This window comes from Macaca fascicularis, chromosome 13 (assembly GCF_037993035.2).
Source record: "Macaca fascicularis isolate 582-1 chromosome 13, T2T-MFA8v1.1".
NCBI classification, from domain to species: domain Eukaryota; kingdom Metazoa; phylum Chordata; class Mammalia; order Primates; family Cercopithecidae; genus Macaca; species Macaca fascicularis.
This window is the reverse complement of record NC_088387.1, coordinates 28,579,330-28,723,508: the sequence shown is the minus strand read 5'-3', so window position 1 is coordinate 28,723,508 and position 144,179 is coordinate 28,579,330.

Below are 144,179 nucleotides of genomic sequence, written 5' to 3'. Positions count from 1 at the left end.
TGTGAGATGAATTAACAGAACACTAAGCAGTTTCTCAGAAAGCTTCTTTCCAGATTTCATCTGAGGATATTTCCTTTTTCACCATAGCCCTCTATGGCATTCCAAATATCACTTTGCCAATTCCACAAGAACTGTCTTAGCGAAAGGCTTCTTGAGAGGCAAGCTGTAACTCTGTGAGTTGATTTCATAGAACACAAAGAAGTTTTTCAGAAAGATTCTTTCTCTTTGTTATCGGAGGATATTTCCTTTAGTCCTATAGTCTTCAAAGGGATCCGAAATATCTGTTCTCAGATTCCACAGAAATAAGGCTAGCATAGAGATCCACGAAATACAGATGTAATTCTGTGAGATGAATTAACAGAACACTAAGCAGTTCCTCAGAAAGCTTCTTTCCAGATTTCATCTGAGGATATTTCCTTTTTCACCATAGCCTTCTAGGGCGTTCCAAATATCATTTTGCCAATTCCACAAGAACTGTCTTAGCGAAAGGCTTCTTGAGGGGAAAGCTGTAACTCTGTGAGATGATTTCACAGAACACAAAGAAGTTTCTCAGAAAGCTTCTTTCTCTTTGTTATCAGAGGATATTTCCTTTGGCCCTATAGTTTTCAAAGGGATCCGAAATATCTGTTCTCAGATTCCACAGAAATAAGGCTAGCAAAGAGATCCACGAAATACAGATGTAACTCTGTGAGATGAATTAACAGAACACTAAGCAGTTTCTCAGAAAGCTTCTTTCCAGATTTCATCTGAGGATATTTCCTTTGTCACCATAGCCCTCTATGGGCTTCCAAATATCACTTTGCCAATTCCACAAGAACTGTCTTAGCGAAAGGCTTCTTGAGGGGAAAGCTGTAACTCTGTGAGTTGATTTCATAGAACACAAAGAAGTTTCTCAGAAAGCTTCTTTCTCTTTGTTATCGGAGGATATTTCCTTTGGCCCTATAGTCTTCAAAGGGATCCGAAATATCTGTTCTCAGATTCCACAGAAATAAGGCTAGCAAAGAGATCCACGAAATACAGATGTAACTCTGTGAGATGAATTAACAGAACACTAAGCAGTTTCTCAGAAAGCTTCTTTCAAGATTTAATCTGAGGATATTTCCTTTGTCACCATAGCCCTCTATGGGCTTCCAAATATCACTTTGCCAATTCCACAAGAACTGTCTTAGCGAAAGGCTTCTTGAGGTTAAAGCTGTAACTCTGTGAGATGATTTCACAGAATACAAAGAAGTTTCTCAGAAAGCTTCTTTCTCTTTGTTATCGGAGGATATTTCCTGTGGCCCTATAGTCTTCAAAGGGATCCGAAATATCTGTTCTCAGATTCCACAGAAATAAGGCTAGCAAAGAGATCCACGAGATACAGATGTAACTCTGGGAGTGGAAGTCACATATCACAGAGCAGTTTCTCAGAAAGCTTCTTTCCAGATTTCCTCTGAGGATATTTCCTTTTTCACCATAGCCCTCTATGGCGTTCAAAATATCACTTTGCCAATTCCACAAAAACTGTCTTAGCGAAAGGCTTCTTGAGGGGAAAGCTGTAACTCTGTGAGTTGATTTCATAGAACACAAAGAAGTTTCTCAGAAAGCTTCTTTCTCTTTGTTATCGGAGGATATTTCCTTTGGCCCTATAGTCTTCAAAGGGATCCGAAATATCTGTTCTCAGATTCCACAGAAATAAGTCTAGCAAAGAGATCCACGAAATACAGATGTAACTCTGTGAGATGAATTAACAGAACACTAAGCAATTTCTCAGAAAGCTTCTTTCCAGATTTCATCTGAGGATATTTCCTTTTTCACCATAGCCCTCTAGGGCCTTCCAAATATCACTTTGCCAATTCCACAAGAACTGTCTTAGCGAAAGGCTTCTTGAGGGGAAAGCTGTAACTCTGTGAGATGATTTCACAGAACACAAAGAAGTTTCTCAGAAAGCTTCTTTCTCTTTGTTATCGGAGGATATTTCCTTGGGCCCTATAGTCTTCAAAGGGATCCGAAATATCTGTTCTCAGATTCCACAGAAATAAGGCTAGCAAAGAGATCCACGAAATACAGATGTAACTCTGTGAGATGAATTAACAGAACACTAAGCAGTTTCTCAGAATGCTGCTTTCCAGATTTCATCTAAGGATATTTCCTTTTTCACCATAGCCCTCTAGGGCGTTCCAAATATCACTTTGCCAATTCCACAAGAACTGTCTTAGTGAAAGGCTTCTTGAGGGGAAAGCTGTAACTCTGTGAGATGATTTCACAGAACACAAAGAAGTTTCTCAGAAAGCTTCTTTCTCTTTGTTATCGGAGGATATTTCCTTTGGCCCTATAGTCTTCAAAGGCATCCGAAATATCTGTTCTCAGATTCCACAGAAATAAGGCTAGCAAAGAGATCCACGAAATACAGATGTAACTCTGTGAGATGAATTAACAGAACACTAAGCAGTTTCTCAGAAAGCTTCTTTCCAGATTTCATCTGAGATTATTTCCTTTTTCACCATAGCCCTCTATGGCATTCCAAATATCACTTTGCCAGTTCCACCAGAACTGTCTTAGCGAAAGGCTTCTTGAGAGGAAAGCTGTAACTCTGTGAGTTGATTTCATAGAACACAAAGAAGTTTCTCAGAAAGATTCTTTCTCTTTGTTATCGGAGGATATTTCCTTTGGTCCTATAGTCTTCAAAGTGATCCGAAATATCTGTTCTCAGATTCCACAGAAATAAGGCTAGCAAAGAGATCCACGAAATACAGATGTAATTCTGTGAGATGAATTAACAGAACACTAAGCAGTTTCTCAGAAAGCTTCTCTCCAGATTTCATCTGAGGATATTTCCTTTTTCACCATAGACTTCTAGGGCGTTCCAAATATCATTTTGCCAATTCCACAAGAACTGTCTTAGCGAAAGGCTTCTTGAGGGGAAAGCTGTAACTCTGTGAGATGATTTCACAGAACACAAAGAAGTTTCTCAGAAAGCTTCTTTCTCTTTGTTATCGGAGGATATTTCCTTTGGCCCTATAGTTTTCAAAGGGATCCGAAATATCTGTTCTCAGATTCCACAGAAGTAAGGCTAGCAAAGAGATCCACGAAATACAGATGTAACTCTGTGAGATGAATTAACAGAACACTAAGCAGTTTCTCAGAAAGCTTCTTTCCAGATTTCATCTGAGGATATTTCCTTTGTCACCATAGCCCTCTATGGGCTTCCAAATATCACTTTGCCAATTCCACAAGAACTGTCTTAGCGAAAGGCTTCTTGAGGGGAAAGCTGTAACTCTGTGAGTTGATTTCATAGAACACAAAGAAGTTTCTCAGAAAGCTTCTTTCTCTTTGTTATCGGAGGATATTTCCTTTGGCCCTATAGTCTTCAAAGGGATCCGAAATATCTGTTCTCAGATTCCACAGAAATAAGGCTAGCCAAGAGATCCACGAGATACAGATGTAACTCTGGGATGGAAGTCTCATATCACAGAGCAGTTTCTCAGAAAGCTTCTTTCCAGATTTCATCTGAGGATATTTCCTTTTTCACCATAGCCCTCTATGGGGTTCCAAATATCACTTTGCCAATTCCACAAAAACTGTCTTAGCGAAAGGCTTCTTGAGGGGAAAGCTGTAACTCTGTGAGTTGATTTCACAGAACACAAAGAAGTTTCTCAGAAAGCTTCTTTCTCTTTGTTATCGGAGGATATTGCCTTTGGCCCTATAGTCTTCAAAGGTATCCGAAATATCTGTTCTCACATTCCACAGAAATAAGGCTAACAAAGAGATCCACGAAATACAGATGTAACTCTGTGAGATGAATTAACAGAACACTAAGCAGTTTCTCAGAAAGCTTCTTTCCAGATTTCCTCTGAGGATATTTCCTTTTTCACCATAGCCCTCTAGGGCGTTCCAAATATCACTTTGCCAATTCCACAAGAACTGTCTTAGTGAAAGGCTTCTTGAGGGGAAAGCTGTAACTCTGTGAGATGATTTCACAGAACACTAAGAAGTTTCTCAGAAAGCTTCTTTCTCTTTGTTATCGGGGGATATTTCCTTTGGCCCTATAGTCTTCAAAGGGATCCGAAATATCTGTTCTCAGATTCCACAGAAATTAGGCTAGCAAAGAGATCCAAGAAATACAGATGTAACTCTGTGAGATGAATTAACAGAACACTAAGCAGTTTCTCAGAAAGCTTCTTTCCAGATTTCATCTGAGGATATTTCCTTTTTCACCATAGCCCTCTATGGCATTCCAAATATCACTTTGCCAATTCCACAAGAACTGTCTTAGCGAAAGGCTTCTTGAGGGGAAAGCTGTAACTCTGTGACTTGATTTCATAGAACACAAAGAAGTTTCTCAGAAAGATTCTTTCTCTTTGTTATCGGAGGATATTTCCTTTGGCCCTATAGTCTTCAAAGGGATGGGAAATATCTGTTCTCAGATTCCACAGAAATTAGGCAGGCAAAGAGATCCACGAAATACAGATGTAACTCTGTGAGATGAATTAACAGAACACTAAGCAGTTTCTCAGAAAGCTTCTTTCCAGATTTCATCTTAGGATATTTCCTTTTTCACCATAGCCCTCTATGGCGTTCCAAATATCACTTTGCCAATTCCACAAGAACTGTCTTAGTGAAAGGCTTCTTGAGGGGAAAGCTGTAACTCTGTGAGATGATTTCACAGAACACGAAGAAGTTTCTCAGAAAGCTTCTTTCTCTTTGTTATCGGAGGATATTTCCTTGGGCCTTATAGAATTCAAAGGGATCCGAAATATCTGTTCTCAGATTCCACAGAAATTAGGCTAGCAAAGAGATGCACTAAATACAGATGTAACTCTGTGAGATGAATTAACAGAACACTAAGCAGTTTCTCAGAAAGCTTCTTTCCAGATTTCATCTGAGGATATTTCCTTTTTCACCATAGCCCTCTAGGGCGTTCCAAATATCACTTTGCCAATTCCACAAGAACTGTATAAGCGAAAGGCTTCATGAGGGGAAGGCTGTAACTCTGTGAGATGATTTCACAGAACACAAAGAAGTTTCTCAGAAAGCTTCTTTCGCTTTGTTATCGGAGGATATTTCCTTTGGCCCAATAGTATTCAAAGGGATCCGAAATATCCGTTCTCAGATTCCACAGAAATAAGGCTAGCAAAGAGATCCACGAAATACAGATATAACACTGTGAGATGAATTAACAGAACACTAAGCAGTTTCTCAGAAAGCTTCTTTCCAGATTTCATTTGAGGATATTTCCTTTTTCACCATAGCCCTGTATGGCATTCCAAATATCACTTTGCCAATTCCACAAGAACTGTCTTAGCGAAAGGCTTCTTGAGGGGAAAGCTGTAACTCTGTGAGTTGATTTCATAGAACACAAAGAAGTTTCTCAGAAAGATTCTTTCTCTTTGTTATCGGAGGATATTTACTTTGGTCCTATAGTCTTCAAAGGGATCCGAAATATCTGTTCTCAGATTCCACAGAAATAAGGGTAGCAAAGAGATCCACGAAATACAGATGTAATTCTGTGAGATGAATTAACAGAACACTAAGCAGTTTCTCAGAAAGCTTCTTTCCAGATTTCATCTGAGGATATTTCCTTTTTCACCATAGCCTTCTAGGGCGTTCCAAATATCATTTTGCCAATTCCACAAGAACTGTCTTAGCGAAAGGCTTCTTGAGGGGAAAGCTGTAACTCTGTGAGATGATTTAACAGAACACAAAGAAGTTTCTCAGAAAGCTTCTTTCTCTTTGTTATCGGAGGATATTTCCTTTGGCCCTATATTTTTCAAAAGGATCCGAAATATCTGTTCTCAGATTCCACAGAAATAAGGCTAGCAAAGTGATCCACGAAATACAGATGTAACTCTGTGAGATGAATTAACAGAACACTAAGCAGTTTCTCAGAAAGCTTCTTTCCAGATTTCATCTGAAGATATTTCCTTTGTCACATAGCCCTCTACGGGCTTCCAAATATCACTTTGCCAATTCCACAAGAACTGTCTTAGCGAAAGGCTTCTTGAGGGGAAAGCTGTAACTCTGTGAGTTGATTTCATAGAACACAAAGAAGTTTCTCAGAAAGCTTCTTTCTCTTTGTTATCGGAGGATATTTCCTTTGGCCCTATAGTCTTCAAAGGGATCCGAAATATCTGTTCTCAGATTCCACAGAAATAAGGCTAGCAAAGAGATCCACGAAATACAGATGTAACTCTGTGAGATGAATTAACAGAACACTAAGCAGTTTCTCAGAAAGCTTCTTTCCAGATTTCCTCTGAGGATATTTCCTTTGTCACCATAGCCCTCTATGGGCTTCCAAATATCACTTTGCCAATTCCACAAGAACTGTCTTAGCGAAAGGCTTCTTGAGGTTGAAGCTGTAACTCTGTGAGATGATTTCACAGAATACAAAGAAGTTTCTCAGAAAGCTTCTTTCTCTTTGTTATCGGAGGATATTTCCTTTGGCCCTATAGTCTTCAAAGGGATCCGAAATATCTGTTCTCAGATTCCACAGAAATAAGGCTAGCAAAGAGATCCACGAAATACAGATGTAACTCTGTGAGATGAATTAACAGAACACTAAGCAGTTTCTCAGAAAGCTTCTTTCCAGATTTCATCTGAGGATATTTCCTTTTTCACCATAGCCCTCTATGGCATTCCAAATATCACTTTGCCAATTCCACAAGAACTGTCTTAGCGAAAGGCTTCTTGAGAGGAAAGCTGTAACTCTGTGAGTTGATTTCATAGAACACAAAGAAGTTTCTCAGAAAGATTCTTTCTCTTTGTTATCGGAGGATATTTCCTTTGGTCCTATAGTCTTCAAAGGGATCCGAAATATCTGTTCTCAGATTCCACAGAAATAAGGCTAGCAAAGAGATCCACGAAATACAGATGTAATTCTGTGAGATGAATTAACAGAACACTAAGCAGTTTCTCAGAAAGTTTCTTTCCAGATTTCATCTGAGGATATTTCCTTTTTCACCATAGCCTTCTAGGGCGTTCCAAATATCATTTTGCCAATTCCACAAGAACTGTCTTAGCGAAAGGCTTCTTGAGGGGAAAGCTGTAACTCTGTGAGATGATTTCACAGAACACAAAGAAGTTTCTCAGAAAGCTTCTTTCTCTTTGTTATCGGAGGATATTTCCTTTGGCCCTATAGTTTTCAAAGGGATCCGAAATATCTGTTCTCAGATTCCACAGAAATAAGGCTAGCAAAGAGATCCACGAAATACAGATGTAACTCTGTGAGATGAATTAACAGAACACTAAGCAGTTTCTCAGAAAGCTTCTTTCTAGATTTCATCTGAGGATATTTCCTTTGTCACCATAGCCCTCTATGGGCTTCCAAATATCACTTTGCCAATTCCACAAGAACTGTCTTAGCGAAAGGCTTCTTGAGGGGAAAGCTGTTACTCTGTGGGTTGATTTCATAGAACACAAAGAAGTTTCTCAGAAAGCTTCTTTCTCTTTGTTATCGGAGGATATTTCCTTTGGCCCTATAGTCTTCAAAGGGATCCGAAATATCTGTTCTCAGATTCCACAGAAATAAGGCTAGCAAAGAGATCCACGAAATACAGATGTAACTCTGTGAGATGAATTAACAGAACACTAAGCAGTTTCTCAGAAAGCTTCTTTCCAGATTTAATCTGAGGATATTTCCTTTGTCACCATAGCCCTCTATGGGCTTCCAAATATCACTTTGCCAATTCCACAAGAACTGTCTTAGCGAAAGGCTTCTTGAGGTTAAAGCTGTAACTCTGTGAGATGATTTCACAGAATACAAAGAAGTTTCTCAGAAAGCTTCTTTCTCTTTGTTATCGGAGGATATTTCCTGTGGCCCTATAGTCTTCAAAGGGATCCGAAATATCTGTTCTCAGATTCCACAGAAATAAGGCTAGCAAAGAGATCCACGAGATACAGATGTAACTCTGGGAGTGGAAGTCACATATCACAGAGCAGTTTCTCAGAAAGTTTCTTTCCAGATTTCCTCTGAGGATATTTCCTTTTTCACCATAGCCCTCCATGGCGTTCAAAATATCACTTTGCCAATTCCACAAAAACTGTCTTAGCAAAAGGCTTATTGAGGGGAAAGCTGTAACTCTGTGAGATGATTTCACAGAACACAAAGAAATTTCTCAGAAAGCTTCTTTCTCTTTCTTATCGGAGGATATTTCCTTTGGCCCTATAGTCTTCAAAGGGATCCAAAATATCTGTTCTCAGATTCCACAGAAATTAGGCTAGCAAAGAGATGCACTAAATACAGATGTAACTCTGTGAGATGAATTAACAGAACACTAAGCAGTTTCTCAGAAAGCTTCTTTCCATATTTCATCTGAGGATATTTCCTTTTTCACCATAGCCCTCTAGGGCGTTCCAAATATCACTTTGCCAATTCCACAAGAACTGTCTTAGCGAAAGGCTTCTTGAGGGGAAAGCTGTAACTCTGTGAGATGATTTCACAGAACACAAAGAAGTTTCTCAGAAAGCTTCTTTCTCTTTGTTATCGGAGGATATTTCCTTTGGCCCTATAGTCTTCAAAGGGATCCGAAATATCTGTTCTCAGATTCCACAGAAATAAGGCTAGCAAAGAGATCCACGAAGTTCAGATGTAACTCTGTGAGATGAATTAACAGAACACTAAGCAGTTTCTCAGAAAGCTTCTTTCCAGATTTCATTTGAGGATATTTCCTTTTTCACCATAGCCCTCTATGGCATTCCAAATATCACTTTGCCAATTCCACAAGAACTGTCTTAGTGAAAGGCTTCTTGAGGGGAAAGCTGTAACTCTGTGAGATGATTTCACAGAACACAAAGAAGTTTCTCAGAAAGCTTCTTTCTCTTTGTTATCGGAGGATATTTCCTTTGGCTCTATAGTCTTCAAAGGGATCCGAAATATCTGTTCTCAGATTCCACAGAAATAAGGCTAGCAAAGAGATCCACGAAATACAGATGTAACTCTGTGAGATGAATTAACAGAACACTAAGCAGTTTCTCAGAAAGCTTCTTTCCAGATTTCATCTGAGGATATTTCCTTTTTCACCATAGCCCTCTATGGCATTCCAAATATCACTTTGCCAATTCCACAAGAACTGTCTTAGCGAAAGGCTTCTTGAGAGGAAAGCTGTAACTCTGTGAGTTGATTTCATAGAACACAAAGAAGTTTCTCAGAAAGATTCTTTCTCTTTGTTATCGGAGGATATTTCCTTTGGTCCTATAGTCTTCAAAGGGATCCGAAATATCTGTTCTCAGATTCCACAGAAATAAGGCTAGCAAAGAGATCCACGAAATACAGATGTAATTCTGTGAGATGAATTAACAGAACACTAAGCAGTTTCTCAGAAAGTTTCTTTCCAGATTTCATCTGAGGATATTTCCCTTTTCACCATAGCCTTCTAGGGCGTTCCAAATATCATTTTGCCAATTCCACAAGAACTGTCTTAGCGAAAGGCTTCTTGAGGGGAAAGCTGTAACTCTGTGAGATGATTTCACAGAACACAAAGAAGTTTCTCAGAAAGCTTCTTTCTCTTTGTTATCGGAGGATATTTCCTTTGGCCCTATAGTTTTCAAAGGGATCCGAAATATCTGTTCTCAGATTCCACAGAAATAAGGCTAGCAAAGAGATCCACGAAATACAGATGTAACTCTGTGAGATGAATTAACAGAACACTAAGCAGTTTCTCAGAAAGCTTCTTTCCAGATTTAATCTGAGGATATTTCCTTTGTCACCATAGCCCTCTATGGGCTTCCAAATATCACTTTGCCAATTCCACAAGAACTGTCTTAGCGAAAGGCTTCTTGAGGTTAAAGCTGTAACTCTGTGAGATGATTTCACAGAATACAAAGAAGTTTCTCAGAAAGCTTCTTTCTCTTTGTTATCGGAGGATATTTCCTGTGGCCCTATAGTCTTCAAAGGGATCCGAAATATCTGTTCTCAGATTCCACAGAAATAAGGCTAGCAAAGAGATCCACGAGATACAGATGTAACTCTGGGAGTGGAAGTCACATATCACAGAGCAGTTTCTCAGAAAGCTTCTTTCCAGATTTCCTCTGAGGATATTTCCTTTTTCACCATAGCCCTCTATGGCGTTCCAAATATCACTTTGCCAATTCCACAAAAACTGTCTTAGCGAAAGGCTTATTGAGGGGAAAGCTGTAACTCTGTGAGATGATTTCACAGAACACAAAGAAGTTTCTCAGAAAGCTTCTTTCTCTTTGTTATCGGAGGATATTTCCTTTGGCCCGATAGTCTTCAAAGGGATCCGAAATATCTGTTCTCAGATTCCACAGAAATAAAGCTAGCAAAGAGATCCACGAAATACAGATGTAACTCTGTGAGATGAATTAACAGAACACTAAGCAGTTTCTCAGAAAGCTTCTTTCCAGATTTCATCTGAGGATATTTCCTTTTTCACCATAGCCCTCTATGGCATTCCAAATATCACTTTGCCAATTCCACAAGAACTGTCTTAGCGAAAGGCTTCCTGAGGGGAAAGCTGTAACTCTGTGAGATGATTTCACAGAACACAAAGAAGTTTCTCAGAAAGCTTCTTTCTCTTTGTTATCGGAGGATATTTCCTTTGGCCCTATAGTCTTCAAAGGGATGGTAAATATCTGTTCACAGATTGCACAGATATTAGGCTAGCAAACAGATCCACGAAATACAGATGTAACTCTGTGAGATGAATTAACAGAACACTAAGCAGTTCCTCAGAAAGCTTCTTTCCAGATTTCATCTTAGGATACTTCTTTTTCACCATAGCCCTCTATGGCGATCCAAATATCACTTTGCCAATTCCTCAAGAACTGTCTTAGTGAAAGGTTTCTTGAGGGGAAAGCTGTATCTCTGTGAGATTATTTCACAGAACACGAAGAAGTTTCTCAGAAACCTTCTTTCTCTTTGTTATCGGAGGATATTTCCTTTGGCCCTATAGTCTTCAAAGGGATCCGAAATATCTGTTCTCAGATTCCACAGAAATTAGGCTAGCAAAGAGATCCACGAAATACAGATGTAACTCTGTGAGATGAATTAACAGAACACTAAGCAGTTTCTCAGAAAGCTTCTTTCCAGATTTCATCTGAGGATATTTCCTTTTTCACCATAGCTCTCTAGGGCGTTCCAAATTTCACTTTGCCAATTCCACCAGAACTGTCTTAGTGAAAGGCTTCATGAGGGAAAAGCTTTAACTCTGTGAGATGATTTCACAGAACACAAAGAAGTTTCTCAGAAAGCTTCTTTCTCTTTGTTATCGGAGGATATTTCCTTTGGCCCTATAGTCTTCAAAGGGATCCGAAATATCTGTTCTCAGATTCCACAGAAATAAGGCTAGCAAAGAGATCCACGAAATACAGATGTAACTCTGGGAGTGGAAGTCACATATCACAGAGCAGTTTCTCAGAAAGCTTCTTTCCAGATTTCCTCTGAGGATATTTCCTTTTTCACCATAGCCCTCTATGGCGTTCAAAATATCACTTTGCCAATTCCACAAAAACTGTCTTAGCGAAAGGCTTCTTGAGGGGAAAGCTGTAACTCTGTGAGTTGATTTCACAGAACACAAAGAAGTTTCTCAGAAAGCTTCTTTCGCTTTGTTATCGGAGGATATTTCCTTTGGCCCTATAGTCTTCAAAGGGATCCGAAATATCTGTTCTCAGATTCCACAGAAATAAGTCTTGCAAAGAGATCCACGAAATACAGATGTAACTCTGTGAGATGAATTAACAGAACACTAAGCAATTTCTCAGAAAGCTTCTTTCCAGATTTCATCTGAGGATATTTCCTTTTTCACCATAGCCCTCTAGGGCCTTCCAAATATCACTTTGCCAATTCCACAAGAACTGTCTTAGCGAAAGGCTTCTTGAGGGGAAAGCTGTAACTCTGTGAGATGATTTCACAGAACACAAAGAAGTTTCTCAGAAAGCTTCTTTCTCTTTGTTATCGGAGGATATTTCCTTTGGCCCTATAGTCTTCAAAGGGATCCGAAATATCTGTTCTCAGATTCCACAGAAATAAGTCTTGCAAAGAGATCCACGAAATACAGATGTAACTCTGTGAGATGAATTAACAGAACACTAAGCAATTTCTCAGAAAGCTTCTTTCCAGATTTCATCTGAGGATATTTCCTTTTTCACCATAGCCCTCTAGGGCCTTCCAAATATCACTTTGCCAATTCCACAAGAACTGTCTTAGCGAAAGGCTTCTTGAGGGGAAAGCTGTAACTCTGTGAGATGATTTCACAGAACACAAAGAAGTTTCTCAGAAAGCTTCTTTCTCTTTGTTATCGGAGGATATTTCCTTTGGCCCAATAGTCTTCAAAGGGATCCGAAATATCTGTTCTCAGATTCCACAGAAATAAGGCTAGCAAAGAGATCCACGAAATACAGATGTAACTCTTTGAGATGAATTAACAGAACACTAAGCAGTTTCTCAGAAAGCTTCTTTCCAGATTTCATCTGAGGATATTTCCTTTTTCACCATAGCCCTCTATGGCATTCCAAATATCACTTTGCCAATTCCACAAGAACTGTCTTAGCGAAAGGCTTCTTGAGAGGAAAGCTGTAACTCTGTGAGATGATTTCATAGAACACAAAGAAGTTTCTCAGAAAGATTCTTTCTCTTTGTTATCGGAGGATGTTTCCTTTAGTCCTATAGTCTTCAAAGGGATCCGAAATATCTGTTCTCAGATTCCACAGAAATAAGGCTAGCAAAGAGATCCACGAAATACAGATGTAATTCTGTGAGATGAATTAACAGAACACTAAGCAGTTTCTCAGAAAGCTTCTTTCCAGATTTCATCTGAGGATATTTCCTTTTTCACCATAGCCTTCTAGGGCGTTCCAAATATCATTTTGCCAATTCCACAAGAACTGTCTTAGCGAAAGGCTTCTTGAGGGGAAAGCTGTAACTCTGTGAGATGATTTCACAGAACACAAAGAAGTTTCTCAGAAAGCTTCTTTCTCTTTGTTATCGGAGGATATTTCCTTTGGCCCAATAGTCTTCAAAGGGATCCGAAATATCTGTTCTCAGATTCCACAGAAATAAGGCTAGCAAAGAGATCCACGAAGTTCAGATGTAACTCTGTGAGATGAATTAACAGAACACTAAGCAGTTTCTCAGAAAGCTTCTTTCCAGATTTCATGTGAGGATATTTCCTTTTTCACCATAGCCCTCTATGGCATTCCAAATATCACTTTGCCAATTCCACAAGAACTGTCTTAGTGAAAGGCTTCTTGAGGGGAAAGCTGTAACTCTGTGAGATGATTTCACAGAACACAAAGAAGTTTCTCAGAAAGCTTCTTTCTCTTTGTTATCGGAGGATATTTCCTTTGTCTCTATAGTCTTCAAAGGGATCCGAAATATCTATTCTCAGATTCCACAGAAATAAGGCTAGCAAAGAGATCCACGAAATACAGATGTAACTCTGTGAGATGAATTAACAGAACAGTAAGCAGTTTCTCAGAAAGCTTCTTTCCAGATTTAATCTGAGGATATTTCCTTTTTCACCATAGCCCTCTATGGCATTCCAAATATCACTTTGCCAATTCCACAAGAACTGTCTTAGCGAAAGGCTTCTTGAGAGGAAAGCTGTAACTCTGTGAGTTGATTTCATAGAACACAAAGAAGTTTCTCAGAAAGATTCTTTCTCTTTGTTATCGGAGGATATTTCCTTTGGTCCTATAGTCTTCAAAGGGATCCGAAATATCTGTTCTCAGATTCCACAGAAATAAGGCTAGCAAAGAGATCCACGAAATACAGATGTAATTCTGTGAGATGAATTAACAGAACACTAAGCAGTTTCTCAGAAAGTTTCTTTCCAGATTTCATCTGAGGATATTTCCTTTTTCACCATAGCCTTCTAGGGCGTTCCAAATATCATTTTGCCAATTCCACAAGAACTGTCTTAGCGAAAGGCTTCTTGAGGGGAAAGCTGTAACTCTGTGAGATGATTTCACAGAACAAAAGAAGTTTCTCAGAAAGCTTCTTTCTCTTTGTTATCTTAGGATATTTCCTTTGGCCCTATAGTTTTCAAAGGGATCCGAAATATCTGTTCTCAGATTCCACAGAAATAAGGCTAGCAAAGAGATACACGAAATACAGATGTAACTCTGTGAGATGAATTAACAGAACACTAAGCAGTTTCTCAGAAAGCTTCTTTCAAGATTTCATCTGAGGATATTTCCTTTGTCACCATAGCCCTCTATGGGCTTCCAAATATCACTTTGCCAATTCCACAAGAACTGTATTAGCGAAAGGCTTCTTGAGGGGAAAGCTGTAACTCTGTGGGTTGATTTCATAGAACACAAAGAAGTTTCACAGAAAACTTCTTTCTCTTTGTTATCGGAGGATATTTCCTTTGGCCCTATAGTCTTCAAAGGGATCCGAAATATCTGTTCTCACATTCCACAGAAATAAGGCTAGCAAAGAGATCCACGAAATACAGATGTAACTCTGTGAGATGAATTAACAGAACACTAAGCAGTTTCTCAGAAAGCTTCTTTCCAGATTTAATCTGAGGATATTTCGTTTGTCACCATAGCCCTCTATGGGCTTCCAAATATCACTTTGCCAATTCCACAAGAACTGTCTTAGCGAAAGGCTTCTTGAGGTTAAAGCTGTAACTCTGTGAGATGATTTCACAGAATACAAAGAAGTTTCTCAGAAAGCTTCTTTCTCTTTGTTATCGGAGGATATTTCCTGTGGCCCTATAGTCTTCAAAGGGATCCGAAATATCTGTTCTCAGATTCCACAGAAATAAGGCTAGCAAAGAGATCCACGAGATCCAGATGTAACTCTGGGAGTGGAAGTCACATATCACAGAGCAGTTTCTCAGAAAGCTTCTTTCCAGATTTCCTCTGAGGATATTTCCTTTTTCACCATAGCCCTCTAGGGCCTTCCAAATATCACTTTGCCAATTCCACAAAAACTGTCTTAGCGAAAGGCTTATTGAGGGGAAAGCTGTAACTCTGTGAGATGATTTCACAGAACACAAAGAAGTTTCTCAGAAAGCTTCTTTCTCTTTGTTATCGGAGGATATTTCCTTTGGCCCGATAGTCTTCAAAGGGATCCGAAATATCTGTTCTCAGATTCCACAGAAATAAAGCTAGCAAAGAGATCCACGAAATACAGATGTAACTCTGTGAGATGAATTAACAGAACACTAAGCAGTTTCTCAGAAAGCTTCTTTCCAGATTTCATCTGAGGATATTTCCTTTTTCACCATAGCCCTCTATGGCATTCCAAATATCACTTTGCCAATTCCACAAAAACTGTCTTAGCGAAAGGCTTATTGAGGGGAAAGCTGTAACTCTGTGAGATGATTTTACAGAACACAAAGAAGTTTCTCAGAAAGCTTCTTTCTCTTTGTTATCGGAGGATATTTCCTTTGGCCCTATAGTCTTCAAAGGGATGGTAAATATCTGTTCACAGATTCCACAGATATTAGGCTAGCAAACAGATCCACGAAATACAGATGTAACTCTGTGAGATGAATTAACAGAACACTAAGCAGTTCCTCAGAAAGCTTCTTTCCAGATTTCATCTTAGGATACTTCTTTTTCACCATAGCCCTCTATGGCGATCCAAATATCACTTTGCCAATTCCTCAAGAACTGTCTTAGTGAAAGGTTTCTTCAGGGGAAAGCTGTATCTCTGTGAGATTATTTCACAGAACACGAAGAAGTTTCTCAGAAACCTTCTTTCTCTTTGTTATCGGAGGATATTTCCTTTGGCCCTATAGTCTTCAAAGGGATCCGAAATATCTGTTCTCAGATTCCACAGAAATTAGGCTAGCAAAGAGATCCACGAAATACAGATGTAACTCTGTGAGATGAATTAACAGAACCCTAAGCAGTTTCTCAGAAAGCTTCTTTCCAGATTTCATCTGAGGATATTTCCTTTTTCACCATAGCTCTCTAGGGCGTTCCAAATTTCACTTTGCCAATTCCACCAGAACTGTCTTAGTGAAAGGCTTCATGAGGGAAAAGCTTCAACTCTGTGAGATGATTTCACAGAACACAAAGAAGTTTCTCAGAAAGCTTCTTTCTCTTTGTTATCGGAGGATATTTCCTTTGGCCCTATAGTCTTCAAAGGGATCCGAAATATCTGTTCTCAGATTCCACAGAAATAAGGCTAGCAAAGAGATCCACGAAATACAGATATAACTCTGGGAGTGGAAGTCACATATCACAGAGCAGTTTCTCAGAAAGCTTCTTTCCAGATTTCCTCTGAGGATATTTCCTTTTTCACCATAGCCCTCTATGGCGTTCAAAATATCACTTTGCCAATTCCACAAAAACTGTCTTAGCGAAAGGCTTCTTGAGGGGAAAGCTGTAACTCTGTGAGTTGATTTCACAGAACACAAAGAAGTTTCTCAGAAAGCTTCTTTCTCTTTGTTATCGGAGGATATTTCCTTTGGCCCTATAGTCTTCAAAGGGATCCGAAATATCTGTTCTCAGATTCCACAGAAATAAGTCTTGCAAAGAGATCCACGAAATACAGATGTAATTCTGTGAGATGAATTAACAGAACACTAAGCAATTTCTCAGAAAGCTTCTTTCCAGATTTCATCTGAGGATATTTCCTTTTTCACCATAGCCCTCTAGGGCCTTCCAAATATCACTTTGCCAATTCCACAAGAACTGTCTTAGCGAAAGGCTTCTTGAGGGGAAAGCTGTAACTCTGTGAGATGATTTCACAGAACTCAAAGAAGTTTCTCAGAAAGCTTCTTTCTCTTTGTTATCGGAGGATATTTCCTTTGGCCCAATAGTCTTCAAAGGGATCCGAAATATCTGTTCTCAGATTCCACAGAAATAAGGCTAGCAAAGAGATCCACGAAATACAGATGTAACTCTGTGAGATGAATTAACAGAACACTAAGCAGTTTCTCAGAAAGCTTCTTTCCAGATTTCATCTGAGGATATTTCCTTTTTCACCATAGCCCTCTATGGCATTCCAAATATCACTTTGCCAATTCCACAAGAACTGTCTTAGCGAAAGGCTTCTTGAGAGGAAAGCTGTAACTCTGTGAGATGATTTCATAGAACACAAAGAAGTTTCTCAGAAAGATTCTTTCTCTTTGTTATCGGAGGATATTTCCTTTAGTCCTATAGTCTTCAAAGGGATCCGAAATATCTGTTCTCAGATTCCACAGAAATAAGGCTAGCAAAGAGATCCACGAAATACAGATGTAATTCTGTGAGATGAATTAACAGAACACTAAGCAGTTTCTCAGAAAGTTTCTTTCCAGATTTCATCTGAGGATATTTCCTTTTTCACCATAGCCTTCTAGGGCGTTCCAAATATCATTTTGCCAATTCCACAAGAACTGTCTTAGCGAAAGGCTTCTTGAGGGGAAAGCAGTAACTCTGTGAGATGATTTCACAGAACACAAAGAAGTTTCTCAGAAAGCTTCTTTCGCTTTGTTATCGGAGGATATTTCCTTTGGCCCTATAGTCTTCAAAGGGATCCGAAATATCTGTTCTCAGATTCCACAGAAATAAGGCTAGCAAAGAGATCCACGAAATACAGATGTAACTCTGTGAGATGAATTAACAGAACACTAAGCAGTTTCTCAGAAAGCTGCTTTCCAGATTTCATCTGAGGATATTTCCTTTTTCACCATAGCCCTCTAGGGCGTTCCAAATATCACTTTGCCAATTCCACAAGAACTGTCTTAGTGAAAGGCTTCTTGAGGGGAAAGCTGTAACTCTGTGAGATGATTTCACAGAACACTAAGAAGTTTCTCAGAAAGCTTCTTTCTCTTTGTTATCGGGGGATATTTCCTTTGGCCCTATAGTCTTCAAAGGGATGGGAAATATCTGTTCTCAGATTCCACAGAAATTAGGCTAGCAAAGAGATGCACTAAATACAGATGTAACTCTGTGAGATGAATTAACAAAACACTAAGCAGTTTCTCAGAAAGATTCTTTCCAGATTTCATCTGAGGATATTTCCTTTTTCACCATAGCCCTCTAGGGCGTTCCAAATATCACTTTGCCAATTCCACAAGAACTGTTTAGCGAAAGGCTTCATGAGGGGAAAGCTGTAACTCTGTGAGATGATTTCACAGAACACAAAGAAGTTTCTCAGAAAACTTCTTTCTCTTTGTTATCGGAGGATATTTCCTTTGGCCCAATAGTCTTCAAAGGGATCCGAAATATCTGTTCTCAGATTCCACAGAAATAAGGCTAGCAAAGAGATCCACGAAATACAGATGTAACTCTGTGAGATGAATTAACAGAACACTAAGCAGTTTCTCAGAAAGCTTCTTTCCAGATTTCATCTAAGGATATTTCCTTTTTCACCATAGCCCTCTAGGGCGTTCCAAATATCACTTTGCCAATTCCACAAGAACTGTCTTAGTGAAAGGCTTCTTGAGGGGAAAGCTGTAACTCTGTGAGATGATTTCACAGAACACAAAGAAGTTTCTCAGAAAGCTTCTTTCTCTTTGTTATCGGAGGATATTTCCTTTGGCCCTATAGTCTTCAAAGGGATCCGAAATATCTGTTCTCAGATTCCACAGAAATAAGGCTAGCAAAGAGATCCACGAAATACAGATGTAACTCTGTGAGATGAATTAACAGAACACTAAGCAGTTTCTCAGAAAGCTTCTTTCCAGATTTCATCAGAGGATATTTCCTTTTTAACCATAGCCCTCTATGGGCTTCCAAATACCACTTTGCCAATTCCACAAGAACTGTCTTAGCGAAAGGCTTCTTGAGGGTAAAGCTGTAACTCTGTGAGATGATTTCATAGAACACAAAGAAGTTTCTCAGAAAGCTTCTTTCTCTTTTTTATCGGAGGATATTTCCTTTGGCCCTATAGTCTTCAAAGGGATCCGAAATATCTGTTCTCAGATTCCACAGAAATAAGGTTAGCAAAGAGATCCACGAAATACAGATGTAACTCTGTGAGATGAATTAACAGAACACTAAGCAGTTTCTCAGAAAGCTTCTTTCCAGATTTCATCTGAGGATATTTCCTTTTTCACCATAGCCCTCTAGGGCGTTCCAAATATCACTTTGCCAATTCCACAAGAACTGTCTTAGCGAAAGGCTTCTTGAGGGGAAAGTTGTAACTCTGTGAGATGATTTCACAAAACACAAAGAAGTTTCTCAGAAAGCTTCTTTCTCTTTGTTATCGGAGGATATTTCCTTTGGCCCTATAGTCTTCAAAGGGATCCGAAATATCTGTTCTCAGATTCCACAGAAATAAGGCTAGCAAAGAGATCCATGAGACACAGATGTAACTGTGGGAGTGGAAGTCACATATCACAGAGCAGTTTCTCAGAAAGATTCTTTCCAGATTTCATCTGAGGATATTTCCTTTTTCACCATAGCCCTCTATGGCGTTCCGAATATCACTTTGCCAATTCCACAAGAACTGTCTTAGCGAAAGGCTTCTTGAGGGGAAAGCTGTAACTCTGGGAGTTGATTTCATAGAACACAAAGAAGTTTCTCAGAAAGATTCTTTCTCTTTGTTATCGGAGGATATTTCCTTTGGCCCTATAGTCTTCAAAGGGATCCGAAATATCTGTTCTCAGATTCCACAGAAATAAGGCTAGCAAAGAGATCCACGAAATACAGATGTAATTCTGTGAGATGAATTAACAGAACATTAAGCACTTTCTCAGAAAGCTTCTTTCCAGATTTCATCTGAGGATATTTCCTTTTTCACCATAGCCTTCTAGGGCGTTCCAAATATCACTTTGCCAATTCCACAAGAACTGTCTTAGCGAAAGGCTTCTGGAGGGGAAAGCTGTAACTCTGTGAGATGATTTCACAGAACACAAAGAAGTTTCTCAGAAAGCTTCTTTCTCTTTGTTATCGGAGGATATTTCCTTTGGCCCTATAGTCTTCAAAGGGATCCGAAATATCTGTTCTCAGATTCCACAGAAATAAGGCTAGCCAAGAGATCCACGAGATACAGATGTAACTCTGGGATGGAAGTCTCATATCACAGAGCAGTTTCTCAGAAAGCTTCTTTCCAGATTTCATCTGAGGATATTTCCTTTTTCACCATAGCCCTTTAGGGCGTTCCAAATTTCACTTTGCCAATTCCACCAGAACTGTCTTAGTGAAAGGCTTCATGAGGGGAAAGCTTTAACTCTGTGAGATGATTTCACAGAACACGAAGAAGTTTCTCAGAAAGCTTCTTTCTCTTTGTTATCGGAGGATATTTCCTTTGGCCCTACAGTCTTCAAAGGGATCCGAAATATCTGTTCTCAGATTCCACAGAAATAAGGCTAGCAAAGAGATCCACGAAATACAGATGTAACTCTGTGAGATGAATTAACAGAACACTAAGCAGTTTCTCAGAAAGCTTCTTTCCAGATTTCATCTGAGGATATTTCCTTTTTAACCATAGCCCTCTATGGCGTTCCGAATATCACTTTGCCAATTCCACAAAAACTGTCTTAGCGAAAGGCTTCATGAGGGGAAAGCTGTAACTCTGTGAGATGATTTCACAGAACACAAAGAAGTTTCTCAGAAAGCTTCTTTCTCTTTGTTACCGGAGGATATTTCCTTTGGCCCTATAGTCTTCAAAGGGATCCGAAATATCTGTTCTCAGATTCCACAGAAATAAGGCTAGCAAAGAGATCCACGAAATACAGATGTAACTCTGTGAGATGAATTAACAGAACACTAAGCAGTTTCTCAGAAAGCTTCTTTCCAGATTTCATCTGAGGATATTTCCTTTTTCACCATAGCCCTCTAGGGCGTTCCAAATTTCACTTTGCCAATTCCACCAGGACTGTCTTAGTGAAAGGCTTCATGAGGGGAAAGCTTTAACTCTGTGAGATGATTTCACAGAATACAAAGAAGTTTCTCAGAAAGCTTCTTTCTCTTTGTTATCGGAGGATATTTCCTTTGGCCCTACAGTCTTCAAAGGGATCCGAAATATCTGTTCTCAGATTCCACAGAAATAAGGCTAGCAAAGAGATCCACGAAATACAGATGTAACTCTGTGAGATGAATTAACAGAACACTAAGCAGTTTCTCAGAAAGCTTCTTTCCAGATTTCATCAGAGGATATTTCCTTTTTAACCATAGCCCTCTATGGGCTTCCAAATACCACTTTGCCAATTCCACAAGAACTGTCTTAGCGAAAGGCTTCTTGAGGGGAAAGCTGTAACTCTGTGAGATGATTTCATAGAACACAAAGAAGTTTCTCAGAAAGCTTCTTTCTCTTTGTTATCGGAGGATATTTCCTTTGGCCCTATAGTCTTCAAAGGGATCCGAAATATCTGTTCTCAGATTCCACAGAAATAAGGCTAGCAAAGAGATCCACGAAATACAGATGTAACTCTGTGAGATGAATTAACAGAACCCTAAGCAGTTTCTCAGAAAGCTTCTTTCCAGATTTCATCTGAGGATATTTCCTTTTTCACCATAGCTCTCTAGGGCGTTCCAAATTTCACTTTGCCAATTCCACCAGAACTGTCTTAGTGAAAGGCTTCATGAGGGAAAAGCTTTAACTCTGTGAGATGATTTCACAGAACACAAAGAAGTTTCTCAGAAAGCTTCTTTCTCTTTGTTATCGGAGGATATTTCCTTTGGCCCTATAGTCTTCAAAGGGATCCGAAATATCTGTTCTCAGATTCCACAGAAATAAGGCTAGCAAAGAGATCCACGAAATACAGATGTAACTCTGGGAGTGGAAGTCACATATCACAGAGCAGTTTCTCAGAAAGCTTCTTTCCAGATTTCCTCTGAGGATATTTCCTTTTTCACCATAGCCCTCTATGGCGTTCAAAATATCACTTTGCCAATTCCACAAAAACTGTCTTAGCGAAAGGCTTCTTGAGGGGAAAGCTGTAACTCTGTGAGTTGATTTCACAGAACACAAAGAAGTTTCTCAGAAAGCTTCTTTCGCTTTGTTATCGGAGGATATTTCCTTTGGCCCTATAGTCGTCAAAGGGATCCGAAATATCTGTTCTCAGATTCCACAGAAATAAGTCTTGCAAAGAGATCCACGAAATACAGATGTAACTCTGTGAGATGAATTAACAGAACACTAAGGAATTTCTCAGAAAGCTTCTTTCCAGATTTCATCTGAGGATATTTCCTTTTTCACCATAGCCCTCTAGGGCCTTCCAAATATCACTTTGCCAATTCCACAAGAACTGTCTTAGCGAAAGGCTTCTTGAGGGGAAAGCTGTAACTCTGTGAGATGATTTCACAGAACACAAAGAAGTTTCTCAGAAAGCTTCTTTCTCTTTTTTATCGGAGGATATTTCCTTTGGCCCAATAGTCTTCAAAGGGATCCGAAATATCTGTTCTCAGATTCCACAGAAATAAGGCTAGCAAAGAGATCCACGAAATACAGATGTAACTCTGTGAGATGAATTAACAGAACACTAAGCAGTTTCTCAGAAAGCTTCTTTCCAGATTTCATCTGAGGATATTTCCTTTTTCACCATAGCCCTCTATGGCATTCCAAATATCACTTTGCCAATTCCACAAGAACTGTCTTAGCGAAAGGCTTCTTGAGAGGAAAGCTGTAACTCTGTGAGATGATTTCATAGAACACAAAGAAGTTTCTCAGAAAGATTCTTTCTCTTTGTTATCGGAGGATATTTCCTTTAGTCCTATAGTCTTCAAAGGGATCCGAAATATCTGTTCTCAGATTCCACAGAAATAAGGCTAGCAAAGAGATCCACGAAATACAGATGTAATTCTGTGAGATGAATTAACAGAACACTAAGCAGTTTCTCAGAAAGTTTCTTTCCAGATTTGATCTGAGGATATTTCCTTTTTCACCATAGCCTTCTAGGGCGTTCCAAATATCATTTTGCCAATTCCACAAGAACTGTCTTAGCGAAAGGCTTCTTGAGGGGAAAGCAGTAACTCTGTGAGATGATTTCACAGAACACAAAGAAGTTTCTCAGAAAGCTTCTTTCGCTTTGTTATCGGAGGATATTTCCTTTGGCCCTATAGTCTTCAAAGGGATCCGAAATATCTGTTCTCAGATTCCACAGAAATAAGGCTAGCAAAGAGATCCACGAAATACAGATGTAACTCTGTGAGATGAATTAACAGAACACTAAGCAATTTCTCAGAAAGCTTCTTTCCAGATTTCATCTGAGGATATTTCCTTTTTCACCATAGCCCTCTAGGGCCTTCCAAATATCACTTTGCCAAGTCCACAAGAACTGTCTTAGCGAAAGGCTTCTTGAGGGGAAAGCTGTAACTCTGTGAGATGATTTCACAGAACACAAAGAAGTTTCTCAGAAAGCTTCTTTCTCTTTGTTATCGGAGGATATTTCCTTTGGCCCTATAGTCTTCAAAGGGATCCGAAATATCTGTTCTGATTCCACAGAAATAAGGCTAGCAAAGAGATCCACGAAATACAGATGTAACTCTGTGAGATGAATTAACAGAACACTAAGCAGTTTCTCAGAAAGCTGCTTTCCAGATTTCATCTGAGGATATTTCCTTTTTCACCATAGCCCTCTAGGGCGTTCCAAATATCACTTTGCCAATTCCACAAGAACTGTCTTAGTGAAAGGCTTCTTTAGGGGAAAGCTGTAACTCTGTGAGATGATTTCACAGAACACTAAGAAGTTTCTCAGAAAGCTTCTTTCTCTTTGTTATCGGGGGATATTTCCTTTGGCCCTATAGTCTTCAAAGGGATGGGAAATATCTGTTCTCAGATTCCACAGAAATTAGGCTAGCAAAGAGATGCACTAAATACAGATGTAACTCTGTGAGATGAATTAACAAAACACTAAGCAGTTTCTCAGAAAGATTCTTTCCAGATTTCATCTGAGGATATTTCCTTTTTCACCATAGCCCTCTAGGGCGTTCCAAATATCACTTTGCCAATTCCACAAGAACTGTTTAGCGAAAGGCTTCATGAGGGGAAAGCTGTAACTCTGTGAGATGATTTCACAGAACACAAAGAAGTTTCTCAGAAAGCTTCTTTCTCTTTGTTATCGGAGGATATTTCCTTTGGCCCAATAGTCTTCAAAGGGATCCGAAATATCTGTTCTCAGATTCCACAGAAATAAGGCTAGCAAAGAGATCCACGAAATACAGATGTAACTCTGTGAGATGAATTAACAGAACACTAAGCAGTTTCTCAGAAAGCTTCTTTCCAGATTTCATCTAAGGATATTTCCTTTTTCACCATAGCGCTCTAGGGCGTTCCAAATATCACTTTGCCAATTCCACAAGAACTGTCTTAGTGAAAGGCTTCTTGAGGGGAAAGCTGTAACTCTGTGAGATGATTTCACAGAACACAAAGAAGTTTCTCAGAAAGCTTCTTTCTCTTTGTTATCGGAGGATATTTCCTTTGGCCCTATAGTCTTCAAAGGGATCCGAAATATCTGTTCTCAGATTCCACAGAAATAAGGCTAGCAAAGAGATCCACGAAATACAGATGTAACTCTGTGAGATGAATTAACAGAACACTAAGCAGTTTCTCAGAAAGCTTCTTTCCAGATTTCATCAGAGGATATTTCCTTTTTAACCATAGCCCTCTATGGGCTTCCAAATACCACTTTGCCAATTCCACAAGAACTGTCTTAGCGAAAGGCTTCTTGAGGGTAAAGCTGTAACTCTGTGAGATGATTTCATAGAACACAAAGAAGTTTCTCAGAAAGCTTCTTTCTCTTTGTTATCGGAGGATATTTCCTTTGGCCCTATAGTCTTCAAAGGGATCCGAAATATCTGTTCTCAGATTCCACAGAAATAAGGCTAGCAAAGAGATCCACGAAATACAGATGTAACTCTGTGAGATGAATTAACAGAACACTAAGCAGTTTCTCAGAAAGCTTCTTTCCAGATTTCATCTGAGGATATTTCCTTTTTCACCATAGCCCTCTAGGGCGTTCCAAATATCACTTTGCCAATTCCACAAGAACTGTCTTAGCGAAAGGCTTCTTGAGGGGAAAGTTGTAACTCTGTGAGATGATTTCACAAAACACAAAGAAGTTTCTCAGAAAGCTTCTTTCTCTTTGTTATCGGAGGATATTTCCTTTGGCCCTATAGTCTTCAAAGGGATCCGAAATATCTGTTCTCAGATTCCACAGAAATAAGGCTAGCAAAGAGATCCATGAGACACAGATGTAACTGTGGGAGTGGAAGTCACATATCACAGAGCAGTTTCTCAGAAAGATTCTTTCCAGATTTCATCTGAGGATATTTCCTTTTTCACCATAGCCCTCTATGGCGTTCCGAATATCACTTTGCCAATTCCACAAGAACTGTCTTAGCGAAAGGCTTCTTGAGGGGAAAGCTGTAACTCTGGGAGTTGATTTCATAGAACACAAAGAAGTTTCTCAGAAAGATTCTTTCTCTTTGTTATCGGAGGATATTTCCTTTGGCCCTATAGTCTTCAAAGGGATCCGAAATATCTGTTCTCACATTCCACAGAAATAAGGCTAGCAAAGAGATCCACGAAATACAGATGTAATTCTGTGAGATGAATTAACAGAACATTAAGCAGTTTCTCAGAAAGCTTCTTTCCAGATTTCATCTGAGGATATTTCCTTTTTCACCATAGCCTTCTAGGGCGTTCCAAATATCACTTTGCCAATTCCACAAGAACTGTCTTAGCGAAAGGCTTCTTGAGGGGAAAGCTGTAACTCTGTGAGATGATTTCACAGAACACAAAGAAGTTTCTCAGAAAGCTTCTTTCTCTTTGTTATCGGAGGATATTTCCTTTGGCCCTATAGTCTTCAAAGGGATCCGAAATATCTGTTCTCAGATTCCACAGAAATAAGGCTAGCCAAGAGATCCACGAGATACAGATGTAACTCTGGGATGGAAGTCTCATATCACAGAGCAGTTTCTCAGAAAGCTTCTTTCCAGATTTCATCTGAGGATATTTCCTTTTTCAGCATAGCCCTCTATGGGGTTCCAAATATCACTTTGCCAATTCCACAAAAACTGTCTTAGCGAAAGGCTTCTTGAGGGGAAAGCTGTAACTCTGTGAGTTGATTTCACAGAACACAAAGAAGTTTCTCAGAAAGCTTCTTTCTCTTTGTTATCGTAGGATATTTCCTTTGGCCCTATAGTCTTCAAAGGGATCCGAAATATCTGTTCTCAGATTCCACAGAAATAAGGCTAGCAAAGAGATCCACGAAATACAGATGTAACTCTGTGAGATGAATTAACAGAACACTAAGCAGTTTCTCAGAAAGCTTCTTTCCAGATTTCATCTGAGGATATTTCCTTTTTCACCATAGCCCTCTAGGGCGTTCCAAATATCACTTTGCCAATTCCACAAGAACTGTCTTAGTGAAAGGCTTCTTGAGGGGAAAGCTGTAACTCTGTGAGATGATTTCACAGAACACTAAGAAGTTTCTCAGAAAGCTTCTTTCTCTTTGTTATCGGGGGATATTTCCTTTGGCCCTATAGTCTTCAAAGGAATCCGAAATATCTGTTCTCAGATTCCACAGAAATTAGGCTAGCAAAGAGATCCACGAAATACAGATGTAACTCTGTGAGATGAATTAACAGAACACTAAGCAGTTTCTCAGAAAGCTTCTTTCCAGATTTCATCTGAGGATATTTCCTTTTTCACCATAGCCCTCTATGGTATTCCAAATATCACTTTGCCAATTCCACAAGAACTGTCTTAGCGAAAGGCTTCTTGAGGGGAAAGCTGTAACTCTGTGAGTTGATTTCATAGAACACAAAGAAGTTTCTCAGAAAGATTCTTTCTCTTTGTTATCGGAGGATATATCCTTTGGCCCTATAGTCTTCAAAGGGTTCCGAAATATCTGTTCTCAGATTCCACAGAAATAAGGCTAGCAAAGAGATCCACGAAATACAGATGTAATTCTGTGAGATGAATTAACAAAACACTAAGCAGTTTCTCAGAAAGCTTCTTTCCAGATTACATCTGAGGATATTTCCTTTTTCACCATAGCCTTCTAGGGCGTTCCAAATATCACTTTGCCAATTCCACAAGAACTGTCTTAGCGAAAGGCTTCTTGAGGGGAAAGCTGTAACTCTGTGAGATGATTTCACAGAACACAAAGAAGTTTCTCAGAAAGCTTCTTTCTCTTTGTTATCGGAGGATATTTCCTTTGGCCCTATAGTTTTCAAAGGGATCCGAAATATCTGTTCTCAGATTCCACAGAAATTAGGCTAGCAAAGAGATCCACGAAATACAGATGTAACTCTGTGAGATGAATTAACAGAACACTAAGCAGTTTCTCAGAAAGCTTCTTTCCAGATTTCATCTGAGGATATTTCCTTTTTAACCATAGCCCTCTATGGGCTTCCCAATACTACTTTGCCAATTCCACAAGAACTGTCTTAGCGAAAGGCTTCTTGAGGGGAAAGCTGTAACTCTGTGAGATGATTTCATAGAACACAAAGAAGTTTCTCAGAAAGCTTCTTTCTCTTTTTTATTGGAGGATATTTCCTTTGGCCCTATAGTCTTCAAAGGGATCCGAAATATCTGTTCTCAGATCCCACAGAAATAAGACTAGCAAAGAGATCCACGAAATACAGATGTAACTCTGTGAGATGAATTAACAGAACACTAAGCAGTTTCTCAGAAAGCTTCTTTCCAGATTTCATCTGAGGATATTTGCTTTTTCACCATAGCCCTCTAGGGCGTTCCAAATATCACTTTGCCAATTCCACAAGAACTGTCTTAGCGAAAGGCTTCTTGAGGGGAAAGTTGTAACTCTGTGAGATGATTTCACAGAACACAAAGAAGTTTCTCAGAAAGCTTCTTTCTCTTTGTTATCGGAGGATATTTCCTTTGGCCCTATAGTCTTCAAAGGGATCCGAAATATCTGTTCTCAGATTCCACAGAAATAAGGCTAGCAAAGAGATCCATAAGATACAGATGTAACTCTGGGAGTGGAAGTCCCATATCACAGAGCAGTTTCTCAGAAAGCTTCTTTCCAGATTTCATCTGAGGATATTTCCTTTTTCACCATAGCCCTCTAGGGCGTTCCGAATATCACTTTGCCAATTCCACAAAAACTGTCTTAGCGTAAGGCTTCATGAGGGGAAAGCTGTAACTCTGTGAGATGATTTCACAGAACACAAAGAAGTTTCTCAGAAAGCTTCTTTCTCTTTGTTATCGGAGGATATTTCCTTTGGCCCTATAGTCTTCAAAGGGATCCGAAATATCTGTTCTCAGATTCCACAGAAATAAGGCTAGCAAAGAGATCCACGAAATACAGATGTAACTCTGTGAGATGAATTAACAGAACACTAAGCAGTTTCTCAGAAAGCTTCTTTCCAGATTTCATCTGAGGATATTTCCTTTTTCACCATAGCCCTCTAGGGCGTTCCAAATTTCACTTTGCCAATTCCACCAGGACTGTCTTAGTGAAAGGCTTCATGAGGGGAAAGCTTTAACTCTGTGAGATGATTTCACAGAACACAAAGAAGTTTCTCAGAAAGCTTCTTTCTCTTTGTTATCGGAGGATATTTCCTTTGGCCCTACAGTCTTCAAAGGGATCCGAAATATCTGTTCTCAGATTCCACAGAAATAAGGCTAGCAAAGAGATCCACGAAATACAGATGTAACTCTGTGAGATGAATTAACAGAACACTAAGCAGTTTCTCAGAAAGCTTCTTTCCAGATTTCATCAGAGGATATTTCCTTTTTAACCATAGCCCTCTATGGGCTTCCAAATACCACTTTGCCAATTCCACAAGAACTGTCTTAGCGAAAGGCTTCTTGAGGGGAAAGCTGTAACTCTGTGAGATGATTTCATAGAACACAAAGAAGTTTCTCAGAAAGCTTCTTTCTCTTTGTTATCGGAGGATATTTCCTTTGGCCCTATAGTCTTCAAAGGGATCCGAAATATCTGTTCTCAGATTCCACAGAAATAAGGCTAGCAAAGAGATCCACGAAATACAGATGTAACTCTGTGAGATGAATTAACAGAACCCTAAGCAGTTTCTCAGAAAGCTTCTTTCCAGATTTCATCTGAGGATATTTCCTTTTTCACCATAGCTCTCTAGGGCGTTCCAAATTTCACTTTGCCAATTCCACCAGAACTGTCTTAGTGAAAGGCTTCATGAGGGAAAAGCTTTAACTCTGTGAGATGATTTCACAGAACACAAAGAAGTTTCTCAGAAAGCTTCTTTCTCTTTGTTATCGGAGGATATTTCCTTTGGCCCTATAGTCTTCAAAGGGATCCGAAATATCTGTTCTCAGATTCCACAGAAATAAGGCTAGCAAAGAGATCCACGAAATACAGATGTAACTCTGGGAGTGGAAGTCACATATCACAGAGCAGTTTCTCAGAAAGCTTCTTTCCAGATTTCCTCTGAGGATATTTCCTTTTTCACCATAGCCCTCTATGGCGTTCAAAATATCACTTTGCCAATTCCACAAAAACTGTCTTAGCGAAAGGCTTCTTGAGGGGAAAGCTGTAACTCTGTGAGTTGATTTCACAGAACACAAAGAAGTTTCTCAGAAAGCTTCTTTCGCTTTGTTATCGGAGGATATTTCCTTTGGCCCTATAGTCTTCAAAGGGATCCGAAATATCTGTTCTCAGATTCCACAGAAATAAGTCTTGCAAAGAGATCCACGAAATACAGATGTAACTCTGTGAGATGAATTAACAGAACACTAAGCAATTTCTCAGAAAGCTTCTTTCCAGATTTCATCTGAGGATATTTCCTTTTTCACCATAGCCCTCTAGGGCCTTCCAAATATCACTTTGCCAATTCCACAAGAACTGTCTTAGCGAAAGGCTTCTTGAGGGGAAAGCTGTAACTCTGTGAGATGATTTCACAGAACACAAAGAAGTTTCTCAGAAAGCTTCTTTCTCTTTGTTATCGGAGGATATTTCCTTTGGCCCAATATTCTTCAAAGGGATCCGAAATATCTGTTCTCAGATTCCACAGAAATAAGGCTAGCAAAGAGATCCACGAAATACAGATGTAACTCTGTGAGATGAATTAACAGAACACTAAGCAGTTTCTCAGAAAGCTTCTTTCCAGATTTCATCTGAGGATATTTCCTTTTTCACCATAGCCCTCTATGGCATTCCAAATATCACTTTGCCAATTCCACAAGAACTGTCTTAGCGAAAGGCTTCTTGAGAGGAAAGCTGTAACTCTGTGAGATGATTTCATAGAACACAAAGAAGTTTCTCAGAAAGATTCTTTGTCTTTGTTATCGGAGGATATTTCCTTTATTCCTATAGTCTTCAAAGGGATCCGAAATATCTGTTCTCAGATTCCACAGAAATAAGGCTAGCAAAGAGATCCACGAAATACAGATGTAATTCTGTGAGATGAATTAACAGAACACTAAGCAGTTTCTCAGAAAGTTTCTTTCCAGATTTCATCTGAGGATATTTCCTTTTTCACCATAGCCTTCTAGGGCGTTCCAAATATCATTTTGCCAATTCCACAAGAACTGTCTTAGCGAAAGGCTTCTTGAGGGGAAAGCAGTAACTCTGTGAGATGATTTCACAGAACACAAAGAAGTTTCTCAGAAAGCTTCTTTCGCTTTGTTATCGGAGGATATTTCCTTTGGCCCTATAGTCTTCAAAGGGATCCGAAATATCTGTTCTCAGATACCACAGAAATAAGGCTAGCAAAGAGATCCACGAAATACAGATGTAACTCTGTGAGATGAATTAACAGAACACTAAGCAATTTCTCAGAAAGCTTCATTCCAGATTTCATCTGAGGATATTTCCTTTTTCACCATAGCCCTCTAGGGCCTTCCAAATATCACTTTGCCAAGTCCACAAGAACTGTCTTAGCGAAAGGCTTCTTGAGGGGAAAGCTGTAACTCTGTGAGATGATTTCACAGAACACAAAGAAGTTTCTGAGAAAGCTTCTTTCTCTTTGTTATCGGAGGATATTTCCTTTGGCCCTATAGTCTTCAAAGGGATCCGAAATATCTGTTCTGATTCCACAGAAATAAGGCTAGCAAAGAGATCCACGAAATACAGATGTAACTCTGTGAGATGAATTAACAGAACACTAAGCAGTTTCTCAGAAAGCTGCTTTCCAGATTTCATCTGAGGATATTTCCTTTTTCACCATAGCCCTCTAGGGCGTTCCAAATATCACTTTGCCAATTCCACAAGAACTGTCTTAGTGAAAGGCTTCTTTAGGGGAAAGCTGTAACTCTGTGAGATGATTTCACAGAACACTAAGAAGTTTCTCAGAAAGCTTCTTTCTCTTTGTTATCGGGGGATATTTCCTTTGGCCCTATAGTCTTCAAAGGGATGGGAAATATCTGTTCTCAGATTCCACAGAAATTAGGCTAGCAAAGAGATGCACTAAATACAGATGTAACTCTGTGAGATGAATTAACAAAACACTAAGCAGTTTCTCAGAAAGATTCTTTCCAGATTTCATCTGAGGATATTTCCTTTTTCACCATAGCCCTCTAGGGCGTTCCAAATATCACTTTGCCAATTCCACAAGAACTGTTTAGCGAAAGGCTTCATGAGTGGAAAGCTGTAACTCTGTGAGATGATTTCACAGAACACAAAGAAGTTTCTCAGAAAGCTTCTTTCTCTTTGTTATCGGAGGATATTTCCTTTGGCCCAATAGTCTTCAAAGGGATCCGAAATATCTGTTCTCAGATTCCACAGAAATAAGGCTAGCAAAGAGATCCACGAAATACAGATGTAACTCTGTGAGATGAATTAACAGAACACTAAGCAGTTTCTCAGAAAGCTTCTTTCCAGATTTCATCTAAGGATATTTCCTTTTTCACCATAGCCCTCTAGGGCGTTCCAAATATCACTTTGCCAATTCCACAAGAACTGTCTTAGTGAAAGGCTTCTTGAGGGGAAAGCTGTAACTCTGTGAGATGATTTCACAGAACACAAAGAAGTTTCTCAGAAAGCTTCTTTCTCTTTGTTATCGGAGGATATTTCCTTTGGCCCTATAGTCTTCAAAGGGATCCGAAATATCTGTTCTCAGATTCCACAGAAATAAGGCTAGCAAAGAGATCCACGAAATACAGATGTAACTCTGTGAGATGAATTAACAGAACACTAAGAAGTTTCTCAGAAAGCTTCTTTCCAGATTTCATCAAAGGATATTTCCTTTTTAACCATAGCCCTCTATGGGCTTCCAAATACCACTTTGCCAATTCCACAAGAACTGTCTTAGCGAAAGGCTTCTTGAGGGTAAAGCTGTAACTCTGTGAGATGATTTCATAGAAGACAAAGAAGTTTCTCAGAAAGCTTCTTTCTCTTTGTTATCGGAGGATATTTCCTTTGGCCCTATAGTCTTCAAAGGGATCCGAAATATCTGTTCTCAGATTCCACAGAAATAAGGCTAGCAAAGAGATCCACGAAATACAGATGTAACTCTGTGAGATGAATTAACAGAACACTAAGCAGTTTCTCAGAAAGCTTCTTTCCAGATTTCATCTGAGGATATTTCCTTTTTCACCATAGCCCTCTAGGGCGTTCCAAATATCACTTTGCCAATTCCACAAGAACTGTCTTAGCGAAAGGCTTCTTGAGGGGAAAGTTGTAACTCTGTGAGATGATTTCACAAAACACAAAGAAGTTTCTCAGAAAGCTTCTTTCTCTTTGTTATCGGAGGATATTTCCTTTGGCCCTATAGTCTTCAAAGGGATCCGAAATATCTGTTCTCAGATTCCACAGAAATAAGGCTAGCAAAGAGATCCATGAGACACAGATGTAACTGTGGGAGTGGAAGTCACATATCACAGAGCAGTTTCTCAGAAAGATTCTTTCCAGATTTCATCTGAGGATATTTCCTTTTTCACCATAGCCCTCTATGGCGTTCCGAATATCACTTTGCCAATTCCACAAGAACTGTCTTAGCGAAAGGCTTCTTGAGGGGAAAGCTGTAACTCTGGGAGTTGATTTCATAGAACACAAAGAAGTTTCTCAGAAAGATTCTTTCTCTTTGTTATCGGAGGATATTTCCTTTGGCCCTATAGTCTTCAAAGGGATCCGAAATATCTGTTCTCAGATTCCACAGAAATAAGGCTAGCAAAGAGATCCACGAAATACAGATGTAATTCTGTGAGATGAATTAACAGAACATTAAGCAGTTTCTCAGAAAGCTTCTTTCCAGATTTCATCTGAGGATATTTCCTTTTTCACCATAGCCTTCTAGGGCGTTCCAAATATCACTTTGCCAATTCCACAAGAACTGTCTTAGCGAAAGGCTTCTTGAGGGGAAAGCTGTAACTCTGTGAGATGATTTCACAGAACACAAAGAAGTTTCTCAGAAAGCTTCTTTCTCTTTGTTATCGGAGGATATTTCCTTTGGCCCTATAGTCTTCAAAGGGATCCGAAATATCTGTTCTCAGATTCCACAGAAATAAGGCTAGCCAAGAGATCCACGAGATACAGATGTAACTCTGGGATGGAAGTCTCATATCACAGAGCAGTTTCTCAGAAAGCTTCTTTCCAGATTTCATCTGAGGATATTTCCTTTTTCACCATAGCCCTCTATGGGGTTCCAAATATCACTTTGCCAATTCCACAAAAACTGTCTTAGCGAAAGGCTTCTTGAGGGGAAAGCTGTAACTCTGTGAGTTGATTTCACAGAACACAAAGAAGTTTCTCAGAAAGCTTCTTTCTCTTTGTTATCGGAGGATATTTCCTTTGGCCCTATAGTCTTCAAAGGGATCCGAAATATCTGTTCTCAGATTCCACAGAAATAAGGCTAGCAAAGAGATCCACGAAATACAGATGTAACTCTGTGAGATGAATTAACAGAACACTAAGCAGTTTCTCAGAAAGCTTCTTTCCAGATTTCATCTGAGGATATTTCCTTTTTCACCATAGCCCTCTAGGGCGTTCCAAATATCACTTTGCCAATTCCACAAGAACTGTCTTAGTGAAAGGCTTCTTGAGGGGAAAGCTGTAACTCTGTGAGATGATTTCACAGAACACTAAGAAGTTTCTCAGAAAGCTTCTTTCTCTTTGTTATCGGGGGATATTTCCTTTGGCCCTATAGTCTTCAAAGGAATCCGAAATATCTGTTCTCAGATTCCACAGAAATTAGGCTAGCAAAGAGATCCACGAAATACAGATGTAACTCTGTGAGATGAATTAACAGAACACTAAGCAGTTTCTCAGAAAGCTTCTTTCCAGATTTCATCTGAGGATATTTCCTTTTTCACCATAGCCCTCTATGGTATTCCAAATATCACTTTGCCAATTCCACAAGAACTGTCTTAGCGAAAGGCTTCTTGAGGGGAAAGCTGTAACTCTGTGAGTTGATTTCATAGAACACAAAGAAGTTTCTCAGAAAGATTCTTTCTCTTTGTTATCGGAGGATATATCCTTTGGCCCTATAGTCTTCAAAGGGTTCCGAAATATCTGTTCTCAGATTCCAGAGAAATAAGGCTAGCGAAGAGATCCACGAAATACAGATGTAATTCTGTGAGATGAATTAACAAAACACTAAGCAGTTTCTCAGAAAGCTTCTTTCCAGATTACATCTGAGGATATTTCCTTTTTCACCATAGCCTTCTAGGGCGTTCCAAATATCACTTTGCCAATTCCACAAGAACTGTCTTAGCGAAAGGCTTCTTGAGGGGAAAGCTGTAACTCTGTGAGATGATTTCACAGAACACAAAGAAGTTTCTCAGAAAGCTTCTTTCTCTTTGTTATCGGAGGATATTTCCTTTGGCCCTATAGTCTTCAAAGGGATGGGAAATATCTGCTCTCAGATTCCACAGAAATTAGGCTAGCAAAGAGATCCACGAAATACAGATGTAACTCTGTGAGATGAATTAACAGAACACTAAGCAGTTTCTCAGAAAGCTTCTTTCCAGATTTCATCTGAGGATATTTCCTTTTTCACCATAGCCCTTTAGGGCGTTCCAAATTTCACTTTGCCAATTCCACCAGAACTGTCTTAGTGAAAGGCTTCATGAGGGGAAAGCTTTAACTCTATGAGATGATTTCACAGAACACGAAGAAGTTTCTCAGAAAGCTTCTTTCTCTTTGTTATCGGAGGATATTTCCTTTGGCCCTACAGTCTTCAAAGGGATCCGAAATATCTGTTCTCAGATTCCACAGAAATAAGGCTAACAAAGAGATCCACGAAATACAGATGTAAGTCTGTGAGATGAATTAACAGAACACTAAGCAGTTTCTCAGAAAGCTTCTTTCCAGATTTCATCTGAGGATATTTCCTTTTTAACCATAGCCCTCTATGGGCTTCCAAATACTACTTTGCCAATTCCACAAGAACTGTCTTAGCGAAAGGCTTCTTGAGGGGAAAGCTGTAACTCTGTGAGATGATTTCATAGAACACAAAGAAGTTTCTCAGAAAGCTTCTTTCTCTTTTTTATTGGAGGATATTTCCTTTGGCCCTATAGTCTTCAAAGGGATCCGAAATATCTGTTCTCAGATCCCACAGAAATAAGGCTAGCAAAGAGATCCACGAAATACAGATGTAACTCTGTGAGATGAATTAACAGAACACTAAGCAGTTTCTCAGAAAGCTTCTTTCCAGATTTCATCTGAGGATATTTGCTTTTTCAACATAGCCCTCTAGGGCGTTCCAAATATCACTTTGCCAATTCCACAAGAACTGTCTTAGCGAAAGGCTTCTTGAGGGGAAAGTTGTAACTCTGTGAGATGATTTCACAGAACACAAAGAAGTTTCTCAGAAAGCTTCTTTCTCTTTGTTATCGGAGGATATTTCCTTTGGCCCTATAGTCTTCAAAGGGATCCGAAATATCTGTTCTCAGATTCCACAGAAATAAGGCTAGCAAAGAGATCCATGAGATACAGATGTAACTCTGGGAGTGGAAGTCACATATCACAGAGCAGTTTCTCAGAAAGCTTCTTTCCAGATTTCATCTGAGGATATTTCCTTTTTCACCATAGCCCTCTATGGCGTTCCGAATATCACTTTGCCAATTCCACAAAAACTGTCTTAGCGAAAGGCTTCATGAGGGGAAAGCTGTAACTCTGTGAGATGATTTCACAGAACACAAAGAAGTTTCTCAGAAAGCTTCTTTCTCTTTGTTATCGGAGGATATTTCCTTTGGCCCTATAGTCTTCAAAGGGATCCGAAATATCTGTTCTCAGATTCCACAGAAATTAGGCTAGCAAAGAGATCCACGAAATACAGATGTAACTCTGTGAGATGAATTAACAGAACACTAAGCAGTTTCTCAGAAAGCTTCTTTCCAGATTTCATCTGAGGATATTTCCTTTTTCACCATAGCCCTCTAGGGCGTTCCAAATTTCACTTTGCCAATTCCACCAGGACTGTCTTAGTGAAAGGCTTCATGAGGGGAAAGCTTTAACTCTGTGAGATGATTTCACAGAACACAAAGAAGTTTCTCAGAAAGCTTCTTTCTCTTTGTTATCGGAGGATATTTCCTTTGGCCCTACAGGCTTCAAAGGGATCCGAAATATCTGTTCTCAGATTCCACAGAAATAAGGCTAGCAAAGAGATCCACGAAATACAGATGTAACTCTGTGAGATGAATTAACAGAACACTAAGCAGTTTCTCAGAAAGCTTCTTTCCAGATTTCATCTGAGGATATTTCCTTTTTCACCATAGCCCTCTAGGGCGTTCCAAATATCACTTTGCCAATTCCACAAGAACTGTCTTAGCGAAAGGCTTCTTGAGGGGAAAGTTGTAACTCTGTGAGATGATTTCACAGAACACAAAGAAGTTTCTCAGAAAGCTTCTTTCTCTTTGTTATCGGAGGATATTTCCTTTGGCCCTATAGTCTTCAAAGGGATCCGAAATATCTGTTCTCAGATTCCACAGAAATAAGGCTAGCAAAGAGATCCATGAGACACAGATGTAACTCTGGGAGTGGAAGTCACATATCACAGAGCAGTTTCTCAGAAAGATTCTTTCCAGATTTCATCTGAGGATATTTCCTTTTTCACCATAGCCCTCTATGGCGTTCCGAATATCACTTTGCCAATTCCACAAGAACTGTCTTAGCGAAAGGCTTCTTGAGGGGAAAGCTGTAACTCTGGGAGTTGATTTCATAGAACACAAAGAAGTTTCTCAGAAAGATTCTTTCTCTTTGTTATCGGAGGATATTTCCTTTGGCCCTATAGTCTTCAAAGGGATCCGAAATATCTGTTCTCAGATTCCACAGAAATAAGGCTAGCAAAGAGATCCACGAAATACAGATGTAATTCTGTGAGATGAATTAACAGAACATTAAGCAGTTTCTCAGAAAGCTTCTTTCCAGATTTCATCTGAGGATATTTCCTTTTTCACCATAGCCTTCTAGGGCGTTCCAAATATCACTTTGCCAATTCCACAAGAACTGTCTTAGCGAAAGGCTTCTGGAGGGGAAAGCTGTAACTCTGTGAGATGATTTCACAGAACACAAAGAAGTTTCTCAGAAAGCTTCTTTCTCTTTGTTATCGGAGGATATTTCCTTTGGCCCTATAGTCTTCAAAGGGATCCGAAATATCTGTTCTCAGATTCCACAGAAATTAGGCTAGCAAAGAGATCCACGAAATACAGATGTAACTCTGGGAGATGAATTAACAGAACACTAAGCACTTTCTCAGAAAGCTTCTTTCCAGATTTCATCTGAGGATATTTCCTTTTTCACCATAGCCCTCTATGGGCTTCCAAATATCACTTTGCCATTTCCACAAGAACTCTCTTAGCGAAAGGCTTCTTGAGGGGAAAGCTGTACCTCTGAGAGATGATTTCATAGAACACAAATAAGTTTCTCAGAAAGATTCTTTCTCTTTGTTATCGGATGATATTTCCTTTGGCCCTATAGTCTTCAAAGGGATCCGAAATATCTGTTCTCAGATTCCACAGAAATAAGGCTAGCAAAGAGATCCACGAAATACAGATGTAACTCTGTGAGATGAATTAACAGAACACTAAGCAGTTTCTCAGAAAGCTTCTTTCCAGATTTAATCTGAGGATATTTCCTTTGTCACCATAGCTCTCTATGGGCTTTCAAATATCACTTTGCCAATTCCACAAGAACTGTCTTAGCGAAAGTCTTCCTGAGGTTAAAGCTGTAACTCTGTGAGATGATTTTACAGAATACAAAGAAGTTTCTCAGAAAGCTTCTTTCTCTTTGTTATCGGAGGATATTTCCTTTGGCCCTATAGTCTTCAAAGGGATCCGAAATATCTGTTCTCAGATTCCACAGAAATAAGGCTAGCCAAGAGATCCACGAGATACAGATGTAACTCTGGGATGGAAGTCTCATATCACAGAGCAGTTTCTCAGAAAGCTTCTTTCCAGATTTCATCTGAGGATATTTCCTTTTTCACCATAGCCCTCTATGGGGTTCCAAATATCACTTTGCCAATTCCACAAAAACTGTCTTAGCGAAAGGCTTCTTGAGGGGAAAGCTGTAACTCTGTGAGTTGAATTCACAGAACACAAAGAAGTTTCTCAGAAAGCTTCTTTCTCTTTGTTATCGGAGGATATTTCCTTTGGCCCTATATTCTTCAAAGGGATCCGAAATATCTGTTCTCACATTCCACAGAAATAAGGCTAGCAAAGAGATCCACGAAATACAGATGTAACTCTGTGAGATGAATTAACAGAACACTAAGCAGTTTCTCAGAAAGCTTCTTTCCAGATTTCATCTGAGGATATTTCCTTTTTCACCATAGCCCTCTAGGGCGTTCCAAATATCACTTTGCCAATTCCACAAGAACTGTCTTAGTGAAAGGCTTCTTGAGGGGAAAGCTGTAACTCTGTGAGATGATTTCACAGAACACTAAGAAGTTTCTCAGAAAGCTTCTTTCTCTTTGTTATCGGGGGATATTTCCTTTGGCCCTATAGTCTTCAAAGGAATCCGAAATATCTGTTCTCAGATTCCACAGAAATTAGGCTAGCAAAGAGATCCACGAAATACAGATGTAACTCTGTGAGATGAATTAACAGAACACTAACCAGTTTCTCAGAAAGCTTCTTTCCAGATTTCATCTGAGGATATTTCCTTTTTCACCATAGCCCTCTATGGCATTCCAAATATCACTTTGCCAATTCCACAAGAACTGTCTTAGCGAAAGGCTTCTTGAGGGGAAAGCTGTAACTCTGTGAGTTGATTTCATAGAACACAAAGAAGTTTCTCAGAAAGATTCTTTCTCTTTGTTATCGGAGGATATATCCTTTGGCCCTATAGTCTTCAAAGGGTTCCGAAATATCTGTTCTCAGATTCCAGAGAAATAAGGCTAGCAAAGAGATCCACGAAATACAGATGTAATTCTGTGAGATGAATTAACAAAACACTAAGCAGTTTCTCAGAAAGCTTCTTTCCAGATTACATCTGAGGATATTTCCTTTTTCACCATAGCCTTCTAGGGCGTTCCAAATATCACTTTGCAAATTCCACAAGAACTGTCTTAGCGAAAGGCTTCTGGAGGGGAAAGCTGTAACTCTGTGAGATGATTTCACAGAACACAAAGAAGTTTCTCAGAAAGCTTCTTTCTCTTTGTTATCGGAGGATATTTCCTTTGGCCCTATAGTTTTCAAAGGGATCCGAAATATCTGTTCTCAGATTCCACAGAAATTAGGCTAGCAAAGAGATCCACGAAATACAGATGTAACTCTGTGAGATGAATTAACAGAACACTAAGCAGTTTCTCAGAAAGCTTCTTTCCAGATTTCATCTGAGGATATTTCCTTTTTCACCATAGCCCTTTAGGGCGTTCCAAATTTCACTTTGCCAATTCCACCAGAACTGTCTTAGTGAAAGGCTTCATGAGGGGAAAGCTTTAACTCTGTGAGATGATTTCACAGAACACGAAGAAGTTTCTCAGAAAGCTTCTTTCTCTTTGTTATCGGAGGATATTTCCTTTGGCCCTACAGTCTTCAAAGGGATCCGAAATATCTGTTCTCAGATTCCACAGAAATAAGGCTAGCAAAGAGATCCACGAAATACAGATGTAACTCTGTGAGATGAATTAACAGAACACTAAGCAGTTTCACAGAAAGCTTCTTTCCAGATTTCATCAGAGGATATTTCCTTTTTAACCATAGCCCTCTATGGGCTTCCAAATACCACTTTGCCAATTCCACAAGAACTGTCTTAGCGAAAGACTTCTGGAGGGGAAAGCTGTAACTCTGTGAGATGATTTCATAGAACAGAAAGAAGTTTCTCAGAAAGCTTCTTTCTCTTTGTTATCGGAGGATATTTCCTTTGGCCCTATAGTCTTCAAAGGGATCCGAAATATCTGTTCTCAGATTCCACAGAAATAAGGCTAGCAAAGAGATCCACGAAATACAGATGTAACTCTGTGAGATGAATTAACAGAACACTAAGCAGTTTCTCAGAAAGCTTCTTTCCAGATTTCATCTGAGGATATTTCCTTTTTCACCATAGCCCTCTAGGGCGTTCCAAATTTCACTTTGCCAATTCCACCAGGACTGTCTTAGTGAAAGGCTTCATGAGGGGAAAGCTTTAACTCTGTGAGATGATTTCACAGAACACAAAGAAGTTTCTCAGAAAGCTTCTTTCTCTTTGTTATCGGAGGATATTTCCTTTGGCCCTACAGTCTTCAAAGGGATCCGAAATATCTGTTCTCAGATTCCACAGAAATAAGGCTAGCAAAGAGATCCACGAAATACAGATGTAACTCTGTGAGATGAATTAACAGAACACTAAGCAGTTTCACAGAAAGCTTCTTTCCAGATTTCATCAGAGGATATTTCCTTTTTAACCATAGCCCTCTATGGGCTTCCAAATACCACTTTGCCAATTCCACAAGAACTGTCTTAGCGAAAGACTTCTTGAGGGGAAAGCTGTAACTCTGTGAGATGATTTCATAGAACAGTAAGAAGTTTCTCAGAAAGCTTCTTTCTCTTTGTTATCGGAGGATATTTCCTTTGGCCCTATAGTCTTCAAAGGGATCCGAAATATCTGTTCTCAGATTCCACAGAAATAAGGCTAGCAAAGAGATCCACGAAATACAGATGTAACTCTGTGAGATGAATTAACAGAACACTAAGCAGTTTCTCAGAAAGCTTCTTTCCAGATTTCATCTGAGGATATTTCCTTTTTCACCATAGCCCTCTAGGGCGTTCCAAATATCACTTTGCCAATTCCACAAGAACTGTCTTAGCGAAAGGCTTCTTGAGGGGAAAGTTGTAACTCTGTGAGATGATTTCACAGAACACAAAGAAGTTTCTCAGAAAGCTTCTTTCTCTTTGTTATCGGAGGATATTTCCTTTGGCCCTATAGTCTTCAAAGGGATCCGAAATATCTGTTCTCAGATTCCACAGAAATAAGGCTAGCAAAGAGATCCATGAGACACAGATGTAACTCTGGGAGTGGAAGTCACATATCACAGAGCAGTTTCTCAGAAAGATTCTTTCCAGATTTCATCTGAGGATATTTCCTTTTTCACCATAGCCCTCTATGGCGTTCCGAATATCACTTTGCCAATTCCACAAGAACTGTCTTAGCGAAAGGCTTCTTGAGGGGAAAGCTGTAACTCTGGGAGTTGATTTCATAGAACACAAAGAAGTTTCTCAGAAAGATTCTTTCTCTTTGTTATCGGAGGATATTTCCTTTGGCCCTATAGTCTTCAAAGGGATCCGAAATATCTGTTCTCAGATTCCACAGAAATAAGGCTAGCAAAGAGATCCACGAAATACAGATGTAATTCTGTGAGATGAATTAACAGAACATTAAGCAGTTTCTCAGAAAGCTTCTTTCCAGATTTCATCTGAGGATATTTCCTTTTTCACCATAGACTTCTAGGGCGTTCCAAATATCACTTTGCCAATTCCACAAGAACTGTCTTAGCGAAAGGCTTCTGGAGGGGAAAGCTGTAACTCTGTGAGATGATTTCACAGAACACAAAGAAGTTTCTCAGAAAGCTTCTTTCTCTTTGTTATCGGAGGATATTTCCTTTGGCCCTATAGTCTTCAAAGGGATCCGAAATATCTGTTCTCAGATTCCACAGAAATTAGGCTAGCAAAGAGATCCACGAAATACAGATGTAACTCTGGGAGATGAATTAACAGAACACTAAGCAGTTTCTCAGAAAGCTTCTTTCCAGATTTCATCTGAGGATATTTCCTTTTTCACCATAGCCCTCTAGGGCGTTCCAAATATCTCTTTGCCAATTCCACAAGAACTGTCTTAGTGAAAGGCTTCTTGAGGGGAAAGCTGTAACTCTGTGAGATGATTTCACAGAACACTAAGAAGTTTCTCAGAAAGCTTCTTTCTCTTTGTTATCGGGGGATATTTCCTTTGGCCCTATAGTCTTCAAAGGAATCCGAAATATCTGTTCTCAGATTCCACAGAAATTAGGCTAGCAAAGAGATCCACGAAATACAGAAGTAACTCTGTGAGATGAATTAACAGAACACTAAGCAGTTTCTCAGAAAGCTTCTTTCCAGATTTCATCTGAGGATATTTCCTTTTTCACCATAGCCCTCTATGGCATTGCAAATATCACTTTGCCAATTCCACAAGAACTGTCTTAGCGAAAGGCTTCTTGAGGGGAAAGCTGTAACTCTGTGAGTTGATTTCATAGAACACAAAGAAGTTTCTCAGAAAGATTCTTTCTCTTTGTTATCGGAGGATATATCCTTTGGCCCTATAGTCTTCAAAGGGATCCGAAATATCTGTTCTCAGATTCCACAGAAATAAGGCTAGCAAAGAGATCCACGAAATACAGATGTAATTCTGTGAGATGAATTAACAAAACACTAAGCAGTTTCTCAGAAAGCTTCTTTCCAGATTACATCTGAGGATATTTCCTTTTTCACCATAGCCTTCTAGGGCGTTCCAAATATCACTTTACCAATTCCACAAGAACTGTCTTAGCGAAAGGCTTCTTGAGGGGAAAGCTGTAACTCTGTGAGATGATTTCACAAAACACAAAGAAGTTTCTCAGAAAGCTTCTTTCTCTTTGTTATCGGAGGATATTTCCTTTGGCCCTATAGTTTTCAAAGGGATCCGAAATATCTGTTCTCAGATTCCACAGAAATTAGGCTAGCAAAGAGATCCACGAAATACAGATGTAACTCTGTGAGATGAATTAACAGAACACTAAGCAGTTTCTCAGAAAGCTTCTTTCCAGATTTCATCTGAGGATATTTCCTTTTTCACCATAGCCCTGTATGGCATTCCAAATATCACTTTGCCAATTCCACAAGAACTGTCTTAGCGAAAGGCTTCTTGAGGGGAAAGCTGTAACTCTGTGAGATGATTTCACAGAACACAAAGAAGTTTCTCAGAAAGCTTCTTTCTCTTTGTTATCGGACGATATTTCCTTTGGCCCTATAGTCTTCAAAGGGATGGGAAATATCTGTTCTCAGATTCCACAGAAATTAGGCTAGCAAAGAGATCCACGAAATACAGATGTAACTCTGTGAGATGAATTAACAGAACACTAAGCAGTTTCTCAGAAAGCTTCTTTCCAGATTTCATCTGAGGATATTTCCTTTTTAACCATAGCCCTCTACGGGCTTCCAAATACTACTTTGCCAATTCCACAAGAACTGTCTTAGCGAAAGGCTTCTTGAGGGGAAAGCTGTAACTCTGTGAGATGATTTCATAGAACACAAAGAAGTTTCTCAGAAAGCTTCTTTCTCTTTTTTATTGGAGGATATTTCCTTTGGCCCTATAGTCTTCAAAGGGATCCGAAATATCTGTTCTCAGATCCCACAGAAATAAGGCTAGCAAAGAGATCCACGAAATACAGATGTAACTCTGTGAGATGAATTAACAGAACACTAAGCAGTTTCTCAGAAAGCTTCTTTCCAGATTTCATCTGAGGATATTTCCTTTTTCACCATAGCCCTCTAGGGCGTTCCAAATATCACTTTGCCAATTCCACAAGAACTGTCTTAGCGAAAGGCTTCTTGAGGGGAAAGTTGTAACTCTGTGAGATGATTTCACAGAACACAAAGAAGTTTCTCAGAAAGCTTCTTTCTCTTTGTTATCGGAGGATATTTCCTTTGGCCCTATAGTCTTCAAAGGGATCCGAAATATCTGTTCTCAGATTCCACAGAAATAAGGCTAGCAAAGAGATCCATGAGATACAGATGTAACTCTGGGAGTGGAAGTCACATATCACAGAGCAGTTTCTCAGAAAGCTTCTTTCCAGATTTCATCTGAGGATATTTCCTTTTTCACCATAGCCCTCTATGGCGTTCCGAATATCACTTTGCCAATTCCACAAAAACTCTCTTAGCGAAAGGCTTCATGAGGGGAAAGCTGTAACTCTGTGAGATGATTTCACAGAACACAAAGAAGTTTCTCAGAAAGCTTCTTTCTCTTTGTTATCGGAGGATATTTCCTTTGGCCCTATAGTCTTCAAAGGGATCCGAAATATCTGTTCTCAGATTCCACAGAAATAAGGCTAGCAAAGAGATCCACGAAATACAGATGTAACTCTGTGAGATGAATTAACAGAACACTAAGCAGTTTCTCAGAAAGCTTCTTTCCAGATTTCATCTGAGGATATTTCCTTTTTCACCATAGCCCTCTAGGGCGTTCCAAATTTCACTTTGCCAATTCCACCAGGACTGTCTTAGTGAAAGGCTTCATGAGGGGAAAGCTTTAACTCTGTGAGATGATTTCACAGAACACAAAGAAGTTTCTCAGAAAGCTTCTTTCTCTTTGTTATCGGAGGATATTTCCTTTGGCCCTACAGTCTTCAAAGGGATCCGAAATATCTGTTCTCAGATTCCACAGAAATAAGGCTAGCAAAGAGATCCACGAAATACAGATGTAACTCTGTGAGATGAATTAACAGAACACTAAGCAGTTTCTCAGAAAGCTTCTTTCCAGATTTCATCAGAGGATATTTCCTTTTTAACCATAGCCCTCTATGGGCTTCCAAATACCACTTTGCCAATTCCACAAGAACTGTCTTAGCGAAAGGCTTCTTGAGGGGAAAGCTGTAACTCTGTGAGATGATTTCATAGAACACAAAGAAGTTTCTCAGAAAGCTTCTTTCTCTTTGTTATCGGAGGATATTTCCTTTGGCCCTATAGTCTTCAAAGGGATCCGAAATATCTGTTCTCAGATTCCACAGAAATAAGGCTAGCAAAGAGATCCACGAAATACAGATGTAACTCTGTGAGATGAATTAACAGAACACTAAGCAGTTTCTCAGAAAGCTTCTTTCCAGATTTCATCTGAGGATATTTCCTTTTTCACCATAGCCCTCTAGGGCGTTCCAAATATCACTTTGCCAATTCCACAAGAACTGTCTTAGCGAAAGGCTTCTTGAGGGGAAAGTTGTAACTCTGTGAGATGATTTCACAGAACACAAAGAAGTTTCTCAGAAAGCTTCTTTCTCTTTGTTATCGGAGGATATTTCCTTTGGCCCTATAGTCTTCAAAGGGATCCGAAATATCTGTTCTCAGATTCCACAGAAATAAGGCTAGCAAAGAGATCCATGAGACACAGATGTAACTCTGGGAGTGGAAGTCACATATCACAGAGCAGTTTCTCAGAAAGATTCTTTCCAGATTTCATCTGAGGATATTTCCTTTTTCACCATAGCCCTCTATGGCGTTCCGAATATCACTTTGCCAATTCCACAAGAACTGTCTTAGCGAAAGGCTTCTTGAGGGGAAAGCTGTAACTCTGAGAGATGATTTCATAGAACACAAAGAAGTTTCTCAGAAAGATTCTTTCTCTTTGTTATCGGATGATATTTCCTTTGGCCCTATAGTCTTCAAAGGGATCCGAAATATCTGTTCTCAGATTCCACAGAAATAAGGCTAGCAAAGAGATCCACGAAATACAGATGTAACTCTGTGAGATGAATTAACAGAACACTAAGCAGTTTCTCAGAAAGCTTCTTTCCAGATTTAATCTGAGGATATTTCCTTTGTCACCATAGCTCTCTATGGGCTTTCAAATATCACTTTGCCAATTCCACAAGAACTGTCTTAGCGAAAGTCTTCCTGAGGTTAAAGCTGTAACTCTGTGAGATGATTTTACAGAATACAAAGAAGTTTCTCAGAAAGCTTCTTTCTCTTTGTTATCGGAGGATATTTCCTTTGGCCCTATAGTCTTCAAAGGGATCCGAAATATCTGTTCTCAGATTCCACAGAAATAAGGCTAGCCAAGAGATCCACGAGATACAGATGTAACTCTGGGATGGAAGTCTCATATCACAGAGCAGTTTCTCAGAAAGCTTCTTTCCAGATTTCATCTGAGGATATTTCCTTTTTCACCATAGCCCTCTATGGGGTTCCAAATATCACTTTGCCAATTACACAAAAACTGTCTTAGCGAAAGGCTTCTTGAGGGGAAAGCTGTAACTCTGTGAGTTGAATTCACAGAACACAAAGAAGTTTCTCAGAAAGCTTCTTTCTCTTTGTTATCGGAGGATATTTCCTTTGGCCCTATATTCTTCAAAGGGATCCGAAATATCTGTCTCACATTCCACAGAAATAAGGCTAGCAAAGAGATCCACGAAATACAGATGTAACTCTGTGAGATGAATTAACAGAACACTAAGCAGTTTCTCAGAAAGCTTCTTTCCAGATTTCATCTGAGGATATTTCCTTTTTCACCATAGCCCTCTAGGGCGTTCCAAATATCACTTTGCCAATTCCACAAGAACTGTCTTAGTGAAAGGCTTCTTGAGGGGAAAGCTGTAACTCTGTGAGATGATTTCACAGAACACGAAGAAGTTTCTCAGAAAGCTTCTTTCTCTTTGTTATCGGGGGATATTTCCTTTGGCCCAATAGTCTTCAAAGGAATCCGAAATATCTGTTCTCAGATTCCACAGAAATTAGGCTAGCAAAGAGATCCACGAAATACAGAAGTAACTCTGTGAGATGAATTAACAGAACACTAAGCAGTTTCTCAGAAAGCTTCTTTCCAGATTTCATCTGAGGATATTTCCTTTTTCACCATAGCCCTCTATGGCATTCCAAATATCACTTTGCCAATTCCACAAGAACTGTCTTAGCGAAAGGCTTCTTGAGGGGAAAGCTGTAACTCTGTGAGTTGATTTCATAGAACACAAAGAAGTTTCTCAGAAAGATTCTTTCTCTTTGTTATCGGAGGATATATCCTTTGGCCCTATAGTCTTCAAAGGGATCCGAAATATCTGTTCTCAGATTCCACAGAAATAAGGCTAGCAAAGAGATCCACGAAATACAGATGTAATTCTGTGAGATGAATTAACAAAACACTAAGCAGTTTCTCAGAAAGCTTCTTTCCAGATTACATCTGAGGATATTTCCTTTTTCACCATAGCCTTCTAGGGCGTTCCAAATATCACTTTGCCAATTCCACAAGAACTGTCTTAGCGAAAGGCTTCTTGAGGGGAAAGCTGTAACTCTGTGAGGTGATTTCACAGAACACAAAGAAGTTTCTCAGAAAGCTTCTTTCTCTTTGTTATCGGAGGATATTTCCTTTGGCCCTATAGACTTCAAAAGGATGGGAAATATCTGTTCTCAGATTCCACAGAAATTAGGCTAGCAAAGAGAACCACGAAATACAGATGTAACTCTGTGAGATGAATTAACAGAACACTAAGCAGTTTCTCAGAAAGCTTCTTTCCAGATTTCATCTGAGGATATTTCCTTTTTCACCATAGCCCTTTAGGGCGTTCCAAATTTCACTTTGCCAATTCCACCAGAACTGTCTTAGTGAAAGGCTTCATGAGGGGAAAGCTTTAACTCTGTGAGATGATTTCACAGAACACAAAGAAGTTTCTCAGAAAGCTTCTTTCTCTTTGTTATCGGAGGATATTTCCTTTGGCCCTACAGTCTTCAAAGGGATCCGAAATATCTGTTCTCAGATTCCACAGAAATAAGGCTAGCAAAGAGATCCACGAAATACAGATGTAACTCTGTGAGATGAATTAACAGAACACTAAGCAGTTTCTCAGAAAGCTTCTTTCCAGATTTCATCTGAGGATATTTCCTTTTTAACCATAGCCCTCTACGGGCTTCCAAATACTACTTTGCCAATTCCACAAGAACTGTCTTAGCGAAAGGCTTCTTGAGGGGAAAGCTGTAACTCTGTGAGATGATTTCATAGAACACAAAGAAGTTTCTCAGAAAGCTTCTTTCTCTTTTTTATTGGAGGATATTTCCTTTGGCCCTATAGTCTTCAAAGGGATCCGAAATATCTGTTCTCAGATCCCACAGAAATAAGGCTAGCAAAGAGATCCACGAAATACAGATGTAACTCTGTGAGATGAATTAACAGAACACTAAGCAGTTTCTCAGAAAGCTTCTTTCCAGATTTCATCTGAGGATATTTCCTTTTTCACCATAGCCCTCTATGGCGTTCCGAATATCACTTTGCCAATTCCACAAGAACTGTCTTAGCGAAAGGCTTCTTGAGGGGAAAGCTGTAACTCTGGGAGTTGATTTCATAGAACACAAAGAAGTTTCTCAGAAAGATTCTTTCTCTTTGTTATCGGAGGATATTTCCTTTGGCCCTATAGTCTTCAAAGGGATCCGAAATATCTGTTCTCAGATTCCACAGAAATAAGGCTAGCAAAGAGATCCACGAAATACAGATGTAATTCTGTGAGATGAATTAACAGAACATTAAGCAGTTTCTCAGAAAGCTTCTTTCCAGATTTCATCTGAGGATATTTCCTTTTTCACCATAGACTTCTAGGGCGTTCCAAATATCACTTTGCCAATTCCACAAGAACTGTCTTAGCGAAAGGCTTCTGGAGGGGAAAGCTGTAACTCTGTGAGATGATTTCACAGAACACAAAGAAGTTTCTCAGAAAGCTTCTTTCTCTTTGTTATCGGAGGATATTTCCTTTGGCCCTATAGTCTTCAAAGGGATCCGAAATATCTGTTCTCAGATTCCACAGAAATTAGGCTAGCAAAGAGATCCACGAAATACAGATGTAACTCTGGGAGATGAATTAACAGAACACTAAGCAGTTTCTCAGAAAGCTTCTTTCCAGATTTCATCTGAGGATATTTCCTTTTTCACCATAGCCCTCTAGGGCGTTCCAAATATCACTTTGCCAATTCCACAAGAACTGTCTTAGTGAAAGGCTTCTTGAGGGGAAAGCTGTAACTCTGTGAGATGATTTCACAGAACACTAAGAAGTTTCTCAGAAAGCTTCTTTCTCTTTGTTATCGGGGGATATTTCCTTTGGCCCTATAGTCTTCAAAGGAATCCGAAATATCTGTTCTCAGATTCCACAGAAATTAGGCTAGCAAAGAGATCCACGAAATACAGAAGTAACTCTGTGAGATGAATTAACAGAACACTAAGCAGTTTCTCAGAAAGCTTCTTTCCAGATTTCATCTGAGGATATTTCCTTTTTCACCATAGCCCTCTATGGCATTGCAAATATCACTTTGCCAATTCCACAAGAACTGTCTTAGCGAAAGGCTTCTTGAGGGGAAAGCTGTAACTCTGTGAGTTGATTTCATAGAACACAAAGAAGTTTCTCAGAAAGATTCTTTCTCTTTGTTATCGGAGGATATATCCTTTGGCCCTATAGTCTTCAAAGGGATCCGAAATATCTGTTCTCAGATTCCACAGAAATAAGGCTAGCAAAGAGATCCACGAAATACAGATGTAATTCTGTGAGATGAATTAACAAAACACTAAGCAGTTTCTCAGAAAGCTTCTTTCCAGATTACATCTGAGGATATTTCCTTTTTCACCATAGCCTTCTAGGGCGTTCCAAATATCACTTTACCAATTCCACAAGAACTGTCTTAGCGAAAGGCTTCTTGAGGGGAAAGCTGTAACTCTGTGAGATGATTTCACAAAACACAAAGAAGTTTCTCAGAAAGCTTCTTTCTCTTTGTTATCGGAGGATATTTCCTTTGGCCCTATAGTTTTCAAAGGGATCCGAAATATCTGTTCTCAGATTCCACAGAAATTAGGCTAGCAAAGAGATCCACGAAATACAGATGTAACTCTGTGAGATGAATTAACAGAACACTAAGCAGTTTCTCAGAAAGCTTCTTTCCAGATTTCATCTGAGGATATTTCCTTTTTCACCATAGCCCTGTATGGCATTCCAAATATCACTTTGCCAATTCCACAAGAACTGTCTTAGCGAAAGGCTTCTTGAGGGCAAAGCTGTAACTCTGTGAGATGATTTCACAGAACACAAAGAAGTTTCTCAGAAAGCTTCTTTCTCTTTGTTATCGGACGATATTTCCTTTGGCCCTATAGTCTTCAAAGGGATGGGAAATATCTGTTCTCAGATTCCACAGAAATTAGGCTAGCAAAGAGATCCACGAAATACAGATGTAACTCTGTGAGATGAATTAACAGAACACTAAGCAGTTTCTCAGAAAGCTTCTTTCCAGATTTCATCTGAGGATATTTCCTTTTTAACCATAGCCCTCTACGGGCTTCCAAATACTACTTTGCCAATTCCACAAGAACTGTCTTAGCGAAAGGCTTCTTGAGGGGAAAGCTGTAACTCTGTGAGATGATTTCATAGAACACAAAGAAGTTTCTCAGAAAGCTTCTTTCTCTTTTTTATTGGAGGATATTTCCTTTGGCCCTATAGTCTTCAAAGGGATCCGAAATATCTGTTCTCAGATCCCACAGAAATAAGGCTAGCAAAGAGATCCACGAAATACAGATGTAACTCTGTGATATGAATTAACAGAACACTAAGCAGTTTCTCAGAAAGCTTCTTTCCAGATTTCATCTGAGGATATTTCCTTTTTCACCATAGCCCTCTAGGGCGTTCCAAATATCACTTTGCCATTTCCACAAGAACTGTCTTAGCGAAAGGCTTCTTGAGGGGAAAGTTGTAACTCTGTGAGATGATTTCACAGAACACAAAGAAGTTTCTCAGAAAGCTTCTTTCTCTTTGTTATCGGAGGATATTTCCTTTGGCCCTATAGTCTTCAAAGGAATCCGAAATATCTGTTCTCAGATTCCACAGAAATAAGGCTAGCAAAGAGATCCATGAGATACAGATGTAACTCTGGGAGTGGAAGTCACATATCACAGAGCAGTTTCTCAGAAAGCTTCTTTCCAGATTTCATCTGAGGATATTTCCTTTTTCACCATAGCCCTCTATGGCGTTCCGAATATCACTTTGCCAATTCCACAAAAACTCTCTTAGCGAAAGGCTTCATGAGGGGAAAGCTGTAACTCTGTGAGATGATTTCACAGAACACAAAGAAGTTTCTCAGAAAGCTTCTTTCTCTTTGTTATCGGAGGATATTTCCTTTGGCCCTATAGTCTTCAAAGGGATCCGAAATATCTGTTCTCAGATTCCACAGAAATAAGGCTAGCAAAGAGATCCACGAAATACAGATGTAACTCTGTGAGATGAATTAACAGAACACTAAGCAGTTTCTCAGAAAGCTTCTTCCCAGATTTCATCTGAGGATATTTCCTTTTTCACCATAGCCCTCTAGGGCGTTCCAAATTTCACTTTGCCAATTCCACCAGGACTGTCTTAGTGAAAGGCTTCATGAGGGGAAAGCTTTAACTCTGTGAGATGATTTCACAGAACACAAAGAAGTTTCTCAGAAAGCTTCTTTCTCTTTGTTATCGGAGGATATTTCCTTTGGCCCTACAGTCTTCAAAGGGATCCGAAATATCTGTTCTCAGATTCCACAGAAATAAGGCTAGCAAAGAGATCCACGAAATACAGATGTAACTCTGTGAGATGAATTAACAGAACACTAAGCAGTTTCTCAGAAAGCTTCTTTCCAGATTTCATCAGAGGATATTTCCTTTTTAACCATAGCCCTCTATGGGCTTCCAAATACCACTTTGCCAATTCCACAAGAACTGTCTTAGCGAAAGGCTTCTTGAGGGGAAAGCTGTAACTCTGTGAGATGATTTCATAGAACACAAAGAAGTTTCTCAGAAAGCTTCTTTCTCTTTGTTATCGGAGGATATTTCCTTTGGCCCTATAGTCTTCAAAGGGATCCGAAATATCTGTTCTCAGATTCCACAGAAATAAGGCTAGCAAAGAGATCCACGAAATACAGATGTAACTCTGTGAGATGAATTAACAGAACACTAAGCAGTTTCTCAGAAAGCTTCTTTCCAGATTTCATCTGAGGATATTTCCTTTTTCACCATAGCCCTCTAGGGCGTTCCAAATATCACTTTGCCAATTCCACAAGAACTGTCTTAGCGAAAGGCTTCTTGAGGGGAAAGTTGTAACTCTGGGAGATGATTTCACAGAACACAAAGAAGTTTCTCAGAAAGCTTCCTTCTCTTTGTTATCGGAGGATATTTCCTTTGGCCCTATAGTCTTCAAAGGGATCCGAAATATCTGTTCTCAGATTCCACAGAAATAAGGCTAGCAAAGAGATCCATGAGAAACAGATGTAACTCTGGGAGTGGAAGTCACATATCACAGAGCAGTTTCTCAGAAAGATTCTTTCCAGATTTCATCTGAGGATATTTCCTTTTTCACCATAGCCCTCTATGGCGTTCCGAATATCACTTTGCCAATTCCACAAGAACTGTCTTAGCGAAAGGCTTCTTGAGGGGAAAGCTGTAACTCTGGGAGTTGATTTCATAGAACACAAAGAAGTTTCTCAGAAAGATTCTTTCTCTTTGTTATCGGAGGATATTTCCTTTGGCCCTATAGTCTTCAAAGGGATCCGAAATATCTGTTCTCAGATTCCACAGAAATAAGGCTAGCAAAGAGATCCACGAAATACAGATGTAATTCTGTGAGATGAATTAACAGAACATTAAGCAGTTTCTCAGAAAGCTTCTTTCCAGATTTCATCTGAGGATATTTCCTTTTTCACCATAGCCTTCTAGGGCGTTCCAAATATCACTTTGCCAATTCCACAAGAACTGTCTTAGCGAAAGGCTTCTGGAGGGGAAAGCTGTAACTCTGTGAGATGATTTCACAGAACACAAAGAAGTTTCTCAGAAAGCTTCTTTCTCTTTGTTATCGGAGGATATTTCCTTTGGCCCTATAGTCTTCAAAGGGATCCGAAATATCTGTTCTCAGATTCCACAGAAATTAGGCTAGCAAAGAGATCCACGAAATACAGATGTAACTCTGGGAGATGAATTAACAGAACACTAAGCAGTTTCTCAGAAAGCTTCTTTCCAGATTTCATCTGAGGATATTTCCTTTTTCACCATAGCCCTCTATGGGCTTCCAAATATCACTTTGCCATTTCCACAAGAACTCTCTTAGCGAAAGGCTTCTTGAGGGGAAAGCTGTAACTCTGAGAGATGATTTCATAGAACACAAAGAAGTTTCTCAGAAAGATTCTTTCTCTTTGTTATCGGATGATATTTCCTTTGGCCCTATAGTCTTCAAAGGGATCCGAAATATCTGTTCTCAGATTCCACAGAAATAAGGCTAGCAAAGAGATCCACGAAATACAGATGTAACTCTGTGAGATGAATTAACAGAACACTAAGCAGTTTCTCAGAAAGCTTCTTTCCAGATTTAATCTGAGGATATTTCCTTTGTCACCATAGCTCTCTATGGGCTTTCAAATATCACTTTGCCAATTCCACAAGAACTGTCTTAGCGAAAGTCTTCCTGAGGTTAAAGCTGTAACTCTGTGAGATGATTTTACAGAATACAAAGAAGTTTCTCAGAAAGCTTCTTTCTCTTTGTTATCGGAGGATATTTCCTTTGGCCCTATAGTCTTCAAAGGGATCCGAAATATCTGTTCTCAGATTCCACAGAAATAAGGCTAGCCAAGAGATCCACGAGATACAGATGTAACTCTGGGATGGAAGTCTCATATCACAGAGCAGTTTCTCAGAAAGCTTCTTTCCAGATTTCATCTGAGGATATTTCCTTTTTCACCATAGCCCTCTATGGGGTTCCAAATATCACTTTGCCAATTACACAAAAACTGTCTTAGCGAAAGGCTTCTTGAGGGGAAAGCTGTAACTCTGTGAGTTGAATTCACAGAACACAAAGAAGTTTCTCAGAAAGCTTCTTTCTCTTTGTTATCGGAGGATATTTCCTTTGGCCCTATATTCTTCAAAGGGATCCGAAATATCTGTCTCACATTCCACAGAAATAAGGCTAGCAAAGAGATCCACGAAATACAGATGTAACTCTGTGAGATGAATTAACAGAACACTAAGCAGTTTCTCAGAAAGCTTCTTTCCAGATTTCATCTGAGGATATTTCCTTTTTCACCATAGCCCTCTAGGGCGTTCCAAATATCACTTTGCCAATTCCACAAGAACTGTCTTAGTGAAAGGCTTCTTGAGGGGAAAGCTGTAACTCTGTGAGATGATTTCACAGAACACGAAGAAGTTTCTCAGAAAGCTTCTTTCTCTTTGTTATCGGGGGATATTTCCTTTGGCCCAATAGTCTTCAAAGGAATCCGAAATATCTGTTCTCAGATTCCACAGAAATTAGGCTAGCAAAGAGATCCACGAAATACAGAAGTAACTCTGTGAGATGAATTAACAGAACACTAAGCAGTTTCTCAGAAAGCTTCTTTCCAGATTTCATCTGAGGATATTTCCTTTTTCACCATAGCCCTCTATGGCATTCCAAATATCACTTTGCCAATTCCACAAGAACTGTCTTAGCGAAAGGCTTCTTGAGGGGAAAGCTGTAACTCTGTGAGTTGATTTCATAGAACACAAAGAAGTTTCTCAGAAAGATTCTTTCTCTTTGTTATCGGAGGATATATCCTTTGGCCCTATAGTCTTCAAAGGGATCCGAAATATCTGTTCTCAGATTCCACAGAAATAAGGCTAGCAAAGAGATCCACGAAATACAGATGTAATTCTGTGAGATGAATTAACAAAACACTAAGCAGTTTCTCAGAAAGCTTCTTTCCAGATTACATCTGAGGATATTTCCTTTTTCACCATAGCCTTCTAGGGCGTTCCAAATATCACTTTGCCAATTCCACAAGAACTGTCTTAGCGAAAGGCTTCTTGAGGGGAAAGCTGTAACTCTGTGAGGTGATTTCACAGAACACAAAGAAGTTTCTTAGAAAGCTTCTTTCTCTTTGTTATCGGAGGATATTTCCTTTGGCCCTATAGTCTTCAAAAGGATGGGAAATATCTGTTCTCAGATTCCACAGAAATTAGGCTAGCAAAGAGAACCACGAAATACAGATGTAACTCTGTGAGATGAATTAACAGAACACTAAGCAGTTTCTCAGAAAGCTTCTTTCCAGATTTCATCTGAGGATATTTCCTTTTTCACCATAGCCCTTTAGGGCGTTCCAAATTTCACTTTGCCAATTCCACCAGAACTGTCTTAGTGAAAGGCTTCATGAGGGGAAAGCTTTAACTCTGTGAGATGATTTCACAGAACACAAAGAAGTTTCTCAGAAAGCTTCTTTCTCTTTGTTATCGGAGGATATTTCCTTTGGCCCTACAGTCTTCAAAGGGATCCGAAATATCTGTTCTCAGATTCCACAGAAATAAGGCTAGCAAAGAGATCCACGAAATACAGATGTAACTCTGTGAGATGAATTAACAGAACACTAAGCAGTTTCTCAGAAAGCTTCTTTCCAGATTTCATCTGAGGATATTTCCTTTTTAACCATAGCCCTCTACGGGCTTCCAAATACTACTTTGCCAATTCCACAAGAACTGTCTTAGCGAAACGCTTCTTGAGGGGATAGCTGTAACTCTGTGAGATGATTTCATAGAACACAAAGAAGTTTCTCAGAAAGCTTCTTTCTCTTTTTTATTGGAGGATATTTCCTTTGGCCCTATAGTCTTCAAAGGGATCCGAAATATCTGTTCTCAGATCCCACAGAAATAAGGCTAGCAAAGAGATCCACGAAATACAGATGTAACTCTGTGAGATGAATTAACAGAACACTAAGCAGTTTCTCAGAAAGCTTCTTTCCAGATTTCATCTGAGGATATTTCCTTTTTCACCATAGCCCTCTAGGGCGTTCCAAATATCACTTTGCCAATTCCACAAGAACTGTCTTAGCGAAAGGCTTCTTGAGGGGAAAGTTGTAACTCTGTGAGATGATTTCACAGAACACAAAGAAGTTTCTCAGAAAGCTTCTTTCTCTTTGTTATCGGAGGATATTTCCTTTGGCCCTATAGTCTTCAAAGGGATCCGAAATATCTGTTCTCAGATTCCACAGAAATAAGGCTAGCAAAGAGATCCATGAGATACAGATGTAACTCTGGGAGTGGAAGTCACATATCACAGAGCAGTTTCTCAGAAAGCTTCTTTCCAGATTTCATCTGAGGATATTTCCTTTTTCACCATAGCCCTCTATGGCGTTCCGAATATCACTTTGCCAATTCCACAAAAACTCTCTTAGCGAAAGGCTTCATGAGGGGAAAGCTGTAACTCTGTGAGATGATTTCACAGAACACAAAGAAGTTTCTCAGAAAGCTTCTTTCTCTTTGTTATCGGAGGATATTTCCTTTGGCCCTATAGTCTTCAAAGGGATCCGAAATATCTGTTCTCAGATTCCACAGAAATAAGGCTAGCAAAGAGATCCACGAAATACAGATGTAACTCTGTGAGATGAATTAACAGAACACTAAGCAGTTTCTCAGAAAGCTTCTTTCCAGATTTCATCTGAGGATATTTCCTTTTTCACCATAGCCCTTTAGGGCGTTCCAAATTTCACTTTGCCAATTCCACCAGGACTGTCTTAGTGAAAGGCTTCATGAGGGGAAAGCTTTAACTCTGTGAGATGATTTCACAGAACACAAAGAAGTTTCTCAGAAAGCTTCTTTCTCTTTGTTATCGGAGGATATTTCCTTTGGCCCTACAGTCTTCAAAGGGATCCGAAATATCTGTTCTCAGATTCCACAGAAATAAGGCTAGCAAAGAGATCCACGAAATACAGATGTAACTCTGTGAGATGAATTAACAGAACACTAAGCAGTTTCTCAGAAAGCTTCTTTCCAGATTTCATCAGAGGATATTTCCTTTTTAACCATAGCCCTCTATGGGCTTCCAAATACCACTTTGCCAATTCCACAAGAACTGTCTTAGCGAAAGGCTTCTTGAGGGGAAAGCTGTAACTCTGTGAGATGATTTCATAGAACACAAAGAAGTTTCTCAGAAAGCTTCTTTCTCTTTGTTATCGGAGGATATTTCCTTTGGCCCTATAGTCTTCAAAGGGATCCGAAATATCTGTTCTCAGATTCCACAGAAATAAGGCTAGCAAAGAGATCCACGAAATACAGATGTAACTCTGTGAGATGAATTAACAGAACACTAAGCAGTTTCTCAGAAAGCTTCTTTCCAGATTTCATCTGAGGATATTTCCTTTTTCACCATAGCCCTCTAGGGCGTTCCAAATATCACTTTGCCAATTCCACAAGAACTGTCTTAGCGAAAGGCTTCTTGAGGGGAAAGTTGTAACTCTGTGAGATGATTTCACAGAACACAAAGAAGTTTCTCAGAAAGCTTCTTTCTCTTTGTTATCGGAGGATATTTCCTTTGGCCCTATAGTCTTCAAAGGGATCCGAAATATCTGTTCTCAGATTCCACAGAAATAAGGCTAGCAAAGAGATCCATGAGACACAGATGTAACTCTGGGAGTGGAAGTCACATATCACAGAGCAGTTTCTCAGAAAGATTCTTTCCAGATTTCATCTGAGGATATTTCCTTTTTCACCATAGCCCTCTATGGCGTTCCGAATATCACTTTGCCAATTCCACAAGAACTGTCTTAGCGAAAGGCTTCTTGAGGGGAAAGCTGTAACTCTGGGAGTTGATTTCATAGAACACAAAGAAGTTTCTCAGAAAGATTCTTTCTCTTTGTTATCGGAGGATATTTCCTTTGGCCCTATAGTCTTCAAAGGGATCCGAAATATCTGTTCTCAGATTCCACAGAAATAAGGCTAGCAAAGAGATCCACGAAATACAGATGTAATTCTGTGAGATGAATTAACAGAACATTAAGCAGTTTCTCAGAAAGCTTCTTTCCAGATTTCATCTGAGGATATTTCCTTTTTCACCATAGCCTTCTAGGGCGTTCCAAATATCACTTTGCCAATTCCACAAGAACTGTCTTAGCGAAAGGCTTCTGGAGGGGAAAGCTGTAACTCTGTGAGATAATTTCACAGAACACAAAGAAGTTTCTCAGAAAGCTTCTTTCTCTTTGTTATCGGAGGATATTTCCTTTGGCCCTATAGTCTTCAAAGGGATCCGAAATATCTGTTCTCAGATTCCACAGAAATTAGGCTAGCAAAGAGATCCACGAAATACAGATGTAACTCTGGGAGATGAATTAACAGAACACTAAGCAGTTTCTCAGAAAGCTTCTTTCCAGATTTCATCTGAGGATATTTCCTTTTTCACCATAGCCCTCTATGGGCTTCCAAATATCACTTTGCCATTTCCACAAGAACTCTCTTAGCGAAAGGCTTCTTGAGGGGAAAGCTGTAACTCTGAGAGATGATTTCATAGAACACAAAGAAGTTTCTCAGAAAGATTCTTTCTCTTTGTTATCGGATGATATTTCCTTTGGCCCTATAGTCTTCAAAGGGATCCGAAATATCTGTTCTCAGATTCCACAGAAATAAGGCTAGCAAAGAGATCCACGAAATACAGATGTAACTCTGTGAGATGAATTAACAGAACACTAAGCAGTTTCTCAGAAAGCTTCTTTCCAGATTTAATCTGAGGATATTTCCTTTGTCACCATAGCTCTCTATGGGCTTTCAAATATCACTTTGCCAATTCCACAAGAACTGTCTTAGCGAAAGTCTTCCTGAGGTTAAAGCTGTAACTCTGTGAGATGATTTTACAGAATACAAAGAAGTTTCTCAGAAAGCTTCTTTCTCTTTGTTATCGGAGGATATTTCCTTTGGCCCTATAGTCTTCAAAGGGATCCGAAATATCTGTTCTCAGATTCCACAGAAATAAGGCTAGCCAAGAGATCCACGAGATACAGATGTAACTCTGGGATGGAAGTCTCATATCACAGAGCAGTTTCTCAGAAAGCTTCTTTCCAGATTTCATCTGAGGATATTTCCTTTTTCACCATAGCCCTCTATGGGGTTCCAAATATCACTTTGCCAATTACACAAAAACTGTCTTAGCGAAAGGCTTCTTGAGGGGAAAGCTGTAACTCTGTGAGTTGAATTCACAGAACACAAAGAAGTTTCTCAGAAAGCTTCTTTCTCTTTGTTATCGGAGGATATTTCCTTTGGCCCTATATTCTTCAAAGGGATCCGAAATATCTGTCTCACATTCCACAGAAATAAGGCTAGCAAAGAGATCCACGAAATACAGATGTAACTCTGTGAGATGAATTAACAGAACACTAAGCAGTTTCTCAGAAAGCTTCTTTCCAGATTTCATCTGAGGATATTTCCTTTTTCACCATAGCCCTCTAGGGCGTTCCAAATATCACTTTGCCAATTCCACAAGAACTGTCTTAGTGAAAGGCTTCTTGAGGGGAAAGCTGTAACTCTGTGAGATGATTTCACAGAACACTAAGAAGTTTCTCAGAAAGCTTCTTTCTCTTTGTTATCGGGGGATATTTCCTTTGGCCCAATAGTCTTCAAAGGAATCCGAAATATCTGTTCTCAGATTCCACAGAAATTAGGCTAGCAAAGAGATCCACGAAATACAGAAGTAACTCTGTGAGATGAATTAACAGAACACTAAGCAGTTTCTCAGAAAGCTTCTTTCCAGATTTCATCTGAGGATATTTCCTTTTTCACCATAGCCCTCTATGGCATTCCAAATATCACTTTGCCAATTCCACAAGAACTGTCTTAGCGAAAGGCTTCTTGAGGGGAAAGCTGTAACTCTGTGAGTTGATTTCATAGAACACAAAGAAGTTTCTCAGAAAGATTCTTTCTCTTTGTTATCGGAGGATATATCCTTTGGCCCTATAGTCTTCAAAGGGATCCGAAATATCTGTTCTCAGATTCCACAGAAATAAGGCTAGCAAAGAGATCCACGAAATACAGATGTAATTCTGTGAGATGAATTAACAAAACACTAAGCAGTTTCTCAGAAAGCTTCTTTCCAGATTACATCTGAGGATATTTCCTTTTTCACCATAGCCTTCTAGGGCGTTCCAAATATCACTTTGCCAATTCCACAAGAACTGTCTTAGCGAAAGGCTTCTTGAGGGGAAAGCTGTAACTCTGTGAGGTGATTTCACAGAACACAAAGAAGTTTCTCAGAAAGCTTCTTTCTCTTTGTTATCGGAGGATATTTCCTTTGGCCCTATAGTCTTCAAAAGGATGGGAAATATCTGTTCTCAGATTCCACAGAAATTAGGCTAGCAAAGAGAACCACGAAATACAGATGTAACTCTGTGAGATGAATTAACAGAACACTAAGCAGTTTCTCAGAAAGCTTCTTTCCAGATTTCATCTGAGGATATTTCCTTTTTCACCATAGCCCTTTAGGGCGTTCCAAATTTCACTTTGCCAATTCCACCAGAACTGTCTTAGTGAAAGGCTTCATGAGGGGAAAGCTTTAACTCTGTGAGATGATTTCACAGAACACAAAGAAGTTTCTCAGAAAGCTTCTTTCTCTTTGTTATCGGAGGATATTTCCTTTGGCCCTACAGTCTTCAAAGGGATCCGAAATATCTGTTCTCAGATTCCACAGAAATAAGGCTAGCAAAGAGATCCACGAAATACAGATGTAACTCTGTGAGATGAATTAACAGAACACTAAGCAGTTTCTCAGAAAGCTTCTTTCCAGATTTCATCTGAGGATATTTCCTTTTTAACCATAGCCCTCTATGGGCTTCCAAATACCACTTTGCCAATTCCACAAGAACTGTCTTAGCGAAAGGCTTCTTGAGGGGAAAGCTGTAACTCTGTGAGATGATTTCATAGAACACAAAGAAGTTTCTCAGAAAGCTTCTTTCTCTTTGTTATCGGAGGATATTTCCTTTGGCCCTATAGTCTTCAAAGGGATCCGAAATATCTGTTCTCAGATTCCACAGAAATAAGGCTAGCAAAGAGATCCACGAAATACAGATGTAACTCTGTGAGATGAATTAACAGAACACTAAGCAGTTTCTCAGAAAGCTTCTTTCCAGATTTCATCTGAGGATATTTCCTTTTTCACCATAGCCCTCTAGGGCGTTCCAAATATCACTTTGCCAATTCCACAAAAACTGTCTTAGCGAAAGGCTTCTTGAGGGGAAAGCTGTAACTCTGTGAGTTGATTTCACAGAACACAAAGAAGTTTCTCGGAAAGCTTCTTTCTCTTTGTTATCGGAGGATATTGCCTTTGGCCCTATAGTCTTCAAAGGGATCCGAAATATCTGTTCTCACATTCCACAGAAATAAGGCTAGCAAAGAGATCCACGAAATACAGATGTAACTCTGTGAGATGAATTAACAGAACACTAAGCAGTTTCTCAGAAAGCTTCTTTCCAGATTTAATCTGAGGATATTTCCTTTGTCACCATAGCTCTCTATGGGCTTTCAAATATCACTTTGCCAATTCCACAAGAACTGTCTTAGCGAAAGTCTTCCTGAGGTTAAAGCTGTAACTCTGTGAGATGATTTTACAGAATACAAAGAAGTTTCTCAGAAAGCTTCTTTCTCTTTGTTATCGGAGGATATTTCCTTTGGCCCTATAGTCTTCAAAGGGATCCGAAATATCTGTTCTCACATTCCACAGAAATAAGGCTAGCCAAGAGATCCACGAGATACAGATGTAACTCTGGGATGGAAGTCTCATATCACAGAGCAGTTTCTCAGAAAGCTTCTTTCCAGATTTCATCTGAGGATATTTCCTTTTTCACCATAGCCCTCTATGGGGTTCCAAATATCACTTTGCCAATTACACAAAAACTGTCTTAGCGAAAGGCTTCTTGAGGGGAAAGCTGTAACTCTGTGAGTTGAATTCACAGAACACAAAGAAGTTTCTCAGAAAGCTTCTTTCTCTTTGTTATCGGAGGATATTTCCTTTGGCCCTATATTCTTCAAAGGGATACGAAATATCTGTCTCACATTCCACACAAATAAGGCTAGCAAAGAGATCCACGAAATACAGATGTAACTCTGTGAGATGAATTAACAGAACACTAAGCAGTTTCTCAGAAAGCTTCTTTCCAGATTTCATCTGAGGATATTTCCTTTTTCACCATAGCCCTCTAGGGCGTTCCAAATATCACTTTGCCAATTCCACAAGAACTGTCTTAGTGAAAGGCTTCTTGAGGGGAAAGCTGTAACTCTGTGAGATGATTTCACAGAACACTAAGAAGTTTCTCAGAAAGCTTCTTTCTCTTTGTTATCGGGGGATATTTCCTTTGGCCCAATAGTCTTCAAAGGAATCCGAAATATCTGTTCTCAGATTCCACAGAAATTAGGCTAGCAAAGAGATCCACGAAATACAGAAGTAACTCTGTGAGATGAATTAACAGAACACTAAGCAGTTTCTCAGAAAGCTTCTTTCCAGATTACATCTGAGGATATTTCCTTTTTCACCATAGCCCTCTATGGCATTCCAAATATCACTTTGCCAATTCCACAAGAACTGTCTTAGCGAAAGGCTTCTTGAGGGGAAAGCTGTAACTCTGTGAGTTGATTTCATAGAACACAAAGAAGTTTCTCAGAAAGATTCTTTCTCTTTGTTATCGGAGGATATATCCTTTGGCCCTATAGTCTTCAAAGGGATCCGAAATATCTGTTCTCAGATTCCACAGAAATAAGGCTAGCAAAGAGATCCACGAAATACAGATGTAATTCTGTGAGATGAATTAACAAAACACTAAGCAGTTTCTCAGAAAGCTTCTTTCCAGATTACATCTGAGGATATTTCCTTTTTCACCATAGCCTTCAGGGGGGTTCCAAATATCACTTTGCCAATTCCACAAGAACTGTCTTAGCGAAAGGCTTCTTGAGGGGAAAGCTGTAACTCTGTGAGGTGATTTCACAGAACACAAAGAAGTTTCTCAGAAAGCTTCTTTCTCTTTGTTATCGGAGGATATTTCCTTTGGCCCTATAGTCTTCAAAAGGATGGGAAATATCTGTTCTCAGATTCCACAGAAATTAGGCTAGCAAAGAGAACCACGAAATACAGATGTAACTCTGTGAGATGAATTAACAGAACACTAAGCAGTTTCTCAGAAAGCTTCTTTCCAGATTTCATCTGAGGATATTTCCTTTTTCACCATAGCCCTTTAGGGCGTTCCAAATTTCACTTTGCCAATTCCACCAGAACTGTCTTAGTGAAAGGCTTCATGAGGGGAAAGCTTTAACTCTGTGAGATGATTTCACAGAACACAAAGAAGTTTCTCAGAAAGCTTCTTTCTCTTTGTTATCGGAGGATATTTCCTTTGGCCCTACAGTCTTCAAAGGGATCCGAAATATCTGTTCTCAGATTCCACAGAAATAAGGCTAGCAAAGAGATCCACGAAATACAGATGTAACTCTGTGAGATGAATTAACAGAACACTAAGCAGTTTCTCAGAAAGCTTCTTTCCAGATTTCATCTGAGGATATTTCCTTTTTAACCATAGCCCTCTATGGGCTTCCAAATACCACTTTGCCAATTCCACAAGAACTGTCTTAGCGAAAGGCTTCTTGAGGGGAAAGCTGTAACTCTGTGAGATGATTTCATAGAACACAAAGAAGTTTCTCAGAAAGCTTCTTTCTCTTTGTTATCGGAGGATATTTCCTTTGGCCCTATAGTCTTCAAAGGGATCCGAAATATCTGTTCTCAGATTCCACAGAAATAAGGCTAGCAAAGAGATCCACGAAATACAGATGTAACTCTGTGAGATGAATTAACAGAACACTAAGCAGTTTCTCAGAAAGCTTCTTTCCAGATTTCATCTGAGGATATTTCCTTTTTCACCATAGCCCTCTAGGGCGTTCCAAATATCACTTTGCCAATTCCACAAAAACTGTCTTAGCGAAAGGCTTCTTGAGGGGAAAGCTGTAACTCTGTGAGTTGATTTCACAGAACACAAAGAAGTTTCTCAGAAAGCTTCTTTCTCTTTGTTATCGGAGGATATTGCCTTTGGCCCTATAGTCTTCAAAGGGATCCGAAATATCTGTTCTCACATTCCACAGAAATAAGGCTAGCAAAGAGATCCACGAAATACAGATGTAACTCTGTGAGATGAATTAACAGAACACTAAGCAGTTTCTCAGAAAGCTTCTTTCCAGATTTCATCTGAGGATATTTCCTTTTTCACCATAGCCCTCTAGGGCGTTCCAAATATCACTTTGTTAATTCCACAAGAACTGTCTTAGTGAAAGGCTTCTTGAGGGGAAAGCTGTAACTCTGTGAGATGATTTCACAGAACACTAAGAAGTTTCTCAGAAAGCTTCTTTCTCTTTGTTATCGGGGGATATTTCCTTTGGCCCTATAGTCTTCAAAGGAATCCGAAATATCTGTTCTCAGATTCCACAGAAATTAGGCTAGCAAAGAGATCCACGAAATACAGATGTAACTCTGTGAGATGAATTAACAGAACACTAAGCAGTTTCTCAGAAAGCTTCTTTCCAGATTTCATCTGAGGATATTTCCTTTTTCACCATAGCCCTCTATGGCATTCCAAATATCACTTTGCCAATTCCACAAGAACTGTCTTAGCGAAAGGCTTCTTGAGGGGAAAGCTGTAACTCTGTGAGTTGATTTCATAGAACACAAAGAAGTTTCTCAGAAAGATTCTTTCTCTTTGTTATCGGAGGATATATCCTTTGGCCCTATAGTCTTCAATGGGATCCGAAATATCTGTTCTCAGATTCCACAGAAATAAGGCTAGCAAAGAGATCCACGAAATACAGATGTAACTCTGTGAGATGAATTAACAGAACACTAAGCAGTTTCTCAGAAAGCTTCTTTCCAGATTTCATCTGAGGATATTTCCTTTTTCACCGTAGCCCTCTATGGCATTCCAAATATAACTTTGCCAATTCCACAAGAACTGTCTTAGCGAAAGGCTTCTTGAGGGGAAAGCTGTGACTCTGTGAGATGATTTCACAGAACACAAAGAAGTTTCTCAGAAAGCTTCTTTCTCTTTGTTATCGCAGGATATTTCCTTTGGCCCTATAGTCTTCAAAGGGATCCGAAATATCTGTTCTCAGATTCCACAGAAATAAGGCTAGCAAAGAGATCCACGAAATACAGATGTAACTCTGTGAGATGAATTAACAGAACACTAAGAAGTTTCTCAGAAAGCTTCTTTCCAGATTTCATCTGACGATATTTCCTTTTTCACCATAGCCCTCAATGGCGTTCCAAATATCACTTTGCCAATTCCACAAGAACTGTCTTAGCGAAAGGCTTCTTGAGGGGAAAGCTGTAACTCTGTGAGATGATTTCACAGAACACAAAGAAGTTTCTTAGAAAGCTTCTTTCTCTTTGTTATCGGAGGATATTTCCTTTGGCCCTATAGTCTTCAAAGGGATCCGAAATATCTGTTCTCAGATTCCACAGAAATAAGGCTAGCAAAGAGATCCACGAAATACAGATGTAACTCTGTGAGATGAATTAACAGAACACTAAGCAGTTTCTCAGAAAGCTTCTTTCCAGATTTCATCTGAGGATATTTCCTTTTTCACCATAGCCCTCTAGGGCGTTCCAAATTTCACTTTGCCAATTCCACCAGGACTGTCTTAGTGAAAGGCTTCATGAGGGGAAAGCTTTAACTCTGTGAGATGATTTCACAGAACACAAAGAAGTTTCTCAGAAAGCTTCTTTCTCTTTGTTATCGAAGGATATTTCCTTTGGCCCTACAGTCTTCAAAGGGATCCGAAATATCTGTTCTCAGATTCCACAGAAATAAGGCTAGCAAAGAGATCCACGAAATACAGATGTAACTCTGTGAGATGAATTAACAGAACACTAAGCAGTTTCTCAGAAAGCTTCTTTCCAGATTTCATCAGAGGATATTTCCTTTTTAACCATAGCCCTCTATGGGCTTCCAAATACCACTTTGCCAATTCCACAAGAACTGTCTTAGCGAAAGGCTTCTTGAGGGGAAAGCTATAACTCTGTGAGATGATTTCATAGAACACAAAGAAGTTTCTCAGAAAGCTTCTTTCTCTTTGTTATCGGAGGATATTTCCTTTGGCCCTATAGTCTTCAAAGGGATCCGAAATATCTGTTCTCAGATTCCACAGAAATAAGGCTAGCAAAGAGATCCACGAAATACAGATGTAACTCTGTGAGATGAATTAACAGAACACTAAGCAGTTTCTCAGAAAGCTTCTTTCCAGATTTCATCTGAGGATATTTCCTTTTTCACCATAGCCCTCTATGGGGTTCCAAATATCACTTTGCCAATTCCACAAAAACTGTCTTAGCGAAAGGTTTCTTGAGGGGAAAGCTGTAACTCTGTGAGTTGATTTCACAGAACACAAAGAAGTTTCTCAGAAAGCTTCTTTCTCTTTGTTATCGGAGGATATTTCCTTTGGCCCTATAGTCTTCAAAGGGATCCGAAATATCTGTTCTCAGATTCCACAGAAATAAGGCTAGCAAAGAGATCCACGAAATACAGATGTAACTCTGTGAGATGAATTAACAGAACACTAAGCAGTTTCTCAGAAAGCTTCTTTCCAGATTTCATCTGAGGATATTTCCTTTTTCACCATAGCCCTCTACGGCGTTCCAAATATCACTTTGCCAATTCCACAAGAACTGTCTTAGTGAAAGGCTTCTTGAGGGGAAAGCTGTAACTCTGTGAGATGATTTCACAGAACACTAAGAAGTTTCTCAGAAAGCTTCTTTCTCTTTGTTATCGGGGGTATTTCCTTTGGCCTTATAGTCTTCAAAGGAATCCGAAATATCTGTTCTCAGATTCCACAGAAATTAGGCTAGCAAAGAGATCCACGAAATACAGATGTAACTCTGTGAGATGAATTAACAGAACACTAAGCAGTTTCTCAGAAAGCTTCTTTCCAGATTCCATCTGAGGATATTTCCTTTTTCACCATAGCCCTCTATGGCATTCCAAATATCACTTTGCCAATTCCACAAGAACTGTCTTAGCGAAAGGCTTCTTGAGGGGAAAGCTGTAACTCTGTGAGTTGATTTCATAGAACACAAAGAAGTTTCTCAGAAAGATTCTTTCTCTTTGTTATCGGAGGATATATCCTTTGGCCCTATAGTCTTCAAAGGGATCCGAAATATCTGTTCTCAGATTCCACAGAAATAAGGCTAGCAAAGAGATCCACGAAATACAGATGTAATTCTGTGAGATGAATTAACAAAACACTAAGCAGTTTCTCAGAAAGCTTCTTTCCAGATTTCCTCTGAGGATATTTCCTTTTTCAAAATAGCCTTCTAGGGCGTTCCAAATATCACTTTGCCAATTCCACAAGAACTGTCTTAGCGAAAGGCTTCTTGAGGGGAAAGCTGTAACTCTGTGAGATGATTTCACAGAACACAAAGAAGTTTCTCAGAAAGCTTCTTTCTCTTTGTTATCGGAGGATATTTCCTTTGGCCCTATAGTTTTCAAAGGGATCCGAAATATCTGTTCTCAGATTCCACAGAAATTAGGCTAGCAAAGAGATCCACGAAATACAGATGTAACTCTGTGAGATGAATTAAGAGAACACTAAGCAGTTTCTCAGAAAGCTTCTTTCCAGATTTCATCTGAGGATATTTCCTTTTTCACCATAGCCCTGTATGGCATTCCAAATATCACTTTGCCAATTCCACAAGAACTGTCTTAGCGAAAGGCTTCTTGAGGGGAAAGCTGTAACTCTGTGAGATGATTTCACAGAACACAAAGAAGTTTCTCAGAAAGCTTCTTTCTCTTTGTTATCGGAGGATATTTCCTTTGGCCCTATAGTCTTCAAAGGGATGGGAAATATCTGTTCTCAGATTCCACAGAAATTAGGCTAGCAAAGAGATCCACGAAATACAGATGTAACTCTGTGAGATGAATTAACAGAACACTAAGCAGTTTCTCAGAAAGCTTCTTTCCAGATTTCATCTGAGGATATTTCCTTTTTCACCATAGCCCTTTAGGGCGTTCCAAATTTCACTTTGCCAATTCCACAAGAACTGTCTTAGTGACACGCTTCATGAGGGGAAAGCTTTAACTCTGTGAGATGATTTCACAGAACACAAAGAAGTTTCTCAGAAAGCTTCTTTCTCTTTGTTATCGGAGGATATTTCCTTTGGCCCTACAGTCTTCAAAGGTATCCGAAATATCTGTTCTCAGATTCCACAGAAATAAGGCCAGCAAAGAGATCCACGAAATACAGATGTAACTCTGTGAGATGAATTAACAGAACACTAAGCAGTTTCTCAGAAAGCTTCTTTCCAGATTTCATCTGAGGATATTTCCTTTTTAACCATAGCCCTCTATGGGCTTCCAAATACCACTTTGCCAATTCCACAAGAACTGTCTTAGCGAAAGGCTTCTTGAGGGGAAAGCTGTAACTCTGTGAGATGATTTCGTAGAACACAAAGAAGTTTCTCAGAAAGTTTCTTTCTCTTTGTTATCGGAGGATATTTCCTTTGGCCCTATAGTCTTCAAAGGGATCCGAAATATCTGTTCTCAGATTCCACAGAAATAAGGCTAGCAAAGAGATCCACGAAATACAGATGTAACTCTGTGAGATGAATTAACAGAACACTAAGCAGTTTCTCAGAAAGCTTCTTTCCAGATTTCATCTGAGGATATTTCCTTTTTCACCATAGCCCTCTAGGGCGTTCCAAATATCACTTTGCCAATTCCACAAGAACTGTCTTAGCGAAAGGCTTCTTGAGGGGAAAGTTGTAACTCTGTGAGATGATTTCACAGAACACAAAGAAGTTTCTCAGAAAGCTTCTTTCTCTTTGTTATCGGAGGATATTTCCTGTGGCCCTATAGTCTTCAAAGGGATCCGAAATATCTGTTCTCAGATTCCACAGAAATAAGGCTAGCCAAGAGATCCACGAGATACAGATGTAACTCTGGGATGGAAGTCTCATATCACAGAGCAGTTTCTCAGAAAGCTTCTTTCCAGATTTCATCTGAGGATATTTCCTTTTTCACCATAGCCCTCTATGGGGTTCCAAATATCACTTTGCCAATTCCACAAAAACTGTCTTAGCGAAAGGCTTCTTGAGGGGAAAGCTGTAACTCTGTGAGTTGATTTCACAGAACACAAAGAAGTTTCTCAGAAAGCTTCTTTCTCTTTGTTATCGGAGGATATTTCCTTTGGCCCTATAGTCTTCAAAGGGATCCGAAATATCTGTTCTCACATTCCACAGAAATAAGGCTAGCAAAGAGATCCACGAAATACAGATGTAACTCTGTGAGATGAATTAACAGAACACTAAGCAGTTTCTCAGAAAGCTTCTTTCCAGATTTCATCTGAGGATATTTCCTTTTTCACCGTAGCCCTCTATGGCATTCCAAATATAACTTTGCCAATTCCACAAGAACTGTCTTAGCGAAAGGCTTCTTGAGGGGAAAGCTGTGACTCTGTGAGATGATTTCACAGAACACAAAGAAGTTTCTCAGAAAGCTTCTTTCTCTTTGTTATCGGAGGATATTTCCTTTGGCCCTATAGTCTTCAAAGGGATCCGAAATATCTGTTCTCAGATTCCACAGAAATAAGGCTAGCAAAGAGATCCACGAAATACAGATGTAACTCTGTGAGATGAATTAACAGAACACTAAGAAGTTTCTCAGAAAGCTTCTTTCCAGATTTCATCTGACGATATTTCCTTTTTCACCATAGCCCTCAATGGCGTTCCAAATATCACTTTGCCAATTCCACAAGAACTGTCTTAGCGAAAGGCTTCTTGAGGGGAAAGCTGTAACTCTGTGAGATGATTTCACAGAACACAAAGAAGTTTCTCAGAAAGCTTCTTTCTCTTTGTTATCGGAGGATATTTCCTTTGGCCCTATAGTCTTCAAAGGGATCCGAAATATCTGTTCTCAGATTCCACAGAAATAAGGCTAGCAAAGAGATCCACGAAATACAGATGTAACTCTGTGAGATGAATTAACAGAACACTAAGCAGTTTCTCAGAAAGCTTCTTTCCAGATTTCATCTGAGGATATTTCCTTTTTCACCATAGCCCTCTAGGGCGTTCCAAATTTCACTTTGCCAATCCACCAGGACTGTCTTAGTGAAAGGCTTCATGAGGGGAAAGCTTTAACTCTGTGAGATGATTTCACAGAACACAAAGAAGTTTCTCAGAAAGCTTCTTTCTCTTTGTTATCGGAGGATATTTCCTTTGGCCCTACAGTCTTCAAAGGGATCCGAAATATCTGTTCTCAGATTCCACAGAAATAAGGCTAGCAAAGAGATCCACGAAATACAGATGTAAGTCTGTGAGATGAATTAACAGAACACTAAGCAGTTTCTCAGAAAGCTTCTTTCCAGATTTCATCTGAGGATATTTCCTTTTTAACCATAGCCCTCTATGGGCTTCCAAATACCACTTTGCCAATTCCACAAGAACTGTCTTAGCGAAAGGCTTCTTGAGGGGAAAGCTGTAACTCTGTGAGATGATTTCATAGAACACAAAGAAGTTTCTCAGAAAGCTTCTTTCTCTTTGTTATCGGAGGATATTTCCTTTGGCCCTATAGTCTTCAAAGGGATCCGAAATATCTGTTCTCAGATTCCACAGAAATAAGGCTAGCAAAGAGATCCACGAAATACAGATGTAACTCTGTGAGATGAATTAACAGAACACTAAGCAGTTTCTCAGAAAGCTTCTTTCCAGATTTCATCTGAGGATATTTCCTTTTTCACCATAGCCCTCTAGGGCGTTCCAAATATCACTTTGCCAATTCCACAAGAACTGTCTTAGCGAAAGGCTTCTTGAGGGGAAAGTTGTAACTCTGTGAGATGATTTCACAGAACACAAAGAAGTTTCTCAGAAAGCTTCTTTCTCTTTGTTATCGGAGGATATTTCCTTTGGCCCTATAGTCTTCAAAGGGATCCGAAATATCTGTTCTCAGATTCCACAGAAATAAGGCTAGCAAAGAGATCCATGAGACACAGATGTAACTCTGGGAGTGGAAGTCACATATCACAGAGCAGTTTCTCAGAAAGATTCTTTCCAGATTTCATCTGAGGATATTTCTTTTTTCACCATAGCCCTCTATGGGCTTCCAAATATCACTTTGCCATTTCCACAAGAACTCTCTTAGCGAAAGGCTTCTTGAGGGGAAAGCTGTAACTCTGTGAGATGATTTCATAGAATACAAAGAAGTTTCTCAGAAAGATTCTTTCTCTTTGTTATCGGAGGATATTTCCTTTGGCCCTATAGTCTTCAAAGGGATCCGAAATATCTGTTCTCAGATTCCACAGAAATAAGGCTAGCAAAGAGATCCACGAAAACAGATGTAACTCTGTGAGATGAATTAACAGAACACTAAGCAGTTTCTCAGAAAGCTTCTTTCCAGATTTAATCTGAGGATATTTCCTTTGTCACCATAGCCCTCTATGGGCTTTCAAATATCACTTTGCCAATTCCACAAGAACTGTCTTAGCGAAAGTCTTCCTGAGGTTAAACCTGTAACTCTGTGAGATGATTTTACAGAATACAAAGAAGTTTCTCAGAAAGCTTCTTTCTCTCTGTTATCGGAGGATATTTCCTTTGGCCCTATAGTCTTCAAAGGGATCCGAAATATCTGTTCTCAGATTCCACAGAAATAAGGCTAGCCAAGAGATCCACGAGATACAGATGTAACTCTGGGATGGAAGTCTCATATCACAGAGCAGTTTCTCAGAAAGCTTCTTTCCAGATTTCATCTGAGGATATTTCCTTTTTCACCATAGCCCTCTATGGGGTTCCAAATATCACTTTGCCAATTCCACAAAAACTGTCTTAGCGAAAGGCTTCTTGAGGGGAAAGCTGTAACTCTGTGAGTTGATTTCACAGAACACAAAGAAGTTTCTCAGAAAGCTTCTTTCTCTTTGTTATCGGAGGATATTGCCTTTGGCCCTATAGTCTTCAAAGGGATCCGAAATATCTGTTCTCACATTCCACAGAAATAAGGCTAGCAAAGAGATCCACGAAATACAGATGTAACTCTGTGAGATGAATTAACAGAACACTAAGCAGTTTCTCAGAAAGCTTCTTTCCAGATTTCATCTGAGGATATTTCCTTTTTCACCATAGCCCTCTAGGGCGTTCCAAATATCACTTTGCCAATTCCACAAGAACTGTCTTAGTGAAAGGCTTCTTGAGGGGAAAGCTGTAACTCTGTGAGATGATTTCACAGAACACTAAGAAGTTTCTCAGAAAGCTTCTTTCTCTTTGTTATCGGGGGATATTTCCTTTGGCCCTATAGTCTTCAAAGGAATCCGAAATATCTGTTCTCAGATTCCACAGTAATTAGGCTAGCAAAGAGATCCACGAAATACAGATGTAACTCTGTGAGATGAATTAACAGAACACTAAGCAGTTTCTCAGAAAGCTTCTTTCCAGATTTCATCTGAGGATATTTCCTTTTTCACCATAGCCCTCTAAGGCATTCCAAATATCACTTTGCCAATGCCACAAGAACTGTCTTAGCGAAAGGCTTCTTGAGGGGAAAGCTGTAACTCTGTGAGTTGATTTCATAGAACACAAAGAAGTTTCTCAGAAAGATTCTTTCTCTTTGTTATCGGAGGATATATCCTTTGGCCCTATAGTCTTCAATGGGATCCGAAATATCTGTTCTCAGATTCCACAGAAATAAGGCTAGCAAAGAGATCCACGAAATACAGATGTAACTCTGTGAGATGAATTAACAGAACACTAAGCAGTTTCTCAGAAAGCTTCTTTCCAGATTTCATCTGAGGATGTTTCCTTTTTCACCGTAGCCCTCTATGGCATTCCAAATATAACTTTGCCAATTCCACAAGAACTGTCTTAGCGAAAGGCTTCTTGAGGGGAAAGCTGTGACTCTGTGAGATGATTTCACAGAACACAAAGAAGTTTCTCAGAAAGCTTCTTTCTCTTTGTTATCGGAGGATATTTCCTTTGGCCCTATAGTCTTCAAAGGGATCCGAAATATCTGTTCTCAGATTCCACAGAAATAAGGCTAGCAAAGAGATCCACGAAATACAGATGTAACTCTGTGAGATGAATTAACAGAACACTAAGAAGTTTCTCAGAAAGATTCTTTCCAGATTTCATCTGACGATATTTCCTTTTTCACCATAGCCCTCAATGGCGTTCCAAATATCACTTTGCCAATTCCACAAGAACTGTCTTAGCGAAAGGCTTCTTGAGGGGAAAGCTGTAACTCTGTGAGATGATTTCACAGAACACAAAGAAGTTTCTCAGAAAGCTTCTTTCTCTTTGTTATCGGAGGATATTTCCTTTGGCCCTATAGTCTTCAAAGGGATCTGAAATATCTGTTCTCAGATTCCACAGAAATTAGGCTAGCAAAGAGATCCACGAAATACAGATGTAACTCTGGGAGATGAATTAACAGAACACTAAGCAGTTTCTCAGAAAGCTTCTTTCCAGATTTCATCTGAGGATATTTCCTTTTTCACCATAGCCCTCTATGGGCTTCCAAATATCACTTTGCCATTTCCACAAGAACTCTCTTAGCGAAAGGCTTCTTGAGGGGAAAGCTGTAACTCTGTGAGATGATTTCATAGAACACAAAGAAGTTTCTCAGAAAGATTCTTTCTCTTTGTTATCGGAGGATATTTCCTTTGGCCCTATAGTCTTCAAAGGGATCCGAAATATCTGTTCTCAGATTCCACAGAAATAAGGCTAGCAAAGAGATCCACGAAATACAGATGTAACTCTGTGAGATGAATTAACAGAACACTAAGCAGTTTCTCAGAAAGCTTCTTTCCAGATTTAATCTGAGGATATTTCCTTTGTCACCATAGCCCTCTATGGGCTTTCAAATATCACTTTGCCAATTCCACAAGAACTGTCTTAGCGAAAGTCTTCCTGAGGTTAAACCTGTAACTCTGTGAGATGATTTTACAGAATACAAAGAAGTTTCTCAGAAAGCTTCTTTCTCTTTGTTATCGGAGGATATTTCCTTTGGCCCTATAGTCTTCAAAGGGATCCGAAATATCTGTTCTCAGATTCCACAGAAATAAGGCTAGCCAAGAGATCCACGAGATACAGATGTAACTCTGGGATGCAAGTCTCATATCACAGAGCAGTTTCTCAGAAAGCTTCTTTCCAGATTTCATCTGAGGATATTTCCTTTTTCACCATAGCCCTCTATGGGGTTCCAAATATCACTTTGCCAATTCCACAAAAACTGTCTTAGCGAAAGGCTTCTTGAGGGGAAAGCTGTAACTCTGTGAGTTGATTTCACAGAACACAAAGAAGTTTCTCAGAAAGCTTCTTTCTCTTTGTTATCGGAGTATATTTCCTTTGGCCCTATAGTCTTCAAAGGGATCCGAAATATCTGTTCTCACATTCCACAGAAATAAGGCTAGCAAAGAGATCCACGAAATACAGATGTAACTCTGTGAGATGAATTAACAGAACACTAAGCAGTTTCTCAGAAAGCTTCTTTCCAGATTTCATCTGAGGATATTTCCTTTTTCACCATAGCCCTCTAGGGCGTTCCAAATATCACTTTGCCAATTCCACAAGAACTGTCTTAGTGAAAGGCTTCTTGAGGGGAAAGCTGTAACTCTGTGAGATGATTTCACAGAACACTAAGAAGTTTCTCAGAAAGCTTCTTTCTCTTTGTTATCGGGGGATATTTCCTTTGGCCCTATAGTCTTCAAAGGAATCCGAAATATCTGTTCTCAGATTCCACAGAAATTAGGCTAGCAAAGAGATCCACGAAATACAGATGTAACTCTGTGAGATGAATTAACAGAACACTAAGAAGTTTCTCAGAAAGCTTCTTTCCAGATTTCATCTGAGGATATTTCCTTTTTCACCATAGCCCTCTATGGCATTCCAAATATCACTTGGCCAATTCCACAAGAACTGTCTTAGCGAAAGGCTTCTTGAGGGGAAAGCTGTAACTCTGTGAGTTGATTTCATAGAACACAAAGAAGTTTCTCAGAAAGATTCTTTCTCTTTGTTATCGGAGGATATTTCCTTTGGCCCTATAGTCTTCAAAGGGATCCGAAATATCTGTTCTCAGATTCCACAGAAATAAGGCTAGCAAAGAGATCCACGAAATACAGATGTAATTCTGTGAGATGAATTAACAAAACACTAAGCAGTTTCTCAGAAAGCTTCTTTCCAGATTACATCTGAGGATATTTCCTTTTTCACCATAGCCTTCTAGGGCGTTCCAAATATCACTTTGCCAATTCCACAAGAACTGTCTTAGCGAAAGGCTTCTTGTGGGGAAAGCTGTAACTCTGTGAGATGATTTCACAGAACACAAAGAAGTTTCTCAGAAAGCTTCTTTCTCTTTGTTATCGGAGGATATTTCCTTTGGCCCTATAGTTTTCAAAGGGATCCGAAATATCTGTTCTCAGATTCCACAGAAATTAGGCTAGCAAAGAGATCCACGAAATACAGATGTAACTCTGTGAGATGAATTAACAGAACACTAAGCAGTTTCTCAGAAAGCTTCTTTCCAGATTTCATCTGAGGATATTTCCTTTTTCACCAAAGCCCTGTATGGCATTCCAAATATCACTTTGCCAATTCCACAAGAACTGTCTTAGCGAAAGGCTTCTTGAGGGGAAAGCTGTAACTGTGTGAGATGATTTCACAGAACACAAAGAAGTTTCTCAGAAAGCTTCTTTCTCTTTGTTATCGGAGGATATTTCCTTTGGCCCTATAGTCTTCAAAGGGATGGGAAATATCTGTTCTCAGATTCCACAGAAATTAGGCTAGCAAAGAGATCCACGAAATACAGATGTAACTCTGTGAGATGAATTAACAGAACACTAAGCAGTTTCTCAGAAAGCTTCTTTCCAGATTTCATCTGAGGATATTTCCTTTTTAAACATAGCCCTCTATGGGCTTCCAAATACCACTTTGCCAATTCCACAAGAACTGTCTTAGCGAAAGGCTTCTTGAGGAGAAAGCTGTAACTCTGTGAGATGATTTCATAGAACACAAAGAAGTTTCTCAGAAAGCTTCTTTCTCTTTGTTATCGGAGGATATTTCCTTTGGCCCTATAGTCTTCAAAGGGATCCGAAATATCTGTTCTCAGATTCCACAGAAATAAGGCTAGCAAAGAGATCCACGAAATACAGATGTAACTCTGTGAGATGAATTAACAGAACACTAAGCAGTTTCTCAGAAAGCTTCTTTCCAGATTTCATCTGAGGATATTTCCTTTGTCACCATAGCCCTCTAGGGCGTTCCAAATATCACTTTGCCAATTCCACAAGAACTGTCTTACCGAAAGGCTTCTTGAGGGGAAAGTTGTAACTCTGTGAGATGATTTCACAGAACACAAAGAAGTTTCTCAGAAAGCTTCTTTCTCTTTGTTATCGGAGGATATTTCCTTTGGCCCTATAGTCTTCAAAGGGATCCGAAATATCTGTTCTCAGATTCCACAGAAATAAGGCTAGCAAAGAGATCCATGAGACACAGATGTAACTCTGGGAGTGGAAGTCACATATCACAGAGCAGTTTCTCAGAAAGATTCTTTCCAGATTTCATCTGAGGATATTTCCTTTTTCACCATAGCCCTCTATGGCGTTCCGAATATCACTTTGCCAATTCCACAAGAACTGTCTTAGCGAAAGGCTTCTTGAGGGGAAAGCTGTAACTCTGGGAGTTGAATTCATAGAACACAAAGAAGTTTCTCAGAAAGATTCTTTCTCTTTGTTAACGGAGGATATTTCCTTTGGCCCTATAGTCTTCAAAGGGATCCGAAATATCTGTTCTCAGATTCCACAGAAATAAGGCTAGCAAAGAGATCCACGAAATACAGATGTAACTCTGTGAGATGAATTAACAGAACACTAAGCAGTTTCTCAGAAAGCTTCTTTCCAGATTTAATCTGAGGATATTTCCTTTGTCACCATAGCCCTCTATGGGCTTTCAAATATCACTTTGCCAATTCCACAAGAACTGTCTTAGCGAAAGTCTTCCTGAGGTTAAAGCTGTAACTCTGTGAGATGATTTTACAGAATACAAAGAAGTTTCTCAGAAAGCTTCTTTCTCTTTGTTATCGGAGGATATTTCCTTTGGCCCTATAGTCTTCAAAGGGATCCGAAATATCTGTTCTCAGATTCCACAGAAATAAGGCTAGCCAAGAGATCCACGAGATACAGATGTAACTCTGGGATGGAAGTCTCATATCACAGAGCAGTTTCTCAGAAAGCTTCTTTCCAGATTTCATCTGAGGATATTTCCTTTTTCACCATAGCCCTCTATGGGGTTCCAAATATCACTTTGCCAATTCCACAAAAACTGTCTTAGCGAAAGGCTTCTTGAGGGGAAAGCTGTAACTCTGTGAGTTGATTTCACAGAACACAAAGAAGTTTCTCAGAAAGCTTCTTTCTCTTTGTTATCGGAGGATATTTCCTTTGGCCCTATAGTCTTCAAATGGATCCGAAATATCTGTTCTCACATTCCAAAGAAATAAGGCTAGCAAAGAGATCCACGAAATACAGATGTAACTCTGTGAGATGAATTAACAGAACACTAAGCAGTTTCTCAGAAAGCTTCTTTCCAGATTTCATCTGAGGATATTTCCTTTTTCACCATAGCCCTCTAGGGCGTTCCAAATATCACTTTGCCAATTCCACAAGAACTGTCTTAGTGAAAGCCTTCTTGAGGGGAAAGCTGTAACTCTGTGAGATGATTTCACAGAACACTAAGAAGTTTCTCAGAAAGCTTCTTTCTCTTTGTTATCGGGGGATATTTCCTTTGGCCCTATAGTCTTCAAAGGAATCCGAAATATCTGTTCTCAGATTCCACAGAAATTAGGCTAGCAAAGAGATCCACGAAATACAGATGTAACTCTGTGAGATGAATTAACAGAACACTAAGCAGTTTCTCAGAAAGCTTCTTTCCAGATTTCATCTGAGGATATTTCCTTTTTCACCATAGCCCTCTATGGCATTCCAAATATCACTTTGCCAATTCCACAAGAACTGTCTTAGCGAAAGGCTTCTTGAGGGGAAAGCTGTAACTCTGTGAGTTGATTTCATAGAACACAAAGAAGTTTCTCAGAAAGCTTCTTTCTCTTCGTTATCGGAGGATATATCCTTTGGCCCTATAGTCTTCAAAGGGATCCGAAATATCTGTTCTCAGATTCCACAGAAATAAGGCTAGCAAAGAGATCCACGAAATACAGATGTAATTCTGTGAGATGAATTAACAAAACACTAAGCAGTTTCTCAGAAAGCTTCTTTCCAGATTACATCTGAGGATATTTCCTTTTTCACCATAGCCTTCTAGGGCGTTCCAAATATCACTTTGCCAATTCCACAAGAACTGTCTTAGCGAAAGGCTTCTTGAGGGGAAAGCTGTAACTCTGTGAGATGATTTCACAGAACACAAAGAAGTTTCTCAGAAAGCTTCTTTCTCTTTCTTATCGGAGGATATTTCCTTTGGCCCTATAGTTTTCAAAGGGATCCGAAATATCTGTTCTCAGATTCCACAGAAATTAGGCTAGCAAAGAGATCCACGAAATACAGATGTAACTCTGTGAGATGAATTAACAGAACACTAAGCAGTTTCTCAGAAAGCTTCTTTCCAGATTTCATCTGAGGATATTTCCTTTTTCAACATAGCCCTTTAGGGCGTTCCAAATTTCACTTTGCCAATTCCACAAGAACTGTCTTAGCGAAAGGCTTCATGAGGGGAAAGCTGTAACTCTGTGAGATGATTTCACAGAACACAAAGAAGTTTCTCAGAAAGCTTCTTTCTCTTTGTTATCGGAGGATATTTCCTTTGGCCCTACAGTCTTCAAAGGGATCCGAAATATCTGTTCTCAGATTCCACAGAAATAAGGCTAGCAAAGAGATCCACGAAATACAGATGTAACTCTGTGAGATGAATTAACAGAACACTAAGCAGTTTCTCAGAAAGCTTCTTTCCAGATTTCATCTGAGGATATTTCCTTTTTAACCATAGCCCTCTAGGGGCTTCCAAATACCACTTTGCCAATTCCACAAAAACTGTCTTAGCGAAAGGCTTCTTGAGGGGAAAGCTGTAACTCTGTGAGATGATTTCATAGAACACAAAGAAGTTTCTCAGAAAGCTTCTTTCTCTTTGTTATCGGAGGATATTTCCTTTGGCCCTATAGTCTTCAAAGGGATCCGAAATATCTGTTCTCAGATTCCACAGAAATAAGGCTAGCAAAGAGATCCACGAAATACAGATGTAACTCTGTGAGATGAATTAACAGAACACTAAGCAGTTTCTCAGAAAGCTTCTTTCCAGATTTCATCTGAGGATATTTCCTTTTTCACCATAGCCCTCTAGGGCGTTCCAAATATCACTTTGCCAATTCCACAAGAACTGTCTTAGCGAAAGGCTTCTTGAGGGGAAAGTTGTAACTCTGTGAGATGATTTCACAGAACACAAAGAAGTTTCTCAGAAAGCTTCTTTCTCTTTGTTATCGGAGGATATTTCCTTTGGCCCTATAGTCTTCAAAGGGATCCGAAATATCTGTTCTCAGATTCCACAGAAATAAGGCTAGCAAAGAGATCCATGAGACACAGATGTAACTCTGGGAGTGGAAGTCACATATCACAGAGCAGTTTCTCAGAAAGCTTCTTTCCAGATTTCATCTGAGGATATTTCCTTTTTCACCATAGCCCTCTATGGGCTTCCAAATATCACTTTGCCATTTCCACAAGAACTCTCTTAGCGAAAGGCTTCTTGAGGGGAAAGCTGTAACTCTGTGAGATGATTTCATAGAACACAAAGAAGTTTCTCAGAAAGATTCTTTCTCTTTGTTATCGGAGGATATTTCCTTTGGCCCTATAGTCTTCAAAGGGATCCGAAATATCTGTTCTCAGATTCCACAGAAATAAGGCTAGCCAAGAGATCCACGAAATACAGATGTAACTTTGTGAGATGAATTAACAGAACACTAAGCAGTTTCTCAGAAAGCTTCTTTCCAGATTTAATCTGAGGATATTTCCTTTGTCACCATAGCCCTCTATGGGCTTTCAAATATCACTTTGCCAATTCCACAAGAACTGTCTTAGCGAAAGTCTTCCTGAGGTTAAAGCTGTAACTCTGTGAGATGATTTTACAGAATACAAAGAAGTTTCTCAGAAAGCTTCTTTCTCTTTGTTATCGGAGGATATTTCCTTTGGCCCTATAGTCTTCAAAGGAATCCGAAATATCTGTTCTCAGATTCCACAGAAATTAGGCTAGCAAAGAGATCCACGAAATACAGATGTAACTCTGTGAGATGAATTAACAGAACACTAAGCAGTTTCTCAGAAAGCTTCTTTCCAGATTTCATCTGAGGATATTTCCTTTTTCACCATAGCCCTCTATGGCATTCCAAATATCACTTGGCCAATTCCACAAGAACTGTCTTAGCGAAAGGCTTCTTGAGGGGAAAGCTGTAACTCTGTGAGTTGATTTCATAGAACACAAAGAAGTTTCTCAGAAAGATTCTTTCTCTTTGTTATCGGAGGATATATCCTTTGGCCCTATAGTCTTCAATGGGATCCGAAATATCTGTTCTCAGATTCCACAGAAATAAGGCTAGCAAAGAGATCCACGAAATACAGATGTAACTCTGTGAGATGAATTAACAGAACACTAAGCAGTTTCTCAGGAAGCTTCTTTCCAGATTTCATCTGAGGATATTTCCTTTTTCACCGTAGCCCTCTAGGGCGTTCCAAATATAACTTTGCCAATTCCACAAGAACTGTCTTAGCGAAAGGCTTCTTGAGGGGAAAGCTGTGTCTCTGTGAGATGATTTCACAGAACACAAAGAAGTTTCTCAGAAAGCTTCTTTCTCTTTGTTATCGGAGGATATTTCCTTTGGCCCTATAGTCTTCAAAGGGATCCGAAATATCTGTTCTCAGATTCCACAGAAATAAGGCTAGCAAAGAGATCCATGAGACACAGATGTAACTCTGGGAGTGGAAGTCACATATCACAGAGCAGTTTCTCAGAAAGATTCTTTCCAGATTTCATCTGAGGATATTTCCTTTTTCACCATAGCCCTCTATGGCGTTCCGAATATCACTTTGCCAATTCCACAAGAACTGTCTTAGCGAAAGGCTTCTTGAGGGGAAAGCTGTAACTCTGGGAGTTGATTTCATAGAACACAAAGAAGTTTCTCAGAAAGATTCTTTCTCTTTGTTATCGGAGGATATTTCCTTTGCCCCTATAGTCTTCAAAGGGATCCGAAATATCTGTTCTCAGATTCCACAGAAATAAGGCTAGCAAAGAGATCCACGAAATACAGATGTAATTCTGTGAGATGAATTAACAGAACATTAAGCAGTTTCTCAGAAAGCTTCTTTCCAGATTTCATCTGAGGATATTTCCTTTTTCTCCATAGCCTTCTAGGGCGTTCCAAATATCACTTTGCCAATTCCACAAGAACTGTCTTAGCGAAAGGCTTCTTGAGGGGAAAGCTGTAACTCTGTGAGATGATTTCACAGAACACAAAGAAGTTTCTCAGAAAGCTTCTTTCTCTTTGTTATCGGAGGATATTTCCTTTGGCCCTATAGTCTTCAAAGGGATCTGAAATATCTGTTCTCAGATTCCACAGAAATTAGGCTAGCAAAGAGATCCACGAAATACAGATGTAACTCTGGGAGATGAATTAACAGAACACTAAGCAGTTTCTCAGAAAGCTTCTTTCCAGATTTCATCTGAGGATATTTCCTTTTTCACCATAGCCCTCTATGGGCTTCCAAATATCACTTTGCCATTTCCACAAGAACTCTCTTAGCGAAAGGCTTCTTGAGGGGAAAGCTGTAACTCTGTGAGATGATTTCATAGAACACAAAGAAGTTTCTCAGAAAGATTCTTTCTCTTTGTTATCGGAGGATATTTCCTTTGGCCCTATAGTCTTCAAAGGGATCCGAAATATCTGTTCTCAGATTCCACAGAAATAAGGCTAGCAAAGAGATCCACGAAATACAGATGTAACTCTGTGAGATGAATTAACAGAACACTAAGCAGTTTCTCAGAAAGCTTCTTTCCAGATTTAATCTGAGGATATTTCCTTTGTCACCATAGCCCTCTATGGGCTTTCAAATATCACTTTGCCAATTCCACAAGAACTGTCTTAGCGAAAGTCTTCCTGAGGTTAAACCTGTAACTCTGTGAGATGATTTTACAGAATACAAAGAAGTTTCTCAGAAAGCTTCTTTCTCTTTGTTATCGGAGGATATTTCCTTTGGCCCTATAGTCTTCAAAGGGATCCGAAATATCTGTTCTCAGATTCCACAGAAATAAGGCTAGCCAAGAGATCCACGAGATACAGATGTAACTCTGGGATGGAAGTCTCATATCACAGAGCAGTTTCTCAGAAAGCTTCTTTCCAGATTTCATCTGAGGATATTTCCTTTTTCACCATAGCCCTCTATGGGGTTCCAAATATCACTTTGCCAATTCCACAAAAACTGTCTTAGCGAAAGGCTTCTTGAGGGGAAAGCTGTAACTCTGTGAGTTGATTTCACAGAACACAAAGAAGTTTCTCAGAAAGCTTCTTTCTCTTTGTTATCGGAGGATATTTCCTTTGGCCCTATAGTCTTCAAATGGATCCGAAATATCTGTTCTCACATTCCACAGAAATAAGGCTAGCAAAGAGATCCACGAAATACAGATGTAACTCTGTGAGATGAATTAACAGAACACTAAGCAGTTTCTCAGAAAGCTTCTTTCCAGATTTCATCTGAGGATATTTCCTTTTTCACCATAGCCCTCTAGGGCGTTCCAAATATCACTTTGCCAATTCCACAAGAACTGTCTTAGTGAAAGGCTTCTTGAGGGGAAAGCTGTAACTCTGTGAGATGATTTCACAGAACACTAAGAAGTTTCTCAGAAAGCTTCTTTCTCTTTGTTATCGGGGGATATTTCCTTTGGCCCTATAATCTTCAAAGGAATCCGAAATATCTGTTCTCAGATTCCACAGAAATTAGGCTAGCAAAGAGATCCACGAAATACAGATGTAACTCTGTGAGATGAATTAACAGAACACTAAGAAGTTTCTCAGAAAGCTTCTTTCCAGATTTCATCTGAGGATATTTCCTTTTTCACCATAGCCCTCTATGGCATTCCAAATATCACTTGGCCAATTCCACAAGAACTGTCTTAGCGAAAGGCTTCTTGAGGGGAAAGCTGTAACTCTGTGAGTTGATTTCATAGAACACAAAGAAGTTTCTCAGAAAGATTCTTTCTCTTTGTTATCGGAGGATATTTCCTTTGGCCCTATAGTCTTCAAAGGGATCCGAAATATCTGTTCTCAGATTCCACAGAAATAAGGCTAGCAAAGAGATCCACGAAATACAGATGTAATTCTGTGAGATGAATTAACAAAACACTAAGCAGTTTCTCAGAAAGCTTCTTTCCAGATTACATCTGAGGATATTTCCTTTTTCACCATAGCCTTCTAGGGCGTTCCAAATATCACTTTGCCAATTCCACAAGAACTGTCTTAGCGAAAGGCTTCTTGTGGGGAAAGCTGTAACTCTGTGAGATGATTTCACAGAACACAAAGAAGTTTCTCAGACAGCTTCTTTCTCTTTGTTATCGGAGGATATTTCCTTTGGCCCTATAGTTTTCAAAGGGATCCGAAATATCTGTTCTCAGATTCCACAGAAATTAGGCTAGCAAAGAGATCCACGAAATACAGATGTAACTCTGTGAGATGAATTAACAGAACACTAAGCAGTTTCTCAGAAAGCTTCTTTCCAGATTTCATCTGAGGATATTTCCTTTTTCACCAAAGCCCTGTATGGCATTCCAAATATCACTTTGCCAATTCCACAAGAACTGTCTTAGCGAAAGGCTTCTTGAGGGGAAAGCTGTAACTGTGTGAGATGATTTCACAGAACACAAAGAAGTTTCTCAGAAAGCTTCTTTCTCTTTGTTATCGGAGGATATTTCCTTTGGCCCTATAGTCTTCAAAGGGATGGGAAATATCTGTTCTCAGATTCCACAGAAATTAGGCTAGCAAAGAGATCCACGAAATACAGATGTAACTCTGTGAGATGAATTAACAGAACACTAAGCAGTTTCTCAGAAAGCTTCTTTCCAGATTTCATCTGAGGATATTTCCTTTTTAAACATAGCCCTCTATGGGCTTCCAAATACCACTTTGCCAATTCCACAAGAACTGTCTTAGCGAAAGGCTTCTTGAGGAGAAAGCTGTAACTCTGTGAGATGATTTCATAGAACACAAAGAAGTTTCTCAGAAAGCTTCTTTCTCTTTGTTATCGGAGGATATTTCCTTTGGCCCTATAGTCTTCAAAGGGATCCGAAATATCTGTTCTCAGATTCCACAGAAATAAGGCTAGCAAAGAGATCCACGAAATACAGATGTAACTCTGTGAGATGAATTAACAGAACACTAAGCAGTTTCTCAGAAAGCTTCTTTCCAGATTTCATCTGAGGATATTTCCTTTGTCACCATAGCCCTCTAGGGCGTTCCAAATATCACTTTGCCATTTCCACAAGAACTGTCTTACCGAAAGGCTTCTTGAGGGGAAAGTTGTAACTCTGTGAGATGATTTCACAGAACACAAAGAAGTTTCTCAGAAAGCTTCTTTCTCTTTGTTATCGGAGGATATTTCCTTTGGCCCTATAGTCTTCAAAGGGATCCGAAATATCTGTTCTCAGATTCCACAGAAATAAGGCTAGCAAAGAGATCCATGAGACACAGATGTAACTCTGGGAGTGGAAGTCACATATCACAGAGCAGTTTCTCAGAAAGATTCTTTCCAGATTTCATCTGAGGATATTTCCTTTTTCACCATAGACCTCTATGGCGTTCCGAATATCACTTTGCCAATTCCACAAGAACTGTCTTAGCGAAAGGCTTCTTGAGGGGAAAGCTGTAACTCTGGGAGTTGAATTCATAGAACACAAAGAAGTTTCTCAGAAAGATTCTTTCTCTTTGTTATCGGAGGATATTTCCTTTGGCCCTATAGTCTTCAAAGGGATCCGAAATATCTGTTCTCAGATTCCACAGAAATAAGGCTAGCAAAGAGATCCACGAAATACAGATGTAACTCTGTGAGATGAATTAACAGAACACTAAGCAGTTTCTCAGAAAGCTTCTTTCCAGATTTAATCTGAGGATATTTCCTTTGTCACCATAGCCCTCTATGGGCTTTCAAATATCACTTTGCCAATTCCACAAGAACTGTCTTAGCGAAAGTCTTCCTGAGGTTAAAGCTGTAACTCTGTGAGATGATTTTACAGAATACAAAGAAGTTTCTCAGAAAGCTTCTTTCTCTTTGTTATCGGAGGATATTTCCTTTGGCCCTATAGTCTTCAAAGGGATCCGAAATATCTGTTCTCAGATTCCACAGAAATAAGGCTAGCCAAGAGATCCACGAGATACAGATGTAACTCTGGGATGGAAGTCTCATATCACAGAGCAGTTTCTCAGAAAGCTTCTTTCCAGATTTCATCTGAGGATATTTCCTTTTTCACCATAGCCCTCTAGGGCGTTCCAAATATCACTTTGCCAATTCCACAAGAACTGTCTTAGTGAAAGGCTTCTTGAGGGGAAAGCTGTAACTCTGTGAGATGATTTCACAGAACACTAAGAAGTTTCTCAGAAAGCTTCTTTCTCTTTGTTATCGGGGGATATTTCCTTTGGCCCTATAGTCTTCAAAGGAATCCGAAATATCTGTTCTCAGATTCCACAGAAATTAGGCTAGCAAAGAGATCCACGAAATACAGATGTAACTCTGTGAGATGAATTAACAGAACACTAAGCAGTTTCTCAGAAAGCTTCTTTCCAGATTTCATCTGAGGATATTTCCTTTTTCACCATAGCCCTCTATGGCATTCCATATATCACTTTGCCAATTCCACAAGAACTGTCTTAGCGAAAGGCTTCTTGAGGAGAAAGCTGTAACTCTGTGAGTTGATTTCATAGAACACAAAGAAGTTTCTCAGAAAGCTTCTTTCTCTTTGTTATCGGAGGATATATCCTTTGGCCCTATAGTCTTCAAAGGGATCCGAAATATCTGTTCTCAGATTCCACAGAAATAAGGCTAGCAAAGAGATCCACGAAATACAGATGTAATTCTGTGAGATGAATTAACAAAACACTAAGCAGTTTCTCAGAAAGCTTCTTTCCAGGTTACATCTGAGGATATTTCCTTTTTCACCATAGCCTTCTAGGGCGTTCCAAATATCACTTTGCCAATTCCACAAGAACTGTCTTAGCGAAAGGCTTCTTGAGGGGAAATCTGTAACTCTGTGAGATGATTTCACAGAACACAAAGAAGTTTCTCAGAAAGCTTCTTTCTCTTTCTTATCGGAGGATATTTCCTTTGGCCCTATAGTCTTCAAAGGGATCCGAAATATCTGTTCTCAGATTCCACAGAAATTAGGCTAGCAAAGAGATCCACGAAATACAGATGTAACTCTGGGAGATGAATTAACAGAACACTAAGCAGTTTCTCAGAAAGCTTCTTTCCAGATTTCATCTGAGGATATTTCCTTTTTCACCATAGCCCTCTACGGGCTTCCAAATATCACTTTGCCATTTCCACAAGAACTCTCTTAGCGAAAGGCTTCTTGAGGGGAAAGCTGTAACTCTGTGAGATGATTTCATAGAACACAAAGAAGTTTCTCAGAAAGATTCTTTCTCTTTGTTATCGGAGGATATTTCCTTTGGCCCTATATTCTTCAAAGGGATCCGAAATATCTGTTCTCAGATTCCACAGAAATAAGGCTAGCAAAGAGATCCACGAAATACAGATGTAACTCTGTGAGATGAATTAACAGAACACTAAGCAGTTTCTCAGAAAGCTTCTTTCCAGATTTAATCTGAGGATATTTCCTTTGTCACCATAGCCCTCTATGGGCTTTAAAATATCACTTTGCCAATTCCACAAGAACTGTCTTAGCGAAAGTCTTCCTGAGGTTAAAGCTGTAACTCTGTGAGATGATTTTACAGAATACAAAGAAGTTTCTCAGAAAGCTTCTTTCTCTTTGTTATCGGAGGATATTTCCTTTGGCCCTATAGTCTTCAAAGGAATCCGAAATATCTGTTCTCAGATTCCACAGAAATAAGGCTAGCCAAGAGATCCACGAGATACAGATGTAACTCTGGGATGGAAGTCTCATATCACAGAGCAGTTTCTCAGAAAGCTTCTTTCCAGATTTCATCTGAGGATATTTCCTTTTTCACCATAGCCCTCTATGGGGTTCCAAATATCACTTTGCCAATTCCACAAAAACTGTCTTAGCGAAAGGCTTCTTGAGGGGAAAGCTGTAACTCTGTGAGTTGATTTCACAGAACACAAAGAAGTTTCTCAGAAAGCTTCTTTCTCTTTTTTATCGGAGGATATTTCCTTTGGCCCTATAGTCTTCAAAGGGATCCGAAATATCTGTTCTCACATTCCACAGAAATAAGGCTAGCAAAGAGATCCATGAAATACAGATGTAACTCTGTGAGATGAATTAACAGAACACTAAGCAGTTTTTCAGAAAGCTTCTTTCCAGATTTCATCTGAGGATATTTCCTTTTTCACCATAGCCCTCTAGGGCGTTCCAAATATCACTTTGCCAATTCCACAAGAACTGTCTTAGTGAAAGGCTTCTTGAGGGGAAAGCTGTAACTCTGTGAGATGATTTCACAGAACACTAAGAAGTTTCTCAGAAAGCTTCTTTCTCTTTGTTATCGGGGGATATTTCCTTTGGCCCTATAGTCTTCAAAGGAATCCGAAATATCTGTTCTCAGATTCCACAGAAATTAGGCTAGCAAAGAGATCCACGAAATACAGATGTAACTCTGTGAGATGAATTAACAGAACACTAAGCAGTTTCTCAGAAAGCTTCTTTCCAGATTTCATCTGAGGATATTTCCTTTTTCACCATAGCCCTCTATGGCATTCCAAATATCACTTTGCCAATTCCACAAGAACTGTCTTAGCGAAAGGCTTCTTGAGGGGAAAGCTGTAACTCTGTGAGTTGATTTCATAGAACACAAAGAAGTTTCTCAGAAAGATTCTTTCTCTTTGTTATCGGAGGATATATCCTTTGGCCCTATAGTCTTCAAAGGGATCCGAAATATCTGTTCTCAGATTCCACAGAAATAAGGCTAGCAAAGAGATCCACGAAATACAGATGTAATTCTGTGAGACGAATTAACAAAACACTAAGCAGTTTCTCAGAAAGCTTCTTTCCAGATTACATCTGAGGATATTTCCTTTTTCACCATAGCCTTCTAGGGCGTTCCAAATATCACTTTGCCAATTCCACAAGAACTGTCTTAGCGAAAGGCTTCTTGAGGGGAAAGCTGTAACTCTGTGAGATGACTTCACAGAACACAAAGAAGTTTCTCAGAAAGCTTCTTTCTCTTTTTTATCGGAGGATATTTCCTTTGGCCCTATAGTTTTCAAAGGGATCCGAAATATCTGTTTCCAGATTCCACAGAAATAAGGCTAGCAAAGAGATCCACGAAATACAGATGTAAGTCTGTGAGATGAATTAACAGAACACTAAGCAGTTTCTCAGAAAGCTTCTTTCCAGATTTCATCTGAGGATATTTCCTTTTTCACCATAGCCCTGTATGGCATTCCAAATATCACTTTGCCAATTCCACAAGAACTGTCTTAGCGAAAGGCTTCTTGAGGGGAAAGCTGTAACTCTGTGAGATGATTTCACAGAACACAAAGAAGTTTCTCAGAAAGCTTCTTTCTCTTTGTTATCGGAGGATATTTCCTTTGGCCCTATAGTCTTCAAAGGGATGGGAAATATCTGTTCTCAGATTCCACAGAAATTAGGCTAGCAAAGAGATCCACGAAATACAGATGTAACTCTGTGAGATGAATTAACAGAACACTAAGCAGTTTCTCAGAAAGCTTCTTTCCAGATTTCATCTGAGGATATTTCCTTTTTCACCATAGCCCTTTAGGGCGTTCCAAATTTCACTTTGCCAATTCCACCAGAACTGTCTTAGTGAAAGGCTTCATGAGGGGAAAGCTTTAACTCTGTGAGATGATTTCACAGAACACGAAGAAGTTTCTCAGAAAGCTTCTTTCTCTTTGTTATCGGAGGATATTTCCTTTGGCCCTACAGTCTTCAAAGGGATCCGAAATATCTGTTCTCAGATTCCACAGAAATAAGGCTAGCAAAGAGATCCACGAAATACAGATGTAACTCTATGAGATGAATTAACAGAACACTAAGCAGTTTCTCAGAAAGCTTCTTTCCAGATTTCATCTGAGGATATTTTCTTTTTAACCATAGCCCTCTATGGGCTTCCAAATACCACTTTGCCAATTCCACAAGAACTGTCTTAGCGAAAGGCTTCTTGAGGGGAAAGCTGTAACTCTGTGAGATGATTTCATAGAACACAAAGAAGTTTCTCAGAAAGCTTCTTTATCTTTGTTATCGGAGGATATTTCCTTTGGCCCTATAGTCTTCAAAGGGATCCGAAATATCTGTTCTCAGATTCCACAGAAATAAGGCTAGCAAAGAGATCCATGAGATACAGATGTAACTCTGGGAGTGGAAGTAACATATCACAGAGCAGTTTCTCAGAAAGCTTCTTTCCAGATTTCATCTGAGGATATTTCCTTTTTCACCATAGCCCTCTATGGCGTTCCGAATATCACTTTGCCAATTCCACAAAAACTGTCTTAGCGAAAGGCTTCATGAGGGGAAAGCTGTAACTCTGTGAGATGATTTCACAGAATACAAAGAAGTTTCTCAGAAAGCTTCTTTCTCTTTGTTATCGGAGGATATTTCCTTTGGCCCTATATTCTTCAAAGGGATCCGAAATATCTGTTCTCAGATTCCACAGAAATAAGGCTAACAAAGAGATCCACGAAATACAGATGTAACTCTGTGAGATGAATCAACAGAACACTAAGCAGTTTCTCAGAAAGCTTCTTTCCAGATTTCAACTGAGGATATTTCCCTTTTTCAGCGTAGCCCCCTATGGCATTCCAAATATCACTTTGCCAATTCCACAAGAACTGTCTTAGCGAAAGGCTTCTTGAGGGGAAAGCTGTAACTCTGTGAGATGATTTCACAGAACACAAAGAAGTTTCGCAGAAAGCTTCTTTCTGTTTCTTATCGGAGGATATTTCCTTTGGCCCTATACTCTTCAAAGGGATGGGAAATATCTGTTCTCAGATTCCACAGAAATTAGGCTAGCAAACAGATCCACGAAATACAGATGTAACTCTGTGAGATGAATTAACAGAACACTAAGCAGTTTCTCAGAAAGCTTCTTTCCAGATTTCATCTGAGGATATTTCCTTTTTCACCATAGCCCTCTATGGGCTTCCAAATATCACTTTGCCAATTCCACAAGAACTGTCTTAGCGAAAGGCTTCTTGAGGGGAAAGCTGTAACTCTGTGAGATGATTTCACAGAACACAAAGAACTTTCTCAGAGAGCTTCTTTCTCTTTGTTATCGGAGGATATTTCCTTTGGCTCTATAGTCTTCAAAGGGATGGGAAATATCTGTTCTCAGATTCCACAGAAATAAGGCTAGCAAAGAGACCCACGAAATACAGATGTAACTGTGTGAGATGAATTAACATAACACTAAGCAGTTTCTGAGAAAGCTTCTTTCCAGATTTCATCTGAGGATATTTCTTTTTCACCATAACCCTCTACGGGCTTCCAAATATCACTTTGCCAATTCCACAAGAACTGTCTTAGCGAAAGGCTTCTTGAGGGGAAAGCTGTAAGTCTGTGAGATGATTTCATAGAACACAAAGAAGTTTCTCAGAAAGCTTCTTTCTCTTTGTTATCGGAGGATATTTCCTTTGGCCCTATAGTCTTCAAAGGGATCCGAAATATCTGTTCTCAGATTCCACAGAAATAAGGCTAGCTAAGAGATCCACGAAATACAGATGTAACTCTGTGAGATAAATTAACAGAACACAAAGTAGTTTCTCAGAATCCTTCTTTCCAGATTTCATCTGAGGATATTTCCTTTTTCACCATAGCCCTCTATGGCATTCCAAATATCACTTTGCCAATTCCACAAGAACTGTCTTAGCGAAAGGCTTCTTGAGGGCAAAGCTGTAACTCTGTGAGATGATTTCACAGAACACAAAGAAGTTTCTCAGAAAGCTTCTTTCTCTTTGTTATCGGAGGATATTTCCTTTGGCCCTATAGTCTTCAAAGGAATCCGAAATATCTGTTCTCAGATTCCACAGAAATAAGGCTAGCAAAGAGATCCACGAAATACAGATGTAACTCTGTGAGATGAATTAACAGAACACTAAGCAGTTTCTCAGAAAGCTTCTTTCCAGATTTCATCTGAGGATATTTCCTTTGTCACCATAGCCCTCTATGGGCTTCCAAATATCACTTTGCCAATTCCACAAGAACTGTCTTAGCGAAAGGCTTCTTGAGGGGAAAGCTGTAACTCTGTGAGTTGATTTCATAGAACGCAAAGAAGTTTCTCAGAAAGCTTCTTTCTCTTTGTTATCGGAGGATATTTCCTTTGGCCCTATAGTCTTCAAAGGGATCCGAAATATCTGTTCTCAGATTCCACAGAAATAAGGCTAGCAAAGAGATCCACGAGATACAGATGTAACTCTGGGAGTGGAAGTCACATATCACAGAGCAGTTTCTCAGAAAGCTTCTTTCCAGATTTCATCTGAGGATATTTCCTTTTTCACCATAGCCCTCTATGGCGTTCCGAATATTACTTTGCCAATTCCACAAAAACTGTCTTACTAAAGGCTTCTTGAGGGGAAAGCTGTAACTCTGTGAGTTGATTTCATAGAACACAAAGAAGTTTCTCAGAAAGCTTCTTTCTCTTTGTTATCAGAGGATATTTCCTTTGGCCCTATAGTCTTCAAAGGGATCCAAAATATCTGTTCTCAGATTCCACAGAAATAAGGCTAGCAAAGAGGTCCACGAAATACAGATGTAACTCTGGGAGATGAATTTACAGAACACTAAGCAGTTTCTCAGAAAGCTTCTTTCCAGATTTCATCTGAGGATATTTCCTTTTTCACCATAGCCCTCTATGGGCTTCCAAATATCACTTTGCCATTTCCACAAGAACTCTCTTAGCGAAAGGCTTCTTGAGGGGAAAGCTGTAACTCTGTGAGATGATTTCATAGAACACAAAGAAGTTTCTCAGAAAGATTCTTTCTCTTTGTTATCGGAGGATATTTCCTTTGGCCCTATAGTATTCAAAGGGATCCGAAATATCTGTTCTCAGATTCCACAGAAATAAGGCTAGCCAAGAGATCCACGAAATACAGATGTAACTCTGTGAGATGAATTAACAGAACACTAAGCAGTTTCTCAGAAAGCTTCTTTCCAGATTTCATCTGAGGATATTTCCTTTGTCACCATAGCCCTCTATGGGCTTCCAAATATCACTTTGCCAATTCCACAATAACTGTCTTAGCGAAAGGCTTCTTGAGGGGAAAGCTGTAACTCTGTGAGTTGATTTCATAGAACACAAAGAAGTTTCTCAGAAAGCTTCTTTCTCTTTGTTATCGGAGGATATTTCCTTTAGCCCTATAGTCTTCAAAGGGATCCGAAATATCTGTTCTCAGATTCCACAGAAATAAGGCTAGCAAAGAGATCCACGAAATACAGATGTAACTCTGTGAGATGAATTAACAGAACACTAAGCAGTTTCTCAGAAAGCTTCTTTCCAGATTTAATTTGAGGATATTTCCTTTGTCACCATAGCCCTCTATGGGCTTTCAAATATCACTTTGCCAATTCCACAAGAACTGTCTTAGCGAAAGGCTTCTTGAGGTTAAAGCTCTAACTCTGTGAGATGATTTTACAGAATTCAAAGAAGTTTCTCAGAAAACTTCTTTCTCTTTGTTATCGGAGGATATTTCCTTTGGCCCTGTAGTCTTCAAAGGGATCCGAAATATCTGTTCTCAGATTCCACAGAAATAAGGCTAGCCAAGAGATCCACGAGATACAGATGTAACTCTGGGATGGAAGTCTCATATCACAGAGCAGTTTCTCAGAAAGCTTCTTTCCAGATTTCATCTGAGGATATTTCCTTTTTCACCATAGCCCTCTATGGGGTTCCAAATATCACTTTGCCAATTCCACAAAAACTGTCTTAGCGAAAGGCTTCTTGAGGGGAAAGCGGTAACTCTGTGAGTTGATTTCACAGAACACAAAGAAGTTTCTCAGAAAGCTTCTTTCTCTTTGTTATCGGAGGATATTTCCTTTGGCCCTATAGTCTTCAAAGGGATCCGAAATATCTGTTCTCAGATTCCACAGAAATAAGGCTAGCAAAGAGATCCACGAAATACAGATGTAACTCTGTGAGATGAATTAACAGAACACTAAGCAGTTTCTCAGAAAGCTTCCTTCCAGATTTCATCTGAGGATATTTCCTTTTTCACCATAGCCCTCTAGGGCCTTCCAAATATCACTTTGCCAATTCCACAAGAACAGTCTTAGCGAAAGGCTTCTTGAGGGGAAAGCTGTAACTCTGTGAGATGATTTCACAGAACACAAAGAAGTTTCTCAGAAAGCTTCTTTCTCTTTGTTATCGGAGGATATTTCCTTTGGCCCTATGGTCTTCAAAGGGATCCGAAATATCTGTTCTCAGATTCCACAGAAATAAGGCTAGCAAAGAGATCCACGAAATACAGATGTAACTCTGTGAGATGAATTAACAGAACACTAAGCAGTTTCTCAGAAAGCTTCTTTCCAGATTTCATCTGAGGATATTTCCTTTTTCACCATAGCCCTCTAGGGCGTTCCAAATATCACTTTGCCAATTCCACAAGAACTGTCTTAGTGAAAGGCTTCTTGAGGGGAAAGCTGTAACTCTGTGAGATGATTTCAAAGAACACTAAGAAGTTTCTCAGAAAGCTTCTTTCTCTTTGTTATCGGGGGATATTTCCTTTGGCCCTATAGTCTTCAAAGGGATCCGAAATATCTGTTCTCAGATTCCACAGAAGTTAGGCTAGCAAAGAGATCCACGAAATACAGATGTAACTCTGTGAGATGAATTTACAGAACACTAAGCAGTTTCTCAGAAAGCTTCTTTCCAGATTTCATCTGAGGATATTTCCTTTTTCACCATAGCCCTCTATGGCATTCCAAATATCACTTTGCCAATTCCACAAGAACTGTCTTTGCGAAAGGCTTCTTGAGGGGAAAGCTGTAACTCTGTGAGTTGATTTCATAGAACACAAAGAAGTTTCTCAGAAAGATTCTTTCTCTTTGTTATCGGAGGATATATCCTTTGGCCCTATAGTCTTCAAAGGGATCAGAAATATCTGTTCTCAGATTCCACAGAAATAAGGCTAGCAAAGAGATCCACGAAATACAGATGTAATTCTGTGAGATGAATTAACAAAACACTAAGCAGTTTCTCAGAAAGCTTCTTTCCAGATTACATCTGAGGATATTTCCTTTTTCACCATAGCCTTCTAGGGCGTTCCAAATATCACTTTGCCAATTCCACAAGAACTGTCTTAGCGAAAGGCTTCTTGAGGGGAAAGCTGTAACTCTGTGAGATGATTTCACAGAACACAAAGAAGTTTCTCAGAAAGCTTCTTTCTCTTTGTTATCGGAGGATATTTCCTTTGGCCCTATAGTTTTAAAAGGGATCCGAAATATCTGTTCTCAGATTCCACAGAAATTAGGCTAGCAAAGAGATCCACGAAATACAGATGTAACTCTGTGAGATGAATTAACAGAACACTAAGCAGTTTCTCAGAAAGCTTCTTTCCAGATTTCATCTGAGGATATTTCCTTTTTCACCATAGCCCTCTATGGCATTCCAAATATCACTTTGCCAATTCCACAAGAACTGTCTTAGCGAAAGGCTTCTTGAGGGGAAAGCTGTAACTCTGTGAGATGATTTCACAGAACACAAAGAAGTTTCTCAGAAAGCTTCTTTCTCTTTGTTATCGGGGGATATTTCCTTTGGCCCTATAGTCTTCAAAGGGATCCGAAATATCTGTTCTCAGATTCCACAGAAGTTAGGCTAGCAAAGAGATCCACGAAATACAGATGTAACTCTGTGAGATGAATTAACAGAACACTAAGCAGTTTCTCAGAAAGCTTCTTTCCAGATTTCATCTGAGGATATTTCCTTTTTCACCATAGCCCTCTATGGCATTCCAAATATCACTTTGCCAATTCCACAAGAACTGTCTTAGCGAAAGGCTTCTTGAGGGGAAAGCTGTAACTCTGTGAGTTGATTTCATAGAACACAAAGAAGTTTCTCAGAAAGATTCTTTCTCTTTGTTATCGGAGGATATATCCTTTGGCCCTATAGTCTTCAAAGGGATCAGAAATATCTGTTCTCAGATTCCACAGAAATAAGGCTAGCAAAGAGATCCACGAAATACAGATGTAATTCTGTGAGATGAATTAACAAAACACTAAGCAGTTTCTCAGAAAGCTTCTTTCCAGATTACATCTGAGGATATTTCCTTTTTCACCATAGCCTTCTAGGGCGTTCCAAATATCACTTTGCCAATTCCACAAGAACTGTCTTAGCGAAAGTCTTCTTGAGGGGAAAGCTGTAACTCTGTGAGATGATTTCACAGAACACAAAGAAGTTTCTCAGAAAGCTTCTTTCTCTTTGTTATCGGAGGATATTTCCTTTGGCCCTATAGTCTTCAAAGGGATCCGAAATATCTGTTCTCAGATTCCACAGAAATTAGGCTAGCAAAGAGATGTACTAAATACAGTTGTAACTCTGTGAGATGAATTAACAGAACACTAAGCAGTTTCTCAGAAAGCTTCTTTCCAGATTTCATCTGAGGATATTTCCTTTTTCACCATAGCCCTCTAGGGCGTTCCAAATATCACTTTGCCAATTCCACAAGAACTGTCTTAGCGAAAGGCTTCTTGAGGTTAAAGCTGTAACTCTGTGAGATGATTTCACAGAACACAAAGAAGTTTCTCAGAAAGCTTCTTTCTCTTTGTTATCGGAGGATATTTTCTTTGGCCCAATAGTCTTCAAAGGGATCCGAAATATCTGTTCTCACATTCAACAGAAATAAGGCTAGCAAAGAGATCCACGAAATACAGATGTAACTCTGTGAGATGAATTAACAGAACACTAAGCAGTTTCTCAGAAAGCTTCTTTCCAGATTTAATCTGAGGATATTTCCTTTGTCACCATAGCCCTCTATGGGCTTCCAAATATCACTTTGCCAATTCCACAAGAACTGTCTTAGCGAAAGGCTTCTTGAGGTTAAAGCTGTAACTCTGTGAGATGATTTCACAGAATACAAAGAAGTTTCTCAGAAAGCTTCTTTCTCTTCGTTATGGGAGGATATTTCCTGTGGCCCTATAGTCTTCAAAGGGATCCGAAATATCTGTTCTCAGATTCCACAGAAATAAGGCTAGCAAAGAGATCCACGAAATACAGATGTAACTCTGGGAGTGGAAGTCACATATCACAGAGCAGTTTCTCAGAAAGCTTCTTTCCAGATTTCCTCTGAGGATATTTCCTTTTTCACCATAGCCCTCTATGGCGTTCCAAATATCACTTTGCCAATTCCACAAAAACTGTCTTAGCGAAAGGCTTATTGAGTGGAAAGCTGTAACTCTGTGAGATGATTTCACAGAACTCAAAGAAGTTTCTCAGAAAGCTTCTTTCTCTTTGTTATCGGAGGATATTTCCTTTGGCCCTATAGTCTTCAAAGGGATCCGAAATATCCGTTCTCAGATTCCACAGAAATAAAGCTAGCAAAGAGATCCACGAAATACAGATGTAACTCTGTGAGATGAATTAACAGAACACTAAGCAGTTTCTCAGAAAGCTTCTTTCCAGATTTCATCTGAGGATATTTCCTTTTTCACCATAGCCCTCTATGGCATTCCAAATATCACTTTGCCAATTCCACAAGAACTGTCTTAGCGAAAGGCTTCCTGAGGGGAAAGCTGTAACTCTGTGAGATGATTTCACAGAACACAAAGAAGTTTCTCAGAAAGCTTCCTTCTCTTTGTTATCGGAGGATATTTCCTTTGGCCCTATAGTCTTCAAAGGGATCCGAAATATCTGTTCTCAGATTCCACAGAAATAAGGCTAGCAAAGAGATCCACGAAATACAGATGTAACTCTGTGAGATGAATTAACAGAACACTAAGAAGTTTCTCAGAAAGCTTCTTTCCAGATTTCATCTGAGGATATTTCCTTTTTCACCATAGCCCTCTATGGCGTTCCAAATATCACTTTGCCAATTCCACAAGAACTGTCTTAGCGAAAGGCTTCTTGAGGGGAAAGCTGTATCTCTGTGAGATGATTTCACATAACACGAAGAAGTTTCTCAGAAAGCTTCTTTCTCTTTGTTATCGGAGGATATTTCCTTTGGCCCTATAGTCTTCAAAGGGATCCGAAATATCTGTTCTCAGATTCCACAGAAATTAGGCTAGCAAAGACATCCACGAAATAAAGATGTAACTCTGTGAGATGAATTAACAGAACCCTAAGCAGTTTCTCAGAAAGCTTCTTTCCAGATTTCATCTGAGGATATTTCCTTTTTCACCATAGCCCTCTAGGGCGTTCCAAATTTCACTTTGCCAATTCCACCAGAACTGTCTTAGTGAAAGGCTTCATGAGGGGAAAGCTTTAACTCTGTGAGATGATTTCACAGAACACAAAGAAGTTTCTCAGAAAGCTTCTTTCTCTTTGTTATCGGAGGATATTTCCTTTGGCCCTACAGTCTACAAAGGGATCCGAAATATCTGTTCTCAGATTCCACAGAAATAAGGCTAGCAAAGAGATCCATGAGATACAGATGTAACTCTGGGAGTGGAAGTCACATATCACAGAGCAGTTTCTCAGAAAGCTTCTTTCTAGATTTCATCTGAGGATATTTCCTTTTTCACCATAGCCCTCTATGGCGTTCCGAATATCACTTTGCCAATTCCACAAAAACTGTCTTAGCGAAAGGCTTCTTGAGGGGAAAGCTGTAACTCTGTGAGATGATTTCACAGAACACAAAGAAGTTTCTCAGAAAGCTTCTTTCTCTTTGTTATCGGAGGATATTTCCTTTGGCCCTATAGTCTTCAAAGGGATGGGAAATATCTGTTCTCAGATTCCACAGAAATTAGGCTAGCAAACAGATCCACTAAATACAGATGTAACTCTGTGAGATGAATTAACAGAACACTAAGCAGTTTCTCAGAAAGCTTCTTTCCAGATTTCATCTGAGGATATTTCCTTTTTCACCATAGCCCTCTATGGGCTTCCAAATATCACTTTGCCAATTCCACAAGAACTGTCTTAGCGAAAGGCTTCTTGAGGGGAAAGCTGTAACTCTGTGAGATGATTTCACAGAACACAAAGAAGTTTCTCAGAGAGCTTCTTTCTCTTTGTTATCGCAGGATATTTCCTTTGGCTCTATAGTCTTCAAAGGGATGGGAAATATCTGTTCTCAGATTCCACAGAAATAAGGCTAGCAAAGAGATCCACGAAATACAGATGTAACTCTGTGAGATGAATTAACATAACACTAAGCAGTTTCTGAGAAAGCTTCTTTCCAGATTTCATCTGAGGATATTTCTTTTTCACCATAGCCCTCTACGGGCTTCCAAATATCACTTTGCCAATTCCACAAGAACTGTCTTAGCGAAAGGCTTCTTGAGGGGAAAGCTGTAAGTCTGTGAGATGATTTCATAGAACACAAAGAAGTTTCTCAGAAAGCTACTTTCTCTTTGTTATCGGAGGATATTTCCTTTGGCCCTATAGTCTTCAAAGGGATCCGAAATATCTGTTCTCAGATTCCACAGAAATAAGGCTAGCAAAGAGATCCACGAAATACAGATGTAACTCTGTGAGATAAATTAACAGAACACAAAGTAGTTTCTCAGAATCCTTCTTTCCAGATTTCATCTGAGGATATTTCCTTTTTCACCATAGCCCTGTATGGCATTCCAAATATCACTTTGCCAATTCCACAAGAACTGTCTTAGCGAAAGGCTTCTTGAGGGCAAAGCTGTAACTCTGTGAGATGATTTCACAGAACACAAAGAAGTTTCTCAGAAAGCTTCTTTCTCTTTGTTATCGGAGGATATTTCCTTTGGCCCTATAGTCGTCCAAGGGATCCGAAATATCTGTTCTCAGATTCCACAGAAATAAGGCTAGCTAAGAGATCCACGAAATACAGATGTAACTCTGTGAGGTGAATTAACAGAAAACAAAGCAGTTTCTCAGAAAGCTTCTTTCCAGATTTCATCTGAGGATATTTACTTTTTCACCATAGCCCTCTATGGCGTTCCAAATATCACTTTCCCAATTCCACAAGAACTGTCTTAGTGAAAGGCTTCATGAGGGGAAAGCTTTAACTCTGTGAGATGATTTCACAGAACACAAAGAAGTTTCTCAGAAAGCTTCTTTCTCTTTGTTATCGGAGGATATTTCCTTTGGCCCTACAGTCTTCAAAGGGATCCGAAATATCTGTTCTCAGATTCCACAGAAATAAGGCTGGCAAAGAGATCCACGAAATACAGATGTAACTCTGTGAGATGAATTAACAGAACACTAAGCAGTTTCTCAGAAAGCTTCTTTCCAGATTTCATCTGAGGATATTTCCTTTTTAACCATAGCCCTCTATGGGCTTCCAAATACCACTTTGCCAATTCCACAAGAACTGTCTTAGCGAAAGGCTTCTTGAGGGGAAAACTGTAACTCTGTGAGATGATTTCATAGAACACAAAGAAGTTTCTCAGAAAGCTTCTTTCTCTTTGTTATCGGAGGATATTTCCTTTGGCCCTATAGTCTTCAAAGGGATCCGAAATATCTGTTCTCAGATTCCACAGAAATAAGGCTAGCAAAGAGATCCACGAAATACAGATGTAACTCTGTGAGATGAATTAACAGAACACTAAGCAGTTTCTCAGAAAGCTTCTTTCCAGATTTCATCTGAGGATATTTCCTTTTTCACCATAGCCCTCTATGGCGTTCCAAATATCACTTTGCCAATTCCACAAGATCTGTCTTAGCGAAAGGCTTCTTGAGGGGAAAGTTGTAACTCTGTGAGATGATTTCACAGAACACAAAGAAGTTTCTCAGAAAGCTTCTTTCTCTTTGTTATCGGAGGATATTTCCTTTGCCCCTATAGTCTTCAAAGGGATCCGAAATATCTGTTCTCAGATTCCACAGAAATAAGGCTAGCAAAGAGATCCATGAGATACAGATGTAACGCTGGGAGTGGAAGTAACATATCACAGAGCAGTTTCTCAGAAAGCTTCTTTCCAGATTTCATCTGAGGATATTTCCTTTTTCACCATAGCCCTCTATGGCGTTCCGAATATCACTTTGCCAATTCCACAAAAACTGTCTTAGCGAAAGGCTTCTTGAGGGGACAGCTGTAACTCTGTGAGATGATTTCACAGAACACAAAGAAGTTTCTCAGAAAGCTTCTTTCTCTTTGTTATCGGAGGATATTTCCTTTGGCCCTATAGTCCTCAAAGGGATCCGAAATATCTGTTCTCAAATTCCACAGAAATTAGGCTAGCAAACAGATCCACGAAATACAGATGTAACTCTGTGAGATGAATTAACAGAACACTAAGCAGTTTCTGAGAAAGCTTCTTTCCAGATTTCATCTGAGGATATTTCTTTTTCACCATAGCCCTCTACGGGCTTCCAAATATCACTTTGCCAATTCCACAAGAACTGTCTTAGCGAAAGGCTTCTTGAGGGGAAAGCTGTAAGTCTGTGAGATGATTTCATAGAACACAAAGAAGTTTCTCAGAAAGCTTCTTTCTCTTTGTTATCGGAGGATATTTCCTTTGGCCCTATAGTCTTCAAAGCGATCCGAAATATCTGTTCTCAGATTCCACAGAAATAAGGCTAGCAAAGAGATCCACGAAATACAGATGTAACTCTGTGAGATAAATTAACAGAACACAAAGTAGTTTCTCAGAATCCTTCTTTCCAGATTTCATCTGAGGATATTTCCTTTTTCACCATAGCCCTCTATGGCATTCCAAATATCACTTTGCCAATTCCACAAGAACTGTCTTAGCGAAAGGCTTCTTGAGGGCAAAGCTGTAACTCTGTGAGATGATTTCACAGAACACAAAGAAGTTTCTCAGAAAGCTTCTTTCTCTTTGTTATCGGAGGATATTTCCTTTGGCCCTATAGTCTTCAAAGGGATCCGAAATATCTGTTCTCAGATTCCACAGATATAAGGCTAGCTAAGAGATCCACGAAATTCAGATGTAACTCTGTGAGGTGAATTAACAGAACACTAAGCAGTTTCACAGAAAGCTTCTTTCCAGATTTCATCTGAGGATATTTCCTTTTTCACCATAGCCCTCTATGGCGTTCCAAATATCACTTTCCCAATTCCACAAGAACTGTCTTAGTGAAAGGCTTCTTGAGGGGAAAGCTGTAACTCTGTGAGATGATTTCACAGAACACAAAGAAGTTTCTCAGAAAGCTTCTTTCTCTTTGTTATCGGAGGATATTTCCTTTGGCCCTATAGTATTCAAAGGGATCCGAAATATCTGTTCTCAGATTCCACAGAAATTAGGCTAGCAAAGAGATCCACGAAATACAGATGTAACTCTGTGAGATGAATTAACAGAACACTAAGCAGTTTCTCAGAAAGCTTCTTTCCAGATTTCATCTGAGGATATTTCCTTTTTCACCATAGCCCTCTATGGCATTCCAAATATCACTTTGCCAATTCCACAAGAACTGTCTTAGCGAAAGGCTTCTTGAGGGGAAAGCTGTAACTCTGTGAGTTGATTTCATAGAACACAAAGTAGTTTCTCAGAAAGATTCTTTCTCTTTGTTATCGGAGGATATATCCTTTGGCCCTATAGTCTTCAAAGGGATCCGAAATATCTGTTCTCAGATTCCACAGAAATAAGGCTAGCAAAGAGATCCACGAAATACAGATGTAATTCTGTGAGAAGAATTAACAGAACACTAAGCAGTTTCTGAGAAAGCTTCTTTCCAGATTTCATCTGAGGATATTTCCTTTTTCACCATAGCCTTCTAGGGCGTTCCAAATATCACTTTGCCAATTCCACAAGAACTGTCTTAGCGAAAGGCTTCTTGAGGGGAAAGCTGTAACTCTGTGAGATGATTTCACAGAACACAAAGAAGATTCTCAGAAAGCTTCTTTCTCTTTGTTATCGGAGGATATTTCCTTTGGCCCTATAGTATTCAATGGGATCCGAAATATCTGTTCTCAGATTCCACAGAAATAAGGCTAGCAAAGAGATCCACGAAATACAGATGTAACTCTGGGAGATGAATTAACAGAACACTAAGCAGTTTCTCAGAAAGCTTCTTTCCAGATTTCATCTTAGGATACTTCTTTTTCACCATAGCCCTCTATGGCGAACCAAATATCACTTTGCCAATTCCTCAAGAACTGTCTTAGCGAAAGGCTTCTTGAGGGCAAAGCTGTAACTCTGTGAGATGATTTCACAGAACACGAAGAAGTTTCTCAGAAAGCTTCTTTCTCTTTGTTATCGGAGGATATTTCCTTTGGCCCTATAGTCTTCAAAGGGATCCGAAATATCTGTTCTCAGATTCCACAGAAATTAGGCTAGCAAAGAGATCCACGAAATACAGATGTAACTCTGTGAGATGAATTAACAGAACCCTAAGCAGTTTCACAGAAAGCTTCTTTCCAGATTTCATCTGAGGATATTTCCTTTTTCACCATAGCCCTCTAGGGCGTTCCAAATTTCACTTTGCCAATTCCACCAGAACTGTCTTAGCGAAAGGCTTCATGAGGGGAAAGCTTTAACTCTGTGAGATGATTTCACAGAACACAAAGAAGTTTCTCAGAAAGCTTCTTTCTCTTTGTTATCGGAGGATATTTCCTTTGGCCCTATAGTCTTCAAAGGGATCCGAAATATCTGTTCTCAGATTCCACAGAAATAAGGCTAGCAAAGAGATCCACGAAATACAGGTGTAACTCTGTGAGATGAATTAACAGAACACTAAGCAGTTTCTCAGAAAGCTTCTTTCCAGATTTCATCTGAGGATATTTCCTTTTTAACCATAGCCCTCTATGGGCTTCCAAATACCACTTTGCCAATTCCACAAGAACTGTCTTAGCGAAAGGCTTCTTGAGGGGAAAGCTCTAACTCTGTGAGTTGATTTCATAGGACACAAAGAAGTTTCTCAGAAAGCTTCTTTCTCTTTGTTATCGGAGGATATTTCCTTTGGCCCTATAGTCTTCAAAGGGATCCGAAATATCTGTTCTCAGATTCCACAGAAATAAGGCTAGCAAAGAGATCCACGAAATACAGATGTAACTCTGTGAGATGAATTAACAGAACACTAAGCAGTTTCTCAGAAAGCTTCTTTCCAGATTTCATCTGAGGATATTTCCTTTTTCACCATAGCCCTCTAGGGCGTTCCAAATATCACTTTTCCAATTCCACAAGAACTGTCTTAGCGAAAGGCTTCTTGAGGGGAAAGTTGTAACTCTGTGAGATGATTTCACAGAACACAAAGAAGTTTCTCAGAAAGCTTCTTTCTATTTGTTATCGGAGGATATTTCCTTTGGCCCTATAGTCTTCAAAGGGATCCGAAATATCTGTTCTCAGATTCCACAGAAATAAGGCTAGCAAAGAGATCCATGAGATACAGATGTAACTCTGGGAGTGGAAGTCACATATCACAGAGCAGTTTCTCAGAAAGCTTCTTTCCAGATTTCATCTGAGGATATTTCCTTTTTCACCATAGCCCTCTATGGCGTTCCGAATATCACTTTGCCAATTCCACAAAAACTGTCTTAGCGAAAGGCTTCTTGAGGGGAAAGCTGTAACTCTGTGAGATGATTTCACAGAACACAAAGAAGTTTCTCAGAAAGCTTCTTTCTCTTTGTTATCGGAGGATATTTCCTTTGGCCCTATAGTCTTCAAAGGGATCCGAAATATCTGTTCTCAGATTCCACAGAAATAAGGCTAGCTAAGAGATCCACGACATACAGATGTAACTCTGTGAGATGAATTAACAGAACACTAAGCAGTTTCTCAGAAAGATTCTTTCCAGATTTCATCTGAGGATATTTCCCTTTTTCACCGTAGCCCTCTATGGCATTCCAAATATCACTTTGCCAATTCCACAAGAACTGTCTTAGCGAAAGGCTTCTTGAGGGGAAAGCTGCAACTCTGTGAGATGATTTCACAGAACACAAAGAAGTTTCTCAGAAAGCTTCTTTCTCTTTGTTATCGGAGGATATTTCCTTTGGCCCTATACTCTTCAAAGGGATGGGAAATATCTGTTCTCAGATTCCACAGAAATTAGGCTAGCAAACAGATCCACGAAATACAGATGTAACTCTGTGAGATGAATTAACAGAACACTAAGCAGTTTCTCAGAAAGCTTCTTTCCAGATTTCATCTGAGGATATTTCCTTTTTCACCATAGCCCTCTATGGGCTTCAAAAATATCACTTTGCCAATTCCACAACAACTGTCTTAGCGACAGGCTTCTTGAGGGGAAAGCTGTAACTCTGTGAGATGATTTCACAGAACACAAAGAAGTTTCTCAGAGAGCTTCTTTCTCTTTGTTATCGGAGGATATTTCCTTTGGCTCTATAGTCTTCAAAGGGATGGGAAATATCTGTTCTCAGATTCCACAGAAATAAGGCTAGCAAAGAGATCCACGAAATACAGATGTAACTCTGTGAGATGAATTAACAGAACACTAAGCAGTTTCTCAGAAAGCTTCTTTCCAGATTTCATCTGAGGATATTTCTTTTTCACCATAGCCCTCTACGGGCTTCCAAATATCACTTTGCCAATTCCACAAGAACTGTCTTAGCGAAAGGCTTCTTGATGGGAAAGCTGTAAGTCTGTGAGATGATTTCATAGAACACAAAGAAGTTTCTCAGAAAGCTTCTTTCTCTTTGTTATCGGAGGATATTTCCTTTGGCCCTATAGTCTTCAAAGGGTTCCGAAATATCTGTTCTCAGATTCCACAGAAATAAGGTTAGCAAAGAGATCCACGAAATACAGATGTAGCTCTGTGAGATAAATTAACAGAACACAAAGTAGTTTCTCAGAAAGCTTCTTTCCAGATTTCATCTGAGGATATTTCCTTTTTCACCATAGCCCTCTATGGCATTCCAAATATCACTTTGCCAATTCCACAAGAACTTTCTTAGCGAAAGGCTTCTTGAGGGCAAAGCTGTAACTCTGTGAGATGATTTCACAGAACACAAAGAAGTTTCTCAAAAAGCTTCTTTCTCTTTGTTATCGGAGGATATTTCCTTTGGCCCTATAGTCTTCAAAGGGATCCGAAATATCTGTTCTCAGATTCAACAGAAATAAGGCTAGCTAAGAGATCCACGAAATACAGATGTAACTCTGTGAGGTGAATTAACAGAACACTAAGCAGTTTCTCAGAAAGCTTCTTTCCAGATTTCATCTGAGGATATTTCCTTTTTCACCATAGCCCTCTAGGGCGTTCCAAATATCACTTTCCCAATTCCACAAGAACTGTCCTAGTGAAAGGCTTCTTGAGGGGAAAGCTGTAACTCTGTGAGATGATTTCACAGAACACAATGAAGTTTCTCAGAAAGCTTCTTTCTCTTTGTTATCGGAGGATATTTCCTTGGGCCTTATAGAATTCAAAGGGATCCGAAATATCTGTTCTCAGATTCCACAGAAATTAGGCTAGCAAAGAGATCCACGAAATACAGATGTAACTCTGTGAGATGAATTAACAGAACACTAAGCAGTTTCTCAGAAAGCTTCTTTCCAGATTTCATCTGAGGATATTTCCTTTTTCACCATAGCCCTCTATGGCATTCCAAATATCACTTTGCCAATTCCACAAGAACTGTCTTAGCGAAAGGCTTCTTGAGGGGAAAGCTGTAACTCTGTGAGTTGATTTCATAGAACACAAAGAAGTTTCTCAGAAAGATTCTTTCTCTTTGTTATCGGAGGATATATCCTTTGGCCCTATAGTCTTCAAAGGGATCCGAAATATCTGTTCTCAGATTCCACAGAAATAAGGCTAGCAAAGAGATCCACGAAATACAGATGTAATTCTGTGAGATGAATTAACAGAACACTGAGCAGTTTCTGAGAAAGCTTCTTTCCAGATTTCATCTGAGGATATTTCCTTTTTCACCATAGCCTTCTAGGGCGTTCCAAATATCACTTTGCCAATTCCACAAGAACTGTCTTAGCGAAAGGCTTCTTGAGGTCAAAGCTGTAACTCTGTGAGATGATTTCACAGAACACAAAGAAGTTTCTCAGAAAGCTTCTTTCTCTTTGTTATCGGAGGATATTTCCTTTGGCCCTATAGTTTTCAAAGGGATCCGAAATATATGTTCTCAGATTCCACAGAAATTAGGCTAGCAAAGAGATCCACGAAATACAGATGTAACTCTGGGAGATGAATTAACAGAACACTAAGCAGTTTCTCAGAAAGCTTCTTTCCAGATTTCATCTGAGGATATTTCCTTTTTCACCATAGCCCTCTATGGCATTCCAAATATCACTTTGCCAATTCCACAAGAACTTTCTTAGCGAAAGGCTTCTTGAGGGCAAAGCTGTAACTCTGTGAGATGATTTCACAGAACACAAAGAAGTTTCTCAAAAAGCTTCTTTCTCTTTGTTATCGGAGGATATTTCCTTTGGCCCTATAGTCTTCAAAGGGATCCGAAATATCTGTTCTCAGATTCAACAGAAATAAGGCTAGCTAAGAGATCCACGAAATACAGATGTAACTCTGTGAGGTGAATTAACAGAACACTAAGCAGTTTCTCAGAAAGCTTCTTTCCAGATTTCATCTGAGGATATTTCCTTTTTCACCATAGCCCTCTAGGGCGTTCCAAATATCACTTTCCCAATTCCACAAGAACTGTCTTAGTGAAAGGCTTCTTGAGGGGAAAGCTGTAACTCTGTGAGATGATTTCACAGAACACAATGAAGTTTCTCAGAAAGCTTCTTTCTCTTTGTTATCGGAGGATATTTCCTTGGGCCTTATAGAATTCAAAGGGATCCGAAATATCTGTTCTCAGATTCCACAGAAATTAGGCTAGCAAAGAGATCCACGAAATACAGATGTAACTCTGTGAGATGAATTAACAGAACACTAAGCAGTTTCTCAGAAAGCTTCTTTCCAGATTTCATCTGAGGATATTTCCTTTTGTACCATAGCCCTCTATGGCATTCCAAATATCACTTTGCCAATTCCACAAGAACTGTCTTAGCGAAAGGCTTCTTGAGGGGAAAGCTGTAACTCTGTGAGTTGATTTCATAGAACACAAAGAAGTTTCTCAGAAAGATTCTTTCTCTTTGTTACCGGAGGATATATCCTTTGGCCCTATAGTCTTCAAAGGGATCCGAAATAGCTGTTCTCAGATTCCACAGAAATAAGGCTAGCAAAGAGATCCACGAAATACAGATGTAATTCTGTGAGATGAATTAACAGAACACTGAGCAGTTTCTGAGAAAGCTTCTTTCCAGATTTCATCTGAGGATATTTCCTTTTTCACCATAGCCTTCTAGGGCGTTCCAAATATCACTTTGCCAATTCCACAAGAACTGTCTTAGCGAAAGGCTTCTTGAGGTCAAAGCTGTAACTCTGTGAGATGATTTCACAGAACACAAAGAAGTTTCTCAGAAAGCTTCTTTCTCTTTGTTATCGGAGGATATTTCCTTTGGCCCTATAGATATCAAAGGGATCCGAAATATCTGTTCTCAGATTCCACAGAAATTAGGCTAGCAAAGAGATCCACGAAATACAGATGTAACTCTGGGAGATGAATTAACAGAACACTAAGCACTTTCTCAGAAAGCTTCTTTCCAGATTTCATCTGAGGATATTTCCTTTTTCACCATAGCCCTCTAGGGCATTCCAAATATCACTTTGCCAATTCCACAAGAACTGTCTTAGCGAAAGGCTTCTTGAGGGGAACGCTGTAACTCTGTGAGATGATTTCACAGAACACAAAGAAGTTTCTCAGAAAGCTTCTTTCTCTTTGTTATCGGAGGATATTTCCTTTGGCCCTATAGTCTTCAAAGGGATCCGAAATATCTGTTCTCAGATTCCACAGAAATTAGGCTAGCAAAGAGATTCACGAAATACAGATGTAACTCTGTGAGATGAATTAACAGAACACTAAGCAGTTTCTCAGAAAGCTTCTTTCCAGATTTAATCTGAGGATATTTCCTTTGTCACCATAGCCCTCTATGGGCTTCCAAATATCACTTTGCCAATTCCACAAGAACTGTCTTAGCGAAAGGCTTCTTGAGGTTAAAGCTGTAACTCTGTGAGATGATTTCACAGAATACAAAGAAGTTTCTCAGAAAGCTTCTTTCTCTTTGTTATCGGAGGATATTTCCTGTGGCCCTATAGTCTTCAAAGGGATCCGAAATATCTTGTCTCAGATTCCACAGAAATAAGGCTAGCAAAGAGATCCACGAGATACAGATGTAACTCTGGGAGTGGAAGTCACATATAACAGAGCAGTTTCTCAGAAAGCTTCTTTCCAGATTTCCTCTGAGGATATTTCCTTTTTCACCATAGCCCTCTATGGCGTTCCAAATATCACTTTGCCAATTCCACAAAAACTGTCTTAGCGAAAGGCTTATTGAGGGGAAAGCTGTAACTCTGTGAGATGATTTCACAGAACACAAAGAAGTTTCTCAGAAAGCTTCTTTCTCTTTGTTATCGGAGGATATTTCCTTTGGCCCTATAGTCTTCAAAGGGATCCGAAATATCTGTTCTCAGATTCCACAGAAATAAAGCTAGCAAAGAGATCCACGAAATACAGATGTAACTCTGTGAGATGAATTAACAGAACACTAAGCAGTTTCTCAGAAAGCTTCTTTCCAGATTTCATCTGAGGATATTTCCTTTTTCACCATAGCCCTCTATGGCATTCCAAATATCACTTTGCCAATTCCACAAGAACTGTCTTAGCGAAAGGCTTCCTGAGGGGAAAGCTGTAACTCTGTGAGATGATTTCACAGAACACAAAGAAGTTTCTCAGAAAGCTTCTTACTCTTTGTTATCGGAGGATATTTCCTTTGGCCCTATAGTCTTCAAAGGGATCCGAAATATCCGTTCTCAGATTCCACAGAAATAAGGCTAGCAAAGAGATCCACGAAATACAGATGTAACTCTGTGAGATGAATTAACAGAACACTAAGAAGTTTCTCAGAAAGCTTCTTTCCAGATTTCATCTGACGATATTTCCTTTTTCACCATAGCCCTCTATGGCGTTCCAAATATCACTTTGCCAATTCCACAAGAACTGTCTTAGCGAAAGGCTTCTTGAGGGGAAAGCTGTAAATCTGTGAGATGATTTCACAGAACACAAAGAAGTTTCTCAGAAAGCTTCTTTCTCTTTGTTATCCGAGGATATTTCCTTTGGCCCTATAGTCTTCAAAGGGATCCGAAATATCTGTTCTCAGATTCCACAGAAATAAGGCTAGCAAAGAGATCCACGAAATACAGATGTAACTCTGTGAGATGAATTAACAGAACACTAAGCAGTTTCTCAGAAAGCTTCTTTCCAGATTTCATCTGAGGATATTTCCTTTTTCACCATAGCCCTCTATGGCGTTCCAAATATCACTTTTCCAATTCCACAAGAACTGTCTTAGCGAAAGGCTTCTTGAGGGGAAAGCTGTATCTCTGTGAGATGATTTCACATAACACGAAGAAGTTTCTCAGAAAGCTTCTTTCTCTTTGTTATCGGAGGATATTTCCTTTGGCCCTATAGTCTTCAAAGGGATCCGAAATATCTGTTCTCAGATTCCACAGAAATTAGGCTAGCAAAGAGATCCACGAAATACAGATGTAACTCTGTGAGATGAATTAACATAACACTAAGCAGTTTCTGAGAAAGCTTCTTTCCAGATTTCATCTGAGGATATTTCTTTTTCACCATAGCCCTCTACGGGCTTCCAAATATCACTTTGCCAATTCCACAAGAACTGTTTAGCGAAAGGCTTCTTGAGGGGAAAGCTGTAAGTCTGTGAGATGATTTCATAGAACACAAAGAAGTTTCTCAGAAAGCTTCTTTCTCTTTGTTATCGGAGGATATTTCCTTTGGCCCTATAGTCTTCAAAGGGATCCAAAATATCTGTTCTCAGATTCCACAGAAATAAGGCTAGCAAAGAGATCCACGAAATACAGATGAAACTCTGTGAGATAAATTAACAGAACACAAAGTAGTTTCTCAGAATCCTTCTTTCCAGATTTCATCTGAGGATATTTCCTTTTTCACCATAGCCCTCTATGGCATTCCAAATATCACTTTGCCAATTCCACAAGAACTGTCTTAGCGAAAGGCTTCTTGAGGGCAAAGCTGTAACTCTGTGAGATGATTTCACAGAACACAAAGAAGTTTCTCAGAAAGCTTCTTTCTCTTTGTTATCGGAGGATATTTCCTTTGGCCCTATAGTCTTCCAAGGGATCCGAAATATCTGTTCTCAGATTCCACAGAAATAAGGCTAGCTAAGAGATCCACGAAATACAGATGTAACTCTGTGAGGTGAATTAACAGAACACAAAGCAGTTTCTCAGAAAGCTTTTTTCCAGATTTCATCTGAGGATATTTACTTTTTCACCATAGCCCTCTATGGTGTTCCAAATATCACTTTCCCAATTCCACAAGAACTGTCTTAGTGAAAGGCTTCATGAGGGGAAAGCTTTAACTCTGTGAGATGATTTCACGGAACACAAAGAAGTTTCTCAGAAAGCTTCTTTCTCTTTGTTATCGGAGGATATTTCCTTTGGCCCTACAGTCTTCAAAGAGATCCGAAATATCTGTTCTCAGATTCCACAGAAATAAGGCTAGCAAAGAGATCCACGAAATACAGATGTAACTCTGTGAGATGAATTAACAGAACACTAAGCAGTTTCTCAGAAAGCTTCTTTCCAGATTTCATCTGAGGATATTTCCTTTTTCACCATAGCCCTCTATGGCGTTCCAAATATCACTTTGCCAATTCCACAAGATCTGTCTTAGCGAAAGGCTTCTTGAGGGGAAAGTTGTAACTCTGTGAGATGATTTCACAGAACACAAAGAAGTTTCTCAGAAAGCTTCTTTCTCTTTGTTATCGGAGGATATTTCCTTTGCCCCTATAGTCTTCAAAGGGATCCGAAATATCTGTTCTCAGATTCCACAGAAATAAGGCTAGCAAAGAGATCCATGAGATACAGATGTAACGCTGGGAGTGGAAGTAACATATCACAGAGCAGTTTCTCAGAAAGCTTCTTTCCAGATTTCATCTGAGGATATTTCCTTTTTCACCATAGCCCTCTATGGCGTTCCGAATATCACTTTGCCAATTCCACAAAAACTGTCTTAGCGAAAGGCTTCTTGAGGGGACTGCTGTAACTCTGTGAGATGATTTCACAGAACACAAAGAAGTTTCTCAGAAAGCTTCTTTCTCTTTGTTATCGGAGGATATTTCCTTTGGCCCTATAGTCTTCAAAGGGATCCGAAATATCTGTTCTCAGATTCCACAGAAATTAGGCTAGCAAAGAGATCCACGAAATACAGATGTAACTCTGTGAGATGAATTAACAGAACACTAAGCAGTTTCTCAGAAAGCTTCTTTCCAGATTTCATCTGAGGATATTTCCTTTTTCACCATAGCCCTCATGGCATTCCAAATATCACTTTGCCAATTCCACAAGAACTGTCTTAGCGAAAGGCTTCTTGAGGGGAAAGCTGTAACTCTGTGAGTTGATTTCATAGAACACAAAGTAGTTTCTCAGAAAGATTCTTTCTCTTTGTTATCGGAGGATATATCCTTTGGCCCTATAGTCTTCAAAGGGATCCGAAATATCTGTTCTCAGATTCCACAGAAATAAGGCTAGCAAAGAGATCCACGAAATACAGATGTAATTCTGTGAGATGAATTAACAGAACACTAAGCAGTTTCTGAGAAAGCTTCTTTCCAGATTTCATCTGAGGATATTTCCTTTTTCACCATAGCCTTCTAGGGCGTTCCAAATATCACTTTGCCAATTCCACAAGAACTGTCTTAGCGAAAGGCTTCTTGAGGGGAAAGCTGTAACTCTGTGAGATGATTTCACAGAACACAAAGAAGATTCTCAGAAAGCTTCTTTCTCTTTGTTATCGGAGGATATTTCCTTTGGCCCTATAGTCTTCAATGGGATCCGAAATATCTGTTCTCAGATTCCACAGAAATAAGGCTAGCAAAGAGATCCACGAAATACAGATGTAACTCTGTGAGATGAATTAACAGAACACTAAGCAGTTTCTCAGAAAGCTTCTTTCCAGATTTCATCTTAGGATACTTCTTTTTCACCATAGCCCTCTATGGCGAACCAAATATCACTTTGCCAATTCCTCAAGAACTGTCTTAGTGAAAGGCTTCTTGAGGGGAAAGCTGTAACTCTGTGAGATGATTTCACAGAACACGAAGAAGTTTCTCAGAAAGCTTCTTTCTCTTTGTTATCGGAGGATATTTCCTTTGGCCCTATAGTCTTCAAAGGGATCCGAAATATCTGTTCTCAGATTCCACAGAAATTAGGCTAGCAAAGAGATCCACGAAATACAGATGTAACTCTGTGAGATGAATTAACAGAACCCTAAGCAGTTTCACAGAAAGCTTCTTTCCAGATTTCATCTGAGGATATTTCCTTTTTCACCATAGCCCTCTAGGGCGTTCCAAATTTCACTTTGCCAATTCCACCAGAACTGTCTTAGCGAAAGGCTTCATGAGGGGAAAGCTGTAACTCTGTGAGATGATTTCACAGAACACAAAGAAGTTTCTCAGAAAGCTTCTTTCTCTTTGTTATCGGAGGATATTTCCTTTGGCCCTATAGTCTTCAAAGGGATCCGAAATATCTGTTCTCAGATTCCACAGAAATAAGGCTAGCAAAGAGATCCACGAAATACAGGTGTAACTCTGTGAGATGAATTAACAGAACACTAAGCAGTTTCTCAGAAAGCTTCTTTCCAGATTTCATCTGAGGATATTTCCTTTTTAACCATAGCCCTCTATGGGCTTCCAAATACCACTTTGCCAATTCCACAAGAACTGTCTTAGCGAAAGGCTTCTTGAGGGGAAAGCTCTAACTCTGTGAGTTGATTTCATAGAACACAAAGAAGTTTCTCAGAAAGCTTCTTTCTCTTTGTTATCGGAGGATATTTCCTTTGGCCCTATAGTCTTCAAAGGGATCCGAAATATCTGTTCTCAGATTCCACAGAAATAAGGCTAGCAAAGAGATCCACGAAATACAGATGTAACTCTGTGAGATGAATTAACAGAACACTAAGCAGTTTCTCAGAAAGCTTCTTTCCAGATTTCATCTGAGGATATTTCCTTTTTCACCATAGCCCTCTAGGGCGTTCCAAATATCACTTTTCCAATTCCACAAGAACTGTCTTAGCGAAAGGCTTCTTGAGGGGAAAGTTGTAACTCTGTGAGATGATTTCACAGAACACAAAGAAGTTGCTCAGAAAGCTTCTTTCTCTTTGTTATCGGAGGATATTTCCTTTGGCCCTATAGTCTTCAAAGGGATCCGAAATATCTGTTCTCAGATTCCACAGAAATAAGGCTAGCAAAGAGATCCATGAGATACAGATGTAACTCTGGGAGTGGAAGTCACATATCACAGAGCAGTTTCTCAGAAAGCTTCTTTCCAGATTTCATCTGAGGATATTTCCTTTTTCACCATAGCCCTCTATGGGCTTCCAAATATCACTTTGCCATTTCCCCAAGAACTCTCTTAGCGAAAGGCTTCCTGAGGGGAAAGCTGTAACTCTGTGAGATGATTTCATAGAACACAAAGAAGTTTCTCAGAAAGCTTCTTTCTCTTTGTTATCGGAGGATATTTCCTTTGGCCCTATAGTCTTCAAAGGGATCCGAAATATCTGTTCTCAGATTCCACAGAAATAAGGCTAGCAAAGAGATCCACGAGATACAGATGTAACTCTGGGAGTGGAAGTAACATATCACAGAGCAGTTTCTCAGAAAGCTTCTTTCCAGATTTCATCTGAGGATATTTCCTTTTTCACCATAGCCCTCTATGGCGTTCCAAATATCACTTTGCCAATTCCACAAAAACTGTCTTAGCGAAAGGCTTCTTGAGGGGAAAGCTGTAACTCTGTGAGATGATTTCACAGAACACAAAGAAGTTTCTCAGAAAGCTTCTTTCTCTTTGTTATCGGAGGATATTTCCTTTGGCCCTATAGTCTTCAAAGGGATCCGAAATATCTGTTCTCAGATTCCACAGAAATAAGGCTAGCAAAGAGATCCACGAAATACAGATGGAACTCTGTGAGATGAATTAACAGAACACTAAGCAGTTTCTCAGAAAGCTTCTTTCCAGATTTCATCTGAGGATAATTCCTTTTTCATCATAGCCCTCTATGGCATTCCAAATATCACTTTGCCAATTCCACAAGAACTGTCTTAGCGAAAGGCTTCTTGAGGGTAAAGCTGTAACTCTGTGAGATGATTTCACAGAACACAAAGAAGTTTCTCAGAAAGCTTCTTTCTCTTTCTTATCGGAGGATATTTCCTTTGGCCCTATAGTCTTCAAAGGGATCCGAAATATCTGTTCTCAGATTCCACAGAAATAAGGCTAGCAAAGACATCCACGAGATACAGATGTAACTCTGGGAGTGGAAGTAACATATCACAGAGCAGTTTCTCAGAAAGCTTCTTTCCAGATTTCATCTGAGGATATTTCCTTTTTCACCATAGCCCTCTATGGCGTTCCAAATATCACTTTGCCAATTCCACAAAAACTGTCTTAGCGAAAGGCTTCTTGAGGGGAAAGCTGTAACTCTGTGAGATGATTTCACAGAACACAAAGAAGTTTCTCAGAAAGCTTCTTTCTCTTTGTTATCGGAGGATATTTCCTTTGGCCCTATAGTCTTCAAAGGGATCCGAAATATCTGTTCTCAGATTCCACAGAAATAAGGCTAGCAAAGAGATCCACGAAATACAGATGGAACTCTGTGAGATGAATTAACAGAACACTAAGCAGTTTCTCAGAAAGCTTCTTTCCAGATTTCATCTGAGGATAATTCCTTTTTCATCATAGCCCTCTATGGCATTCCAAATATCACTTTGCCAATTCCACAAGAACTGTCTTAGCGAAAGGCTTCTTGAGGGTAAAGCTGTAACTCTGTGAGATGATTTCACAAAACACAAAGAAGTTTCTCAGAAAGCTTCTTTCTCTTTGTTATCGGAGGATATTTCCTTTGGCCCTATAGTCTTCAATGGGATCCGAATTATCTGTTCTCAGACTCCACAGAAATAAGGCTAGCAAAGAGATCCACGAAATACAGATGTAACTCTGTGAGATGAATTAACAGAACACTAAGCAGTTTCTCAGAAAGCTTCTTTCCAGATTTCATCTGAGGATATTTCCTTTTTCACCTTAGGCCTCTACGGCGTTCCAAATATCACTTTGCCAATTCCACAAGAACTCTCTTAGCGAAAGGCTTCTTGAGCGGAAAGCTGTGACTCTGTGAGATGATTTCACAGAACACAAAGAAGTTTCTCAGAAATCTTCTTTCTCTTTGTTATCGGAGGATATTTCCTTTGGCCCTATAGTCTTCAAAGGGATCTGAAATATCTGTTCTCAGATTCCACAGAAATAAGGCTAGCAAAGAGATCCACGAAATACAGATGTAACTCTGTGAGATGAATTAACAGAACACTAAGAAGTTTCTCAGAAAGCTTATTTCCAGATTTCATCTGAGGATATTTCCTTTTTCACCATAGCCCTCTATGGCGTTCCAAATATCACTTTGCCAATTCCACAAGAACTGTCTTAGCGAAAGGCTTCTTGAGGGGAAAGCTGTAACTCTGTGAGATGATTTCACAGAACACAAAGAAGTTTCTCAGAAAGCTTCTTTCTCTTTGTTATCGGAGGATATTTCCTTTGGCCCTATAGTCTTCAAAGGGATCCGAAATATCTGTTCTCAGATTCCACAGAAATAAGGCCAGCAAAGAGATCCACGAAATACAGATGTAACTCTCTGAGATGAATTAACAGAACACTAAGCAGTTTCTCAGAAAGCTTCTTTCCAGATTTCATCTGAGGATATTTTCTTTTTCACCATAGCCCTCTATGGCCTTCCAAATATCACTTTGCCAATTCCACAAGAACTGTCTTAGCGAAAGGCTTCTTGAGGGGAAAGCTGTAACTCTGTGAGATGATTTCACAGAACACAAAGAAGTTTCTCAGAAAGCTTCTTTCTCTTTGTTATCGGAGGATATTTCCTTTGGCCCTGTAGTCTTCAATGGGATCCGAAATATCTGTTCTCAGATTCCACAGAAATAAGGCTATCAAAGAGATCCACGAAATACAGATGTAACTCTGTGAGATGAATTAACAGAACACTAAGCAGTTTCTCAGAAAGCTTCTTTCCAGATTTCATCTTAGGATACTTCCTTTTTCACCATAGCCCTCTATGGCGATCCAAATATCACTTTGCCAATTCCTCAAGAACTGTCTTAGTGAAAGGCTTCTTGAGGGGAAAGCCGTAACTCTGTGAGATGATTTCACAGAACACGAAGAATTTTCTCAGAAAGCTTCTTTCTCTTTGTTATCGGAGGATATTTCCTTTGGCCCTATAGTCTTCAAAGGGATCCGAAAAATCTGTTCTCAGATTCCACAGAAATTAGGCTAGCAAAGAGATCCACGAAATACAGATGTAACTCTGTGAGATGAATTAACAGAACACTAAGCAGTTTCTCAGAAAGCTTCTTTCCAGATTTCATCTGAGGATATTTCCTTTTTCACCATAGCCCTCTAGGGCGTTCCAAACTTCACTTTGCCAATTCCACCAGAACTGTCTTAGTGAAAGGCTTCATGAGGGGAAAGCTTTAACTCTGTGAGATGATTTCACAAAACACAAAGAAGTTTCTCAGGAAGCTTCTTTCTCTTTGTTATCGGAGGATATTTCCTTTGGCCCTATAGTCTTCACAGGGATCCGAAATATCTGTTCTCAGATTCCACAGAAATAAGGCTAGCAAAGAGATCCACGAAATACAGATGTAACTCGGTGAGATGAATTAACAGAACACTAAGAAGTTTCTCAGGAAGCTTCTTTCCAGATTTCATCTGAGGATATTTCCTTTTTCACCATAGCCCTCTATGGCGTTCCAAATATCACTTTGCCAATTCCACAAGAACTGTCTTAACGAAAGGCTTCTTGAGGGGAAAGCTGTAACTCTGTGAGATGATTTCACAGAACACAAAGAAGTTTCTCAGAAAGCTTCTTTCTCTTTGTTATCGGAGGATATTTCCTTTGGCCCTATAGTCTTCAAAGGGATCCGAAAAATCTGTTCTCAGATTCCACAGAAATTAGGCTAGCAAAGAGATCCACGAAATACAGATGTAACTCTGTGAGATGAATTAACAGAACACTAAGCAGTTTCTCAGAAAGCTTCTTTCCAGATTTCATCTGAGGATATTTCCTTTTTCACCATAGCCCTCTAGGGCGTTCCAAACTTCACTTTGCCAATTCCACCAGAACTGTCTTAGTGAAAGGCTTCATGAGGGGAAAGCTTTAACTCTGTGAGATGATTTCACAAAACACAAAGAAGTTTCTCAGGAAGCTTCTTTCTCTTTGTTATCGGAGGATATTTCCTTTGGCCCTATAGTCTTCACAGGGATCCGAAATATCTGTTCTCAGATTCCACAGAAATAAGGCTAGCAAAGAGATCCACGAAATACAGATGTAACTCTGTGAGATGAATTAACAGAACACTAAGAAGTTTCTCAGAAAGCTTCTTTCCAGATTTCATCTGAGGATATTTTCTTTTTCACCATAGCCCTCTAAGGCGTTCCAAATATCACTTTGCCAATTCCACAAGAACTGTCTTAACGAAAGGCTTCTTGAGGGGAAAGCTGTAACTCTGTGAGATGATTTCACAGAACACAAAGAAGTTTCTCAGAAATCTTCTTTCTCTTTGTTATCGGAGGATATTTCCTTTGGCCCTATAGTCTTCAAAGGGATCCGAAATATCTGTTCTCAGATTCCACAGAAATAAGGCCAGCAAAGAGATCCACGAAATACAGATGTAACTCTCTGAGATGAATTAACAGAACACTAAGCAGTTTCTCAGAAAGCTTCTTTCCAGATTTCATCTGAGGATATTTCCTTTTTCACCATAGCCCTCTATGGCGTTCCAAATATCACTTTGCCAATTCCACAAGAACTGTCTTAGTGAAAGGCTTCTTGAGGGGAAAGCTGTAACTCTGTGAGATGATTTCACAGAACACGAAGAATTTTCTCAGAAAGCTTCTTTCTCTTTGTTATCGGAGGATATTTCCTTTGGCCCTATAGTCTTCAAAGGGATCCGAAATATCTGTTCTCAGATTCCACAGAAATTAGGCTAGCAAAGAGATCCACGAAATACAGATGTAACTCTGTGAGGTGAATTAACAGAACACTAAGCAGTTTCTCAGAAAGCTTCTTTCCAGATTTCATCTGAGGATATTTCCTTTTTCACCATAGCCCTCTAGGGCGTTCCAAATTTCACTTTGCCAATTCCACCAGAACTGTCTTAGCGAAAGGCTTCATGAGGGGAAAGCTTTAACTCTGTGAGATGATTTCACAAAACACAAAGAAGTTTCTCAGAAAGCTTCTTTCTCTTTGTTATCGGAGGATATTTCCTTTGGCCCTATAGTCTTCACAGGGATCCGAAATATCTGTTCTCAGATTCCACAGAAATAAGGCTAGCAAAGAGATCCACGAGATACAGATGTAACTCTGGGAGTGGAAGTAACATATCACAGAGCAGTTTCTCAGAAAGCTTCTTTCCAGATTTCATCTGAGGATATTTCCTTTTTCACCTTAGCCCTCTATGGCGTTCCAAATATCACTTTGCCAATTCCACAAAAACTGTCTTAGCGAAAGGCTTCTTGAGGGGAAAGCTGTAACTCTGTGAGATGATTTCACAGAACACAAAGAAGTTTCTCAGAAAGCTTCTTTCTCTTTGTTATCGGAGGATATTTCCTTTCGCACTATAGTCTTCAAAGGGATCCGAAATATCTGTTCTCAGATTCCACAGAAATAAGGTTAGCAAAGAGATCCACGAAATACAGATGTAACTCTGTGAGATGAATTAACAGAACACTAAGCAGTTTCTCAGAAAGCTTCTTTCCAGATTTCATCTGAGGATATTTCCTTTTTCACCATAGCCCTCTATGGCGTTCCAAATATCACTTTGCCAATTCCACAAGAACTGTCTTAGCGAAAGGCTTCTTGAGGGGAAAGCTGTAACTCTGTGAGATGATTTCACAGAACACAAAGAAGTTTCTCAGTAAGCTTCTTTCTCTTTGTTATCGGAGGATATTTCCTTTGGTCCTGTTGTCTTCAATGGGATCCGAAATATCTGTTCTCAGATTCCACAGAAATAAGGCTAGCAAAGAGATCCACGAAATACAGATGTAACTCTGTGAGATGAATTAACAGAACACTAAGCAGTTTCTCAGAAAGCTTCTTTCCAGATTTCATCTTAGGATACTTCCCTTTTCACCGTAGCCCTCTATGGCGATCAAAATATCACTTTGCCAATTCCTCAAGAACTATCTTAGTGAAAGGCTTCTTGAGGGGAAAGCTGTAACTCTGTGAGGTGATTTCACAGAACACGAAGAATTTTCTCAGAAAGCTTCTTTCTCTTTGTTATCGGAGGATATTTCCTTTGGCCCTGTAGTATTCAAAGGGATCCGAAATATCTGTTCTCAGATTCCACAGAAATTAGGCTAGCAAAGAGATCCACGAAATACAGATGTAACTCTGTGAGATGAATTAACAGAACACTAAGCAGTTTCTCAGAAAGCTTCTTTCCAGATTTCATCTGAGGATATTTCCTTTTTCACCATAGCCCTCTAGGGCGTTCCAAATTTCACTTTGCCAATTCCACCAGAACTGTCTTAGCGAAAGGCTTCATGAGGGGAAAGCTTTAACTCTGTGAGATGATTTCACAAAACACAAAGCAGTTTCTCAGAAAGCTTCTTTCTCTTTGTTATCGGAGGATATTTCCTTTGGCCCTATAGTCTTCAAAGGGATCCGAAATATCTGTTCTCAGATTCCACAGAAATAAGGCTAGCAAAGAGATCCACGAAATACAGATGTAACTCTGTGAGATGAATTAACAGAACACTAAGTAGTTTCTCAGAAAGCTTCTTTCCACATTTCATCTGAGGATATTTCCTTTTTCACCATAGCCCTCTATGGGCTTCCAAATACCACTTTGCCAATTCCACAAGAACTGTCTTAGCGAAAGGCTTCTTGAGGGGAAAGCTGTAACTCTGGGAGATGATTTCATAGAACACAAAGAAGTTTCTCAGAAAGATTCTTTCTCTTTGTTATCGGAGGATATTTCCTTTGGCCCTATAGTCTTCAAAGGGATCCGAAATATCTGTTCTCAGATTCCACAGAAATAAGGCTAGCAAAGAGATCCACGAAATACAGATGTAACTCTTTGAGATGAATTAACAGAACACTAAGCAGTTTCTCAGAAATCTTCTTTCCAGATTCCATCTGAGGATATTCCCTTTTTCACCATAGCCCTCTAGGGCGTTCCAAATATCACTTTGCCAATTCCACAAGAACTGTCTTAGCGAAAGGCTTCTTGAGGGGAAAGTTGTAACTCTGTGAGATGATTTCACAGAACACAAAGAAGTTTCTCAGAAAGCTTCTTTCTCTTTGTTATCGGAGGATATTTCCTTTGGCCCTATAGTCTTCAAAGGGATCCGAAATATCTGTTCTCAGATTCCACAGAAATAAGGCTAGCAAAGAGATCCATGAGCTACAGATGTAACTCTGGGAGTGGAAGTCACATATCATAGAGCAGTTTCTCAGAAAGCTTCTTTCCAGATTTCATCTGAGAATATTTCCTTTTTCACCATAGCCCTCTATGGCATTCCGAATATCACTTTGCCAATTCCACAAAAACTGTCTTAGCGAAAGGCTTCTTGAGGGGAAAGCTGTAACTCTGTGAGATGATTTCACAGAACACAAAGAAGTTTCTCAGAAAGCTTCTTTCTCTTTGTTATCGGAGGATATTTCCTTTGGCCCTATAGTCTTCAAAGGGATCCGAAATATCTGTTCTCAGATTCCACAGAAATAAGGCTAGCAAAGAGATCCACGAAATACAGATGTAACTCTGTGAGATGAATTAACAGAACACTAAGCAGTTTCTCAGAAAGCTTCTTTCCAGATTTCATCTGGGGATATTTCCCTTTTTCACCGTAGCCCTCTATGGCATTCCAAATATCACTTTGCCAATTCCACTAGAACTGTATTAGCGAAAGGCTTCTTGAGGGGAAAGCTGTAACTCTGTGAGATGATTTCACAGAACACAAAGAAGTTTCTCAGAAAGCTTCTTTCTGTTTGTTATCGGAGGATATTTCCTTTGGCCCTATACTCTTCAAAGGGATGGGAAATATCTGTTCTCAGATTCCACAGAAATTAGGCTAGCAAACAGATCCACGAAATACAGATGTAACTCTGTGAGATGAATTAACAGAACACTAAGCAGTTTCTCAGAAAGCTTCTTTCCAGATTTCATCTGAGGATATTTCCTTTTTCACCATAGCCCTCTATGGGCTTCCAAATATCACTTTGCCAATTCCACAAGAACTGTCTTAGCGAAAGGCTTCTTGAGGGGAAAGCTGTAACTCTGTGATATGATTTCACAGAACACAAAGAAGTTTCTCAGAAAGCTTCTTTCTCTTTGTTATCGGAGGATATTTCCTTTGGCTCTTTAGTCTTCAAATGGATGGGAAATATCTGTTCTCAGATTCCACAGAAATAAGGCTAGCAAAGAGATCCACGAAATACAGATGTAACTCTGTGAGATGAATTAACATAACACTAAGCAGTTTCTGAGAAAGCTTCTTTCCAGGTTTCATCTGAGGATATTTCTTTTTCACCGTAGCCCTCTACGGGCTTCCAAATATCACTTTGCCATTTCCACAAGAACTGTCTTAGCGAAAGGCTTCTTGAGGGGAAAGCTGTAAGTCTGTGAGATGATTTCACAGAACACGAAGAATTTTCTCAGAAAGCTTCTTTCTCTTTGTTATCGGAGGATATTTCCTTTGGCCCTATAGTCTTCAAAGGGATCCGAAATATCTGTTCTCAGATTCCACAGAAATTAGGCTAGCAAAGAGATCCACGAAATACAGATGTAACTCTGTGAGATGAATTAACAGAACACTAAGCAGTTTCTCAGAAAGCTTCTTTCCAGATTTCATCTGAGGATATTTCCTTTTTCACCATAGCCCTCTAGGGCGTTCCAAATTTCACTTTGCCAATTCCACCAGAACTGTCTTAGCGAAAGACTTCATGAGGGGAAAGCTTTAACTCTGTGAGATGATTTCACAAAACACAAAGAAGTTTCTCAGGAAGCTTCTTTCTCTTTGTTATCGGAGGATATTTCCTTTGGCCCTATAGTCTTCACAGGGATCCGAAATATCTGTTCTCAGATTCCACAGAAATAAGGCCAGCAAAGAGATCCACGAAATACAGATGTAACTCTGTGAGATGAATTAACAGAACACTAAGAAGTTTCTCAGGAAGCTTCTTTCCAGATTTCATCTGAGGATATTTCCTTTTTCACCATAGCCCTCTATGGCGTTCCAAATATCACTTTGCCAATTCCACAAGAACTGTCTTAACGAAAGGCTTCTTGAGGGGAAAGCTGTAACTCTGTGAGATGATTTCACAGAACACAAAGAAGTTTCTCAGAAAGCTTCTTTCTCTTTGTTATCGGAGGATATTTAATTTGGCCCTATAGTCTTCAAAGGGATCCGAAAAATCTGTTCTCAGATTCCACAGAAATTAGGCTAGCAAAGAGATCCACGAAATACAGATGTAACTCTGTGAGATGAATTAACAGAACACTAAGCAGTTTCTCAGAAAGCTTCTTTCCAGATTTCATCTGAGGATATTTCCTTTTTTCACCATAGCCCTCTAGGGCGTTCCAAACTTCACTTTGCCAATTCCACCAGAACTGTCTTAGTGAAAGGCTTCATGAGGGGAAAGCTTTAACTCTGTGAGATGATTTTACAAAACACAAAGAAGTTTCTCAGGAAGCTTCTTTCTCTTTGTTATCGGAGGATATTTCCTTTGGCCCTATAGTCTTCACAGGGATCCGAAATATCTGTTCTCAGATTCCACAGAAATAAGGCTAGCAAAGAGATCCACGAAATACAGATGTAACTCTGTGAGATGAATTAACAGAACACTAAGAAGTTTCTCAGAAAGCTTCTTTCCAGATTTCATCTAGGGATATTTTCTTTTTCACCATAGCCCTCTATGGCGTTAAATATATCACTTTGCCAATTCCACAAGAACTGTCTTAACGAAAGGCTTCTTGAGGGGAAAGCTGTAACTCTGTGAGATGATTTCACAGAACACAAAGAAGTTTCTCAGAAAGCTTCTTTCTCTTTGTTATCGGAGGATATTTCCTTTGGCCCTATAGTCTTCAAAGGGATCCGAAATATCTGTTCTCAGATTCCACAGAAATAAGGCCAGCAAAGAGATCCACGAAATACAGATGTAACTCTCTGAGATGAATTAACAGAACACTAAGCAGTTTCTCAGAAAGCTTCTTTCCAGATTTCATCTGAGGATATTTCCTTTTTCACCATAGCCCTCTATGGCGTTCCAAATATCACTTTGCCAATTCCACAAGAACTGTCTTAGTGAAAGGCTTCTTGAGGGGAAAGCTGTAACTCTGTGAGATGATTTCACAGAACACGAAGAATTTTCTCAGAAAGCTTCTTTCTCTTTGTTATCGGAGGATATTTCCTTTGGCCCTATAGTCTTCAACGGGATCCGAAATATCTGTTCTCAGATTCCACAGAAATTAGGCTAGCAAAGAGATCCACGAAATACAGATGTAACTCTGTGAGATGAATTAACAGAACAGTAAGCAGTTTCTCATAAATCTTCTTTCCAGATTCCATCTGAGGATATTTCCTTTTTCACCATAGCCCTCTAGGGCGTTCCAAATATCACTTTGCCAATTCCACAAGAACTGTCTTAGCGAAAGGCTTCTTCAGGGGAAAGTTGTAAGTCTGTGAGATGATTTCACAGAACACAAAGAAGTTTCTCAGAAAGCTTCTTTCTCTTTGTTATCGGAGGATATTTCCTTTGGCCCTATAGTCTTCAAAGGGATCCGAAATATCTGTTCTCAGATTCCACAGAAATAAGGCTAGCAAAGAGATCCATGAGCTACAGATGTAACTCTGGGAGTGGAAGTCACATATCACAGAGCAGTTTCTCAGAAAGCTTCTTTCCAGATTTCATCTGAGGATATTTCCTTTTTCACCATAGCCCTCTATGGCATTCCGAATATCACTTTGCCAATTCCACAAGAACTGTCTTAGCGAAAGGCTTCTTGAGGGGAAAGCTGTAACTCTGTGAGATGATTTCACAGAACACAAAGAAGTTTCTCAGAAAGCTTCTTTCTCTTTGTTATCGGAGGATATTTCCTTTGGCCCTATAGTCTTCAAAGGGATCCGAAATATCTGTTCTCAGATTCCACAGAAATAAGGCTAGCAAAGAGATCCACGAAATACAGATGTAACTCTGTGAGATGAATTAACAGAACACTAAGAAGTTTCTCAGAAAGCTTCTTTCCAGATTTCATCTGACGATATTTCCTTTTTCACCATAGTCCTCTAGGGCATTCCAAATATCACTTTGCCAATTTCACAAGAACTGTCTCAGTGAAAGGCTTCTTGAGGGGAAAGCTGTAACTCTGTGAGATGATTTCACAGAACACAAAGAAGTTTCTCAGAAAGCTTCTTTCTCTTTGTTATCGGAGGATATTTCCTTTGGCCCTATACTCTTCAAAGGGATGGGAAATATCTGTTCTCAGATTACACAGAAATTAGGCTAGCAAACAGATCCACGAAATACAGATGTAACTCTGTGAGATGAATTAACAGAACACTAAGCAGTTCCTCAGAAAGCTTCTTTCCAGATTTCATCTGAGGATATTTCCTTTTTCACCACAGCCCTCTAAGGCATTCCAAATATCACTTTGCCAATTCCACAAGAACTGTCTTAGCGAAAGGCTTCTTGAGGGTAAAGCTGTAACTCTGTGAGATGATTTCACAGAACACAAAGAAGTTTCTCAGAAAGCTTCTTTCTCTTTGTTATCGGAGGATATTTCCTTTGGCCCTAGAGTCTTCAATGGGATCCGAAATATCTGTTCTCAGATTCCACAGAAATAAGGCTAGCAAAGAGATCCACGAAATACAGACGTAACTCTGTGAGATGAATTAACAGAACACTAAGCAGTTTCTCGGAAAGCTTCTTTCCAGATTTCATCTGAGGATATTTCCTTTTTCACCTTAGGCCTCTACGGCGTTCCAAATATCACTTTGCCAATTCCACAAGAACTGTCTTAGCGAAAGGCTTCTTGAGGGGAAAGCTGTAACTCTGTGAGATGATTTCACAGAACACAAATAAGTTTCTCAGAAAGCTTCTTTCTCTTTGTTATCGGAGGATATTTCCTTTGGCCCTGTAGTCTTCAATGGGATCCGAAATATCTGTTCTCAGATTCCACAGAAATAAGGCTAGCAAAGAGATCCACGAAATACAGAAGTAACTCTGTGAGATGAATTAACAGAACACTAAGCAGTTTCTCAGAAAGCTTCTTTCCAGATTTCATCTTAGGATACTTCCATTTTCACCATAGCCCTCTATCGCGATCCAAATATCACTTTGCCAATTCCTCAAGAACTGTCTTAGTGAAAGGCTTCTTGAGGGGAAAGCTGTAACTCTGTGAGATGATTTCACAGAACACGGAGAATTTTCTCAGATAGCTTCTTTCTCTTTGTTATCGGAGGATATTTCCTTTGGCCCTATAGTCTTTTAAGGGATCCGAAATATCTGTTCTCAGATTCCACAGAAATTAGGCTAGCAAAGAGATCCACGAAATACAGATGTAACTCTGTGAGATGAATTAACAGAACACTAAGCAGTTTCTCTGAAAGCTTCTTTCCAGATTTCATCTGAGGATATTTCCTTTTTCACCATAGCCCTCTAGGGCGTTCCAAATTTCACTTTGCCAATTCCACCAGAACTGTCTTAGTGAAAGGCTTCATGAGGGGAAAGCTTTAACTCTGTGAGATGATTTCACAAAACACAAACAAGTTTCTCAGAAAGCTTCTTTCTCTTTGTTATCGGAGGATATTTCCTTTGGCCCTATAGTCTTCACAGGGATCCGAAATATCTGTTCTCAGATTCCACAGAAATAAGGCTAGCAAAGAGATCCACGAGATACAGATGTAACTCTGGGAGTGGAAGTAACATATCACAGAGCAGTTTCTCAGAAAGCTTCTTTCCAGATTTCATCTGAGGATATTTCCTTTTTCACCATAGCCCTCTATGGCGTTCCAAATATCACTTTGCCAATTCCACAAAAACTGTCTTAGCGAAAGGCTTCTTGAGGGGAAAGCTGTAACTCTGTGAGATGTTTTCACAGAACACAAAGAAGTTTCTCAGAAAGCTTCTTTCTCTTTGTTATCGGAGGATATTTCCTTTGGCCCTATAGTCTTCAAAGGGATCCGAAATATCTGTTCTCAGATTCCACAGAAATAAGGCTAGCAAAGAGATCCACGAAATACAGATGTAACTCTGTGAGATGAATTAACAGAACACTAAGCAGTTTCTCAGAAAGCTTCTTTCCAGATTTCATCTGAGGATATTTCCTTTTTCATCATAGCCCTCTATGGCATTCCAAATATCACTTTGCCAATTCCACAAGAACTGTCTTAGCGAAAGGCTTCTTGAGGGGAAAGCTGTAACTCTGTGAGATGATTTCACAGAACACAAAGAAGTTTCTCAGAAAGCTTCTTTCTCTTTGTTATCGGAGGATATTTCCTTTGGCCCTATAGTCTTCAAAGGGATGGTAAATATCTGTTCACAGATTCCACAGACATTAGGCTAGCAAACAGATCCACGAAATACAGATGTAACTCTGTGAGATGAATTAACAGAACACTAAGCAGTTCCTCAGAAAGCTTCTTTCCAGATTTCATCTGAGGATATTTACTTTTTCACCAAACCCCCTAAGGCATTCCAAATATCACTTTGCCAATTCCACAAGAACTGTCTTAGCGAAAGGCTTCTTGAGGGGAAAGCTGTAACTCTGTGAGATGATTTCACAGAACACAAAGAAGTTTCTCAGAAAGCTTTTTTCTCTTTGTTATCGGAGGATATTTCCTTTGGCCCTATAGTCTTCAATGGGATCCGAAATATCTGTTCTCAGATTCCACAGAAATAAGGCTAGCAAAGAGATCCACGAAATACAGATGTAACTCTGTGAGATGAATTAACAGAACACTAAGAAGTTTCTCCGAAAGCTTCTTTCCAGATTTCATCTGAGGATATTTCCTTTTTCACCTTAGGCCTCTACGGCGTTCCAAATATCACTTTGCCAATTCCACAAGAACTGTCTTAGCGAAAGGCTTCTTGAGGGGAAAGATGTAACTCTGTGAGATGATTTCACAGAACACAAAGAAGTTTCTCAGAAAGCTTCTTTCTCTTTGTTATCGGAGGATATTTCCTTTGGCCCTGTAGTCTTCAATGGGATCCGAAATATCTGTTCTCAGATTCCACAGAAATAAGGCTAGCAAAGAGATCCACGAAATACAGATGTAACTCTGTGAGATGAATTAACAGAACACTAAGCAGTTTCTCAGAAAGCTTCTTTCCAGATTTCATCTCAGGATACTTCCTTTTTCACCATAGCCCTCTATGGCGATCCAAATATCACTTTGCCAATTCCTCAAGAACTGTCTTAGTGAAAGGCTTCTTGACGGGAAAGCTGTAACTCTGTGAGATGATTTCACAGAACACGAAGAATTTTCTCAGAAAGCTTCTTTCTCTTTGTTATCGGAGGATATTTCCTTTGGCCCTATACTCTTCAAAGGGATCCGAAATATCTGTTCTCAGATTCCACAGAAATTAGGCTAGCAAAGAGATCCACGAAATACAGATGTAACTCTGTGAGATGAATTAACAGAACACTAAGCAGTTTCTCAGAAAGCTTCTTTCCAGATTTCATCTGAGGATATTTCCTTTTTCAACATAGCCCTCTAGGGCGTTCCAAATTTCACTTTGCCAATTCCACCAGAACTGTCTTAGCGAAAGGCTTCATGAGGGGAAAGTTGTAACTCTGTGAGATGATTTCACAGAACACAAAGAAGTTTCTCAGAAAGCTTCTTTCTCTTTGTTATCGGAGGATATTTCCTTTGGCCCTATAGTCTTCAAAGGGATCCGAAATATCTGTTCTCAGATTCCACAGAAATAAGGCTAGCAAAGAGATCCATGAGCTACAGATGTAACTCTGCGAGTGGAAGTCACATATCACAGAGCAGTTTCTCAGAAAGCTTCTTTCCAGATTTCATCTGAGGATATTTCCTTTTTCACCATAGCCCTCTATGGCATTCCGAATATCACTTTGCCAATTCCACAAAACTGTCTTAGCGAAAGGCTTCTTGAGGGGAAAGCTGTAACTCTGTGAGATGATTTCACAGAACACAAAGAAGTTTCTCAGAAAGCTTCTTTCCCTTTGTTATCGGAGGATATTTCCTTTGGCCCTATAGTCTTCAAAGGGATCCGAAATATCTGTTCTCAGATTCCACAGAAATTAGGCTAGCAAAGAGATCCACGAAATACAGATGTAACTCTGTGAGATGACTTAACAGAACACTAAGCAGTTTCTCAGAAAGCTTCTTTCCAGATTTCATCGGAGGATATTTCCCTTTTTCACCGTAGCCCTCTATGGCATTCCAAATATCACTTTGCCAATTCCACAAGAACTGTAATAGCGAAAGGCTTCTTGAGGGGAAAGCTGTAACTCTGTGAGATGATTTCACAGAACACAAAGAAGTTTCTCAGAAAGCTTCTTTCTGTTTGTTATCGGAGGATATTTCCTTTGGCCCTATACTCTTCAAAGGGATGGGAAATATCTGTTCTCAGATTCCACAGAAATTAGGCTAGCAAACAGATCCACGAAATACAGATGTAACTCTGTGAGATGAATTAACAGAACACTAAGCAGTTTCTCAGAAAGCTTCTTTCCAGATTTCATCTGAGGATATTTCCTTTTTCACCATAGCCCTCTATGGGCTTCCAAATATCACTTTGCCAATTCCACAAGAACTGTCTTAGCGAAAGGCTTCTTGAGGGGAAAGCTGTAACTCTGTGAGATGATTTCACAGAACACAAAGAAGTTTTTCAGAAAGCTTCTTTCTCTTTGTTATCGGAGGATATTTCCTTTGGCTCTATAGTCTTCAAATGGATGGGAAATATCTGTTCTCAGATTCCACAGAAATAAGGCTAGCAAAGAGATCCACGAAATACAGATGTAACTCTGTGAGATGAATTAACAGAACACTAAGCAGTTTCTCAGAAAGCTTCTCTCCAGATTTCATCTGAGGATATTTCTTTTTCACCATAGCCCTCTACGGGCTTCCAAATATCACTTTGCCAATTCCACAAGAACTGTCTTAGCGAAAGGCTTCTTGAGGGCAAAGCTGTAACTCTGTGAGATGATTTCACAGAACACAAAGAAGTTTCTCAGAAAGCTTCTTTCTCTTTGTTATCGGAGGATATTTCCTTTGGCCCTATAGTCTTCAAAGGGATCCGAAATATCTGTTCTCAGATTCCACAGAAATAAGGCTAGCAAAGAGATCCACGAAATACAGATGTAACTCTGTGAGATGAATTAACAGAAAACTAAGCAGTTTCTCAGAAAGCTTCTTTCCAGATTTCATCTGAGGATATTTCCTTTTTCAACATAGCCCTCTAGGGCATTCCAAATATCACTTTGCCAATTCCACAAGAACTGTCTTAGTGAAAGGCTTCTTGAGGGGAAGCTGTAACTCTGTGAGATGATTTCACAGAACACAAAGAAGTTTCTCAGAAAGCTTCTTTCTCTTTGTTATCGGAGGATATTTCCTTTGGCCCTATAGTCTTCAAAGGGATGGTAAATATCTGTTCACAGATTCCACAGACATTAGGCTAGCAAACAGATCCACGAAATACAGATGTAACTCTGTGAGATGAATTAACAGAACACTAAGCAGTTCCTCAGAAAGCTTCTTTCCAGATTTCATCTGAGGATATTTACTTTTTCACCAAACCCTCTAAGGCATTCCAAATATCACTTTGCCAATTCCACAAGAACTGTCTTAGCGAAAGGCTTCTTGAGGGGAAAGCTGTAACTCTGTGAGATGATTTCACAGAACACAAAGAAGTTTCTCAGAAAGCTTTTTTCTCTTTGTTATCGGAGGATATTTCCTTTGGCCCTATAGTCTTCAATGGGATCCGAAATATCTGTTCTCAGATTCCACAGAAATAAGGCTAGCAAAGAGATCCACGAAATACAGATGTAACTCTGTGAGATGAATTAACAGAACACTAAGAAGTTTCTCAGAAAGCTTCTTTCCAGATTTCATCTGAGGATATTTCCTTTTTCACCTTAGGCCTCTACGGCGTTCCAAATATCACTTTGCCAATTCCACAAGAACTGTCTTAGCGAAAGGCTTCTTGAGGGGAAAGCTGTAACTCTGTGAGATGATTTCACAGAACACAAAGAAGTTTCTCAGAAAGCTTCTTTCTCTTTGTTATCGGAGGATATTTCCTTTGGCCCTGTAGTCTTCAATGGGATCCGAAATATCTGTTCTCAGATTCCACAGAAATAAGGCTAGCAAAGAGATCCACGAAATACAGATGTAACTCTGTGAGATGAATTAACAGAACACTAAGCAGTTTCTCAGAAAGCTTCTTTCCAGATTTCATCTCAGGATACTTCCTTTTTCACCATAGCCCTCTATGGCGATCCAAATATCACTTTGCCAATTCCTCAAGAACTGTCTTAGTGAAAGGCTTCTTGACGGGAAAGCTGTAACTCTGTGAGATGATTTCACAGAACACGAAGAATTTTCTCAGAAAGCTTCCTTCTCTTTGTTATCGGAGGATATTTCCTTTGGCCCTATACTCTTCAAAGGGATCCGAAATATCTGTTCTCAGATTCCACAGAAATTAGGCTAGCAAAGAGATCCACGAAATACAGATGTAACTCTGTGAGATGAATTAACAGAACACTAAGCAGTTTCTCAGAAAGCTTCTTTCCAGATTTCATCTGAGGATATTTCCTTTTTCAACATAGCCCTCTAGGGCGTTCCAAATTTCACTTTGCCAATTCCACCAGAACTGTCTTAGCGAAAGGCTTCATGAGGGGAAAGTTGTAACTCTGTGAGATGATTTCACAGAACACAAAGAAGTTTCTCAGAAAGCTTCTTTCTCTTTGTTATCGGAGGATATTTCCTTTGGCCTTATAGTCTTCAAAGGGATCCGAAATATCTGTTCTCAGATTCCACAGAAATAAGGCTAGCAAAGAGATCCATGAGCTACAGATGTAACTCTGCGAGTGGAAGTCACATATCACAGAGCAGTTTCTCAGAAAGCTTCTTTCCAGATTTCATCTGAGGATATTTCCTTTTTCACCATAGCCCTCTATGGCATTCCAAATATCACTTTGCCAATTCCACAAAAACTGTCTTAGCGAAAGGCTTCTGGAGGGGAAAGCTGTAACTCTGTGAGATGATTTCACAGAACACAAAGAAGTTTCTCAGAAAGCTTCTTTCCCTTTGTTATCGGAGGATATTTCCTTTGGCCCTATAGTCTTCAAAGGGATGGGAAATATCTGTTCTCAGATTCCACTGAAATTAGGCTAGCAAAGAGATCCACGAAATACAGATGTAACTCTGTGAGATGACTTAACAGAACACTAAGCAGTTTCTCAGAAAGCTTCTTTCCAGATTTCATCGGAGGATATTTCCCTTTTTCACCGTAGCCCTCTATGGCATTCCAAATATCACTTTGCCAATTCCACAAGAACTGTAATAGCGAAAGGCTTCTTGAGGGGAAAGCTGTAACTCTGTGAGATGATTTCACAGAACACAAAGAAGTTTCTCAGAAAGCTTCTTTCTGTTTGTTATCGGAGGATATTTCCTTTGGCCCTATACTCTTCAAAGGGATGGGAAATATCTGTTCTCAGATTCCACGGAAATTAGGCTAGCAAACAGATCCACGAAATACAGATGTAACTCTGTGAGATGAATTAACAGAACACTAAGCAGTTTCTCAGAAAGCTTCTTTCCAGATTTCATCTGAGGATATTTCCTTTTTCACCATAGCCCTCTATGGCCTTCCAAATATCACTTTGCCAATTCCACAAGAACTGTCTTAGCGAAAGGCTTCTTGAGGGGAAAGCTGTAACTCTGTGAGATGATTTCACAGAACACAAAGAAGTTTTTCAGAAAGCTTCTTTCTCTTTGTTATTGGAGGATATTTCCTTTGGCTCTATAGTCTTCAAATGGATTGGAAATATCTGTTCTCAGATTCCACAGAAATAAGGCTAGCAAAGAGATCCACGAAATACAGATGTAACTCTGTGAGATGAATTAACATAACACTAAGCAGTTTCTGAGAAAGCTTCTTTCCAGATTTCATCTGAGGATATTTCTTTTTCACCATAGCCCTCTACGGGCTTCCAAATATCACTTTGCCAATTCCACAAGAACTGTCTTAGCGAAAGGCTTCTTGAGGGCAAAGCTGTAACTCTGTGAGATGATTTCACAGAACACAAAGAAGTTTCTCAGAAAGCTTCTTTCTCTTTGTTATCGGAGGATATTTCCTTTGGCCCTATAGTCTTCAAAGGGATCCGAAATATCTGTTCTCAGATTCCACAGAAATAAGGCTAGCAAAGAGATCCACGAAATACAGATGTAACTCTGTGAGATGAATTAACAGAAAACTAAGCAGTTTCTCAGAAAGCTTCTTTCCAGATTTCATCTGAGGATATTTCCTTTTTCAACATAGCCCTCTAGGGCATTCCAAATATCACTTTGCCAATTCCACAAGAACTGTCTTAGTGAAAGGCTTCTTGAGGGGAAGCTGTAACTCTGTGAGATGATTTCACAGAACACAAAGAAGTTTCTCAGAAAGCTTCTTTCTCTTTGTTATCGGAGGATATTTCCTTTGGCCCTATAGTCTTCAAAGGGATGGTAAATATCTGTTCACAGATTCCACAGACATTAGGCTAGCAAACAGATCCACGAAATACAGATGTAACTCTGTGAGATGAATTAACAGAACACTAAGCAGTTCCTCAGAAAGCTTCTTTCCAGATTTCATCTGAGGATATTTCCTTTTTCACCAAACCCCCTAAGGCATTCCAAATATCACTTTGCCAATTCCACAAGAACTGTCTTAGCGAAAGGCTTCTTGAGGGCAAAGCTGTAACTCTGTGAGATGATTTCACAGAACACAAAGAAGTTTCTCAGAAAGCTTTTTTCTCTTTGTTATCGGAGGATATTTCCTTTGGCCCTATAGTCTTCAATGGGATCCGAAATATCTGTTCTCAGATTCCACAAAAATAATGCTAGCAAAGAGATCCACGAAATACAGATGTAACTCTGTGAGATGAATTAACAGAACACTAAGAAGTTTCTCAGAAAGCTTCTTTCCAGATTTCATCGGAGGATATTTCCCTTTTTCACCGTAGCCCTCTATGGCATTCCAAATATCACTTTGCCAATTCCACAAGAACTGTAATAGCGAAAGGCTTCTTGAGGGGAAAGCTGTAACTCTGTGAGATGATTTCACAGAACACAAAGAAGTTTCTCAGAAAGCTTCTTTCTCTTTGTTATTGGAGGATATTTCCTTTGGCTCTATAGTCTTCAAATGGATGGGAAATATCTGTTCTCAGATTCCACAGAAATAAGGCTAGCAAAGAGATCCACGAAATACAGATGTAACTCTGTGAGATGAATTAACATAACACTAAGCAGTTTCTGAGAAAGCTTCTCTCCAGATTTCATCTGACGATATTTCTTTTTCACCATAGCCCTCTACGGGCTTCCAAATATCACTTTGCCAATTCCACAAGAACTGTCTTAGCGAAAGGCTTCTTGAGGGCAAAGCTGTAACTCTGTGAGATGATTTCACAGAACACAAAGAAGTTTCTCAGAAAGCTTCTTTCTCTTTGTTATCGGAGGATATTTCCTTTGGCCCTATAGTCTTCAAAGGGATCCGAAATATCTGTTCTCAGATTCCACAGAAATAAGGCTAGCAAAGAGATCCACGAAATACAGATGTAACTCTGTGAGATGAATTAACAGAAAACTAAGCAGTTTCTCAGAAAGCTTCTTTCCAGATTTCATCTGAGGATATTTCCTTTTTCAACATAGCCCTCTAGGGCATTCCAAATATCACTTTGCCAATTCCACAAGAACTGTCTTAGTGAAAGGCTTCTTGAGGGGAAGCTGTAACTCTGTGAGATGATTTCACAGAACACAAAGAAGTTTCTCAGAAAGCTTCTTTCTCTTTGTTATCGGAGGATATTTCCTTTGGCCCTATAGTCTTCAAAGGGATGGTAAATATCTGTTCACAGATTCCACAGACATTAGGCTAGCAAACAGATCCACGAAATACAGATGTAACTCTGTGAGATGAATTAACAGAACACTAAGCAGTTCCTCAGAAAGCTTCTTTCCAGATTTCATCTGAGGATATTTACTTTTTCACCAAACCCTCTAAGGCATTCCAAATATCACTTTGCCAATTCCACAAGAACTGTCTTAGCGAAAGGCTTCTTGAGGGGAAAGCTGTAACTCTGTGAGATGATTTCACAGAACACAAAGAAGTTTCTCAGAAAGCTTTTTTCTCTTTGTTATCGGAGGATATTTCCTTTGGCCCTATAGTCTTCAATGGGATCCGAAATATCTGTTCTCAGATTCCACAGAAATAAGGCTAGCAAAGAGATCCACGAAATACAGATGTAACTCTGTGAGATGAATTAACAGAACACTAAGAAGTTTCTCAGAAAGCTTCTTTCCAGATTTCATCTGAGGATATTTCCTTTTTCACCTTAGGCCTCTACGGCGTTCCAAATATCACTTTGCCAATTCCACAAGAACTGTCTTAGCGAAAGGCTTCTTGAGGGGAAAGCTGTAACTCTGTGAGATGATTTCACAGAACACAAAGAAGTTTCTCAGAAAGCTTCTTTCTCTTTGTTATCGGAGGATATTTCCTTTGGCCCTGTAGTCTTCAATGGGATCCGAAATATCTGTTCTTAGATTCCACAGAAATAAGGCTAGCAAAGAGATCCACGAAATACAGATGTAACTCTGTGAGATGAATTAACAGAACACTAAGCAGTTTCTCAGAAAGCTTCTTTCCAGATTTCATCTCAGGATACTTCCTTTTTCACCATAGCCCTCTATGGCGATCCAAATATCACTTTGCCAATTCCTCAAGAACTGTCTTAGTGAAAGGCTTCTTGACGGGAAAGCTGTAACTCTGTGAGATGATTTCACAGAACACGAAGAATTTTCTCAGAAAGCTTCTTTCTCTTTGTTATCGGAGGATATTTCCTTTGGCCCTATACTCTTCAAAGGGATCCGAAATATCTGTTCTCAGATTCCACAGAAATTAGGCTAGCAAAGAGATCCACGAAATACAGATGTAACTCTGTGAGATGAATTAACAGAACACTAAGCAGTTTCTCAGAAAGCTTCTTTCCAGATTTCATCTGAGGATATTTCCTTTTTCAACATAGCCCTCTAGGGCGTTCCAAATTTCACTTTGCCAATTCCACCAGAACTGTCTTAGCGAAAGGCTTCATGAGGGGAAAGTTGTAACTCTGTGAGATGATTTCACAGAACACAAAGAAGTTTCTCAGAAAGCTTCTTTCTCTTTGTTATCGGAGGATATTTCCTTTGGCCTTATAGTCTTCAAAGGGATCCGAAATATCTGTTCTCAGATTCCACAGAAATAAGGCTAGCAAAGAGATCCATGAGCTACAGATGTAACTCTGCGAGTGGAAGTCACATATCACAGAGCAGTTTCTCAGAAAGCTTCTTTCCAGATTTCATCTGAGGATATTTCCTTTTTCACCATAGCCCTCTATGGCATTCCAAATATCACTTTGCCAATTCCACAAAAACTGTCTTAGCGAAAGGCTTCTGGAGGGGAAAGCTGTAACTCTGTGAGATGATTTCACAGAACACAAAGAAGTTTCTCAGAAAGCTTCTTTCCCTTTGTTATCGGAGGATATTTCCTTTGGCCCTATAGTCTTCAAAGGGATGGGAAATATCTGTTCTCAGATTCCACTGAAATTAGGCTAGCAAAGAGATCCACGAAATACAGATGTAACTCTGTGAGATGACTTAACAGAACACTAAGCAGTTTCTCAGAAAGCTTCTTTCCAGATTCCATCGGAGGATATTTCCCTTTTTCACCGTAGCCCTCTATGGCATTCCAAATATCACTTTGCCAATTCCACAAGAACTGTAATAGCGAAAGGCTTCTTGAGGGGAAAGCTGTAACTCTGTGAGATGATTTCACAGAACACAAAGAAGTTTCTCAGAAAGCTTCTTTCTGTTTGTTATCGGAGGATATTTCCTTTGGCCCTATACTCTTCAAAGGGATGGGAAATATCTGTTCTCAGATTCCACGGAAATTAGGCTAGCAAACAGATCCACGAAATACAGATGTAACTCTGTGAGATGAATTAACAGAACACTAAGCAGTTTCTCAGAAAGCTTCTTTCCAGATTTCATCTGAGGATATTTCCTTTTTCACCATAGCCCTCTATGGCCTTCCAAATATCACTTTGCCAATTCCACAAGAACTGTCTTAGCGAAAGGCTTCTTGAGGGGAAAGCTGTAACTCTGTGAGATGATTTCACAGAACACAAAGAAGTTTTTCAGAAAGCTTCTTTCTCTTTGTTATTGGAGGATATTTCCTTTGGCTCTATAGTCTTCAAATGGATGGGAAATATCTGTTCTCAGATTCCACAGAAATAAGGCTAGCAAAGGGATCCACGAAATACAGATGTAACTCTGTGAGATGAATTAACATAACACTAAGCAGTTTCTGAGAAAGCTTCTTTCCAGATTTCATCTGAGGATATTTCTTTTTCACCATAGCCCTCTACGGGCTTCCAAATATCACTTTGCCAATTCCACAAGAACTGTCTTAGCGAAAGGCTTCTTGAGGGCAAAGCTGTAACTCTGTGAGATGATTTCACAGAACACAAAGAAGTTTCTCAGAAAGCTTCTTTCTCTTTGTTATCGGAGGATATTTCCTTTGGCCCTATAGTCTTCAAAGGGATCCGAAATATCTGTTCTCAGATTCCACAGAAATAAGGCTAGCAAAGAGATCCACGAAATACAGATGTAACTCTGTGAGATGAATTAACAGAAAACTAAGCAGTTTCTCAGAAAGCTTCTTTCCAGATTTCATCTGAGGATATTTCCTTTTTCAACATAGCCCTCTAGGGCATTCCAAATATCACTTTGCCAATTCCACAAGAACTGTCTTAGTGAAAGGCTTCTTGAGGGGAAGCTGTAACTCTGTGAGATGATTTCACAGAACACAAAGAAGTTTCTCAGAAAGCTTCTTTCTCTTTGTTATCGGAGGATATTTCCTTTGGCCCTATAGTCTTCAAAGGGATGGTAAATATCTGTTCACAGATTCCACAGACATTAGGCTAGCAAACAGATCCACGAAATACAGATGTAACTCTGTGAGATGAATTAACAGAACACTAAGCAGTTCCTCAGAAAGCTTCTTTCCAGATTTCATCTGAGGATATTTCCTTTTTCACCAAACCCCCTAAGGCATTCCAAATATCACTTTGCCAATTCCACAAGAACTGTCTTAGCGAAAGGCTTCTTGAGGGCAAAGCTGTAACTCTGTGAGATGATTTCACAGAACACAAAGAAGTTTCTCAGAAAGCTTTTTTCTCTTTGTTATCGGAGGATATTTCCTTTGGCCCTATAGTCTTCAATGGGATCCGAAATATCTGTTCTCAGATTCCACAAAAATAATGCTAGCAAAGAGATCCACGAAATACAGATGTAACTCTGTGAGATGAATTAACAGAACACTAAGAAGTTTCTCAGAAAGCTTCTTTCCAGATTTCATCTGAGGATATTTTCTTTTTCACCTTAGGCCTCTACGGCGTTCCAAATATCACTTTGCCAATTCCACAAGAACTGTCTTAGCGAAAGGCTTCTTGAGGGGAAAGCTGTAACTCTGTGAGATGATTTCACAGAACACAAAGAAGTTTCTCAGAAAGCTTCTTTCTCTTTGTTATCGGAGGATATTTCCTTTGGCCCTGTAGTCTTCAATGGGATCCGAAATATCTGTTCTCAGATTCCACAGAAATAAGGCTAGCAAAGAGATCCACGAAATACAGATGTAACTCTGTGAGATGAATTAACAGAACACTAAGCAGTTTCTCAGAAAGCTTCTTTCCAGATTTCATCTTAGGATACTTCCTTTTTCACCATAGCCCTCTATGGCAATCCAAATATCACTTTGCCAATTCCTCAAGAACTGTCTTAGTGAAAGGCTTCTTGAGGGGAAAGCTGTAACTCTGTGAGATGATTTCACAGAACACGAAGAATTTTCTCAGAAAGCTTCTTTCTCTTTGTTATCGGAGGATATTTCCTTTGGCCCTATAGTCTTCAAACGGATCCGAAATATCTGTTCTCAGATTCCACAGAAATAAGGCTAGCAAAGAGATCCATGAGCTACAGATGTAACTCTGCGAATGGAAGTCACATATCACAGAGCAGTTTCTCAGAAAGCTTCTTTCCAGATTTCATCTAAGGATATTTCCTTTTTCACCATAGCCCTCTATGGCATTCCGAATATCACTTTGCCAATTCCACAAAAACTGTCTTAGCGAAAGGCTTCTTGAGGGGAAAGCTGTAACTCTGTGAGATGATTTCACAGAACACAAAGAAGTTTCTCAGAAAGCTTCTTTCCCTTTGTTATCGGAGGATATTTCCTTTGGCCCTATAGTCTTCAAAGGGATCCGAAATATCTGTTCTCAGATTCCACAGAAATTAGGCTAGCAAAGAGATCCACGAAATACAGATGTAACTCTGTGAGATGACTTAACAGAACACTAAGCAGTTTCTCAGAAAGCTTCTTTCCAGATTTCATCGGATGATATTTCCCTTTTTCACCGTAGCCCTCTATGGCATTCCAAATATCACTTTGCCAATTCCACAAGAACTGTAATAGCGAAAGGCTTCTTGAGGGGAAAGCTGTAACTCTGTGAGATGATTTCACAGAACACAAAGAAGTTTCTCAGAAAGCTTCTTTCTGTTTGTTATCGGAGGATATTTCCTTTGGCCCTATACTCTTCAAAGGGATGGGAAATATCTGTTTTCAGATTCCACAGAAATTAGGCTAGCAAACAGATCCACGAAATACAGATGTAACTCTGTGAGATGAATTAACAGAACACTAAGCAGTTTCTCAGAAAGCTTCTTTCCAGATTTCATCTGAGGATATTTCCTTTTTCACCATAGCCCTCTACGGGCTTCCAAATATCACTTTGCCAATTCCACAAGAACTGTCTTAGCGAAAGGCTTCTTGAGGGGAAAGCTGTAACTCTGTGAGATGATTTCACAGAACACAAAGAAGTTTTTCAGAAAGCTTCTTTCTCTTTGTTATCGGAGGATATTTCCTTTGGCTCTATAGTCTTCAAATGGATGGGAAATATCTGTTCTCAGATTCCACAGAAATAAGGCTAGCAAAGAGATCCACGAAATACAGATGTAACTCTGTGAGATGAATTAACATAACACTAAGCAGTTTCTGAGAAAGCTTCTTTCCAGATTTCATCTGAGGATATTTCTTTTTCACCATAGCCCTCTACGGGCTTCCAAATATCACTTTGCCAATTCCACAAGAACTGTCTTAGCGAAAGGCTTCTTGAGGGGAAAGCTGTAACTCTGTGAGATGATTTCACAGAACACAAAGAAGTTTCTCAGAAAGCTTCTTTCTCTTTGTTATCGGAGGATATTTCCTTTGGCCCTATAGTCTTCAAAGGGATCCGAAATATCTGTTCTCAGATTCCACAGAAATAAGGCTAGCAAAGAGATCCACGAAATACAGATGTAACTCTGTGAGATGAATTAACAGAACACTAAGCAGTTTCTCAGAAAGTTTCTTTCCAGATTTCATCTGAGGATATTTCCCATTTTCACCGTAGCCCTCTATGGCATTCCAAATATCACTTTGCCAATTCCACAAGAACTGTCTTAGCAAAAGGCTTCTTGAGGGGAAAGCTGTAACTCTGTGAGATGATTTCACAGAACACAAAGAAGTTTCTCAGAAAGCTTCTTTCTGTTTGTTATTGGAGGATATTTCCTTTGGCCCTATACTCTTCAAAGGGATGGGAAATATCTGTTCTCAGATTCCACAGAAATTAGGCTAGCAAACAGATCCACGAAATACAGATGTAACTCTGTGAGATGAATTAACAGAACACTAAGCAGTTTCTCAGAAAGCTTCTTTCCAGATTTCATCTGAGGATATTTCCTTTTTCACCATAGCCCTCTATGGGCTTCCAAATATCACTTTGCCAATTCCACAAGAACTGTCTTAGCGAAAGGCTTCTTGAGGGGAAAGCTGTAACTCTGTGAGATGATTTCACAGAACACAAAGAAGTTTCTCAGAAAGCTTCTTTCTCTTTGTTATCGGAGGATATTTCCTTTGGCTCTATAGTCTTCAAAGGGATGGGAAATATCTGTTCTCAGATTCCACAAAAATAAGGCTAGCAAAGAGATCCATTGAATACAGATGTAACTCTGTGAGATGAATTAACATAACACTAAGCAGTTTCTCAGAAAGCTTCTTTCCAGATTTCATCTGAGGATATTTCTTTTTCACCATAGCCCTCTACGGGCTTCCAAATATCACTTTGCCAATTCCACAAGAACTGTCTTAGCGAAAGGCTTCTTGAGGGCAAAGCTGTAACTCTGTGAGATGATTTCACAGAACACAAAGAAGTTTCTCAGAAAGCTTCTTTCTCTTTGTTATCGGAGGATATTTCCTTTGGCCCTATAGTCTTCAAAGGGATCCGAAATATCTGTTCTCAGATTCCACAGAAATAAGGCTAGCTAAGAGATCCACGAAATACAGATGTAACTCTGTGAGATGAATTAACATAACACTAAGCAGTTTCTCAGAAAGCTTCTTTCCAGATTTCATCTGAGGATATTTCTTTTTCACCATAGCCCTCTACGGGCTTCCAAATATCACTTTGCCAATTCCACAAGAACTGTCTTAGCGAAAGGCTTCTTGAGGGCAAAGCTGTAACTCTGTGAGATGATTTCACAGAACACAAAGAAGTTTCTCAGAAAGCTTCTTTCTCTTTGTTATCGGAGGATATTTCCTTTGGCCCTATAGTCTTCAAAGGGATCCGAAATATCTGTTCTCAGATTCCACAGAAATAAGGCTAGCTAAGAGATCCACGAAATACAGATGTAACTCTGTGAGGTGAATTAACAGAACACTAAGCAGTTTCTCAGAAAGCTTCTTTCCAGATTTCATCTGAGGATATTTCCTTTTTCACCATAGCCCTCTAGGGCATTCCAAATATCACTTTGCCAATTCCACAAAAACTGTCTTAGTGAAAGGCTTCTTGAGGGGAAAGCTGTAACTTTGTGAGATGATTTCACAGAACACAAAGAAGTTTCTCAGAAAGCTTCTTTCTCTTTGTTATCAGAGGATATTTCCTTTGGCCCTATACTCTTCAAAGGGATTGGAAATATCTGTTCTCAGATTCCACAGAAATAAGGCTAGCAAAGAGATCCACGAAATACAGATGTAACTCTGTGAGATGAATTAACATAACACAAGCAGTTTCTGAGAAAGCTTCTTTCCAGATTTCATCTGAGGATATTTCTTTTTCACCATAGCCCTCTATGGGCTTCCAAATATCACTTTGCCATTTCCACAAGAACTGTCTTAGCGAAAGGCTTCTTGAGGGGAAAGCTGTAAGTCTGTGAGATGATTTCATAGAACACAAAGAAGTTTCTCAGAAAGCTTCTTTCTCTTTGTTATCGGAGGATATTTCCTTTGGCCCTATAGTCTTCAAAGGGATCCGAAATATCTGTTCTCAGATTCCACAGAAATAAGGCTAGCAAAGAGATCCACGAAATACAGATGTAACTCTGTGAGATGAATTAACAGAACACTAAGCAGTTTTTCAGAAAGCTTCTTTCCAGATTTCATCTGAGGATATTTCGATTTTCACCATAGGCCTCTACGGAGTTCCAAATATCACTTTGCCAATTCCACAAGAACTGTCTTAGCGAAAGGCTTCTTGAGGGGAAAGCTGTAACTCTGTGAGATGATTTCACAGAACACAAAGAAGTTTCTCAGAAAGCTTCTTTCTCTTTGTTATCGGAGGATATTTCCTTTGGACCTATACTCTTCAAAGGGATGGGAAATATCTGTTCTCAGATTCCACAGAAATTAGGCTAGCAAACAGATCCACGAAATACAGATGTAACTCTGTGAGATGAATTAACAGAACACTAAGCAGTTTCTCAGAAAGCTTCTTTCCAGATTTCATCTGAGGATATTTCCTTTTTCACCATAGCCCTCTATGGCCTTCCAAATATCACTTTGCCAATTCCACAAGAACTGTCTTAGCGAAAGGCTTCTTGAGGGGAAAGCTGTAACTCTGTGAGATGATTTCACAGAACACAAAGAAGTTTCTCTGAAAGCTTCTTTCTCTTTGTTATCGGAGGATATTTCCTTTGGCTCTATAGTCTTCAAAGGGATGGGAAATATCTGTTCTCAGATTCCACAGAAATAAGGCTAGCAAAGAGATCCACGAAATACAGATGTAACTCTGTGAGATTAATTAACATAACACTAAGCAGTTTCTGAGAAAGCTTCTTTCCAGGTTTCATCTGAGGATATTTCTTTTTCACCGTAGCCCTCTAAGGGCTTCCAAATATCACTTTGCCATTTCCACAAGAACTGTCTTAGCGAAAGGCTTCTTGAGGGGAAAGCTGTAACTCTGTGAGATGATTTCATAGAACACAAAGAAGTTTCTCAGAAAGCTTCTTTTTCTTTGTTATCGGAGGATATTTCCTTTGGCCCTATAATCTTCAAAGGGATCCGAAATATCTGTTCTCAGAATCCACAGAAATAAGGCTAGCAAAGAGATCCACGAAATACAGATGTAACTCTGTGAGATGAATTAACAGAACACTAAGCAGTTTCTCAGAAAGCTTCTTTCCAGATTTCATCTGAGGATATTTCCTTTTTCAACATAGCCCTCTAGGGCATTCCAAATATCACTTTGCCAATTCCACAAGAACTGTCTTAGTGAAAGGCTTCTTGAGGGGAAAGCTGTAACTCTGTGAGATGATTTCACAGAACACAAAGAAGTTTCTCAGAAAGCTTCTTTCTCTTTGTTATCGGAGGATATTTCCTTTGGACCTATACTCTTCAAAGGGATGGGAAATATCTGTTCTCAGATTCCACAGAAATTAGGCTAGCAAACAGATCCACGAAATACAGATGTAACTCTGTGAGATGAATTAACAGAACACTAAGCAGTTTCTCAGAAAGCTTCTTTCCAGATTTCATCTGAGGATATTTCCTTTTTCACCATAGCCCTCTATGGGCTTCCAAATATCACTTTGCCAATTCCACAAGAACTGTCTTAGCAAAGGCTTCTTGAGGGGAAAGCTGTAACTCTGTGAGATGATTTCACAGAACACAAAGAAGTTTCTCTGAAAGCTTCTTTCTCTTTGTTATCGGAGGATATTTCCTTTGGCTCTATAGTCTTCAAAGGGATGGGAAATATCTGTTCTCAGATTCCACAGAAATAAGGCTAGCAAAGAGATCCACGAAATACAGATGTAACTCTGTGAGATGAATTAACATAACACTAAGCAGTTTCTGAGAAAGCTTCTTTCCAGGTTTCATCTGAGGATATTTCTTTTTTACTGTAGCCCTCTAAGGGCTTCCAAATATCACTTTGCCATTTCTACAAGAACTGTCTTAGCGAAAGGCTTCTTGAGGGGAAAGCTGTAAGTCTGTGAGATGATTTCACAGAACACGAAGAATTTTCTCAGAAACCTTCTTTCTCTTTGTTATCGGAGGATATTTCCTTTGGCCCTATAGTCTTCAAAGGGATCCGAAATATCTGTTCTCAGATTCCACAGAAATTAGGCTAGCAAAGAGATCCACGAAATACAGATGTAACTCTGTGAGATGAATTAACAGAACACTAAGCAGTTTCTCAGAAAGCTTCTTTCCAGATTTCATCTGAGGATATTTCCTTTTTCACCATAGCCCTCTAGGGCGTTCCAAATTTCACTTTCCCAATTCCACCAGAACTGTCTTAGCGAAAGGCTTCATGAGGGGAAAGCTTTAACTCTGTGAGATGATTTCACAAAACACAAAGAAGTTTCTCAGAAAGCTTCTTTCTCTTTGTTACCGGAGGATATTTCCTTTGGCCCTATAGTCTTCAAAGGGATCCGAAATATCTGTTCTCAGATTCCACAGAAATAAGGCTAGCAAAGAGATCCACGAAATACAGATGTAACTCTGTGAGATGAATTAACAGAACACTAAGTAGTTTCTCAGAAAGCTTCTTTCCAGATTTCATCTGAGGATATTTCCTTTTTCACCATAGCCCTCTATGGGCTTCCAAATACCACTTTGACAATTCCACAAGAACTGTCTTAGCGAAACGCTTCTTGAGGGGAAAGCTGTAACTCTGTG